Here is a 127069-nt window from a genome sequence, read left to right as displayed (position 1 = left end):
TTTCTTTCGGACCGATGGTGAGTGTGTATGTGTTCTGAAACCGCAGACATATATTTTGACCGAATGCGTATGCTTTTTTAAGCTTTTCGGGGTTTCGGACGCGGTGTCATTTTTGACAGAATTTACTCGGACACCACATTGATGCTACTTCCGGTATCTACCAGTACATTTGTTTTAACACCTTGTATTTAAGTTTAAGAGTGGTACCTTTTTATTGCCGATAGCGTTTACAGATAATCCGTATAGGTACTCCTCTTCCGCGTTCGAGTCTCGGCCCAGGGACTCGGAATCCAGCTCTGCATAAATCTCACGCACTTGTCGTTGGCCTGATTGTAACCTTTTTCTGCACACTGTAATGAAGTGGTTATCCTTGTGACAGTAGTTACACTTAGATCCGATTGCCGGGCAGCGACCGTTCTGGTGTGGATACGGTCCACCACAATTTCTGCAAGACGATGCCCTACGTATCTGACTTGAGTTTTCTTGGCGATGTGTGGTTGTATGTGTATTTCGCTCAGACGGATTCGGCTTTGATGTCGTCGTTGGTCGCCTGTGAATTTTATCTACATGCTCATGTGATCCATGATGTGATCTATGCTGGTCGCGAGACATACTTTCTGCTTCGGCTTTGGCTAAATCCATCGTTCTTGCAATTTTCAACAGATCGGACAGAGGCTTGTGGGAAGACTCGAGACATTTGATTCTCAGTTTCTGTGACAATACACCTTGGATAAATTGGCTTTTATTTCATCATTGTTGTTAGCGAAGCCCCAATTCGTTGCTTTTTGACGGAGACGTGTCGTGAATTGATCTAACGATTCACCTTGCTGCTGCATCAGTTTCGAAATTCGAATTTCTCGAATTCCGTGTGTGTATTTGACGAAAAATGTTCGTTTTAGTGGCCGCTTTCGTCTCATCGTAATTTGAATCGTTGCCTTCTAAATCCAAAGTCTCGTAAATGTCATACACCTCGTCACCTGCATAATGTAGTGACACAGCTTTCCTTCGCTTTTTTGACTCGATGCTCAAGTTTTCTAATTTGTTAACATATTTGTCCCATCGTATTCCAACGGAATGGCTGTCACTAGACACTGAAAAATCTATCAAAACTCGGAAGAGCCATGTTAACACATTAATCCGTCGTCGCCAATGTAATGTTTCAGACCCGTATAGGGATGGATAATATAACGACGGAGTTTGTATATATATTTATTAGCACACACAACACACACACACACACACCACACACACACACACACACACCACACCACACACACACACACAACACACACACACACCACACACACACCACAACACACACACAACACACAACACACACACACACACACACACACACACCACCACACACACACAACACCACACACACACACACACACACACACCCCACACACACCACACACCACACACAACACACACACACACACACACACACACACACACACACACACACACACACAACACACACACACACACACACACACACACAACACACACACACACACACACAACACCAACACACACACCACACACACAACACACCACACACACACACACACACACACACACACACCACACACACACACACACCCATATAAATACATGTTACATACAGTCCAGCGTTACATTGAGAATCCTTACGAACGAACCCCGGCCCACGCGCCACACACGCTGCGTCTGCAACGCTGGATGCTGATTGGTGTAGGGCGGGGTTAAACCGAAGGTTAGCATAATTATGACTGACGGCTGGACATTACATAACTTACAAAATATTATGCTTTTAATGAACATTTTTTTTACTTAATTTTGTGTTTTATATGCTTTAAATATGTCCTTGTACTATAATGCTTATATAATATGCTTAATCTTGCTTTCTTTTTCAGCTCACTATACTATGTTATATATATATACAATTTTTTTTTGTCGGGAAATATCTCATGATCTAATGTTTATTGTTATTCACATCCGACTTAATAAAGATTACTTGTATCTTGTGTCTTAAAGAAACATTGTTAGGCAGTTCAGTCACGTGACGTCGCTGTTGTGAAAGCGATCATGCGTAATAGTGTACTTCCACGCGGTGCGCTATTTTAGGCACACGCCTTGGAGGTCATGTAACCCCAAACCGGAGCTCCTGTTTTCAGGGTTACATGCAGTCAATTTGAAACTAAGCACACATTGTTCAGTGCATGCTGCCTAGGATTTGTCAAATACATTGCAAATGGTTGATGTTGGTATCAACCTTGAAGGTATATTTGTAAGCAATAAGAAAAAAAGCCATTTTTGTGCTCTACTTTTTGTGTTGAATGGTTCCCGGCTTTGAAAGTAGGTCATACTATTTGAGCCCAAAACGGTTGTCTGCACAGCTGTCAAAATCGGTGTGCCTATTCTAAAGGTAAATATTTTGAGTTAGCACACATAGAATTTAATGACATGCATTTTTTTAATAAAGATTATGCATCTATCTGTCCAATGGTGTATGATGATATAGTGGGTATGCGCTTGATCATGGTAAAGATTGATATCGAACTTCAACTTTTTATACGCAATATAGATGGAAATTAATTGCGCAAGCGTAACCTGGACACCCATGCTATTTAAAAAGCTCTCCGCATATTAGACATAAATAAATCTGATTATTGACCAATGAGAACGATAGAGGATATTCGGTATAATACCAGAAAAGCCGTTTACCAAAAAGGCCTTCCCAAAAAGGCCGCATAAGTGAACAAAAAGGCCTCATGGTATACCAGAAAGGCCATACAATATCTTGTATTATCATTGAATAGTAATGCTGAATATAATCATCATATCTATTGAATAGTCATAACTTGTTCATTAGTCAACTTAAAAGCCGTTAATTTTATAATCAATGTCGGAAAAAAATATCGCGAATTTTCGCATACAGTATGAAGTGTTCGTTAGTCACAATATTTGTCGTTGAGTAATAGATGTTTCAGTTTTTAATTAAGAGCCGTTAATTTTGTAATCAAAGTCGGCATACTTATCGCCAATAAGCACGAAGGAATAATCCGTTTAAGAAACTTTTATTTTTCTCTGAACTCTCTGTTTGCAGCTAAAAGTGTAACCAATTAGTAATGAAGGTGTTGTAAACTTAGGTGGCGGCCAAATATATATGGTCCAGAATTATTGAGAAATATATAACCCGTTCATGTGTCAAAGTTGTCTATAGTAGTTGCTTTGTTTTATTCATTATATTGGTAAGCATACCGGACTTTATTTGGCGTTTGAAATAGTGTTTTTAAATCGCGTAAATTATACGAATTTCTTCCCGAGTGTTAATTTGTTGTGTGTTGAAATATAAGAAGTTCAAAGAATTTGCATGTACAAAAAAAACCTCGCTAATCAGACCGGGTATCCAAGTGTCAAGGGTCATTCACAGTTTGCGGCATCTGTTTTGATAACAGATTAGTAGAACGCCAACATATGGTGTAAAATGACACTTATTGGCACCTATTGAAAATAACTTGCGCATTTTAAAATAGTTTCTTAACTTTTAACGATATAAAACTAGCTTCATTTAATTTGGAAGGCTTTAAACCGAAATAAATAAAAATGCTTTATTCTATGTGATATTATTAAAAATTATAACAGATATATTATTACGCATTTCATTAGCATTAAAAATATAATAAGCAAAGTTTATAATGTCTTTTGTATTAGCCGACTTCATTAGAATGTCAAATTTATTTAACGTTGGCCACCTTTGAAAATATAGTTTTAAATATTCCTTTCTAATTTCTCTATATAGAGGACAAACAAGTACAAAGTGACACTCGTTTTTAGATGGTCGCTTTAGCGACCGTCTAAAGTGCTTAATGTGAAATTCAGGTCGATACGGCCTAGGTATGATTAACCCAATACCCGCTTGCGTATCCGTGCAAGAAAGAGTTGTATAATTTATGCAAGAGGTTTGAGTTCTCAAATTATGTGTATTCACAAATGGAAACATTATATTAATAGCGTGTTACATTCAATATTTTCGAACGGTGTTTTATAGAAAAGAATCAATAAACAATGATCGTATTGTACGTGTCGCGGAGGAGATTGTTTATGAATGATTAAAATAGTCCACTTTCTGCTGCGTGTGCGTGACGTAGTATTTTCGCTCAGCTCATTCATAAATCTGAGGCTGGCGATAAACAAACGGGAGTCCGTGTGAGAATAACGCAATAGTATAAGGTTACGCTTGTTTATATTCACAGGTCTCAATTAATAATACGTTGACAACGAGTTCAACAATTATTACAGAGATACGATAGACAACATAAAAAAATGTTTCATTATCGCTGAAACTGTTAAAATCATTTAAATATAACAATAATATTCTCTAAAAAATGTAGTCTTGCTGTTTGAAATAAGGTTTGGAATTTTGTTTTCTAAATAACTTAATTCAAACAAAAGGTTAATTATAGTGTTTTTTACTTGTTAGTCGCATACTTACCGCATTATAATGTGTGTTATAATAGGCAAACCATACATTAGTAAAATTCAATCTGCCTTCGCACATAGAAGGAATGGGTCAATTAGGTGCTGCGTTTCCTTTGCTTACTTCAGTTAGAGGTCAATTATTTACGTAATAGTAATCACAAGGCTCCGGCGTCAAAGGAATTGCGGAGCGTTCTTACATAATAAAAGTCGTAGTCGCATGGTATTTGCGTTTTGCGTCCTATTTGGTCACGTGGTTCTTTTTCGCGGGTGTTTTGGCATTCATGATATGAGGCTATTAATAGATGCGCCTGTCGATAAACAAAGGAAAGTTTACGGGTTATAACAACGCAATAGGTTACGCTCTCGCATACAACTCAATGACGTAGTACAGGTCGTTAATTGAGAGATTCGGGAAAAAGTTTACGCTTATTTATATTCTCAATTTATAAAACGTTGAACATAAGTTCAACAATAACTTCAGCGATACGATAGACAAAAAACGTTTCATAATTGCTTTACCCGAATATAACAAAAAATTTATAATAATAATACGAATGCAATAGTAGAAGGTTAATAGACGGTTAAGCTTGTTTATATTCACAGTTCTCAATACATAGACAGTTGGATATGAGTTCATCAATTACTACAGGCATACTCGAGGCAACCTCGAAAATGCTTTTTAATCGCTTAAACTGAAAACAACTTAATATATTATATTAAATATATTTATAACAATAAATGTCTTTTAAAAATGCAGTCGGCGTATACGCTGACTTTGAAATAAAGTTAGCAATTTACTTTTCTATATAATTAAATACAATTAAACAAAAGTTAAACTATTGTGTTGTGTTTTTCACTTGTAAGCTGCATATTCACCGCATGAAATATGTGTTAGCATTGTCAAACCACACATTAGTGTGAGTAAATAAAAAATATACTACGGGAGAGCACTTCATATGTGTCCTCATATGCCTTGTTATGAGTATCTTTCTTCTCTATCGAAATATATCGTATGTTTATATTTGATTTAAACGCAGTTTTCTTTCGACACATTTAAATCACTCGTCAATAGCGCCGTCATGCGAAAATGGGTCTTATGCGTTTCGGCAAGCGTTTGTTAAACCCAACATGTGCTTTTGCGCAGTGAGGCCATAGGCGATGCTGTTCGCTTTAAAATCACTCAATATGTTATGTTTCTCCTTACCAGAAGGAGGGATAGCTGATTGGGCTATTTATATGATGGGCGCATATGGAATAAGACCCATTTTCGCATGACGAGGGTCATTACAAATCTCATTGCGAATTGAAAATGCCACATTTAAGAACAATGCTTTTTGATACAAAATTGAATTGAAAATAGCAAACTTGTTAATAATGGCAGCCTATCCAAACATTAAGGAATGATTTTCAGACGTGCTGACCAAGTACGGCAAACATTGTGGTATGATAATTAAACGATTTTCTCTTATCGTGACACTATACTATTTCGCTAATGATTGTTTTCTCATCTTCAGGCGAAAGTGAAATTCTGCGAGATGGATTGTAACGCGTAATTGTAACAGGGCCACAATTTGTGTCGTTTGAGCATACAGAGAGTAGTCCGGAATTCCTTACACTGAACAGTGCTACATCCTTTGAATTGAGCACATACGCAGTGATGTAGCAAAAATTCAGAGGTTGTATCTCGAATCAGCTTATTAAATATTCGAAAATGTTGAAGCGTGTCTGTTGGCGTTATGTAAAAGTCACTAAGATGAAAACTGAAACAGCTACGCCTAAAAGCGCATTAGTGCTCTATACCTATGTTTATGTTAGCGTTGTTGACACCGTGTGAACTGCTCGGGTAACAAGTAAAGCATAAACAGCAATGTTTTATACTTTTATTCCTCCATATACAAGATACGAAGATTATTGTATATTTTGAATTGGTATATGGTGTCAAAAATCAAAAGTTTTGTACACGGAACTTTCATTATGAATTTATATTCTTGGTGAGATAGTCATTTGATATTAGAAAAAAATATTCCTTAAATATGATGGTGACTGCAAATTTTCTTTATATTAAGTTATCATTACCATTTTCATCATACTTTCTATGCTTTCAGAACTTCCAAAAAGCATGTTGTTTTTATTTTGTCTTAGTTATTTCTATGAAATAATAAGGATGATAAAAAGTGCACACAAAACTCGACCCGTGCGCTATGACACACACTTAATAAAGTTGAATGGCGTGTGTTCATTTCAAACTTGCGATTGATTTTAAAAAATGAATTGCATGTTAAATTATGCAATTTAGTGCCTTCAGTGCTTTGATTTATAGCGTGTCCGTTGCAAAAACTTACATTTTCTATGTTTGCGTAGTATCTTATTATAACGACCGCGTTCGATCTCTTATTGATGTGACAAGTATAAGGCGAAACAATGCACCACCTCCGAGTTCCCGGCCAAGGTCGGTCAAGTGCACGGTGTTGTGCATTCGGTACCCCTCGCAGATTACCATAATAGTACTTATCCGATGTTTGACGGAAAGGGCCGAGAATGTGCGATTGGGTGTTGTGCTGGAGTAATGCACATGTATATTGTTTAAATCAGGGACCTATACAAACAAAGGGATGAGACACTCACTGAACCGAAGAACAAGCTATCGCGTTGTTACGCAAAAGGGAACGAGACTTGCGACCCAACGAGACTTCGCGCTTCGAGGCAAATTTTAACAGCCGCCATTTTGACAAAGCGAGACCGTGACAAAGCAATCGAGAAATAATAAGAGTACAAATTAACCAAGTGTTGCCAACACAGAAGTATTCATTGCAAAGGTTTGTTGAGTTTGATACATCTTATTGTTTCATTTGTTTTCGACTATGCTTTGTATTTACTTATAAAACAACGGTGGGTATTTTCACCAAATCATGCGTATCATTGTTTACACTTCCATAATCCGAGAAACGTGTGTCGTGGCTTTTTTCAAAAGGCTTGGTCAAATAAAGCTCTATACTATTGATTTTGGTATTCTTACAAACGTTACATTTCAACGCATTGTGTGATGCTAATTTTATTTGTATTGTTAGCAAATTCATGATTTTAAATGAGCACAAAGGCAATACAATTTAAGTCATTTTTTAATTTTTACCACTATCAGTTTCATCAACATATGTCGTGGCTCTTTTCGAAAGGCTCAGTCAATACTAGCCCTATATTAATCTTATGGGTATCTTTACAAACATAACATTTCAACGCATTGAGTGATGCTAATTTTATTTGTATTATTTGCAAATTCATGATTTTGAATGTGCACAAAGGCAATACAATTTTAGTCATTTTTTTATATTTTACCACTTTTAGTTTCATCAACATATGCCGTGGCTATTTTTGAAAGGCTCAGTCAATACTAGCCCTATATTAATCTTATGGGTATCTTTACAAACATTACATTTCAACGCATTGAGTGATGCTAATTTTATTTGTATTATTTGCAGAGGCATAATTTTGTATTAGCTCAAAGATTATACAACTTTAGTCATTTTTTATTTTGTAATCACTATCAGTTTGATCAACATATGTCGTGGCTCTTTTCAAAAGGCTCAGTCAATACTAGTCCTATATTAATCTTATTGGTATCTTTACACACATTACATTTCAACGCATTGAGTGATGCTAATTTTATTTGTATTATTGGCAAATTCATGATTTTGAATGAGCACAAAAGCAATACAATTTTAGTCATTTTTTTATGTTTTTACCACTATCAGTTTCATCAACATATGTCGTGGCTCTTTTTTGAAAGGCTCAGTCAATACTAGCCCTATATATATCATGTTGGTGTCTTTAGAAACGTTGCATTTCAATGCATTGTGTGGTGCAAATTTAATTTGCATTATTTGCAAAGGCATAATTTTGTGTTAGCTCAAAGATCATACCATTTTAGTCATTTTTTTTATTTTGTAATCACTATCAGTTTGATCAACATATGTCGTGGCTCTTTTCGAAAGGCTCAGTCAATACTAGCCCTATATTAATCTTATGGGTATCTTTACAAACATTACATTTCAACGCATTGTGTGATGCTAATTTTATTTGTTTCATTTGCAAAGGCATAATTTTTTATTAGCTCCAAGATGATACAATTTCAGTTATTTTTTAATTTTTTTAGTTAAACGTGTTATCAACATATGTTGAGGCTTTTTTCAATAGACTCCGTCAATAGTAGCACTATTTTGATCATGTTGGTATTTTTGCAAATGTTACACTTCAATAAATTGTGTGGTGCACATTTTATTTACATGAATTGCAAAGGCATAATTTTGTATTAGCTCAGAGATTATACAATTTTAGTCATTTTATTTTTTTAACCAGTCTCGGTTTTTAATGTGTATGTCAATGCTCTTTTCAAAAGGCTCGGTGAATAATTGACCTATGATAATCATGTTGGTATCTTTAGAAATGTGACACTTCAATGCATTGTGTGTTTCACATTTAATTTGCATTATTTACTAACTCATAACTTTGTATAAGCTCAAGGACAATACAACTTTAGTCATTTTTTAATTGTTAGACCGCTTTCAGTTTTGTATACATATGTCATTGCTTTTTGCGTAAGGGCCAAGGCTCTGTAAATACTAGCCCTATATTATTCATGTTGGTATCGTAACCCTTTCAGCGCTGGAATCGAATTTTAAAGGCCTTTGCAAACTGTTTGGATCCAGATGAGACGCCACAGAACGTGGCGTCTCATCAGGATTCAAACTGTTTGCTATTCTGAAAGTATTCTGTGAAAAAAATCTAAGAAAATGCTAATTTTAGAAATTCAGCAGACGACACTTCAGCAGACGACAAATTTCCCAGCATGCTAAGGGTTAACAAATTGTACACTTCAGTGCATTGTGTGGTGTACATTTAATTTGCATTATTTGCAAAGTTCTTGATTTGTTTAAGCTCAATGATGATACAATATTAGTCCTTAATCAATTATTTAAAAAAACAATTGAGATTAACATTTGTCTCCGCTTTTTCTTATGGATTGGTCAATACAAGCTATATTATTGTTTGTGTTTGTACCAATGTTACATTTCAATGAAATGTATGGTGCATATTTTAAATGCATTTTTTGAAAACACATAGCTTTGTAATAGCTCAAAGAAGATGAATGAAAGTTTACTTACCTATAGTTGTATTCAAACGATAAATTCTATTTTATGAATAGATATATCCGAAGCTGATTGAAATCCTAAAAAAGAGACATTTTGATTCTTAAGCACAACTTTTTTGTTAATTGGCAAATTCCAATTTCTGTAAACTGCTTCGTTATTTATGTTGCTAGAAACATGCAAATCCATCATCATAATGCCTTCAGTTTTCAAAATTCTCTCATTTTCATGAGCATGTATGCATGAATGCGTTGGAAACAGTTATTTGAAGCAATCGCTTATTATATAAGACTAATATTGAATTGGTAAAAGACATAAACAGGACAAGTGCAACCTACAGCATAAATATATCAAGTTATGAGTCGCTCACACAAAGTATGAACCACTATTCAGAATGTATGTTATAGTGAAAGAATCACAGTACAATATGCTAAGGGTTGCGCATAAATTGTATTTATTAGAAATTGGTATTCATTAAGTTAACAATAAACAGCTTTGACTCATTACTTAGTAAGGATAAAATCTGGAATCAATTAGTTAAGGGCCAAAAATAGAAGGATAATTGCTGTACTAATATCTTAAATATCCATAGCAACACACCAATCAAGGAAGGTCTCAAATTGACACCAGTTACTAGTGCTGTATATTATTCCATACATAAATGCCTTTTGTGTCATACAGTTTATGGCTATTAGTGTGTTGATATGCACCTTATCTGTTATCAAGGGATTATCTCAATTTGATTATGTCTGGCACAGTATGATATTAGATGAGAGATATCCCTTTCCCAATTAAGTCAACTTTGCATGATAAACCTTATCCCTATGCCTGACAAAGGGGTGCCCCTATGACAACATGGTCCCATTCCCCCTTGGACAAACACCATGTCCTTGTTTTAATGTCATCATCATGATTAATAAAGTTGTATTTGAAGCTTTAATAAGCTTAGCAACATTTTCACAACATGAAACTAGTTTTATTTATTAAATAACAGTGTTGTAGATGAAAATCAAAATCAGTTAATACTTTTGAATGTCAATTTAGAAATTCTTTCCATTCAGAACTGGTTTTAGTACCCATTCTGTGTTGCTTATTACGCGCTTGTACTGTAGTGTAGAATAACAATAAAGGACATTAAAATAGTGTTTTGTTAATATCAACATGTGCTTTAAACATAGTAAGACAATTATATGTTCACAAATCTGTATTTTCAAAGAGCTTGTAATCCTGAGAATATGCAAAAGACTTGATGTCCTAATCATATTCAGAAATATCTTACTGACAGTACAGTAACTAAATACTGGCGCATACATCCACGATTCGATAGAAAAATCTTCATATTCACTATCATCTTCCATCTACATCCATTTTCTGAATAAAGTTGTTAGCAATATCACATCCAAAGTGTTATAATGCCGGTTTGATATAAAGTGTGAACAAACATGTGACATTCCTATGCAACTCAATTTAAATGAAAATGGCGATTATATCAAAATAAAACTATTTTAAGCATTATTTTATTTGTATAGAACATAATATGTTATAAGGATAAAGATGTAATAAAGAGTAACATTTCCAGATATAAAATTCACATATCATTGGTATAAAATTAGAAACATATGTATCAACATTTAGGGGAAAAAAAACATTGAAGGAAACACAACTTTGAATTGTTACTTTCAAGCAAATACAAGAAACATTAAATGTTCTTGCCCTTCAGTTTCACTCAAATACATGTAATAGTTCTACAAAGCCATCAAATCCTGGTGACATTTTGTACAGGAGTTCATATTCTTTATTGACCTACCAATTGTATTTAGTTACGGCTTAGTTGATCGCCTGATATGCTTTTCAAACTTCCTCTGAGACTTTTTGATGGAGCTGACTTGTCAAAAATCTTTCCTCTACTTATTGTGCGTTGAATGGCCCTAGCCATAGCAAAACCTCTTATTGTTAAAAAAATCTCAAGGCAGTCTTCAAGAAAGCACATGTCACTGACATCCTCTTCAGAGGACAACTCAGAGTAAAATAATTTGTCGGCATAGTGCTTAATCATGAAAGCTTCAAGGACCTTTTCCTTAATTTCCTCTTTTGAGGCAATGTTGTGTTCAGTGTATTGGTTTTCCCTGACAACACGCTCAAATTCACGAATCATGCAAAAGAAGTCTTCACATGGCTTCTTGAGTCCACCTCGATTCTTTTTATCATACCACACTGAAAATTTGTCAGTAAAGGATACTGCACCAGAAGAATTTGTTAATGCTGACACTGTTTTAAGACTTCTGTCCCTTAGTTGTTTATTTTTCTGTTTTGAGTGTTTTTTTTTCCAAATATTTGATAATGTACCCAGATATGTAGTATAGGACTTTGTTGTCTGAGTCACTTATTTCAGATACTTTTGCTGCAGATGTTTTTTCTTCAAGTTGCCTTCTTGCTTTAATAACTTCAGCAATTAATTCTAAAATGATAATTTGGAGGAAGTTGTTTATGTCTTTTGCACTTTGTGCTTTTACACTTGATTGTATCAAAATCACTCCTTTACTAACAATTTCCTTGTCAGTCCTTATACGGTGAACTGTTTTGAAGAGAAGTTCCCTTTCTTCTGTAGAAGATAGGTTGTTGTTTTTGTGACAGATTGTAATTATCTCTTCAAAATATTTCTCAACCTCCTTGTTCATCTCTAATTGTTCGGCGATTTCAGCCTCAATCGACTTTCCAAAAATATTGTATAGCTCATTTGTTTGGATGTTTTTTAAGCTGTTTGAGAAGGCTTGAGGGAAGATTGTCTGTAACTTAGTAAATTCTTCTTTGGGCCAATTACTGTCTTGTCCCTTCTGGTTGTCGTTTTTCTTGTGATCTGATGCTGAAAAATGTTAGGTTGATACTTGTTTAATCCTTTTTTACATCACTGAACAAACTATAGTATGTGACTGCAAATAATATGTGTTCATTATTATATGAGTCGTGTTCTGGGAAAACTGGGCATAATGCAAGTGCGTAACTGCACAGGCTAATCGGGGACGACACCTTCCGCCTTAATCGGATATTTGCTAAGAAGAGATTTCATTTCAACGAAAAATGTCATAAAAGTGGAAAGTGTCGTTCCTTATTAGCCCGTGCGGACTGCACAGGCTAATCTGGGACGACACTTTCGCACATGCATTATGCCAAGTTTTCTCAAAACAAGAGACATAATTTATAATCGTTCTCATTCACAGAATGTTTGGCCAATGTTTTTTAAAATATAAATTTTATAACTATTATCCTAGAAAAAAAATTGAAAAATTGCAAAGGTCATATTTCTTTATCATTGGAGAAAACATTTATTCTGAGATATTTTCAAGAGTTTGTTTCGACATTGTTAATGCTTCAATTAAGAATTTCTGAAATGTGTAGATAATTGTTATTCAATTACAGCAAAAAATCGGAATTCTTACATAAATATTTCAATTAATTGTATTAATATGTTGATACAACTAAGTACATTTTTATGTCCATCTGTCTGGTCGTCTGAAATTCCGTCACACTTTGCATTAAGGTTTTGCGTTAAGGTTGCGAAAAATGTGGAAAAAGTTGGCATAGTCTATTAGTCTTCCTATGGTGGCAAGCCATGTTTTCAATAAATAATGGTGACTGTGTAAACATTTTATTAACTGATTTTTAGAATATGTTTTGTTTTATGCTTTTAGAATGCCTAGAAAACGCAAAAGAGGATCCCTTACGGTGAAACGCAAGTACCACTACATAACATCTGAACAGCCAAAGGAAGAAAACCATGTTGCCAGTGAACCCCTGGTGAAAATTAAAGCTACAACAGATACTTCTACCCAGTCAGAAAGTGAAAATGTGCAGGTCACAAGTGATCATAGTTATGCTATTGATGAAGACTCCACATATGAGCTTGACTCCTTCCAGGAGACAAACATTGATAAGCCTGAAGCTGATGTGATGGAATGTAGTTCAGGGCTTCTAGAAATGGAGGTGGAGACGACAACCTTCTCAGACTTTGCTGTGGAACTTAAACTGCAAAGTATTTCATCTCAGTTCGTTGTAAAGGAATCAGAGCAATCAATTCAAATGTTACAGTTGTACGCAAATGACAGTCTGACAGCAATCAAGCTATCTGTTGAAATTAAGAGTGATTTTACATGCTCTGTCTATGTGCATCGGAAATGCATTCCGAGATCTCACCAAATATGGACTGGACTGCCACAACATATCAATCGCGTTGCTTATGTTCTGGTGTTATTGGAAAGACTGTTAAAATTTGATGTCTGCATAGGAAATCCTGAGGTGGAATTTTCAAATTTAGTTCCCATTGGATCAGGGTTGTCCAGCAACAACTCCCCAGAAATTGTGGCGTACAGGGAAGGGGACTTCAACGCAACACATGCCAGTGGAGAGAGATATAATTCCACTATTAGATCTGTGAAATGTGACATGTTGTCCACATCAAAAAAGTGTACAGCCTGCAAAAAGTACTTTTACTTATTACAAAGCAGGAAAAATAGGGTTGAAAGCAGACTAAATTCGTGCCGAAAATACAGCCACACAAACTTTAAACATAGAGACATGACTAAACAGGAACTTAATATGAAATTAAACGAGCAGAAACATGAAATAAAAAATTTACAAACAGAGTTGTGGAAACAAAGGAGGGAATTTGATAAGATCATCACAGCAAATAGGATCAGTGTTGAAGGCAGTGAAAATCATGAACTGAAAGACCTGATGGCAAGTTGTGAGACAGAATTTGAAAAATCGTTCCCGATTTCTACCAGCCGACAGCGTCTGTTTTGGGAACAGCAGATGTCTTTTGCCAAAAAGAAAGACAGTCGAGGGATGCGCTGGCACCCCATGATCATTCGTTGGTGTCTCTACCTTCGACAAAAGTCAGAAACAGCGTATGATGTTCTTCGCGAAACTGGATTTGTAAATTTGCCATCAACAAGGACATTATTTGACTATTCGCACTTCCTTAAGAGTGAAATGGGTCACCAGGCAGATGTTCTAGGTTTGTTGAAGGAGGAAGCTGTGAAGAGACACCTGTATGACACAGAGTGGAGGAATTATGTCGGTCTTCTCTTTGATGAGATAAAAATTAAAGAAGATTTAGTGTACGACAAACACACTGGACAGCTCATCGGATACTGCAATCTAGGCGATGTTGCCAATGAAATGATGCAATTCAGCGAAACAAGGAATGAAACTAAAAAAGAACTAGCAAAATACATGTTGGTTGTGATGCTGCGAAGTTTGTCTTGCAACTGGTGTTTTCCGTTGTTTGGTTTTGCAACGACAGGCATAACAGCCGATTTTTTGTACCCCATTCTGTGGAAGACAGTAGCGTTACTACAATTATCCCAAATTAATTTACATGTCTTGTTCTTCACTTGTGACGGTGCATCACCAAATAGACGGTTTTTCAACATGCATCGAGTGGGTATTGAATCTGTGGTATACAAGACCGAAAATCCACACAACAGTGACCAGAACATTTACTTTATATCAGATGTTCCACATCTTCTGAAGACTGTGAGGAACAATTTTAGTAACTCACATGCCCACAAAAAATCAAGAATGCTGTGGAGGAATGATAAAGACATTTCATGGATGCACCTAGTTCGTTTATTTGAGGAACATTGCGAGATGAACTTGTACTCTCCCTGCCCAAAGTTGTCGCGAAAACACATTGATCTGCTTTCCTTCAACTACATGAAGGTCAGTTTAGCTGCACAGGTTCTGAGCGACTCTGTAGCTCTTGCCCTTGAGGAGTTGTACGGTCCAGAGGTCTCAGAAACTGTGCAGTTCATGAAACTATTCAACAAATTTTTTGACTGTCTAAATGTTAGGAGTTTGTTTGAAGGGAGAAATAAACGCAATGACAATTTACTGCCTTACACTAGTGTGGATGATGAACGCTTGAACTTCCTGACTAAAGATTTTCTTGGTTACATCAATAAGTGGGAGGAGAGCATTCAAAGTAGACCAGGAATTTTCAATGATTCCCAGCGGGCCAAGATGATTTTAAGCCACCAGACTCTCGATGGACTTAAAATATCTGTAAATTCCATCACCGAGTGTGTGAAGTTTATGTTAAGCAAGGGTGCTAATTTTGTATTGACCCATAATTTCAATCAGGATCCTCTTGAGCAACATTTCGGTCACTATAGACATAAAGCGGGATCAAATAATAACCCAACTGTCTATGAGGTCAGAAATGTGATGACAACAATGAGAACTGTCGACTCTTTGGCTGTACCAGTAAAGCAGGGAAACATTAAAAGGGGTGCGGTCGACAAAGAAAACATAGACCATTCCAAGTTAAAAAGACGAAAGTTAACAGAAAAGGTTGACTTTAACCCATTTATGCCTAGCGTCCTGAGAAAAAGAACATTGATTGATTGATTGATTGATTTTATTTGGTAAACATATGAACATTACATAGTTACTACATAATGCAGACAATATAAAATATATTATCACAGCAATATACATAGCAAACCATGGAATGCACACACAATACCAAGGATAACACAAAAAAGAGAAAAATGATTTTCACTTATTTCCATTGTGGTCCTTGTTATTGGTGGCAGTAACCATGAAACAGTCATGTATTAGATTTTAATAATGTATATGTATCAAATATGTACTGTTTAATAAAGTATATTACTGATTAAGAATGAATAAATATAATCACATGTTCATTATTATCACAGAAGTTGCATAAGAAAGTTACACACTGCATAGGTAGTTAATAAACACACTTTGTAGCATACTATAAGTTAAAGAATAATTATGAGATCCTTGCATCTTATTGATCATAAGACTTAAAAATGTATCACAGTATTTTAACAGAACATAAAATTCATAATAAAAATTATACTATAAAAAGCTATAAAGACTCTAAAAACATTGCAAACAGGGTAGACCCAGATGAGACGCCGCATAATGTGGCGTCTCATCTGGGTCTGCGCTGTTTGCTTAAATGAATTTCTTTATGAAATATTCTAAATATAGATATAAATATACTGACACCCCTAATTTTGGAAATAAATTGATCCAATTTAGAAAGATGAGAGAGTCCACTGGGCATAAATGGGTTAATTATGTCAGGGACCTATACAAATATGTTTGTATAGGTCCCTGATTATGTTTGCATAAAAATAAATCTTTTTTTATGGAAATGTATGTTTACAGATTATTAACATAAGTTTCCATAAACCAATCATACAGATTTATTTGTATGCATAGATAATTCATGTAAACCTTTTCTGTAAATTTAACTTTTGTCAGTGCTGGGATGGTATGCACAATACATGAACCTCATACACTCGATGATGTAATTTTTTTTATTTCTGTACATTATAAAATATCTGCCATAAGTCCTAGAACAAACCTGGTATCTTTAAAAAGTAACTTGTATCCTATAAATATTTTTTAGCTAATGCAGTGAACTTTACTTATTGATCAATTTAAATGACAAGGATAAATCATTAAATAAATTTCGGTGTTATATGTTATGAATTTTTATGCCCCCAAATGGTGGTGTATAGTTTTTTAACTGTCCGCCAGTCAGTCCGTCCGTCTGAAAACTTTATTATTGGTCATTACTTTTGCAACATTGAAGATAGCAATTTGATATTTGGCATGCATGTGTTTCTCATGGAGCTGCACATTTTACTTTTATATTGTCATGTTATTATAAACTGAGTTCCTAAAACCATGCAAATACTGCTTAATCACTGGTTCTGTATGTAGCATCAATGTTACTTGAATATTAACATTTTCTTTAAGAAATTTGTTCTCACTGCAGACTCAAAAGAACTTTGAATAATTTAGTTTGCAAAAGGTATTGATCGCATTGAATGAATAACTAGTATTGGATTTTTTGGGTATAACAAGTATTGGATTTGTTTATATGTTGTACATAATATGAATCTTTTATTTGATTTTATTCAGTTTGTTCAAGTGCGATTACTGAATGTAGACTACGTGCCTATTTATGTAAAAGTAATGTGCGGTATAGTTAAAGCATATGTCTTATCTTATGGATCCATGTTTTTACATGTTGTACACTTGTACTATATTTAACGAAAGTGATTAGTTACTGAAACATTACATCCAACTAGTATAACATGTGTATTGTTGAATGTTCATGTAACATGTGTATGTTTTTTATGTATAGTTATTTTGTTGTTGTTTTTTTAATTTGAAGGTATTGTACATTAAATAATATTGTATGTATGAAACGAAAAAATAGTGTACTATTTGAAAAAAAAAATGCGAAAAAATAACTTACCATATAATTTGTATAATATTTACTACATGTTATTTTGTCGTATTTGTTTTTTAAAGCTAACAATATTATTTAATTTCCTACGTACAATATTATTTAATTTCCTACGAGCAAATATATCCCTCTAGCTCATCTATATATTTTTTTCGCATAGATAGTCGATGTTGGGATATAGATAAATGAAATTAACTAGTTTGTATAGATGGAGTTATTAATTTTACTTATCGATTGCTCTCTAAATAAAATGATTGTACTTTATATACTCTAAGGAACCATATCGCTATACATAAACTATAGTTTTGCTTTAGTATAGGTTGTCAACACAAGGATATTACTTATACTTAACTACAATTAAGTGAAGCATAGGTAGAGGTATCATTTATATCATACAGCTTTTACATTGTCAGTATTACTCAATTCTATATTTCTAAAATTTTGTAATTACGAATGAAAAACAATGCAAGTATATACTTTATGCAATTATATATGTCCTAACTTTATATTAATGTATGTAATTCTTGTTTTAAAAAAATCATTTAATAATTATATTTTTCACTTATGAACTTTGGTACAGACAGGGACCTATACAAGTATAAGTGTTGTTATTATTAAACTACATTTGACATTATGTGGTCACTATGTATTAACAATATTAACATTCTCACGAAAACATGTTTATTCCTTATATTGTAAATTGAACTTTTTTCGAAGTGATGCATGATTTGTATTTACTTCAAAAGCATGCTGTTATTGTAAATGTAATGTAAATGACGATTAGCTTAATATGCTTAAGTCAGAATAAACATTTATGTTCTATTAACTGCATTTAAATCTTTGTCCATAATTTTGTCAAAACCATTCTACAACACGTTTTATATTCATTTCTTTGAAAATAATTAAAGGAATAAAACACTAAACTCCTTTGTACACACTATTTAGTAGTAACTGTAAATGCCAGATTCAATTGTCTCATCATTATTACACCGTATCATGTGTCCACTGTTTTGGATATCTTACTTGCATGTGCGAGGATTTGATTTATTAATGTTGTTTTATTTATTGATTGTTCGAGATATATATGATAATAAAACGAATAAAACATGAGTATATATATATATATATATATATATATATATATATATATATATATATATATATATATATATATATATATATATATATATATATATATATATATATATATATATATATATATATATATATATATAGAACTACTAAAACACGAAAACCTTAAATTCTGTTGATGTTTTTTCATGACATGACCTCGAAATCCTGATACACTTTTATACTCCGCGCCACAAACAGGACAAATATAGCACAGCTCTTTCGTGCTTGCTTGCGATTTATTGTTTGCCTCATCATCAGTATAATCACCTAATACCAAATCTAAATCTATGTCGTCATCCCATGAAAGGAAATCTTTATGTTTAGAAGACATTTTCAGTAAATTCCATGAATCCGACGTTCACTATGACTTAAGGGAGTCCAAATGAATATTAAAATGACATTCGAAAATTTGCTGCGTCGGAGGTTAAAAGAACAATTATACATTTTGAGTTGTTTGCACTTAACATGTCTTGATAATGTTGCTATTTTAAACAAAACATGGTAACATTTTAATTCTATTAAAAGACCGGTCTTTTGTACATGCATGTACGTGCGATAAACAACGGCAATTTAACCCTGGCGAAACAACCGGCAATTAATATTCATCAAAGAGTCCGATAATTGGGTGCCCGTTCGACATACTGCGTAATAATAAGACTAATTAATGATTGATTTTGAGATCAACAACACAACAATTAAACGAATACGTACTTGTTTATTTAACATAATATAATTTGAATCCGAAAAAACGTAACGCGTTTAATAAGCGAAATCCCTCGCAATCGATATCGTGTAGCCGCATTATCGCTACACAGGACCAATCGATCGAGATTATCAAATCTCGCGAACCGGTTTATTATCGCTGCACCGGGACCAATCGATCGAGATTAAAGTATAGGTCCCTGATCTCGCGCACCGGTTTATTTTGCGTGCTGTAACGGGATATCGCGAGGTTGCTAATCCCTTTGTTTGTATAGGTCCCTGTTTAAATTCTGTTGTATTTTGTCACCTTCACTGTATGCTCTATGTATTTTTTTTGTAAATGTATTTTTTTTTTAGAAAGAAAATAAAAAAAGTTCGAAAGTTCGTATCCCATTTTGATAATAGAATTGAAATAGAATTCACATATTTAACAATATTATTATGTATTTGAAATTTATTGAAATTTTGTATATTTTGTAATAAAGAAAATAAAAAACTTCATACATGTTTTATGTCGTACGCCATTTGATTAAATAAAAAATAGAATTCACGTGTTTAACACTATCATTATGTAATTATGTTGTATTATTTCAGTGTGACTATATAACGTCTGTAAATGTTTGCTTGTAACTGTATATTTTGTTCTATAAATTGTGTGATTGTGCTTGTACATTGACTGTATATATCGTAAATGTATATTTAAACATACTGTAAACAACAGATAAAGAAAATAATTAACTTCATACCTGTTTTATGACTTATTCCATTTTGATTTATGTGTATTTGTTTTTAAACAAAATTTGAAACCTATAATTACAATAGTTGCTTTAAGGCCTTTTTGGTTCATTTTTTGGCCTTTTTGGTACGCTTTGGGGCCTTTTTTGGCAAGGCCTTTTTGGTATTCGGCCTTTATAGTATGCGGCCTTTCTGGTTTTCGGCCTTTCTGGACCTAAACCGGATATTCACCGCTTCAAGACGATTGTTTGGCTGACCTTGTCGGATTAAAAATAGAAAAGTTATAATGTAAACAAAAATAAACTGCTAGCAAACATCCCGACGTTGTAAGTTTTATTGAGTGGCCATGGTCTAGATCGCTAGAGGCACCATTGTCATATTTGTTTTCACGCTTAGATTATTCATTTTCATTGAAATATGCCCAGGAGCGAGATTTAACTTTACCCTGTAATCTGACAAAAAAATCAAAATGGCGTCATCTGCCGACTCGCAAAATATTTTGGTAAATTATTGCCGATATGAAGCTGAAAGATATTGCTTCGACAACAATGCTCTGTTCTATCATTAAAAAAAGGAAATATACTAGTTTTACAAACATATTTTTTTAGCAGCATTCATGTTTTTATCCCAGATTGGCCGATTACAGTTTTGTCAGCATATAAAAACGATGGGTGGGGTGATTTTTAATCATGCAGGGTTTTCCCCAGGCCATTTAAACGCCCCTTGCCGGGGCGCTTGAATTTCGAAATCAGAGTCCCCGGGGCGCTTGAAATTTTCCGACATGTGTGTTTTTCAGTGAAAGAAAGTGGAGATTGTAAAAAAACCCAAAGGTTTCTTATCAGTGTATCAATATTCCCTGTTTTAAAAGAGCACACGGTACGTTCTTTCACAAGTAATCGCCATAAACACCACATGGGGTAATGAATAATCCACTGATAAGAGAATATATAGATTATTCTAGCCACATTACACAGTCATTTAAATGCTGACAAGGATGTATCAGATAACTTTCCAGTCGTCAAACTGTCATGTTCATCGTCCAATCGGTTACGCGAATGCTTATGAGGGCGGGGTTATCTATTGACCGTTAATTTTGATTGAGGTTGGGCACGATGTGCAAGTTTATCGCAGCTTGATTAGCAAGAATTTGTACCATTTACGTAATAAAAATGTACATTAAAGACGGTTTCGGGCATTGTCATCACACCTTTATACTGTAAACAAGTGTTACCTATGACTCTTGTTATTAATACAGGAAATTAACTGAAAGAGGTAAAGAAATAATTACTTATAGCGAGTAAGTTGTGCAAATAACTCCGGGTTACAATTATGCGATAACAATTTAATTGCAGTATATGTATATTTCATCATGTCCATTTATAACGTTTTGCTGGCATTTATTCGACAAGTAATGCGTTAACAAATTTTCGTTGAATTAATTTCGCACACTAGTAAATTTTTTGTCCGATAATCGATACTTAGAAGACTGATGGTGGCAACCGGTCGTAATCCTCGTGAATTTCATGCATAATTCCGTCAAAACATTTATTCGACTTAAGTGTTTAAACAAATTATCGTTAAATTCATAATGCAACTATTAATATTTATTGAAATCTCAAATGGGAATAATTAAATTTGTCATCCGAAACCCTTTCACGTATGTCGACGTTAACGCGTTTTTAATCCAAAACACACTTTCGAATGTAAATGTTACCGCACCGTTAAAATATTCTTGCTCCAAATTAGTAGTGCAAATTTATTTTGTGTCGAATCTTTTTCTCAATTAAAAAGAGCGCGAAAAATTATGCAGCATGTACAGCGTCGCGTGTATTGTTTTAACAAGCACACAACACGTCAGAGCATTGACGCATGTTCAGAGGCAATATTTCATCAAATCTATAAATAGTCACTTAAAATTTATTTGATACTATAGAAAAATGGCAAGGTTTGTTCAAAAGAAATAATTGAGAGCTTTTATCTTAATTATTTACCAGAAAGTGATTTATAAAAACGGAATAAACGGGATTATCGGATAATAAATGGAAACTTGAATAGTAGTAAGTATGCAGTAATAGAGTCAGGTTGAAACGGATGTATTGGAGAATCGTTCGAGTCAGGATTTTACTGTCAGTACGGGAAAGTTTTAAAACAATTAAACAATATAAAAAGGTATATATATTTTTAAATGACAGGGGGATTTTTTAAAGAGTCATGGCGCGTCAAATGACGTCTTTCGACGCTGTTTTTCTTTGAGTTAAAACGCACCACAGAGCGTTAATTGACACGTTAAATTTTTAAAAAAATCAACGTCGGGAGGGGACACCCCTCCCGAACTACCCCTATCAGCCCCGGGGCGCCTGACAAAAATCCTGTGGAAAGCACTGTCATGACAGCGCATTCAACTTGTCACAATGAGCCATACCACGCCAGTTTGTTAAGATTAATATTCTGTTTCCACAAAATACATACTATTATGCAATATAGAGGTTCAAGACAGGGACTACCCTACGGGTGACTAGAGCAATAATTTCGCTCTAAAGCCCGTGATGTCGCCCTACGAGCCCAGAAAAGCGAAGAGCAAGTCGCCCGATTTTTTTAAAAGTAAACAAGACCAGAAAAGCAAAAATTAAGTCGCCCGATTATTTTTACTAAAGCGTGCTACCTCCTGCAGGCGATTAGCAAGTTCATTGTTTTTTGTTTATTTAACGGTTACACAATTTACCACCCGCACGGATCGTTTATTGACCGTGACAAAGCAGTCCCTTAATATTGGTTGCTATAACAACACACTTGTGCTTCTTCGTGCGTGCCGTAAGTTGTATAATAAGGTTATAATTGATTGACCATCTGATAATCGCAAGTTTTTTAGCAGACGGCACGGTTAAAGAAAGTCCAGCGAGTTTTGTCAGTTTGTTAATCCGTTGATAATTACGAGTATTAAAAACCGATCTTTATAAACCGGAATCACATTTTATTCTAACAAGTCATAATACTACTTATAAACATTGAGAAAACACATTTCCTCGATTAGATATAATTATCCGAGTATAATTAAATTGCTACGTCATTACCTTCGACATTGCAAATGGCGGACGTATTGTAACATTCAACCCGCGTTCAATTCAAAGCTGGCGATTCAAATTACAAGTAATGGTGATTCAATAATCGAGATAGCATTAATTGGATTTTACAAACATTTGATAATGTTTGTTAAACCAGATAACAACAAGGAAAAATTGGATTATTAAAGTTAAACAGGTAAGGCATTCTCAAGTGTACATATTTCGGACATGTATAGTATTCGGATAAACAGTAATAGATATACTAGATGTTCTATGCATTAAGAAATGAAAAGGCGCTACCGGTACATATCTTAAATTACTTAAATGTGTTAAATGACTTAAATGTGTTATGATGAAAAAGATTTTAATGAGAATTTATTGTTTTTACAAATAAACATAGTATAATGATAGAAATAATAATAGTTGTGAAATGAACATGTTGTGTTTTTTATATTGTTCGCACAAACGTCTCCCTGATTTTCCAAACTTCTCCCTGTTAAAGAAAAAGGGAGAAGTCACTTCTCCCTATTTTTAAGGCCTAGGGTAGTCCCTGTCAAGACTTGTGATGTTTTTATTTTAAGGTGAATAAGAGTTGTCCTAAGTCAACATGTAGTTGTCAGGTATAACAAATCACAAGAAGTTAATATCCTAACATCAAGTTTATTTTGGGGAATTTAGTTTTTGCATGCGGCTACATATTTGCCGAGTTCAGATAATAAAGTTTGTGCCAGTTTGTGAGAGTGTTAATCACAGTTATGTAAGAAAGCAGTCACAGCGTTTTTTTTTTTTAATTTTCTGGATAGGTTTAATACCATTCAATTCATCTTGTTGTTTAGAAAGATGTCATTCAATTTATAACGAAAAATAAAATTATAACAACATTTAGCAGCAAAACTTGCAATTTAATGACAAAATCCAAATGTCCTGAAAAACAATGTCGGGGTAAAATAATCATGCGTAAATCGTATTTCAAATTTCGGAAACTTCTCTCGAAAAATTTAATGACACGCTCCAACAACAAAAAGAAACCCTGATCTGTTTCAGAATTATTTAGAGTTGTGTTCGTTGTTTTCGTGTTTTTTTATTATCAGCCATTTTACTTGTTACTGATGGGTAAACGATTCTGGATAAGGTTACTGTTAAAAATTCACAAGATAATCTTTCAAAATTTCTGAAGGAGCCAGATATGCTGGTAGGAAAGTCAGTAAGACACAAACTGAAAGTAAAATCGGGAACTGAACGGTTAGATGGTGTAGTGGTTTCAGTATGGGAGAGGACAGAAGAGGTTATGAAAACTGAGTACAACATTAGATACTTAGAGTCAGATGAGGATGTGTGTTTTTTTTCTCTTGTTGGTAGATTTAAAAAATGGAGACCTCATATTGCAGTAGTACTAGTAGTTGTATAAAAATGCTACATGAACACAGTAAAATGTTGCTACTAAGACAATTTATAAGATATTTCATAAGTAAGTGAACTTTTTTTTAGAATTTGGAAGTCTTGGTTTATTAATTAAAAAATGACTGATATTAAGACTACTTCGCCATTAACTTCATGATTAAGACCTGGCAAAATTATGGTGTTACTAGCAACATTTTACTGTACAGCACAAGTATGATGATGCATGTAATAGGATATATTTGTAAAAAATACTGAATTTATGAGAGAAAAAAAATAAATATATATATACATATATACAGGGATCATATTTTCCCGCAACATCAATCGCTCAGTATATAAATGGGGAAAAGTATCCGAAAATGTTTATCCGAAATCATGACAAATTACGTTAAAATATATACCATTGATTTTGCCATTCATGAAGGTGGTATAATACATGTACAAGTAAAATTCCCTCAAGCATATTTTTATAAACGGAACGAGTTTTCTCAGCTGGTTTTATCATTTGGTATTTCATTGTTGTTTCGTGTGCTGTTTTATCAGACTATTTTCATCGTTGTCAATATTATTAATCTGTGTAAGTCTATACCAATGTTTTAAATTGTTGTCGACTCGATAATAGCTTACAAACATGCACTGAACCAAACAAAATGTCTGTGCGTAGGTTGGCTACTGACAACAACAAACCAAATAATTAAGAAATAATTTGTTGTCAAATAACCCACGTCCGATAGTTTAGATGCGTGATTTTGGTATTCTTACAAACGTTACATTTCAACGCATTGTGTGATGCTAATTTTATTTGTATTGTTAGCAAATTCATGATTTTAAATGAGCACAAAGGCAATACAATTTAAGTCATTTTTTAATTTTTACCACTATCAGTTTCATCAACATATGTCGTGGCTCTTTTTGAAAGGCTCAGTCAATACTAGCCCTATATTAATCTTATGGGTATCTTTACAAACATTACATTTCAACGCATTGAGTGATGCTAATTTTATTTGTATTATTTGCAAATTCATGATTTTGAATGTGCACAAAGGCAATACAATTTTAGTCATTTTTTTTATATTTTACCACTTTTAGTTTCATCAACATATGCCGTGGCTATTTTTGAAAGGCTCAGTCAATACTAGCCCTATATTAATCTTATGGGTATCTTTACAAACATTACATTTCAACGCATTGAGTGATGCTAATTTTATTTGTATTATTTGCAGAGGCATAATTTTGTATTAGCTCAAAGATTATACAACTTTAGTCATTTTTTATTTTGTAATCACTATCAGTTTGATCAACATATGTCGTGGCTCTTTTCGAAAGGCTCAGTCAATACTAGTCCTATATTAATCTTATTGGTATCTTTACAAACATTACATTTCAACGCATTGAGTGATGCTAATTTTATTTGTATTATTTGCAAATTCATGATTTTGAATGAGCACAAAAGCAATACAATTTTAGTCATTTTTTTATGTTTTTACCACTATCAGTTTCATCAACATATGTCGTGGCTCTTTTTTGAAAGGCTCAGTCAATACTAGCCCTATATATATCATGTTGGTGTCTTTACAAACGTTGCATTTCAATACATTGTGTGGTGCAAATTTAATTTGCATTATTTGCAAAGGCATAATTTTGTGTTAGCTCAAAGATAATACCATTTTAGTCATTTTTTTTATTTTGTAATCACTATCAGTTTGATCAACATATGTCGTGGCTCTTTTCGAAAGGCTCAGTCAATACTAGCCCTATATTAATCTTATGGGTATCTTTACAAACATTACATTTCAACGCATTGTGTGATGCTAATTTTATTTGTATTATTTGCAAAGGCATAATTTTTTATTAGCTCCAAGATGATACAATTTCAGTTATTTTTTAATTTTTTTAGTTAAACGTGTTATCAACATATGTTGAGGCTTTTTTCAATAGACTCCGTCAATAGTAGCACTATTTTGATCATGTTGGTATTTTTGCAAATGTTACACTTCAATAAATTGTGTGGTGCACATTTTATTTACATGAATTGCAAAGGCATAATTTTGTATTAGCTCAGAGATTATACAATTTTAGTCATTTTATTTTTTAACCAGTCTCGGTTTTTAATGTGTATGTCAATGCTCTTTTCAAAAGGCTCGGTGAATAATTGACCTATGATAATCATGTTGGTATCTTTAGAAATGTGACACTTCAATGCATTGTGTGTTTCACATTTAATTTGCATTATTTACTAACTCATAACTTTGTATAAGCTCAAGGACAATACAACTTTAGTCATTTTTTAATTGTTAGACCGCTTTCAGTTTTGTATACATATGTCATTGCTTTTTGCGTAAGGGCCAAGGCTCTGTAAATACTAGCCCTATATTATTCATGTTGGTATCGTAACCCTTTCAGCGCTGGAATCGAATTTTAAAGGCCTTTGCAAACTGTTTGAATCCAGATGAGACGCCACAGAACGTGGCGTCTCATCAGGATTCAAACTGTTTGCTATTCTGAAAGTATTCTGTGAAAAAAATCTAAGAAAATGCTAATTTTAGAAATTCAGCAGACGACACTTCAGCAGACGACAAATTTCCCAGCATGCTAAGGGTTAACAAATTGTACACTTCAGTGCATTGTGTGGTGTACATTTAATTTGCATTATTTGCAAAGTTCTTGATTTGTTTAAGCTCAATGATGATACAATATTAGTCCTTAATCAATTATTTAAAAAAACAATTGAGATTAACATTTGTCTCCGCTTTTTCTTATGGATTGGTCAATACAAGCTATATTATTGTTTGTGTTTGTACCAATGTTACATTTCAATGAAATGTATGGTGCATATTTTAAATGCATTTTTTGAAAACACATAGCTTTGTAATAGCTCAAAGAAGATGAATGAAAGTTTACTTACCTATAGTTGTATTCAAACGATAAATTCTATTTTATGAATAGATATATCCGAAGCTGATTGAAATCCTAAAAAAGAGACATTTTGATTCTTAAGCACAACTTTTTTGTTAATTGGCAAATTCCAATTTCTGTAAACTGCTTCGTTATTTATGTTGCTAGAAACATGCAAATCCATCATCATAATGCCTTCAGTTTTCAAAATTCTCTCATTTTCATGAGCATGTATGCATGAATGCGTTGGAAACAGTTATTTGAAGCAATCGCTTATTATTTAAGACTAATATTGAATTGGTAAAAGACATAAACAGGACAAGTGCAACCTACAGCATAAATATATCAAGTGCTAAGGGTTGCGCATAAATTGTATTTATTAGAAATTGGTATTCATTAAGTTAACAATAAACAGCTTTGACTCATTACTTAGTAAGGATAAAATCTGGAATCAATTAGTTAAGGGCCAAAAATAGAAGGATAATTGCTGTACTAATATCTTAAATATCCATAGGAACACACCAATCAAGGAAGGTCTCAAATTGACACCAGTTACTAGTGCTGTATATTATTCCATACATAAATGCCTTTTGTGTCATACAGTTTATGGCTATTAGTGTGTTGATATGCACCTTATCTGTTATCAAGGGATTATCTCAATTTGATTATGTCTGGCACAGTATGATATTAGATGAGAGATATCCCTTTCCCAATTAAGTCAACTTTGCATGATAAACCTTATCCCTATGCCTGACAAAGGGGTGCCCCTATGACAACATGGTCCCATTCCCCCTTGGACAAACACCATGTCCTTGTTTTAATGTCATCATCATGATTAATAAAGTTGTATTTGAAGCTTTAATAAGCTTAGCAACATTTTCACAACATGAAACTAGTTTTATTTATTAAATAACAGTGTTGTAGATGAAAATCAAAATCAGTTAATACTTTTGAATGTCAATTTAGAAATTCTTTCCATTCAGAACTGGTTTTAGTACCCATTCTGTGTTGCTTATTACGCGCTTGTACTGTAGTGTAGAATAACAATAAAGGACATTAAAATAGTGTTTTGTGCTTTAAACATAGTAAGACAATTATATGTTCACAAATCTGTATTTTCAAAGAGCTTGTAATCCTGAGAATATGCAAAAGACTTGATGTCCTAATCATATTCAGAAATATCTTACTGACAGTACAGTAACTAAATACTGGCGCATACATCCACGATTCGATAGAAAAATCTTCATATTCACTATCATCTTCCATCTACATCCATTTTCTGAATAAAGTTGTTAGCAATATCACATCCAAAGTGTTATAATGCCGGTTTGATATAAAGTGTGAACAAACATGTGACATTCCTATGCAACTCAATTTAAATGAAAATGGCGATTATATCAAAATAAAACTATTTTAAGCATTATTTTATTTGTATAGAACATAATATGTTATAAGGATAAAGATGTAATAAAGAGTAACATTTCCAGATATAAAATTCACATATCATTGGTATAAAATTAGAAACATATGTATCAACATTTAGGGGAAAAAAAACATTGAAGGAAACACAACTTTGAATTGTTACTTTCAAGCAAATACAAGAAACATTAAATGTTCTTGCCCTTCAGTTTCACTCAAATACATGTTATAGTTCTACAAAGCCATCAAATCCTGGTGACATTTTGTACAGGAGTTCATATTCTTTATTGACCTACCAATTGTATTTAGTTACGGCTTAGTTGATCGCCTGATATGCTTTTCAAACTTCCTCTGAGACTTTTTGATGGAGCTGACTTGTCAAAAATCTTTCCTCTACTTATTGTGCGTTGAATGGCCCTAGCCATAGCAAAACCTCTTATTGTTAAAAAATCTCAAGGCAGTCTTCAAGAAAGCACATGTCACTGACATCCTCTTCAGAGGAAAACTCAGAGTAAAATAATTTGTCGGCATAGTGCTGAATCATGAAAGCTTCAAGGACCTTTTCCTTAATTTCCTTTTTTGAGGCAATGTTGTGTTCAGTGTATTGGTTTTCCCTGACAACACGCTCAAATTCACGAATCATGCAAAAGAAGTCTTCACATGGCTTCTTGAGTCCACCTCGATTCTTTTTATCATACCACACTGAAAATTTGTCAGTAAAGGATACTGCACCAGAAGAATTTGTTAATGCTGACACTGTTTTAAGACTTCTGTCCCTTAGTTGTTTATTTTTCTGTTTTGAGTGTTTTTTTTCCAAATATTTGATAATGTACCCAGATATGTAGTATAGGACTTTGTTGTCTGAGTCACTTATTTCAGATACTTTTGCTGCAGATGTTTTTTCTTCAAGTTGCCTTCTTGCTTTAATAACTTCAGCAATTAATTCTAAAATGATAATTTGGAGGAAGTTGTTTATGTCTTTTGCACTTTGTGCTTTTACACTTGATTGTATCAAAATCACTCCTTTACTAACAATTTCCTTGTCAGTCCTTTTACGGTGAACTGTTTTGAAGAGAAGTTCCCTTTCTTCTGTAGAAGATAGGTTGTTGTTTTTGTGACAGATTGTAATTATCTCTTCAAAATATTTCTCAACCTCCTTGTTCATCTCTAATTGTTCGGCGATTTCAGCCTCAATCGACTTTCCAAAAATATTGTATAGCTCATTTGTTTGGATGTTTTTTAAGCTGTTTGAGAAGGCTTGAGGGAAGATTGTCTGTAACTTAGTAAATTCTTCTTTGGGCCAATTACTGTCTTGTCCCTTCTGGTTGTCGTTTTTCTTGTGATCTGATGCTGAAAAATGTTAGGTTGATACTTGTTTAATCCTTTTTTACATCACTGAACAAACTATAGTATGTGACTGCAAATAATATGTGTTCATTATTATATGAGTCGTGTTCTGGGAAAACTGGGCATAATGCAAGTGCGTAACTGCACAGGCTAATCGGGGACGACACCTTCCGCCTTAATCGGATATTTGCTAAGAAGAGATTTCATTTCAACGAAAAATGTCATAAAAGTGGAAAGTGTCGTTCCTTATTAGCCCGTGCGGACTGCACAGGCTAATCTGGGACGACACTTTCGCACATGCATTATGCCAAGTTTTCTCAAAACAAGAGACATAATTTATAATCGTTCTCATTCACAGAATGTTTGGCCAATGTTTTTTAAAATATAAATTTTATAACTTATATCCTAGAAAAAAAATTGAAAAATTGCAAAGGTCATATTTCTTTATCATTGGAGAAAACATTTATTCTGAGATATTTTCAAGAGTTTGTTTCGACATTGTTAATGCTTCAATTAAGAATTTCTGAAATGTGTAGATAATTGTTATTCAATTACAGCAAAAAATCGGAATTCTTACATAAATATTTCAATTAATTTTATTAATATGTTGATACAACTAAGTACATTTTTATGTCCATCTGTCTGGTCGTCTGAAATTCCGTCACACTTTGCATTAAGGTTTTGCGTTAAGGTTGCGAAAAATGTGGAAAAAGTTGGCATAGTCTATTAGTCTTCCTATGGTGGCAAGCCATGTTTTCAATAAATAATGGTGACTGTGTAAACATTTTATTAACTGATTTTTAGAATATGTTTTGTTTTATGCTTTTAGAATGCCTAGAAAACGCAAAAGAGGATCCCTTACGGTGAAACGCAAGTACCACTACATAACATCTGAACAGCCAAAGGAAGAAAACCATGTTGCCAGTGAACCCCTGGTGAAAATTAAAGCTACAACAGATACTTCTACCCAGTCAGAAAGTGAAAATGTGCAGGTCACAAGTGATCATAGTTATGCTATTGATGAAGACTCCACATATGAGCTTGACTCCTTCCAGGAGACAAACATTGATAAGCCTGAAGCTGATGTGATGGAATGTAGTTCAGGGCTTCTAGAAATGGAGGTGGAGACGACAACCTTCTCAGACTTTGCTGTGGAACTTAAACTGCAAAGTATTTCATCTCAGTTCGTTGTAAAGGAATCAGAGCAATCAATTCAAATGTTACAGTTGTACGCAAATGACAGTCTGACAGCAATCAAGCTATCTGTTGAAATTAAGAGTGATTTTACATGCTCTGTCTATGTGCATCGGAAATGCATTCCGAGATCTCACCAAATATGGACTGGACTGCCACAACATATCAATCGCGTTGCTTATGTTCTGGTGTTATTGGAAAGACTGTTAAAATTTGATGTCTGCATAGGAAATCCTGAGGTGGAATTTTCAAATTTAGTTCCCATTGGATCAGGGTTGTCCAGCAACAACTCCCCAGAAATTGTGGCGTACAGGGAAGGGGACTTCAATGCAACACATGCCAGTGGAGAGAGATATAATTCCACTATTAGATCTGTGAAATGTGACATGCTGTCCACATCAAAAAAGTGTACAGCCTGCAAAAAGTACTTTTACTTATTACAAAGCAGGAAAAATAGGGTTGAAAGCAGACTAAATTCGTGCCGAAAATACAGCCACACAAACTTTAAACATAGAGACATGACTAAACAGGAACTTTATATGAAATTAAACGAGCAGAAACATGAAATAAAAAATTTACAAACAGAGTTGTGGAAACAAAGGAGGGAATTTGATAAGATCATCACAGCAAATGGGATCAGTGTTGAAGGCAGTGAACATCATGAACTGAAAGACCTGATGGCAAGTTGTGAGACAGAATTTGAAAAATCGTTCCCGATTTCTACCAGCCGACAGCGTCTGTTTTGGGAACAGCAGATGTCTTTTGCCAAAAAGAAAGACAGTCGAGGGATGCGCTGGCACCCCATGATCATTCGTTGGTGTCTCTACCTTCGACAAAAGTCAGAAACAGCGTATGATGTTCTTCGCGAAACTGGATTTGTAAATTTGCCATCAACAAGGACATTATTTGACTATTCGCACTTCCTTAAGAGTGAAATGGGTCACCAGGCAGATGTTCTAGGTTTGTTGAAGGAGGAAGCTGTGAAGAGACACCTGTATGACACAGAGTGGAGGAATTATGTCGGTCTTCTCTTTGATGAGATAAAAATTAAAGAAGATTTAGTGTACGACAAACACACTGGACAGCTCATCGGATACTGCAATCTAGGCGATGTTGCCAATGAAATGATGCAATTCAGCGAAACAAAGAATGAAACTAAAAAAGAACTAGCAAAATACATGTTGGTTGTGATGCTGCGAAGTTTGTCTTGCAACTGGTGTTTTCCGTTGTTTGGTTTTGCAACGACAGGCATAACAGCCGATTTTTGTACCCCATTCTGTGGAAGACAGTAGCGTTACTACAATTATCCCAAATTAATTTACATGTCTTGTTCTTCACTTGTGACGGTGCATCACCAAATAGACGGTTTTTCAACATGCATCGAGTGGGTATTGAATCTGTGGTATACAAGACCGAAAATCCACACAACAGTGACCAGAACATTTACTTTATATCAGATGTTCCACATCTTCTGAAGACTGTGAGGAACAATTTTAGTAACTCACATGCCCACAAAAAATCAAGAATGCTGTGGAGGAATGATAAAGACATTTCATGGATGCACCTAGTTCGTTTATTTGAGGAACATTGCGAGATGAACTTGTACTCTCCCTGCCCAAAGTTGTCGCGAAAACACATTGATCTGCTTTCCTTCAACTACATGAAGGTCAGTTTAGCTGCACAGGTTCTGAGCGACTCTGTAGCTCTTGCCCTTGAGGAGTTGTACGGTCCAGAGGTCTCAGAAACTGTGCAGTTCATGAAACTATTCAACAAATTTTTTGACTGTCTAAATGTTAGGAGTTTGTTTGAAGGGAGAAATAAACGCAATGACAATTTACTGCCTTACACTAGTGTGGATGATGAACGCTTGAACTTCCTGACTAAAGATTTTCTTGGTTACATCAATAAGTGGGAGGAGAGCATTCAAAGTAGACCAGGAATTTTCAATGATTCCCAGCGGGCCAAGATGATTTTAAGCCACCAGACTCTCGATGGACTTAAAATATCTGTAAATTCCATCACCGAGTGTGTGAAGTTTATGTTAAGCAAGGGTGCTAATTTTGTATTGACCCATAATTTCAATCAGGATCCTCTTGAGCAACATTTCGGTCACTATAGACATAAAGCGGGATCAAATAATAACCCAACTGTCTATGAGGTCAGAAATGTGATGACAACAATGAGAACTGTCGACTCTTTGGCTGTACCAGTAAAGCAGGGAAACATTAAAAGGGGTGCGGTCGACAAAGAAAACATAGACCATTCCAAGTTAAAAAGACGAAAGTAAACAGAAAAGGTTGACTTTAACCCATTTATGCCTAGCGTACTGAGAAAAAGAACATTGATTGATTGATTGATTGATTTTATTTGGTAAACATATGAACATTACATAGTTACTACATAATGCAGACAATATAAAATATATTATCACAGCAATATACATAGCAAACCATGGAATGCACACACAATACCAAGGATAACACAAAAAAGAGAAAAATGATTTTCACTTATTTCCATTGTGGTCCTTGTTATTGGTGGCAGTAACCATGAAACAGTCATGTATTAGATTTTAATAATGTATATGTATCAAATATGTACTGTTTAATAAAGTATATTACTGATTAAGAATGAATAAATATAATCACATGTTCATTATTATCACAGAAGTTGCATAAGAAAGTTACACACTGCATAGGTAGTTAATAAACACACTTTGTAGCATACTATAAGTTAAAGAATAATTATGAGATCCTTGCATCTTATTGATCATAAGACTTAAAAATGTATCACAGTATTTTAACAGAACATAAAATTCATAATAAAAATTATACTATGAAAAGCTATAAAGACTCTAAAAACATTGCAAACAGGGTAGACCCAGATGAGACGCCGCATAATGTGGCGTCTCATCTGGGTCTGCGCTGTTTGCTTAAATGAATTTCTTTATGAAATATTCTAAATATAGATATAAATATACTGACACCCCTAATTTTGGAAATAAATTGATCCAATTTAGAAAGATGAGAGAGTCCACTGGGCATAAATGGGTTAATTATGTCAGGGACCTATACAAATATGTTTGTATAGGTCCCTGATTATGTTTGCATAAAAATAAATCTTTTTTTATGGAAATGTATGTTTACAGATTATTAACATAAGTTTCCATAAACCAATCATACAGATTTATTTGTATGCATAGATAATTCATGTAAACCTTTTCTGTAAATTTAACTTTTGTCAGTGCTGGGATGGTATGCACAATACATGAACCTCATACACTCGATGATGTAATTTTTTTTATTTCTGTACATTATAAAATATCTGCCATAAGTCCTAGAACAAAACTGGTATCTTTAAAAAGTAACTTGTATCCTATAAATATTTTTTAGCTAATGCAGTGAACTTTACTTATTGATCAATTTAAATGACAAGGATAAATCATTAAATAAATTTCGGTGTTATATGTTATGAATTTTTATGCCCCCAAATGGTGGTGTATAGTTTTTTAACTGTCCGCCAGTTAGTCCGTCCGTCTGAAAACTTTAATATTGGTCATTACTTTTGCAACATTGAAGATAGCAATTTGATATTTGGCATGCATGTGTTTCTCATGGAGCTGCACATTTTACTTTTATATTGTCATGTTATTATAAACTGAGTTCCTAAAACCATGCAAATACTGCTTAATCACTGGTTCTGTATGTAGCATCAATGTTACTTGAATATTAACATTTTCTTTAAGAAATTTGTTCTCACTGCAGACTCAAAAGAACTTTGAATAATTTAGTTTGCAAAAGGTATTGATCGCATTGAATGAATAACTAGTATTGGATTTTTTGGGTATAACAAGTATTGGATTTGTTTATATGTTGTACATAATATGAATCTTTTATTTGATTTTATTCAGTTTGTTCAAGTGCGATTACTGAATGTAGACTACGTGCCTATTTATGTAAAAGTAATGTGCGGTATAGTTAAAGCATATGTCTTATCTTATGGATCCATGTTTTTACATGTTGTACACTTGTACTATATTTAACGAAAGTGATTAGTTACTGAAACATTACATCCAACTAGTATAACATGTGTATTGTTGAATGTTCATGTAACATGTGTATGTTTTTTATGTATAGTTATTTTGTTGTTGTTTTTTTAATTTGAAGGTATTGTACATTAAATAATATTGTATGTATGAAACGAAAAAATAGTGTACTATTTGAAAAAAAAAATGCGAAAAAATAACTTACCATAAAATTTGTATAATATTTACTACATGTTATTTTGTCGTATTTGTTTTTTAAAGCTAACAATATTATTTAATTTCCTACGTACAATATTATTTAATTTCCTACGAGCAAATATATCCCTCTAGCTCATCTATATATTTTTTTCGCATAGATAGTCGATGTTGGGATATAGATAAATGAAATTAACTAGTTTGTATTGATGGAGTTATTAATTTTACTTATCGATTGCTCTCTAAATAAAATGATTGTACTTTATATACTCTAAGGAACCATATCGCTATACATAAACTATAGTTTTGCTTTAGTATAGGTTGTCAACACAAGGATATTACTTATACTTAACTACAATTAAGTGAAGCATAGGTAGAGGTATCATTTATATCATACAGCTTTTACATTGTCAGTATTACTCAATTCTATATTTCTAAAATTTTGTAATTACGAATGAAAAACAATGCAAGTATATACTTTATGCAATTATATATGTCCTAACTTTATATTAATGTATGTAATTCTTGTTTTAAAAAAATCATTTAATAATTATATTTTTCACTTATGAACTTTGGTACAGACAGGGACCTATACAAGTATAAGTGTTGTTATTATTAAACTACATTTGACATTATGTGGTCACTATGTATTAACAATATTAACATTCTCACGAAAACATGTTTATTCCTTATATTGTAAATTGAACTTTTTTCGAAGTGATGCATGATTTGTATTTACTTCAAAAGCATGCTGTTATTGTAAATGTAATGTAAATGACGATTAGCTTAATATGCTTAAGTCAGAATAAACATTTATGTTCTATTAACTGCATTTAAATCTTTGTCCATAATTTTGTCAAAACCATTCTACAACACGTTTTATATTCATTTCTTTGAAAATAATTAAAGGAATAAAACACTAAACTCCTTTGTACACACTATTTAGTAGTAACTGTAAATGCCAGATTCAATTGTCTCATCATTATTACACCGTATCATGTGTCCACTGTTTTGGATATCTTACTTGCATGTGCGAGGATTTGATTTATTAATGTTGTTTTATTTATTGATTGTTCGAGATATATATGATAATAAAACGAATAAAACATGAGTATATATATATATATATATATATATATATATATATATATATATATATATATATATATATATATATATATATATATATATATATATATACTCATACTGGGTTAACTATAGGGTCTGTGATATATTTCCGGAGTGTTGGGTACTTCCCTTTCCCATGCTAGTATCCAACTGAAAAATAGCGTGTTTTATGCGAATTACCTTCAACAACCTATATATAACTCGAAACTTAATATATCTAGTTATTTCTGCAGACAAATAACATATACATTTTTTTACTTTAAACCTCGTATCTGGGTCCCCATGACCCAATTATTTTTTTATATATGTATACTCTGTGATACTTGATACCGACATACCGGGTCCCTGAGATAGTGTCACTTGAAATACGAAACATTGTTTGCTAAAAAATGAGTTGGCCTTGAGCATAGTTATATCTTGCGACACTCGCATTAGAATTGTGGTTAAGATCTTCTCGACCTCAAACTTTATATATTAAATCCTCACGATCAGATGTGTTTGTATTTGTGTGGCCTATGCATGAATCGCTCTGCATGGTTTCCTTGCATTATACATTTAATAACATTTTGAGTCGAATTCATTTTACAGAGGGAATGACACAATGGTGAACTAAATATGTGTTTAATGTTATTTTAATATTTTTTTGAATTTTTGCATTATTTGACTACGTATCGTGTTATTTTCTCCTGTTGCGTGATTTTGTAGTCGCCGGAACTTTTAAAAGCACAATGTCCTTGGTTAAACAATTGAGATAATGTAGGATAGAATCATCCTTGTAGAAATCATTGAATTATATAACAGTGGTGTCCGTGTGATGCAAGCAGCTATAATGAAACAGTTGTCGCTATAACAGTTTCATTGCAAAGATACGTAAAGGTAAAACAGTTGCGGATCGTTAATGGTAAATAGATATGACAACCAAAAACAAAACATTTATAGGATTATTAAATTGAAATGAAAAATAGAAGTCAAACGAATATTTAAACGTTATAACAATATGTATTTACTTATTGTGTTTAAACCTGACGTGATGTCACCCTGGCGTGACACGAGTATAAATGTTTTTTATGATAGCTTCGAAAAGGATTTCAAAGATAATGACTAAAACACGCAGCGATTCCTAGTACAAGAAGAGTACCGCTATTAAGACCACATTGAACACTGTAAATTGCAATTTTTCAAGATTGCATGGTCCCAAAGTATTGAATAAAGAACAAAATACCCTGTTAATTATGAAGTCCGACATGCTATTAAGACCAAGCTGAAAGTAGCGGAACTTTACTGTAGTTTTATGTGCCTTCGTGGAAAATGATCCAGTCATCGATATTCGGTCCACTTCCTCATGTCCAACAGAAAGATATTCATTTCGTGCTTTGAACTATTCTGAAGATTTTAGTCATAGTTATGTCATAAATATCGAATAGGGACTTGTAAAACCAGTTCTTTAACTTGCATTATTGCTTCGCAAGAATGGACCTGTAAAAATGCTTTCAAATTAGTTAAAAGGAAGGTATTTTGAAAAAAAATCTGATTTTGTCTTATAAACAAAAAAAAACAACATTGAATGTGATACATAACCCATCACAGTATCCAATAACAGACGGACGAAAAGATTTGAGTATAGCCTATACCACTTGCGACTGGGTATAATACATAAGAACCTCCAATAACTAAAGGCAGTGGCTAGTCGTACAGTCCCGTACGGCTAGACAAGAGGCTAACCGTACGGCCCCGTACGGCTAGACAATAGGCTAGCCTTACGGCGCTGTACGTATTATAGCCTTTCCTATTGAGATTGTCTAGCCGTACGGCTTATAAAGTATAGAATTGTCATTTAGTGCTGTTAATCAGTAATATGCAGCAAAGACAAATAAGCGCCCGAGCCGATTGTGACGAAGATATTTCGTACATATTTTCCTAAAATAAGGCTAGTATTCCACCAATCCGCATCCGCATCCGTATCCGCGTCAGTATCCGCAAAATCGTTATACGGACGCTATATTCCATTTATCCGCAAACGGATGCGGACGAGATACGGACGGCATTTAGCACGATGAGAGTAGCTGTCATCTAAAAAATAAACTGAAAATCTATCGAATTCGTGAAAAAATACCCGGAATTATACAACCAACGCAGTTCTGCATATCGTGACTCTGATTATACTTTAAAGTTTAAATGTATGGAAAATCATAGCCAAGGCACTAAAAGAAGATGTTTCAGGTATTTACCATTTGTATCCTTTTACGGACAGAACGATGATTTGTACCTTATATCTACTTAAATTCACGCTTAGCAGCTTGTCCTTCATTATAATTATCTCAATAATTATAATTTTTAGTTTTATCCATATACAAAAATAAAGATACGTTCGACGTATGCGGATAAATGGAATATAGCGTCCGTATATTTTGCGGATACGGATACATTTACAGATAGATGGAATAGTAGCCCAAGAATGCTCACTTGAGCGTTCTATTGCGGACGCCTATTCGCGTGCGGATACGGATGAATGGAATAAGTGCAGTGCATTTCTACTTGTTTTATTTTTTTGCGGATGCGGATATGCGGTTGCGGACAGATGGAATAGTAGCCTATAACTGAAGCATTCGTATTTTTAGTTAGTGTTCGTGTGGCGAATAAATGGTTGCAGGAATTTATCAAAGCGCTGACGTCACTGTAGGTGTTCGTTGTTGTATAAGTTTAGACGCAACTCAGTTTAAAAAATTATGTTATAGCTTTTTATATTGCAAGTTTTGAATGGACACAATCCATTCAAAATTATAAAGAGTGTGTCTTAAAGCACAGGTTCAGATGTTTTTTTTTTAAATCATTAATAAAAAATAAATTTTTAGCTTCGTTTTGGGAAAACAGGGCTAAATGCTTATGCATAAATTGTCATCCCAGTACAAGAGACCCTTTAAACATTATAAAATAAGACATGTCGTCCTTGTTTAGCGTGTTTGCATTGCACAAGCTTATCAGTATGCACAGGCTTATCTTATTTGACATGCATTAAGCCCTGTTTTCTCTGAAAGCAGCCAGTATGTGCAGATTTTCAATGATAAACACTAGACTGGCCAATATCGTCTTACAAGCTGTTAAACTCTATTACTCATATACACCAACTGCAGTGCACCAGTGAGTTGTGGACTATAAACAGGCAAATGTGGTGGTTATCTTTCCTAGCAGACGCTAGTAGAATGTGTAGTCTGCTGCAACGGACAGTGGTTGTCTTTCCATGTCATAGTTAAAGGGATCTTTTCACGGTTTGGTAAATTGACAAAATTGAAAATAGTTGTTTCAGATTCGCAAATTTTCGTTTTAGTTATGATATTTGTGAGGAATCAGTATTACTGAACATTAACCATGGTCTAATATAGCCATTATATGCATCTTTTCACGATTTAAAAACCTAAAAATTATAGAGCGTTGCAACGCGAAACGATTGAATAATTTGGAGAGTTCTGTTGTTATCGTTTAAATTTGTGAAACTACGAAGATTGCTTATATCAGGTATAGAATACACCTCTCATGTATGCTTGGCAGGATAGCTCATTAGGCTAAAGCGTTTTTTACTCCAGGATTCCGGGGGTCACTGTTTACATTCATCAATATAAAGCATCTAATGACAAACTTCAAAACATGTCAAATCTGTGGAAAGGCCCCTTTAAGGCTTCTACGCACATACCGATTTGCAAAAACATTAGCGTTAGCTGACGCTCACACTAAAAATGAACCGTTAAACTAAATTTAGATTCACATCGTACATGCACGATTTACATGCTGGCGAATTCGACTGTACATACATTTTCGATTTCAGAATTTAATATCTGGCTTATTTTGCATATATCGACACATGTTCTTCTTAACTTTTATTTAAGTTTATGTTCAAATATATGTTTAATAAGTTGTTTTTTTTTATACACATTTTATGTAAATTAATAAATATTTGAAAAAATCGTATAATCTCGCTTTAAAAATTCGTCATCTTTCACGGCTTCCTTTCATGTCATACGGTTGCTTATTTGATTCATTAATTAGTCGACGTTCCTAAGGCGTGAAAAACCTGTATTAAAGAGTTGCGGCATCGATATTTTGAAATTTAATGACGACAGCCGTCAAAGTTACGTTCTAGAAATTGACTTACACACACATAATTTAAATCGGTTTCTAATTTGATTCTTTAATAAGACGACTTTCCTATGTAAGGAGTGAAAACTGTTTTAATTAGTTGCGGCATCGATATTATGAAATTCAATGACGGCCAAGGTACTTCTCAGAAATGGAGTCACACAAATAATTTAATTGTCGTTCAGACAATGGATAAATATATGGTTTCATACAGGCAATTTATCAGTTCACTGAAAATGGTTGTCTTTAACTTAGACAATATCCATAGGAAAGGCTATACGTACAGAGCCGTACGGCAAACCTATTGTCTACCCGTACGGGGCCGTGCGGCTAGCCTCTTGTCTAGCCGTACGACTAGCCACTGTAAAATGTATAGTTATTTCATTTTCATTTTACAAATGTCTTTAAAAATATATTTAAATTTTCTCTATCATGGAAGTGTCATTTATTCATACAACACATGACAAATTATAACAACAATATATGTTAAAATTATCTGACCCTTGTCAGACGTTTTATTATGAAACTAATAAATGATATGCATGATTGTCAGATTGTGAAATGCTCAATTCAAGTATTATATAAGAGATAAATGGTGACGGACCCATGACAAACAAATAATTGGAGATAGTAGTAACAATCCATCATAAGTTGCAGTACGAACTAAATGATTATCATGAAAATAAAAACTGATTTAACAAGCAAATTCGTTGAATTGATATCCCCCGCCATTATACTTCTGGATACAAGTTATGGCTCTGGACACACAAAAAAAGCATTTTTTTCAAATACAAAGGGTCATAACTCCGCTATTAATCAAGGATGTACAATGCCATTTGGCGTGCATCATCCTCTTATCCATATATATATACTCGTACCAAGTTTCAATGAAATCTGCTAAAGCACTTCCAAGATATGGTTCCGGACACAAAAGTGCCGGACGGACAGACGGAAAGACGGACAATGCCAAATTAATATCCCTCCGCTGTTGGCGGGGGATCACAAAAATTAAGCAAAATTAATTACATACACAACAAGATGCGTTTGTGAAACCCAATGCCCCGTATATAACGTTTGACCTTGAAGGATGACCTTGACCCTTCACCACTCAAAATGTGCAGCTCCATGAGATACACATGCATGTCAAATATAAAATTGCTAGCTTCAATATTGCAGAAGTAACATAACATGAGCAATTTTGACCCATATATTTGACCTTGAAGGATGACCTTGACCTTTCACCACTCAAAATGTGCAGCTCTATGAGATACATATGCATGCCAAATATCAAGTTGCTATCTTCAATAGTGCAAACGTATTCATAAAATAAGCGATTTGGGCCACATATATTTAACCTCTGACCTTGAAGGATGACTTTGACCTTTCAACACTCAAAATTTGCAGCTCCATGAGATACACATGCATGCCAAATTTCAAGTTGCTATCTTCAATATTGCAAAAGTATTAATAAAATAAGCGATTTGGGCCACATATATTTGACCTCTGACCTTGAAGGATGACCTTGACCTTTCACCACTAAAAATGTGCAGCTCAATGAGATACACATGCTTGGCAAATATCAAGTTGCTATCTTCAATATTGCAAAAGAATTCATAAAATGAGCGATTTTGGCCACATATATTTGACCTCTGACCTTGAAGGATGACCTTGACCTTTCACCAATGATAATGTGCAGCTTCAGGAGATGCATTTGCATGCCAAATATCAAGTTGCTACTTTCAATATTGCAAAATGTTAAAGTTGGCATAAACAGACCAACCAACCAATCAACAGACCGACAGAGCAAAAACAACATGTCCCCCACTACTATAGTGGGGGACATAAAAATAGACTGATCCTACAAGCAAACCCCATATTTACACAGAACAATGTCTGAATTGACATAAATTTGGACAAAAAACATGCATTTTCCTGGATTTGAAGCACAGACCTTTTGATTGCAAACAACAGTCTTACTTACTAAGACATTTCTGAAAATTACACGTTGCCAGCAAAGTACATTTTTAAATCAGATATGCAATGTCATGTCCTTACCAAATTGTACTAGAGCTGTTTTCACTTCGAGTTTGCAAACAGCCTTAAAATATAAACTAAACACTAGAAAAGAATCTTTAACAAGGGCTGTTTGTAAAACAAGCATGCCCCCCATATGGGCTGTCCGTTGTAGTGGCAGCCATTGTGTGAATACGTTTTTTGTCACTGTGACCTTGACCTTTGACCTAGTGACCTGAAAATCAATAGGGGTCATCTGTGAGTCACGATCAATGTACCTATGAAGCGTCATGATCCTAGGCAAAAGCGTTCTTGAGTTATCATCCGAAAATCATTTTACTATTTCGGGTCACCGTGACCTTGACCTTGTGACCTCAAAATCAATAAGGGTCATCTGTGAGTCATGATCAATCTACCTGTGAAGTTTCATGATCCTAGGCATATGCGTTCTTGAGTTATCATCTGAAAACCATTTTACTATTTCGGGTCACCGTGACCTTGACCTTTGACCTAGTGACCTCAAAATCAATAGGGGTCATCTGCAAGTCATGATCAATCTAGCCATGAAGTTTCATGATCCTAGGCGTATGAATTTTTGAGTTATCATCCGGAAACCATTTTACTATTTTGGGTCACCGTGACCTTGACCTTTGACCTCAAAATCAATAGGGGTCATCTGCGAGTCATGATCAATGTACCTATGGAGTTTCATGATCCTAGGCCCAAGCGTTCTTGAGTTATCGTCTGACAACCACCTGGTGGACGGACCGACAAACTGACATACCGACAGACCGACCGACATGAGCAAAGCAATATACCCCCTCTTCTTCGAAGGGGGGCATAATGAGATAAAAGTGCACTTACAAAATCAAAGTCTTTCATTTTGAAAACCAATAGACAGAATTATAACATATAAAAAGTATACAATCTTCAGTACACTGATCAACAAATTAAAACATTTTAAATCATACAATTTGCATAAAATTCAAAGCTTGATATCTCAAAAACTTATCCACAATATTGAAAGATATTAAGAATCTTACAATCTGCATCATAACTAAAGCTCAATATCTTATAAAACTGATTGACTAAACTGCAACATTTTACAAATTATTTAATCTACAAAAAATGAAAAACTTCATATTTCAAAATTCAACCGACAGCATTGACACATATTTAGAATCATACAAAGTTAAAGCTTCAAATGTCAACTTGAAATGAGTCCAAAGTACACGGACTTTAGTGAAACACTGGTAAGGGACTAAAAAGGCAGTTAACAACAAGAGCTGTGTTCGTAAAACACAATCCCCCTTACTGCGCCGCTTTGAAGCCATATATTCGACCTATGACATTGAATTATGACCTTGACCTTTCACCACTCAAAATGTGCAGCTCCATGAGATACACATGCTTGCCAAATATGAAGTTGCTATCTTCAATATTGCAAAAGTATTCATAAAATGAGCGATTTTGGCCACATATATTTGACCTCTGACCTTGACCTTTCAGAAAATTAAAATGTGCAGCTCTATGAGATACATATGCATGCCAAATATCAAGTTGCTATCTTCAATATTGCAAAAGTTATTGCAAATGTTAAAGTTGGCGTAAACAGATAAACCAACCAACCAACAGACAGGACAAAAACAATATGTCCCCCACTACTATAGTGAGGGACATAAAAATAGACTGAACCTTCAAGCAAACCCCAAATTTACATAGAACAATGTCTGAATCGCCATAAATTTGGACAAAAAACATGCATTACCCTGTATTTGAAGCACAGACCTTTTGATTGCAAACAACAGTCTTACTAAGACATTTCAGAAAATTACACGTTGCCAGCAAAGTACATTTTAAAATCAGATATGCAATGTCATGTCCTTACCAAATTGTAATAGAACTGTTTTCACTTCGAGTTTGCAAACAGCCTTAAAATATAAACTAAACACTAGAAAAGAATCTTTCAGGAGATAAAAGTGCACTTACAAAATCAAAGTCTTTCATTTTGAAAACCAATAGACAGAATTAAAACATAAAAATTATGCAATCTTCATTACACTGATCAACACCATTAAAACATTTTAAAATCATACAATTTGCATAAAACTCAAAGCTTGATATCTCAAAAACTTATCCACAATATTGAAAGATATTAAGAATCTTACAATCTGCATCATAACTAAAGCTCAATATCTTATAAAACTGATTGACGAAACTGCAACATTTTACAAATTATTTAATCTACAAAAAATGTAAAACTTCATATTTCAAAATTCAACTGACAGCATTGACACATATTTAGAATCATACAAAGTTAAAGCTTCAAATGTCAACGTGAAAAACACATCCAAGATATCATTTAAACTAATATACTGACAAAGTTTCAAGAAGATTCATAAGTCCATATAAGGAAAAATGCCCCGCCCACTGGTGGCCATGTTTTTCTTAGCAACTGGAACCAATTTCAAACTTGTCCAAATATCATTGGGACAAATCTTCTGACAAAGTGTCATGATGATCGTACAATAAATATGGCTTCTAGAGTTTTAACAGGGTTTTACTTTAGCCATATAAGGAAAAATACCACGCCCCCTTAGTGGCCATGTTTTTCCACCAACTAGAACCATTTTTGAACTCATCCAAGATATCATTAGGACAAATCATCTGACCAAGTTTCATAATAATCGGAAAATAAATGTGGCCTACAGAGTGTTTACAATGTTTTAGTAAAGCATGATACATAACCATATTAGGAAAAATGCCCCGCCCCCTGGTGGCCATGTTTTTTAAGCAAACGAAACTATTTTTGAACTAATCCAAGATATCATTAGGACAAATCTTCTGACCAAGTTTCATGAAGATAAGAAAATAAATGTGGCCTATAGAGTGTTAACAAAGTTTTACTATAGCCATATAAGGTAAAATGCCCCACCCCCTGGCGGACATGTTTTTCAACCAACCAGCATCATTTTTTAACTTGTCTACGATATTTTTTGGGATGAATATTCTGACCAAGTTTCATGAAGATCGGAAAATAAATGTGGCCTCAAGAGTGTTAACAAGATTTTACTATAGCCATATATAGCCATATAAGGAAAAATGCCCCGCCCTTTGGCAGCCATGTTTTTCAAGCAAACGTAAGCATTTTCAGCTCGTCTAAGATATCATTGAGACCAAACTTCTGACCAAATTTCATGAAGAATGGACAATAAATGTGGCCTCTAGAGTGTTAGCAATGTTTAACTAAAGACATAAGGAAAACTCCCCCGCCCCTTGGCGGCCATGTTTTTTCACTGATCTGGACCATTTTCAAACTCGTCCAAAATATAAATAAAACCAATGTTTTGACCAAGTTTCATGATGATTAGGCAAACATTTTGACTTCTAAAGTGTTCACAAGGTTTCTCTATAGCCATATAAGGAAAACTGCCCCGCCCCTGGCGGCCATGTTTTTCAACGGACCGGAACCAATTTTTAACTAAACCAAAATATCATTTAGACAAACATTTTGACAAAGTTACATGAAGATTGGACTTCTACAGTGTTCACAAGTTTTTTTGTTGTTTTTTTGACCTAGTGACCTAATTTTTGACCCAGCATGACCCAGTTTCGAACTCAGTCGAGGTATCAATGTGACAAATGTTCTGCAAAATTTCATGAAGATCAGACAATAAATGTGGCATCTAGAGTGTTCACAAGGCAAAATGTTGACGACATACAACGCACAACGGACAAAAGGCAATCACAAAAGCTCACCATGAGCATGTTGCACTCAGGTGAGCTCAAAAGTTATGGCCAATTTTAAAGTTTTCAGACGGACGGACAGAAGCAATATATTTAACATTTAACCTTGAAGGATTACCTTGACCTTCACTTTTCACCACTCAATATGTGCAGCTTCACAAGATGCACATGCATGCCAACTGGAGCTTTGTCACAGACGTGACATATACCCCCACATAACGCATTGACACAGACTATTTTGTATGCTGTCTTCACAAAACAAGATAATACAATTTATGGCGATTTTTTAAGAATCATTATGCCATTATCATTTATAGCCATTTTTACCTTTGAACTCTTGAATTGTTTCACATGACAAGCCTTCCAATGACTTTGAACAAAATTGATGTACAGAGTCATTTTAAAATCTTACAATGAATGACATATTTATGGCCCAGACAAGATAATTTATTGCCATTTTTGACCTTTGAACTAAAACTACAACTTTGAGTTTGAAGATATCGACGTAATTCTTTCGCGCGACACACTGTCAAATGATGGTGAACAAAAGAGCCAACGATTTTAAAATCGCACAATAAACAACATAGTTATTGCCCAGACAAGCTCAATTATGGCCATTTTTTACCTTTAAACTCAAATTGTGCCCTTGTTCTTGGAAATATCGACGTAATTCTTTCGCCCGACACACTGTTCAATGATGGTGAACAAATGTGCCAAATGATTTTAAAATCTCACAATAAAAAACAAAGCTATGGCCCGGACAAGCATTTGACCTTTGAACTCCCAAGTGTGACCTTGACCTTTGAGATATTGACGTAATTTCTTTTAACGCGACACACCGTTCCATGATGGTGAACAAATGTACCGAGTCATTTAAAAATGTAACGATAAATAACATAGCTATGGTCCGTACAAACTTACAGTTTAAAACATACTAAGTGACCCCATGACCTAGTTTTTGACCTGGCATGACCCATATTCAAACTTGATCTAGACATTATCTACATACAACTACTGACCAAGTTTGGTGAAGATCGGATGAAATATCGGGACAGACCGACAAACGTGACTCCTATATAGCCCCCATTACCAATTGTAATAGGGGTATAAATATCAAGTTGCTATGTTCAATATTGAAAAAGTTATGGCCATATAAGTTTTCGGCCAGATGGACAGACTGACTGACTGACGGACAGTTCAACTGCTATATGCCACCCTACCAGGGGCATAAACATATTCCACAGTTCAACAATTCTTTTTCCATTTTTGTTTTTCCATAATAATGTTATGGACCCTTGCCCTTATCTGGGCCACTGTTCTTCCGGTAAGTATTTTTAGGGACCCCATTATTTTTGAGCCAGATGGCATTTTTTTTTCTCTTAATTCATCTCTAAAAAAGTTCATGAAACATATGTTCTCTTCGCTGGCCCACTTTCGTTTCATTCCTTTTCTTGTCCCTGTCCCTAAAACAAGAATAGATATAAAAAATAAAATAGCAATGAGTATCATGTCAGTGTTTTTTTCAGTTTTGGGGAAAAGGGGTCGGGTCCCCTGAGAGGGGGATAATTCACGTGTAAAAGGGGAAATTTCAATGCTAAGCAAGTAACATACAAAATCAAGTTGTAACACCATAATTCACCATACACAGAGAGAAAAACATTATTCCAACTTTTTTTGTCATCAACATGTTATGTTTATGTTCAAAGATCAACATTTTTTGGCTTTTCTGTGAATTATTTAAACGAGGTATTGATTAAAATTGAACTACACTTCCAAGAGGGGAAATTTTCAAATATTTTTGGGAAAAATATACACTCTAAGCAGCAAACTCATTTGTTCAGTGACTGTAAGCCCTTTATTTTGTTGACTTTTCTACTGAATTGATCCTTGCACACAAAGTATCAACATAAGTCAGTGTTCTGCCGTGGATGCGCCCTTGTGTTATTGTCGCAAAAAACAAATATTTGTCCCCACCCGTTTTCTGTATATGGGTCCGCGGGCGCACATGAATTAGAAATAAAAACTAATCGATTCAATTTGTAAGTCGGTAAAGTAATCGAGTGAATGTGTAACCAGAACAAACTATTTCATTGGACATGACGTCATTTCGCAGCCAATGGTTAATTTATTTAATATTAACACTCTATTTCATTGGTAAGTTGAGATTATAACAACCAATCAGATATCAAGGAAATTTCCGAACCTATCAAAATGGCTTAAAGTGACAGGCCAAAGAAAACAAAATCCATTTTTTTTTTTTTCCTCCGGCAAGTAAAATTAGAAAATATGACAATAATATTAACAACCCAACAGAGTCTTCCCAAGTCCCAACATCGTTTAGCAATTACGAAAAAAGTCTGCCCCTAAACGTACATTCCAAGAAAATTGGCTTCAAAAATGTCCTTGGTCACTGTTTGACAACAACAAAATGACATGCAGATTGTGCATAAAGTAAAAAAGAAAACGCCTTTACTATCGGTATTTCTAATTATCGAACAAGTACTTTGACATGCGGAGTCCAATGACCATAAATTTTTTCAAAGTTTTGTAAATATGTTGACAACTGTTTGACAGTGTTAAAAAGTTTTTTGAATGTTCCAGTTTTAATAACAATGTTACAACCTGACTGTAAGAAGTTTAAGCACGTTTAAAAGTTCAAGTTAAAGGTTATTAGTTTCCACACATTTAATTCTGCTACAAAAATATTTCTGTGTCCCCATATTTTTTCTTTTTGTCCCCACTTTTGTAATCCTAAAGGGTCCCCAACAGTAAAATTTCACAGCAGAACACTGCAAGTGATACAATGATTGAATATTGTAGAGCAAGGTTTTCCTGATAAAAATGCACAAAACCTGAACATGTTAGGAGGTAAAATGAACTAACTGAAACTGTTTTAACACCAGTTTAAACCAATTTTTCACACATATAAGAACTGACAGTTCGCAGAACTATCATTTCTTGGAAGAACAAGTACTAAACATTAACTTTCATAGCAAACTGCCTACTTTGTACTTTACAAGGACTTTTACAAGCACATTGTTGTAACCCTGTAGATCACAGAGGAGGTCGTCTAGAGCATCACACTTGACTTGGACTACTCATTTACTTTAATACAGTCATGACATAAGACTCTGTCACATAATGATAGAAAATGCAGAGAAACCCGTCTTCAAATTTAGTTCATACCTTGAGGATTTGGCTGCCTCATTTCATCATGGGTCAGACTGGCTGGCCCTTCACTGGCAGCAGTTGACATGGACTCTGAAAGAACCAAAGTGAAACCTGTAGATTGCATATGATCAGCACAGTCAACACTGGCATGTTGTATCATGAGAGGCTCTGACTCCTGTACAGATTCTAGACTGTGGGTGTCTTCAACAGTTGCCTCAATGACTGTAAACATATAATGTCAACAGTGGGGTCTTGTATGTCTATTATCCATTGGTGGATCTTGCTGAAATCTATAGAAAACATGCATGCCCCCCATATGGGCTGTCCGTTGTAGTGGCAGCCATTGTGTGAATACGTTTTTTGTCACTGTGACCTTGACCTTTGACCTAGTGACCTGATAATCAATAGGGGTCATCTGCAAGTCACGATCAATGTACCTATGAAGTGTCATGATCCTAGGCAAAAGCGTTCTTGAGTTATCATCGGAAAATCATTTTACTATTTCGGGTCACCGTGACCTTGACCTTTTGACCTCAAAATCAATAGGGGTCATCTGCAAGTCATGATCAATGTACCTATGATGTTTCATGATCCTAGGCCCAAGCGTTCTTGAGTAATCGTATGACAACCACCTGGTGGACAGACGGACCGATCGACATGAGCAAAGCAATATACCCCCTCTTCTTCGAAGGGTGGCATAAATATATATTGGCTTGGACAACAGAAAATTGTACTAGAATATATAGTCTACAGTTGGGTCATGTCTTTATCATCAATAGATGGGCCTTTATTATATGACAACAGAAATACCATGGGTCAGACTGGCTGGCTCTTCACTTGGCTCCCTCCTATCATGGGTCAGACTGGCTGGCTCTTCACTTGGCTCCCTCCTATCATGGGTCAGACTGCCTGGCTCTTCACTGTCAGCAGTTGACATGGACTCTGAAAGAACCAAAGTGAAACCTGTAGATTGCATATGATCAGCACAGTCAACACTGGCATGTTGTATCATGAGAGGCTCCGACTCCTGTATAGATTCTAGACTGTGGGTGTCTTCAACAGTTGCCTCAATGCCTGTAAACATATAATGTCAACAGTGGGGTCTTGTATGTCTATTATCCATTGGTGGGTCTTGCTGAAATCTATAGAAAACATGCATGCCCCCCATATGGGCTGTCCGTTGTAGTGGCAGCCGTTGTGTGAATACGTTTTTTGTCACTGTGACCTTGACCTTTGACCTAGTGACCTGAAAATCAATAGGGGTCATCTGCGAGTTACGATCGATGTACTTATGAAGTGTCATGATCCTAGGCAAAAGCGTTCTTGAGTTATCATCCGAAAATCATTTTACTATTTCGGGTCACCGTGACCTTGACCTTTGACCTTGTGACCTCAAAATCAATAGGGGTCATCTGCGAGTCATGATCAATCTACCTATGAAGTTTCATGATCCTAGGCATATGCTTTCTTGAGTTATCATCCGAAAACCATTTTACTATTTCGGGTCACCGTGACCTTGACCTTTGACCTAGTGACATCAAAATCAATAGGGGTCATCTGCGAGTAATGATCAATCTACCCATGAAGTTTATGATCCTAGCCGTATGCGTTCTTGAGTTATCATCCGGAAACCATTTTACTATTTCGGGTCACCGTGACCTTGACCTTTGACCTCAAAATCAATAGGGGTCATCTGCAAGTCATGATCAATGTACCTATGATGTTTCATGATCCTAGGCCCAAGCGTTCTTGAGTAATCGTATGACAACCACCTGGTGGACAGACGGACCGATCGACATGAGCAAAGCAATATACCCCCTCTTCTTCGAAGGGTGGCATAAATATATATTGGCTTGGACAACAGAAAATTGTACTAGAATATATAGTCTACAGTTGGGTCATGTCTTTATCATCAATAGATGGGCCTTTATTATATGACAACAGAAATACCATGGGTCAGACTGGCTGGCTCTTCACTTGGCTCCCTCCTATCATGGGTCAGACTGGCTGGCTCTTCACTTGGCTCCCTCCTATCATGGGTCAGACTGCCTGGCTCTTCACTGTCAGCAGTTGACATGGACTCTGAAAGAACCAAAGTGAAACCTGTAGATTGCATATGATCAGCACAGTCAACACTGGCATGTTGTATCATGAGAGGCTCCGACTCCTGTATAGATTCTAGACTGTGGGTGTCTTCAACAGTTGCCTCAATGCCTGTAAACATATAATGTCAACAGTGGGGTCTTGTATGTCTATTATCCATTGGTGGGTCTTGCTGAAATCTATAGAAAACATGCATGCCCCCCATATGGGCTGTCCGTTGTAGTGGCAGCCGTTGTGTGAATACGTTTTTTGTCACTGTGACCTTGACCTTTGACCTAGTGACCTGAAAATCAATAGGGGTCATCTGCGAGTTACGATCGATGTACTTATGAAGTGTCATGATCCTAGGCAAAAGCGTTCTTGAGTTATCATCCGAAAATCATTTTACTATTCGGGTCACCGTGACCTTGACCTTTGACCTTGTGACCTCAAAATCAATAGGGGTCATCTGCGAGTCATGATCAATCTACCTATGAAGTTTCATGATCCTAGGCATATGCTTTCTTGAGTTATCATCCGAAAACCATTTTACTATTTCGGGTCACCGTGACCTTGACCTTTGACCTAGTGACATCAAAATCAATAGGGGTCATCTGCGAGTAATGATCAATCTACCCATGAAGTTTATGATCCTAGCCGTATGCGTTCTTGAGTTATCATCCGGAAACCATTTTACTATTTCGGGTCACCGTGACCTTGACCTTTGACCTCAAAATCTATAGGGGTCATCTGCGAGTAATGATCAATCTACCCATGAAGTTTCATGATCCTAGGCGTATGCGTTCTTGAGTTATCATCCAGAAACCATTTTACTATTTCGGGTCACTGTGACCTTGACCTTTGACCTAGTGACCTCAAAATCAATAGGGGTCATCTGCGAGTCATGATCAATCTACTGACAAATTGTACTAGAATATATAGTCTACAGTTGGGTCATGTCTTTATCATCAATAGGTGGGCCTTTATTCTATGATAACAGAAATACCATGGGTCAGACTGGCTGGCTCTTCACTTGGCTTCCTCCTATCATGGCTCAGACTGGCTGGCTCTTCACTTGGCTCCCTCCTATCATGGGTCAGACTGCCTGGCTCTTCACTGTCAGCAGTTGACATGGACTCTGAAAGAACCAAAGTGAAACCTGTAGATTGCATTCGATCAGCACAGTTAACACTGGCCTGTTGTATCATGAGAGGCTCTGACTCCTGTATAGTTGCCTCAATGCCTGTAAGCATATAATGTCAACAGTGGGGTCTTGTATGTCTATTATCCATTGGTGGGTCTTGCTGAAATCTATAGAAACAAGGGCTGTTTGTAAAACATGCATGCCCCACATATGGGCTGTCCGTTGTACTGGCAGCCATTGTGTGAATACGACTTTTGTCACTGTGACCTTGACCTTTGACCTAGTGACCTGAAAATCAATAGGGGTCATCTGCAAGTCACGATCAATGTACCTATGAAGTGTCATGATCCTAGGCAAAAGCGTTCTTGAGTTATCATTCGAAAATCATTTGACTATTTCGGGTCACTGTGACCTTGACCTTTGACCATGTGACCTCAAAATCTATAGGGTTCATCTACGAGTCATGATCAATCTACCCATGAAGTTTCATGATCCTAGGCGTATGCGTTCTTGAGTTATAATCCGGAAACCATTTTACAATATCGATCACCGTGACCTTGACCTAGTGACCTCAAAATCAATAGGGGTCATCTGCAAGTCATGATCAATGTACCTATGATGTTTCATGATCCTAGGCCCAAGCGTTCTTGAGTTATCGTATGACAACCACCTGGTGGACGGACGGACCGATCGACATGAGCAAGCAATATACCCCCCTCTTCTTCGAAGGGTGGCATAAATATATATTGGCTTGGACAACAGAAAAATTGTACTAGAATATATAGTCTACAGTTGGGTCATGTCTTTATCATCAATAGGTGGGCCTTTATTATGAACGTCTCGATGAGGTACTGATGTAGAAGAAAATCAATACATACATTAGAGACCCGAACAAATTCATGAGCCACATTCTGGGTCGTAACGTAACAAGGGCCGTAACGGTAAAGATTTTAATTACATTTGTACTTAGCAGAGTTCCGAAGTACAGTCTATTACAAGATAAATCTGAGCCGATTTTAAAAAACGTATAGCAAATTTTGTAATTTAATGACGACCTGCTCCATGAAGTTTACTTTCAGTTTAGAGCCGCCGTGATCAGTAACATTTTTGTGTTTGCATCCGATTTGAATGTTCTCCAAAAAATATAATAATAAATTCACATGTCTACTCAATAGCTATGTATTTTAAGAACACATTTCGCGAGAATTTCTCACGAAAAATGACATGTACAATGTTTAAATCAAAGTTTTAAGCTGTGATTAAAAGTTTCAAAAACACCCAATGCGCCCTTTTCAAGAGAATCTCCGTGCAAAATGCCCTTTTTTCAAGTCATGCGCCATGCCCCTCTGCCTTTCTAGATGAAACACTACAAGCTAACTCCAATATAACCCCCTAAACTTCGTTTGTGGGGGTATAATAAAATCATTCTCAAAAGTTAAATAATATCTTTTGTAGTTGTAGATTATTCGGGTATTAATCCTCTCATTTCACAAATAAACTGTTCATAACAGATGAGATGGCAAGCATAAATGCCTTAATGAACACAAAATATTTTGCATGTTGTCTTCACAAAAAACAGCCCAAACCATGCTCAATGTTAAAAACGCACTAAGTGACCCCGTGACCTAGTTTTTGATCCGGCATGACCCATATTCACACTTCACCTAGGTATCCTCTAGATACAACATCTGACCGAAGATCGGATGAATACAACTTGAATTAGAGAGCGGACACTTAATACAGACGGACCGACCGACAGACCAACAGACAAGTTTGGCGAAGATTAGATGAAAACAACTTGAATTAGAGGGTGGACACTTAATACGAACCGACCGACAAGTTCACTCCTATATACATCCCTAAACTTTGTTTGTGGGGGTATAATTGCATTTATACCTTGAGGATTTGGCTCCCTTCTATCATGGCTCAGACTGGCTGGCTCTTCACTTGGCTCCCTCCTATCATGGGTCACACTGCCTGGCTCTTCACTGTCAGCAGTTGACATGGACTCTGAAAGAACCAAAGTGAAACCTGTAGATTGCATTTGATCAGCACAGTTAACACTGGCCTGTTGTATCATAAGAGGCTCTGACTCCTGTATAGTTGCCTCAATGCCTGTAAGCATATAATGTCAACAGTGGGGTCTTGTATGTCTATTATCCATTGGTGGGTCTTGCTGAAATCTATAGAAACAAGGGCTGTTTGTAAAACATGCATGCCCCACATATGGGCTGTCCGTTGTACTGGCAGCCATTGTGTGAATACGACTTTTGTCACTGTGACCTTGACCTTTGACCTAGTGACCTGAAAATCAATAGGGGTCATCTGCAAGTCACGATCAATGTACCTATGAAGTGTCATGATCCTAGGCAAAAGCGTTCTTGAGTTATCATTCGAAAATCATTTGACTATTTCGGGTCACTGTGACCTTGACCTTTGACAATGTGACCTCAAAATCTATAGGGTTCATCTGCGAGTCATGATCAATCTACCCGTGAAGTTTCATGATCCTAGGCGTATGCGTTCTTGAGTTATAATCCGGAAACCATTTTACAATTTTGATCACCGTGACCTTGACCTAGTGACCTCAAAATCAATAGGGGTCATCTGCAAGTCATGATCAATGTACCTATGATGTTTCATGATCCTAGGCCCAAGCGTTCTTGAGTTATCGTATGACAACCACCTGGTGGACGGACGGACCGATCGACATGAGCAAAGCAATATACCCCCTCTTCTTCGAAGGGTGGCATAAATATATATTGGCTTGGACAACAGAAAATTGTACTAGAATATATAGTCTACAGTTGGGTCATGTCTTTATCATCAATAGGTGGGCCTTTATTATATGATAATAGAAATACCATGGGTCAGACTGGCTGGCTCTTCACTTGGCTCCCTCCTATCATGGGTCAGACTGGCTGGCTCTTCACTTGGCTCCCTCCTATCATGGGTCAGACTGCCTGGCTCTTCACTGTCAGCAGTTGACATGGACTCTGAAAGAACCAAAGTGAAACCTGTAGATTGCATTTGATCAGCACAGTTAACACTGGCCTGTTGTATCATGAGAGGCTCTGACTCCTGTATAGTTGCCTCAATGCCTGTAAGCATATAATGTCAACAGTGGGGTCTTGTATGTCTATTATCCATTGGTGGGTCTTGCTGAAATCTATAGAAACAAGGGCTGTTTGTAAAACATGCATGCCCCACATATGGGCTGTCCGTTGTACTGGCAGCCATTGTGTGAATACGACTTTTGTCACTGTGACCTTGACCTTTGACCTAGTGACCTGAAAATCAATAGGGGTCATCTGCAAGTCACGATCAATGTACCTATGAAGTGTCATGATCCTAGGCAAAAGCGTTCTTGAGTTATCATTCGAAAATCATTTGACTATTTCGGGTCACTGTGACCTTGACCTTTTCTTGAGTTATAATCCGGAAACCATTTTACAATTTCGATCACCGTGACCTTGACCTAGTGACCTCAAAATCAATAGGGGTCATCTGCAAGTCATGATCAATGTACCTATGATGTTTCATGATCCTAGGCCCAAGCGTTCTTGAGTTATCGTATGACAACCACCTGGTGGACGGACGGACCGATCGACATGAGCAAAGCAATATACCCCCTCTTCTTCGAAGGGTGGCATAAATATATATTGGCTTGGACAACAGAAAATTGTACTAGAATATATAGTCTACAGTTGGGTCATGTCTTTATCATCAATAGGTGGGCCTTTATTATATGATAATAGAAATACCATGGGTCAGACTGGCTGGCTCTTCACTTGGCTCCCTTCTATCATGGGTCAGACTGGCTGGCTCTTCACTTGGCTCCCTCCTATCATGGGTCAGACTGCCTGGCTCTTCACTGTCAGCAGTGGACATGGACTCTGAAAGAACCAAAGTGAAACCTGTAGATTGCATTTGATCAGCACAGTTAACACTGGCCTGTTGTATCATGAGAGGCTCTGACTCCTGTATAGTTGCCTCAATGCCTGTAAGCATATAATGTCAACAGTGGGGTCTTGTATGTCTATTATCCATTGGTGGGTCTTGCTGAAATCTATAGAAAATATATATTGGCTTGGACAACAGAAAATTGTACTAGAATATATAGTCTACAGTTGGGTCATGTCTTTATCATCAATAGGTGGGCCTTTATTCTATGATAACAGAAATACCATGGGTCAGACTGGCTGGCTCTTCACTTGGCTTCCTCCTATCATGGCTCAGACTGGCTGGCTCTTCACTTGGCTCCCTCCTATCATGGGTCAGACTGCCTGGCTCTTCACTGTCAGCAGTTGACATGGACTCTGAAAGAACCAAAGTGAAACCTGTAGATTGCATTTGATCAGCACAGTTAACACTGGCCTGTTGTATCATGAGAGGCTCTGACTCCTGTATAGTTGCCTCAATGCCTGTAAGCACATAATGTCAACAGTGGGGTCTTGTATGTCTATTATCCATTGGTGGGTCTTGCTGAAATCTATAGAAACAAGGGCTGTTTGTAAAACATGCATGCCCCACATATGGGCTGTCCGTTGTACTGGCAGCCATTGTGTGAATACGACTTTTGTCACTGTGACCTTGACCTTTGTACTAGTGACCTGAAAATCAATAGGGGTCATCTGCAAGTCACGATCAATGTACCTATGAAGTGTCATGATCCTAGGCAAAAGCGTTCTTGAGTTATCATTCGAAAATCATTTGACTATTTCGGGTCACTGTGACCTTGACCTTTGACCATGTGACCTCAAAATCTATAGGGTTCATCTGCGAGTCATGATCAATCTACCCATGAAGTTTCATGATCCTAGGCGTATGCGTTCTTGAGTTATAATCCGGAAACCATTTTACAATTTCGATCACCGTGACCTTGACCTAGTGACCTCAAAATCAATAGGGGTCATCTGCAAGTCATGATCAATGTACCTATGATGTTTCATGATCCTAGGCCCAAGCGTTCTTGAGTTATCGTATGACAACCACCTGGTGGACGGACGGACCGATCGACATGAGCAAAGCAATATACCCCCTCTTCTTCGAAGGGTGGCATAAATATATATTGGCTTGGACAACAGAAAATTGTACTAGAATATATAGTCTTCAGTTGGGTCATGTCTTTATCATCAATAGGTGGGCCTTTATTATATGATAATAGAAATACCATGGGTCAGACTGGCTGGCTCTTCACTTGGCTCCCTCCTATCATGGGTCAGACTGGCTGGCTCTTCACTTGGCTCCCTCCTATCATGGGTCAGACTGCCTGGCTCTTCACTGTCAGCAGTTGACATGGACTCTGAAAGAACCAAAGTGAAACCTGTAGATTGCATTTGATCAGCACAGTTAACACTGGCCTGTTGTATCATGAGAGGCTCTGACTCCTGTATAGTTGCCTCAATGCCTGTAAGCATATAATGTCAACAGTGGGGTCTTGTATGTCTATTATCCATTGGTGGGTCTTGCTGAAATCTATAGAAACAAGGGCTGTTTGTAAAACATGCATGCCCCACATATGGGCTGTCCGTTGTACTGGCAGCCATTGTGTGAATACGACTTTTGTCACTGTGACCTTGACCTTTGACCTAGTGACCTGAAAATCAGTAGGGGTCATCTGCAAGTCACGATCAATGTACCTATGAAGTGTCATGATCCTAGGCAAAAGCGTTCTTGAGTTATCATTCGAAAATCATTTGACTATTTCGGGTCACTGTGACCTTGACCTTTTCTTGAGTTATAATCCGGAAACCATTTTACAATTTCGATCACCGTGACCTTGACCTAGTGACCTCAAAATCAATAGGGGTCATCTGCAAGTCATGATCAATGTACCTATGATGTTTCATGATCCTAGGCCCAAGCGTTCTTGAGTTATCGTATGACAACCACCTGGTGGACGGACGGACCGATCGACATGAGCAAAGCAATATACCCCCTCTTCTTCGAAGGGTGGCATAAATATATATTGGCTTGGACAACAGAAAATTGTACTAGAATATATAGTCTACAGTTGGGTCATGTCTTTATCATCAATAGGTGGGCCTTTATTATATGATAATAGAAATACCATGGGTCAGACTGGCTGGCTCTTCACTTGGCTCCCTTCTATCATGGGTCAGACTGGCTGGCTCTTCACTTGGCTCCCTCCTATCATGGGTCAGACTGCCTGGCTCTTCACTGTCAGCAGTTGACATGGACTCTGAAAGAACCAAAGTGAAACCTGTAGATTGCATTTGATCAGCACAGTTAACACTGGCCTGTTGTATCATGAGAGGCTCTGACTCCTGTATAGTTGCCTCAATGCCTGTAAGCATATAATGTCAACAGTGGGGTCTTGTATGTCTATTATCCATTGGTGGGTCTTGCTGAAATCTATAGAAAATATATATTGGCTTGGACAACAGAAAATTGTACTAGAATATATAGTCTACAGTTGGGTCATGTCTTTATCATCAATAGGTGGGCCTTTATTCTATGATAACAGAAATACCATGGGTCAGACTGGCTGGCTCTTCACTTGGCTTCCTCCTATCATGGCTCAGACTGGCTGGCTCTTCACTTGGCTCCCTCCTATCATGGGTCAGACTGCCTGGCTCTTCACTGTCAGCAGTTGACATGGACTCTGAAAGAACCAAAGTGAAACCTGTAGATTGCATTTGATCAGCACAGTTAACACTGGCCTGTTGTATCATGAGAGGCTCTGACTCCTGTATAGTTGCCTCAATGCCTGTAAGCACATAATGTCAACAGTGGGGTCTTGTATGTCTATTATCCATTGGTGGGTCTTGCTGAAATCTATAGAAACAAGGGCTGTTTGTAAAACATGCATGCCCCACATATGGGCTGTCCGTTGTACTGGCAGCCATTGTGTGAATACGACTTTTGTCACTGTGACCTTGACCTTTGTACTAGTGACCTGAAAATCAATAGGGGTCATCTGCAAGTCACGATCAATGTACCTATGAAGTGTCATGATCCTAGGCAAAAGCGTTCTTGAGTTATCATTCGAAAATCATTTGACTATTTCGGGTCACTGTGACCTTGACCTTTGACCATGTGACCTCAAAATCTATAGGGTTCATCTGCGAGTCATGATCAATCTACCCATGAAGTTTCATGATCCTAGGCGTATGCGTTCTTGAGTTATAATCCGGAAACCATTTTACAATTTCGATCACCGTGACCTTGACCTAGTGACCTCAAAATCAATAGGGGTCATCTGCAAGTCATGATCAATGTACCTATGATGTTTCATGATCCTAGGCCCAAGCGTTCTTGAGTTATCGTATGACAACCACCTGGTGGACGGACGGACCGATCGACATGAGCAAAGCAATATACCCCCTCTTCTTCGAAGGGTGGCATAAATATATATTGGCTTGGACAACAGAAAATTGTACTAGAATATATAGTCTTCAGTTGGGTCATGTCTTTATCATCAATAGGTGGGCCTTTATTATATGATAATAGAAATACCATGGGTCAGACTGGCTGGCTCTTCACTTGGCTCCCTCCTATCATGGGTCAGACTGGCTGGCTCTTCACTTGGCTCCCTCCTATCATGGGTCAGACTGCCTGGCTCTTCACTGTCAGCAGTTGACATGGACTCTGAAAGAACCAAAGTGAAACCTGTAGATTGCATTTGATCAGCACAGTTAACACTGGCCTGTTGTATCATGAGAGGCTCTGACTCCTGTATAGTTGCCTCAATGCCTGTAAGCATATAATGTCAACAGTGGGGTCTTGTATGTCTATTATCCATTGGTGGGTCTTGCTGAAATCTATAGAAACAAGGGCTGTTTGTAAAACATGCATGCCCCACATATGGGCTGTCCGTTGTACTGGCAGCCATTGTGTGAATACGACTTTTGTCACTGTGACCTTGACCTTTGACCTAGTGACCTGAAAATCAATAGGGGTCATCTGCAAGTCACGATCAATGTACCTATGAAGTGTCATGATCCTAGGCAAAAGCGTTCTTGAGTTATCATTCGAAAATCATTTGACTATTTCGGGTCACTGTGACCTTGACCTTTTCTTGAGTTATAATCCGGAAACCATTTTACAATTTCGATCACCGTGACCTTGACCTAGTGACCTCAAAATCAATAGGGGTCATCTGCAAGTCATGATCAATGTACCTATGATGTTTCATGATCCTAGGCCCAAGCGTTCTTGAGTTATCGTATGACAACCACCTGGTGGACGGACGGACCGATCGACATGAGCAAAGCAATATACCCCCTCTTCTTCGAAGGGTGGCATAAATATATATTGGCTTGGACAACAGAAAATTGTACTAGAATATATAGTCTACAGTTGGGTCATGTCTTTATCATCAATAGGTGGGCCTTTATTATATGATAATAGAAATACCATGGGTCAGACTGGCTGGCTCTTCACTTGGCTCCCTTCTATCATGGGTCAGACTGGCTGGCTCTTCACTTGGCTCCCTCCTATCATGGGTCAGACTGCCTGGCTCTTCACTGTCAGCAGTTGACATGGACTCTGAAAGAACCAAAGTGAAACCTGTAGATTGCATTTGATCAGCACAGTTAACACTGGCCTGTTGTATCATGAGAGGCTCTGACTCCTGTATAGTTGCCTCAATGCCTGTAAGCATATAATGTCAACAGTGGGGTCTTGTATGTCTATTATCCATTGGTGGGTCTTGCTGAAATCTATAGAAAATATATATTGGCTTGGACAACAGAAAATTGTACTAGAATATATAGTCTACAGTTGGGTCATGTCTTTATCATCAATAGGTGGGCCTTTATTCTATGATAACAGAAATACCATGGGTCAGACTGGCTGGCTCTTCACTTGGCTTCCTCCTATCATGGCTCAGACTGGCTGGCTCTTCACTTGGCTCCCTCCTATCATGGGTCAGACTGCCTGGCTCTTCACTGTCAGCAGTTGACATGGACTCTGAAAGAACCAAAGTGAAACCTGTAGATTGCATTTGATCAGCACAGTTAACACTGGCCTGTTGTATCATGAGAGGCTCTGACTCCTGTATAGTTGCCTCAATGCCTGTAAGCATATAATGTCAACAGTGGGGTCTTGTATGTCTATTATCCATTGGTGGGTCTTGCTGAAATCTATAGAAACAAGGGCTGTTTGTAAAACATGCATGCCCCACATATGGGCTGTCCGTTGTACTGGCAGCCATTGTGTGAATACGACTTTTGTCACTGTGACCTTGACCTTTGACCTAGTGACCTGAAAATCAATAGGGGTCATCTGCAAGTCACGATCAATGTACCTATGAAGTGTCATGATCCTAGGCAAAAGCGTTCTTGAGTTATCATTCGAAAATCATTTGACTATTTCGGGTCACTGTGACCTTGACCTTTGACCATGTGACCTCAAAATCTATAGGGTTCATCTGCGAGTCATGATCAATCTACCCATGAAGTTTTATGATCCTAGGCGTATGCGTTCTTGAGTTATAATCCGGAAACCATTTTACAATTTCGATCACCGTGACCTTGACCTAGTGACCTAAAAATCAATAGGGGTCATCTGCAAGTCATGATCAATGTACCTATGATGTTTCATGATCCTAGGCCCAAGCGTTCTTGAGTTATCGTATGACAACCACCTGGTGGACGGACGGACCGATCGACATGAGCAAAGCAATATACCCCCTCTTCTTCGAAGGGTGGCATAAATATATATTGGCTTGGACAACAGAAAATTGTACTAGAATATATAGTCTTCAGTTGGGTCATGTCTTTATCATCAATAGGTGGGCCTTTATTATATGATAATAGAAATACCATGGGTCAGACTGGCTGGCTCTTCACTTGGCTCCCTCCTATCATGGGTCAGACTGGCTGGCTCTTCACTTGGCTCCCTCCTATCATGGGTCAGACTGCCTGGCTCTTCACTGTCAGCAGTTGACATGGACTCTGAAAGAACCAAAGTGAAACCTGTAGATTGCATTTGATCAGCACAGTTAACACTGGCCTGTTGTATCATGAGAGGCTCTGACTCCTGTATAGTTGCCTCAATGCCTGTAAGCATATAATGTCAACAGTGGGGTCTTGTATGTCTATTATCCATTGGTGGGTCTTGCTGAAATCTATAGAAACAAGGGCTGTTTGTAAAACATGCATGCCCCACATATGGGCTGTCCGTTGTACTGGCAGCCATTGTGTGAATACGACTTTTGTCACTGTGACCTTGACCTTTGACCTAGTGACCTGAAAATCAATAGGGGTCATCTGCAAGTCACGATCAATGTACCTATGAAGTGTCATGATCCTAGGCAAAAGCGTTCTTGAGTTATCATTCGAAAATCATTTGACTATTTCGGGTCACTGTGACCTTGACCTTGTGACCTCAAAATCAATAGGGGTCATCTGCGAGTCATGATCAATCTACCTATGAAGTTTCATGATCCTAGGCATATGGGTTCTTGAGTAATCATCCGAAAATCATTTTACTATTTACTATTTACATAAAAATCAATATGGTACATGCCATATAAGGAAGTCATAGTATTTCCAACCAATCAGCCTCAACCCTGCTCAGGTAGTATATGACATATTTTGCAGGGCTACCTGAGGGGAGACGATGTATGAGGGATATACGAATCTGTATATCCACCTCATTAACTAATCAAATAGCATCAAATTTATTCAAAGTATTTTAAATATAAATACATGTATATAGTCAACAGTTGTGTCTAATTATCCATTGAAATCTACATAAAAAGTATATTGGATAGGACAACAGCAGTTTTGCTGTTATGTATATACATATATAGTCAACAGTTGGGTCTCGTCATTATTATCCATTGATGGGTCTTTCTGATATCTACAGAAAAAGTATATTGGGTAGGAAAACAGCAGTTTTGCTGTTAAGTATATATATATATATATATATACATTTTGTTTAATGTTGGGTCTCCACATTTTTATCCTTAAGTGTATCATTTTTGAAATATATATAGTTATAAGTAGGGTCTTGTCTTATTTTCGGGTAGATGATCAGAGTTAGAACCACACCTATTTAGGGCATTCTGTCAAAAATGACTAAGTTATTGAATGTTTTTATAATACACCTCCATAATGCATGTGTATACTCTACGCGACCCGTGATTTTTGCATACATCTCTCTTCACTGCGATCTATGCAGCGTGACAAATCGAGCTGATTCCGAGCAAATTTGACCCCAGGGGCATAATTTGAACAAATTTGAAAGAGGTTCACCACATGAACATTCCTGAGAAATTTCATCAGAAATGGACCAGTAGTTTAGGAGAAGATGTTTAAAGAAAAAATTAAGGCAAGCACGCACGGACGCACACACGACGGACCATGACATAAGACCCGCTGGCCTTTGACCCGGGGAAGGGTCAAATTTGACCCCAGTAGCATAATTTGAACAAAGTAAGTAGAGAACTATTACATGTCACTACATACCAAATTTGGTAGACCAAGGCCCTATGGTTATGGACAAGAAGATTTGTAAAATTTGCACAAAATAGACTTTAAATAAGCATTTGTTCAATTTTGTGACCCCCGGCGCAGGGTCAAATTTGACCCTTGGGGCATAATTTGAAGAAATTTGGTAGAGGACTATGAGATGTCTCTACATACCCAATTTGATAACCCTAGGCCCAATGGTTATGGACAACAAAATAGGGGTTATATAAGCAAATTTTCAATTTTGTGATCCCGGGGGCGGGTCAAATTTGACCCCAGGGGAATAATTTGAACAAATTTGAAAGAGGTTCACCCAAGGAACATTCCTGAGAAATTTCATCAGAATTGGACCAATACTTTAGAAGAAGATGTTTAAAGAAAAAGTTAACGCACACACGGACGCACGACGGACACAGGACCATGACATAAGCCCCGCTGGCCAGATGGAGCTAAAAATAAATATATATTTATTTTTTTAGGTGGATTTTTTTTTACCAGAAAGGGGAAACAAACAGCCTAGTTCGGCGTCTGTCATAGAAGGTAAAAAACCCGTTTCTAAAATGGGACCCAGCAATACTTCTTATAGGACCCAACAATATTTCTTATATGGTACCTGACAATATTTCTTACAATGCTTATTATACATGGGACCCAACAATGTTTCGTATATGGGACCCAACAATACTTCTAATACAGGACCAAACAATATTTCTTATATGGTACCTGACAATATTTCTTACAATACTTCTTATATGGGACTTATATGGGACCCAACAATATTACTTATACGAGACCCGAAAATTAGTGTAAACATGTTTATTTCTTATATGGGACCCTACAATGTTTATTACTTGTAAGAGGCCCAACAATTCTTATTACATGTATTTAGGCAGAAATATTGCAATAATAAAGCTTCAAACAAGGATACATTGTAAACAACCTAATAAATAAATATTCTGCCCATTGGGAATTGGCAAAAATGACTTCGCAAACTGGAAATCTGAAATTGGAAATTCTGCAATCTGGTACAAGATGGCGAAGATCACAGCTTAATTGCTTTATTCGTCCATATAACAGATTTTAATGGCATAGAGGTTAAACGACTTTCGACAGCTCATTGGTGCTAATCTGTTGTGTAATGTCAATAAAGGTGTGAAAAACTCGCAAGTCATGTTTATAACTATCAGAGCAGTATGTGTAAGAAAAATAAATGAATTAATCCAGGCAATTTATTTCGTGCTTATGCAGTGCAACTGTTAACAGATATTCACTTTCATTTTAACCCATTATCAGAAAGTACCACTCAAAATGTGCAGCTCCATGAAAAACACATACATGCCAAATATGAAGTAGCTATCTTCAATATAGCAAAAGTGATTGCAAAATGTTAAAGTTGGCACAAACAGACCAACAGGGGAAAATCCATATGTCCCCCACTATAGTGAATGGGAACATAACAAATAAAATGGGCTGGGTGGTGGTGGGGGGGGAGGGGGGTATAGTGTAAGGGTGTGGTGGTCATTTATAAGGTGGGGGGGGGGAGTCTATTGTGGTATGTCAGTTAAGAGTTGTTTTGTCAAATTATCAGTCAAATCTAATCATAAATAAAGAAGTTATGGCAATTTTAGCAAAATTAAATAATTTGACCTTGAGAGTCAAGGTCATTCAAAGGTCAAGGTAAAATTCAACTTGCCAGGTACAGTACCCTCATGATAGCATGAAAGTATTTGAAGTTTAGAATCAATAACCTTGATACTTTAGAAGTAAAATGGATCTAAACACAAAATTCACATAACTTAACCAAATCTTCAATTTTCTAAGCATAAAGGGCCCATAATTCCGTCAGAATGCCAGTCAGAGTTGCATGACTTTGCCTGCACAGTCCCCTTATGATAGTTAATAAGTGTTGCAAGTATGAAAGCAATAGCTTTGATACTTACGGAATAACGTGGACAAAACACAAAACTTAACCAAATTTTCAATTTTCTAAGTATAAAAAGGGCACATAATTCTGTCAAAATGCACGCCAGAGTTATCTAACTTTGCCTGCCCAGTCCCCTCATGATAGTGAGTAAGTGTACCAAGTTTGAATGCAAAAGCATTGATACTTAATGAGAAAAGTGGACCTAAATCAGTGGGTTTTCAGCACTGTCTGCGCCTCCGGAAAACGGAGGCACTCCCAAAGCAAACGGACCCGATCCCAAACCAAAATATAAAAAAAAAATCCCAACTTCCAAATAAAAATTTATTTTTTTTCTTTAAAGAATGAAGTGTCTTATAACTTGTGTGACTAACCAGTGTTTGTTTTGGTAAAAAATATCTGCTATAAGGTTTTGACTGTTCAGTTCTTATCTCAGAGTGTAACTGTAACTAATAAACAAAATGCAGTACTTGAATAAACGTTGAACATGCCCAATATTGCATCTGTTTATATAAAGAAGACAAAATAACAAATAAAAACAAATTTATTTGTTAAACTTCTGAATTATTTAAGCATGATATATTGATATTATTCACTATTTTTTCCCAAATGAGCTGTTTCATCAAAGCAAAATTTCACAAAATGGCCAATTGTGTCGATAAAAAATTCCCAATTTGGTCAGACTCCTTTTCCCAAAATAGGCAGAAAAACCCCTGTAAATGCAAAACTTAATCGGACGCCTACGCCAAGGTGATGACAATAGCTCATAATTTTTTTTCAAAAAATAGATGAGCTAAAAATGAAAAGATGCAAACTAACATGAAAATTAAATCTTAACAAGCAGGCTGTAATGATACCTTTGAATTTGATTTTGCCATTCACTGGATAATTCAAGTATCATATACATGTTCGCCCTAGGTGGCAGACCATTTAAAGCGGGTATATACGATCTTGTCAAATATTTATTAATTAATATAAAATGTGCAAAAAACTTATTATACATATATTTCAATATAAACTAAAATACAAGTAAAGAAGAACATTTGTCGGAAAATGCGAAATAAGCAGAATATTTAAAACTGAAATCGAAAAAGCCTGTACAGCCGAATTCGCCAGCATGTATATCATGCATGTATGATGTGACGATGTGAATCTAAATTTAGTTTAACGGTTCATTTTAAATTCCTGCAGCGATATTGATTCATACCACACACAAACACTTACTTAAAAGACGAATGCATCGGTTATTGTAGGAAAATATGTACGAATTATCTTCGTCACAATCAGCTTGGTGCGCAAGTTTGCATTTGCTGCATTTTATGAAATTCGTCTTAAATGTATCATATTTGTTTCAATATATTACAATTAAACGCATTTAAAAATCGAATATACCCGCTTTAAGTTATGTTGTTTTTTTTTTATAAGAGATGTACATGAATATGTGTGCCAACTATCATTTGCATACTTTTGACAGTATTGAAATTATCATAACTATTTATCAGCCTTGAAAAAAACTGACAACCATGATGCAAAGTTGGCCATAAAAACTAATTTTCTTTGAACGTTCTGCTAAATTGTATTTCACAAGATTGGCTTACTCAATAATTAGACAATCTAAACAAGAATATTTACCTACTTACTTCCCAATATTACCATTCAAAGTATCATTACATCCATTCAAAACTGTAAACTAAACATACCATTGGCTTTCTTTTCCTACAAATTATTGCAAAAGTAACTTAATATTGATTTTATAAAAGGTACCAGATAACACAAGACTAAACAAAAGGTCCAACAAGATGTGTTTGTGAAACACAATGTCCCCCTATATGACGTTTGACCTTAAAGGATGACCTTGACCCTTCACCACTCAAAATGTGCAGCTCCTTGAGATACACACACATTTCAAATATAAAATTTCTAGCTTCAATATTGCAGAAGTGACATTACATGAGCAATTTTGACCCATATATTTGCCCTTGAAGGATTACCGTGACCTTCCACCACTCAAAATGTGCAGCTCCATGAGATACACATGCATGCCAAATATCAAGTTGCTATCTTCAATATTGCAAAAGTATTCATAAAATGAGTGATTTTGGCCACATATATTTGACCTCTGACCTTGACCTTTCACCACTCAAAATGTGCAGCTTCATGAGATACACATGCATGCCAAATATGAAGTTGCTATCTTCAATATAGCAAAAGTTATTGCAAAATGTTCAAGTTGGCGCAAACCAACCAACCAACCAACAGACCAAAAGACAGGGCAAAAACATGTCCCCCACTACTATAGTGGGGGACATAAAAAAGCCGCCCAATATTGCTCACTTGATGTCAACAGCTATGATAAAGATTGCTGAACTCTTATTGATTTGTGGGGTTGATTAACTTGGAACATAAGATGAATCTGATAGCTCATAAATTTTTGTAATAGATGTGATCTCCAAGGAAGGAGCAAATTTCAACCAAAGGGGCATTATTTAAACAATCCTGATAGTGGACCAGTTAGAGACGCTACATGTAGATACCAAATACAAATGTATAAATGCTCTTTCCTTTTTGTTACAGGGAAAAAATAAGAATGTGGCGTCTCATCAGGATCCAAACTGTTTGCTATTCTAATAATATTCTATGAAAAAAACTCTAAGAAAATGCTAGTTTTTGAAATTCAGCAGATGAATTAAGGCAGGAGACACATTTCCCAGCATGCAAAGGGTTAACAGCTGTTTTTGAGGATACAATTATGTTAGCGAAAAGCCATAAGCTGTTTAATGACAAAAGTTATGTTAGTAGTTTGACATCCATTCATGTGTGCTTCTTCATGATAATGGCATCATCTATTTATTAAATATGATGTATATGATATAACTAACCTTCCATGGTAGATCAGACACACCATAGTCATAAAGAAGCTCCTCTCCTGTCTGAATGTCTCTTTGAGCAAATAAGCATAGGTATGGTTTTTTATTGACCTCTATGCATTTCATTTTGCAGTTTTGTTCTTTGCCTTTGCCATGATTAACAAGTCGACCCAAGAACTGACCACTTTTGACTTCCAGGGTAGAATCGATGCTGAAAACATACATTTGTAAGTTAGTTAATCAGTCTTGACCTTATCTGTGATTTTTTTTGCTTTAATTTGTTACAGCCTGTGCCTTTTGAATTGGGAAAATTAGCGCGATAAACCGTGAAATTGGGGAAAATAGCGCGATAAACCATAAAATTGGGAAAAATGAAAAGCATTATAAATAGGATTATAAGTAACAGAAGTGATATTGTTTTTAAGTGCATGTTCAGGGAGTTTTCTAGAAAAGGAGTCTGGTCAAATTGTTTTTTTTTAATCAATAAAAGTGGCAAGTTTGGGAATGATTTATGGACAAAAATGACTAAATTCAAGTTATATATTTTGTAAGATGTTTAAAAAATAAAGTTGAGAACTAGATTTAAGAAATCATAATTAAGTTATATGAGACTTCATTCTAAAAAAAAATAAAAAAATAAAAATAATTTTTTTTTTTTTTTTTGGAAGTTGGGCTTTTTTTGGGAAATTTTGGTCAGAATTTTGGGAAAAAAACATGTATTTTTGCGATTGGGAAGCAGCCGAAATTCGGCTGTAAATTTGAGCAAAAAAATCACTGCGTATTAAAAGAGGCCTCACATTTAGGTTAACTTTACTTTCTATGTAGACCTAATCCTACATTAACAGCATTCATATATTATGTTGGTGCATTTGTTTGCTTGCACACATATCCCCACCAGTTTGTTCATATATACACATATAGGCATGAAATATTACCTCTGATACTAAGTTGCATCAAAATGTTTCCCAGCAAAGTGTCACATTCCTCACATTATGATCATGTAAATCATACAATGAGTATTGGAAAACTTACTGCAAATGTGCTGCTTATATTTTCTTTTTCAGTAACTTCCATTTAACCGTATAGGCCTTACAAGAGCTGTCAGAGGACAGCGCGCTCAACTATTCTAGTGCTTGACAGTATAACGTAAGCCATCATGGGGTAATTGTTCATATTCAATAAGTTCAAGGTAATATGGTCATATTATAAGTAGAAGAGGGCAATAATTGAAACATATTGATCACTTATGTATTAAACAAGTTGTACTTTATAGACAATTCTGAGTTCAGGTATATTTTCCACAATCTATTGAGCATTTGTGAAGACATAAAACAAACCAATAAGATTGTATTTCAAGTTTGATAGCAATAGCTTGGGTGGGATGGTTGGACAGTCCTTCAAAAATAAAATAAAAAAATATTTGTTGATTTTTTAAAATGTTTTAAAGAAAAAAACCTTTTTGGTGGGGGCTTGGGTCTGAGAGAAGGGTATAATGTGCGGTAGTGGTCATCTATTAGATGATCCAGAGCTCCAGATAAGGTTATGTGAAATTCTTAAGTTACTACCAGATTTTAAACAAGAGCACCGCCTTGCGGGTGCAGACCGCTCATCTATTTTCTTTTCAAAGGTGAAGGGACTCTCATTTTCAATCACAAAGAAGGGAGGGGTGGAGTGATGAGGGGTTTATAGTGTGGGGTTGTGGACATTTATTACATTATCTTCCCAAAAAGCGAAAAAAAAAAAAAAAAAAAAAAAAATAGGGGGCGGGGGGAGGGGGGGGGGGTGGCGGTGGCGATGGGGGGGGGAGTATTTTTTGGGTGCGATGGTTGGACGGTATTTCAAACATAACCATTTTTAAAAAAAAATGGGTGGGGGGGGGGTTATTTTGTGATGGGGGTGGTGATATTTGTAAGATGAGATTAAAAAAAAAAAATAAAAAAAAAAAATTGGGGGGGGGGGGGTGGGGTGGGGGGATAGTGTGAGGGTGTGGTGGTCATTTGTGAGATGATCTTGAAAAAAAAAAAAATTAGGGGGGGGGGAGGGCGGAGGAGGGGAGGGCACGGGGGATGTTTTGGGTGGAGTCTTTTGTGGTATGTCAGGCAAGAGTAGTTTCGTCAAAGTATCAATCAAATCTAATCATAAATAAAGAAGTTATGGCAATTTTAGCAAAATTTAATAATTTGACCTTGAATCAAGGTCAATCAAAGAACAAGGTCAATTCAACTTGCCTGGTACAGTACCCTCATGATAGTAAGAAAAATTTTGAAGTTTGAAAGCAATAGCCTTGATACTTCTGAAGTAAAGTGGATCTAAACATAAAATTTTACAAAATATTCAAAGATACTAAGACAGAAAAGGGCCATAATTCTGTTAAAATGGCAACCAGAGTTATGCAACTTTGCCTGTACAGTCCCATTACAATAGTTAGCGAGTTTTCCAAGTCTGAAAGCAATAGCTATGATACTTTAGAGAAGTAAACTGGACCAAAATACAAATCTTAACCAAATGTTAAGATTCTTGTACGATGATCATAAACCAACCGACCAACCAACAGACAGGGCAAAAACAATATGTCCCCCACTACTATAGTGGGGGACATAAAAACCGTATGATTATCGCAAGATCTCGCCAAAATTCAACAATTGACAGACCCAGCCGTACCTCATTTAAAACAACAACAATATTTCTTATATAGGACCCAACAATATTTCTTATAAAGTACCTGACAATATACCTTATACGGGACCCCACAATATTACTTTTATGGGACCCAACAGTATTTCTTATATGAGACCCAACAATATTACTTATATGAGACCCGAAAATTAGTGTAAACATGTTTATTTCTTATATGGGACCCTACAATGTTTATTACTTGTAAGAGGCCCAACAATGTTTATTACATGTATTTAGGCAGAGGAAGAAATATTGCAATAATAAAGCTTCAAACTAGGATACATTGTAAACAACCTAATTAATAAATATTAGGCCCATTGGGAATTGGCAAAAAATGACTTCGCAAACTGGAAATCTGAAATTGGAAATTCGGCAATTTTGTACAAAGATGGCAAAGATCACAGCTTAATTGCTTTATTTGTCCGTCAGACCTTATGTATCTGCTTTACTTGAAAACATTTTTTAGAATAAATTTTCACAATTTCAACCAAAATGTTGCTAAAACTTTCAGCATGCCCTTATTTTTGCATATTGAGTTTATAGCAGCGCCCATGCCAAAGTTTAACATGGAATAATCGAAGAAAAAATATTTTATTGTAACAGAACAGTTTATTTCATTGCCAGTATGTGTACATTTTTAATTCTGCAAAGTAAAATTGGAGTCTGATGCGAAAAAGATGAAGACATGGAATTATAATAAGTGAGACCAATTTCGGACAAATGTGTGTTTTCGGATTAACTGAAGGTCGGTGTGTTCAAAATTATTGACATGTGGATTCGTAATTCTATTTTTGGAGGACAAGCGTATCTTTATAGTAGTATTCGGGTAATTTGGCGTCAGTTTTGTTTTGATTTAAACGCCCTTTGTTGCACGAAAAACTTACAAAGATTCTGCTTATAATCAAATTTTTGAATCACTCAAAATAAAATTTGCTAAAATTACTTGGAATAAACAAGGTACTCTTGTCAGGGGTGTGATTATCAAAAAAAACATTAAAAAGCCTTCAGGAAATAGCCCCTACCCCTGCCAGGGTTTAAAAATGTATTGCATTTCCAAACAGATCCAGCAGAATCCGTCACATTTTGTTTATGAAATTTTGTCATAAAAGATGAAATCAGCTGAAAAGAGGAACAATCACACCCCAGGGTTCGACATTAACTTTTTTTACAGCAAGACCGTCGGACCAACTCCTCTTAAAATGTACTAGCCCGAACCTGATGTCTACTAGACCACAAATGACATAGCAAATGAACACAATTGTGTCATGTAACTGTTTAATCAGGATTTATCAGTAAATAATCAGTGAACACCAGATCGTCTTTGATGCATAAAGTAAAACAATAAAATAAAACTTTTTTTGCTTTTCTCCGTCAAATTCAATCCATGCGAACTGGCTCGATTTTCCATTTAGGATAAAATTGACGTTTTCGTGTTTCTTCATATTTACGTTTCGTGTCAGTTTAAGCGTCGGATTCTTTTTTATTAACTGATTTGTCGGACGAAAATCCGAACTTGAACAAAGCCATTCTTTAAATTACATTCTCTTGTCTGCTACGAAAAAATGTTTACATTGACAATACCGATTTTCGATAGAAGTCGTAAAATCATGCTCTACAATTTTACGACACTTCAGAAAATCATTAATATTCATGACAACTTGACCAATTGAAACAAGCAATTTCTGCAGGAAGCTCTCCTTTGCGTCTAAAAATAGCGATGAATCATGTGGATGTTCCGCGTTTATTTAAATACACTAGTTGTAATGTAAATAACGGATACGAGAGCAATTTTACACATTAAAAATAAAGGTTTGCACAGCAGTTAGTTATAGTTATATGAATCAGTATAGATTTTTTTTATGTACGACCAGTCGGACAAGCTAGCCCGCAGTTTTACTAGCCCGACCACCGATCTTACTAGACAATGTCTGTCGGACGTGCCTTAGTGTCGAACCCTGCACCCCTGGATGTGCGAGCGAGGTAAGTATTTTTATTTAATGTTCTTTTTTAGCATGTTCTATGTTTTAAAGCTTATATCTAAATGTACGATGGTAAACAATTGTTGCGACTATGATGTCAATGTACGATGGGTCTGATAGAACAGTTGTACGAAGAAGCGTACGATGATCTTACGCTTAAAACGTATGACGATCTTAAGATAAACATACGATGTTTGATAAAATGAGCCCCTGGACTATATGCAATGATCATTGAAATTACCCAAATAAAAACGTATCTCTTTAAATTAAAATACAAGGCTTCAGAAAAAGGAATTAATAGCTTTCATACATCCTTATCTTCTAAAGATGTTTTATCATTACACTGTAACTCCAATATAGTGCGGTCCGTTATAACGCTGTGTCCAATATAACGCGGGGGGTCCTTGGATCCCTTTTTTTCTCCAACCTTCCATTTCTGATTCAAATCCATGTTATGCAACTTCATGTATTTTCATAAATTCAAAGAAGCCAGCGATCACAGCTTGATTGCTTTTTCCATCCGTTTAATTGATTTTAATCGATTAGAGGTTAAACGACACTCGACAGCTAATTGGTGTTAATCTGTTGTGTAATGCCAATAAAGGTGTGAAAACTCGCGAGTCGGTGTTTGTTACATGTATTCCCTATCAGAGCGGTTCGGTGCGCTAATTTCAATAAGGCAAGTGCAAGCGGAATAATTATCAAATTAAAGTTATTTAAAACGATTACCTGTTTATGTTTTGTATTTTTCGTGTATTTTATTTCATTGTATAAACTATGGCTGTGTAAGTGTGTTATCGTTTATTATATGCTACACATGCTTGATAAATAAAAATATCTTTGTGTGTGTTTAATGTTTCAGTACGTATACGAAAAATAAATTGTAAAATCCTGACGATTTATTTACATGCTAAAGCAGTGTAATAGTTAACAGAGATGCACTTAAATTTTTGCCCGTTATCAGAAAGTCCACGGAAAGCACGTTTTTTACATGCTGCGTATGATGCAATAAAACATTTCTTTGTACATGCATCGTATTGCATTCAATCTAAATTTAAATTCGCTCGTCCAATGAAAGTTGTGTCCCATAATGCACTGTACTAATTTTTCTGAAAAATGGCGTAGGCATATGAATTTGTTTACGAAGTTCGTAAACATATTTCGTGTCATAAATGTTAAACATTATTTTTTCGTAAGTGATGTAATTATATTGGATTATCGGATAAATGTGCTCATTAGAAAAGCGGTATGTATACTGTTATCGTTCGATTCAGTTTATATATGCATGTATTTGCGGATGACAACACAGCATGACAATACACAGGACCTATATTATAGGCTATACTATACCTGTTTTTATAGCCCCTTAAATAAATAAGCTCAAAACTTATAACGCTGTCCGTTTATAACGCTGTTGCGTGGCTTGGACCCCGTCATCCGCGTTATATTGGAGTTACAGTGTATTAATGTAAATCATCAGACCAAAAGCTGCTGTTTTTAAAAATGGAAGAACATAAAAGTCATCTGCTTACCACCACTGCTTCCCTTTGAAAGAAAAGAAGAATCTGAAGACAGAGACAGACATTAGTTCTCTTTTATTGCCTTCTTCTCCTGTGATTAATTCTCCATGATAGGTAAGGAGAAAGTCGCCCTTGTTTCTATGAACTTCTGTTCTAACTCCTCTACCTGGTAAAAGTTGTATAAAACATTATGCTAACAACCTATATGCCATATGGAACAAGAGCACAGCAGAGGGAGCATTTTACACTCAAGGAAAATTACATAATTTAAGTATGACAATCATTTATCATCTGACCTTGAAACTGCTATATATATAATGACATTTAAGTGAAGTACATATAAACATCGGTCAGGTTAATGTATGGTAAAAGACAATTGACTTTGTCTCAAGTGTGAACAAGAGCACCACATAAGGGGTGCCACGCTCAGCTGCGAAAGCTTGTCATAATTTTTTTAAGGTCACAGTGACCTTGACCTTTGACCTAGTGACCCACAAATGGGTGTGGAGTGTAGAACCAGGGCTCCACACTAACGGTGGTCCATTGACCCGGGGTCAGTAAAAAAAAGGGAGGAAATATATTCAGCTAAACTAGAATTTGGTTGATCCGTAGGACCAGTTAAAAATCCCGACCAACTTATCGTAAATACTGGTGGAAAGCCGTTTTTATCAATAAAACAACTTCATATGTTCATAATAAACCGATAATTTCATCATTACTTTGTGGGCAATCTCGAGACCAGGATAAACAAGGGCTGTTTGTAAAACATGCATACCCCCCATATGGGCTCTCCATAGTGACAGCCATTGTCTACGTTAGCGTTACCGATTGCCAAAATCACCATTGGCGCAGGCTTTTTCCGCTCCATTTTGGGAATACGCCACACTGGAATTTTGGGAATTTCGAGTCGTGAAAACCCCCATTGTGGGGAAAAAATTATTCGCAAAATTGGCTCAATTGGGAAAAATTATCACATGTAAATAGTGTTTCTTATATTTCAAAGAAGCCGCTAACTGGTAAATAACTAACTATTTTGATAAATTATTATTAAAATTTTACAAAGTATTATGCACATGTGAGATCAAGGCAGGTTTTTTAATCTGAATTTGGGGAAAAGGCCTGGCCTTTTATGAGGTGAAAAAAATCGTGAGGAAAATAAGGAAAGTCTTAAATAATCATTAATATATTTTACAGTTTTTAAAACAAATTCAAGGCAACAGATAATTTAATTATGCAACACTTTCTAATTTCTACACCGGATCAGGTTAACTTATATATTTTAAGTTAAAAAAAAAAAAAAAATATTTTTTTTTTTTTGTTGGGGGAATTGGGAATTTTTTTTTTCAATTGGGAAAAAGCAAACAGATTTGCATTGGGAATGGGGCCGAATTTCGGACCCGTGGCATTGGGCGGAAAAAGCCTGTGGCGTTTACAATTCCTGGCTGGCGATTAAAAATAAGATTTTCATGAAATTGGCGATTGAAAAAAAGACCCTATGCTTTACAAATGCACACTCTAAATGCCTGTTTTCAGACCGTATAAAACGCCAAAAACATCGCTAAGATTACACAATCATTACCCTTACCGGAAAGGCCCCAGGGGATAATGACGACGGCCTAGGTCAATAATCCACATGGCTAATGTCTTAAGTGGTCATGCTTTACACTGCGACCAGACTTTTCGAGTATTTGGGTTACTTGGAGATTTACATGATAATCACTGAAGCGTGCCGTGTAATGGCCTATGCTCTAGATGTTACGATTCAACGTCATCGAATCGACCAGTACGGAATTGTCATTTAATCAGATGGGCAGAGTTATGGCATTGACATAGCCACTTAAAACTAATTTCAAAAGAAACAACGATTTTGATTGGCTAAAAAAGTAGATATGAGTAACTTCCCTTTACGGTAGCTATGCGACATGAAAGACCGATTTCGAAAGCGAGTTGCAGATTCTGGGAAAAATGGATGCTGTGAACGAAAATGGAAAGTCAAAGCAACATAAATTAACACAATTCTTTAGAAAAGAAAGCGGACAGAATAAGCTAAGGAAATTACCAAATGTTAGGTTCGCAATCCGAAGACGTCTAAAATAGCGCAGACCTGAATGCAGAATCGGAAACATCTACCTGTCAAGTCTCACGGTTTCGCCGTGAGTCTCACGGTTTTTGACATGGAATGACGGTCTCATGCTGACTAAGTAATTTCTCACGCATTTCTTCAAAAACAAAAAAAAAAATGAAAAAAGTAGTGTTTGGATTACATTAAATGTTGTATAATTACTACCGAGACGGGAGGGCTGTGGTTTCTAACCTAAATACCACATGTACCGAAAACTGTTTTACGGTGGTAACAGGGATCATATTTTCCCGCAACATCAATCGGTCCGGATATAAAAGTATCCGAAAATGTGTCCGAAATCATGACAAATTACGTTAAAATATATTAAATAAGGTGGTAAAATACATGTACAAGTACAATTCCCATAGGCATTTTTTGAAACGGAACGAGTTTTCTAAAATGGTTTTATCATTTGGTATTTCATTGTTGTTTCGTGTGCTGTTTTATCAGACTTTTTTCATCGTTGTCAATATTATTAATCTGTGAAAGTCTATACCCATGTTTTAAATTGTTGTCGACACAATAATATCTTACAAACATGCACTGAACCAAACAAATGTATGTGCGTAGGTTGGCTACTGACAACAACAAACCAAATAATTAAGAAATAATTTGTTGTCAAATAACCCACGTCCGATAGTTTAGATGCGCAGGGATTTAATCACCAGAGCAAAGCATTTGAAACCACGAATCTAATTTTCCGGCCGTGAGTTATTCAACAACGAAGTACAAGAATAATTTCGATTCTAACACGGTTTTACTAAAGATTTATTCAATGTATTTTATTTTTCTTGTGCACTATTTTATGTGAAGTTCCGCCCATAAAAATAACTTTCGGCTGTTCTGTCGATCAGATCCGCGACTTTCATTCATAATTTTATTACCGGATTATTACGCTGGTGGAAAATGTATCGGCATGTTTGGTTTAGTTACAGCGCGTGCATTCAGACGCGTCTTTTCGGGTGCGTCTTTAATCCGCTGTTCACAAGTTTTTGATTCTTGGTCTAACGTGCAATAAACCGGTCCTGACCGGTTTAGAGACTGCAGTGAATGGTTTATCACACATAATCGAGATAAGAATGTCATTAGGGTGTGTTAGCATGTCCACTGTGTAATCGATTTCATGACATGGGAATTTTAATAGCAAACAGAATCGGACCGACGTTTTCAATCAGTCTTTCATGACCCCAATCGGTCTAGGACCGACACAACCGAAAAAAATATGATCCCTGGGTGGTAATGTATCATTATCACTACGCCACCGGTGTCTGTGTAAACAAAAAAATCTCCTGCAAAATGTCAGCAAGTGGCTCACCAGCGAAGAAAATTTTTCAAGCAAAAAAAGGGCTAATTTCAGACAAAAATAGTCTTAATTTTGCTCAGGACATTTTCAGGTGGGGCATGCCCCCGGACCCCCCTAGGTTTGGCGACTAAGTTTTTTTTCCTTAGCGCCAACCTAGCATTGTGTGAATATGTTTTTGACACTGTGACCTTGGCCTTTGACCTAGTGACCTGAATATCAATAGGGGTCATCTGCCAGTCATGATCAATGTACCTATGAAGTTTCATGATTCTAGCCATAAGCGTTCTTGAGTTATCATCCGGAAACCATTTTACTATTTAGGGTCACCCCGACCTTGACCTTTGACCTAGTGACCTGCAAATCAATAGGGGTCATCTGCGAGTCATGAGCAATCTACCTATCAAGTTTCATGATCCTAGGCCTGCGCGTTCTCGAGTTATCATCCGGAAACCATTTTACTATTTTGGGTCACCGTGACCTTGACCTACTGACCTGAAAATCATTAGGGGTCATCTGCAAGTCATGATCAATCTACCTATAAAGTTTCATGATCCTAGGCCTAAGCGTTCTTGAGTGATCATCCGGAAACCATTTTACTATTTCAGGTCACCATGACCTTGACCTTTGACCTAAAAATCAATAGGGGTCATCTGCGAGTCATGATCAATGTACCTATGAAGTTTCATGATCCTAGGCCCAAGCGTTGAGTTATCATCCGGAAACCACCTGGTGTACGGACCGACAGACTGACCGACATGTGCAAAGCAATATACCCCCTCTTCTTCGAAGGGGGGGCATAAAAATAGCAATATATTGGAAATTCAATTTTGTCTAGAAGCCCGGATGACAAAACCCTGTTGTCGGATCAAAAAATTGATTTGCGTTTCGCAATTGTCTCCCGCAAATGTCTCCAGACTTCGCAATGATCAATACACAAATTAACATAAAATTCGAAGCGTTTGGATTGAGAAATGAACAAAATGGTGTTTTATTATTTTGAAAAAGCAGCAATAATTAGCATTGTATCGATCTTAGTACCATCAGAATTTACTTTGTTTACCGACCGTGCAAATTTACAATGGAGTGCGCCGAATAATGTTTTGATATCGCAGGAGAGTAAGCGTATGTATTTTCAAGATTTTCAAGTTTTCGCAATGTGGAATTTCATTCCAAGGGTGGTTGAACCTCTGCCTAAAAACCTTAAACTAATGAAGAGAAGCTTGAAGTACAGAGAAAATATGAAAAGGATAAGAGATAGTTTAGAAGATAGTAGTTTTCTTTTTATAAATGCACAATACATTGTGAATAGTCCGGAAAGTAAGCTGAACTTTATGTCAAATAACATTGTCGGACCACTTGAATCTTGGAGGACCAGTAAATTCTGAAAGCTGGTGGTCCTTTGGGTCAGTACGTAAAAAAGTTAGTGTCAAGCCCTGGTAGAACTCATCAAGGTGCATCTACATATGAAGTTTCAAAGTTGTAGGTGGAAGCACTTTCATTGTAGAGTAAAATGTCAAGGTTTTAGCATGTCACAACACGACGAGCTGGCTATGACAAAACCTCGGGGGTTTTCTCCGAAAACATCGAACTAATAAAAAACTACCACCGAGTAAAAATCTTACAACCTTAAGCTTGGATCAATTGGGTTATATTATAGAATTTACAAACAGGCCTTTTTCTGTCTATTCTGGGAAAAAGTACCTGGAAAAATTGGGATTTTACCAGTCCCGGTTTCTTCCGAATTGGGAAGAATTTTCATGGACAAAAGCATTGTTTGGGAAATTATTTTTCTTTTTTTTTCTTATTTTATGAAATGTTTTCATACATAGGTATTGCCTAAAAATGCTATTTAAGTATTAAACTCTTTTTTTACCATGCAACAAGCAGCTGCAGCAACAGTCATTGTCCACTGCTAACGTAAGTATGAGTATGATAATAAAACACAGTCTTTGTTACGTTTGAAGTTCAAATGATATACATAGCTTGATATGTCATTAAGTATTTTTTATGAACATTCAGTCGAACGACCTGCATCCAACATATTGTTATTCAAAATTCAAGTTGCCAAATGTCTGAAGGCAACCATTATTTGAAACACAAAAGTATAGCTAAACATCATAAATGTATAGTATTGAAATGTTAAGAAGCTGCAAAGGGTAGTGACTCTGAATCTGGCAGTGGAAAATGAGTCATATTCTTGGTTAACCGTTGAGTAGACTGATTGGCGGTAGTATTTCCCCACAAAACATTCAGTTTTTGTGTGTCTTTCAGGTCATTTTTTTGTATTTTACTTCAATAATACTTAGAATTATGCGACATTTTTTTAAACTGCGTCAGATTTCTGTATTTTTTTACCTTAACTTACTCTTCCGAACCACAGTAACGTTGCAAGTTAAACTAGTCCACATTTATTTACCTCAGGCCATTGATAACGATTCTCAAACAATTTACAGTAATTAATGCGTACACATTGTTATCAATTGTTGTATACATACCTGATAATTCTGAATAATCCAGCACTTCAATATTTAAAAGCTAATTCTGACCGAAAATGACCGTAAATGTGTCTTAAGAAATGCATAGACACAAGCGTCCGTCATTGTTTGTCTGAAGTCTCAAGATCCCAAAATTGCATTATGGAACGCTCGATACTATGACATTTTACGCATTGGCATGTTAAAACACAGTGCCCAAATTATTTAAAACACAGTATCTACTGAGAAACGCATTTTTCGGCTCCATTATTTCGGTTGGAAATTGGGAATTTTTGTTTAGATAATTGCGAAAAAAACATCCATATTTGGCATTGGGAATGGGTCCGACTATCGTACCTGTGAGATAGGCAGAAAAAGGCCTGACAAATGTCCAAGCTACAGTGCTTAAGTTCATTTTGAAATATTTCAAATTAATTTAGCTTTTTTCCAATAGCTTTCTCTGGATTAAACTATTTAAGATTTTAAACAAGTTTTAGTGTTGGAAGGGGAAGCTTGGTATTAGTTTATAGCCGTATGGATACATATGGCTGAATGTTACTGCTTCAATATGATTATCATAAAGTCTTTAAAGAAAGCTACAACAATCCATATTCCATTAAAATTTTCCTGTACATTTTTGCAAAGAAATATTCAACTTAGTCCTTTATAAAGGACACAGAGGGAAAGTTGAGAAAAAAATCGGTTTAAAAATAATACAAGGCATTTTTCATGAACAATTCTAGGGAACAGTTAAGCATTTGAAATGTTTGATTCCATTCATAAACCCATGTGGGACAGACAGACACAGTGATTCCAGTATACATTTAGCCCCAATCACTTGTGGTAAGGGAAAGCCATATAAAAAGATTCAGCTTTTAAATGGAGCAAATAATGGTTATAACATGTAATTAACCTTTAGTTTATGACGATTTATTGCAATTTCTCCCCAAAAGTGCTGGTCACATGGTATTTTTCCCCTTTTGAGAGGCTAAGGCTGTATCCCAGGTTTAATTGTTTGTTTGCCCTTTTTATTTCTTTAAACATATACAGGCAAATACATATAGTGCCAGCTGAAATTGAAATTAATAAACTTCTTTAAATGACTTAAGGTCAAGGCTATCTGTCAACAAGAAATACCTTTAGGTGGAATTGTATCCACACAAAATCCACCAAGATCTGCATTCTTTTTTATACTTTCCTCTGCCACCAAGTCTGGATTGGTTCTTTCGTCTTTTCTTCTTTTTGACCGCATCTGTTTATACATACAAGGAAAACCTTCACATTCCTTGGTAGATTTTGATACAAAGAGGAATCTTAAATAATGCATGAGCCACAGTGCAATCTCCAGGGATTTTCTTAAGAACTTTTCTTCCACTTGCACTGGGGGCAAGTCACTATGAACATCTACTTGCCCACAGCGAAAACAGGTTGTCCACTTTCACAATTATGCTTATTAAAATATACTTTAAAAGATAAACATAAGAATGCAATCTGTTTATTTTATATCATGTAATCAAGGACAGGTTTTATCTCCTTTGTGACCCGTCGAAAAATGGTCTTTTCCACTGGAATTTTTTTCCCCTCAGCCGGTAAATTTTTGCCTCAATTTTTGTTTAACCTTCAAATATATAAGTAAACCAGATCCAGTGTAGAAAATAATAAAAATATTGCATAGAACATTAACCAGCTTTCATACAACTTGTTAACAGTACCGGCCAACTTCAAGTGACCCACTTCATTCAGAGGTTGGGGAAGAATGACCCACAAATACAATGTCCCTGAACCAATCTCTCAGTTTAAATTCAGTAATTTGCAGAATAATTTTAAACTAAACATATAAATAAACTTAAACTAAAGATTATCACCACCAATATCAATGGGTAAACAGCAATAAATACGGCCTGGGGGCAAATACAATGCAATACAGTATATTACCTCGTGCACAAAAGAATCTGCTAGGCCCGTATTCACCAAACAATTCTTAGACTTAAGTCTAAGAATAAAGAAAATTGATTAGGTCGAGTCCGTCAAGTCGAGTCCGTTAGGTCGGTCATGTCGGGTCCACTGTCCGCGTCGAAAAAGAGCATGGCGATCCCAGCAGGCATAGCATCCATCCGATTGGTCGCGAGCCCCATTGGCGGGTTTTCTTACAAAGTTGTCGTTCGTTTCTTTCAAAGTCCATTCGGAATGGGAATCAGACAACTCGCCCCAAAGAAATCTCACCCCAAGACAATTCGCCCCTGAAATCTGAACAAGCGTGAAATGTTAAACGACGTTTAATTTGACGGCATGCTTTCATTTTCTGTTCAAAGATTTTTTAATCAGACATATTGTATGATAGTTTGGTTTAAATATAGAAGAATAATTGAATGCTTTTGTGTTAGTTATGTTTTGTAAAAGTGTGAGTTGATGAAAATTAATTATGCCGACATGCTTTGATTGTCTGGACACAAATTTATGAGTAAGACATATGGTATCACAGTTTGGCGTGATAAAAGACTACATAAGGTTATTAACAAGCTTAACCAGACAACAATGCTCTTTTTAAAGTAATTGACCACTCGCCAGCTGTCAATCAAACTCACGTAATAATCAATCGATTTCGTTTATTGCGGCCACATGGTCCGACAAACAAAGACTTACGGAGTAATGGAATAAGCGTTTTATGAAAACACAACTTAGTGGGCGGAGCGATTGCGTATTTGGCGACTGATCATTTAAGAGGGCTGTCTGTATATAAAGCGGGCAGTTTTCAGTGAATCATATGCCCCAGACCAGACCACGATACTAACCTGGCATATTACAAAAACACATAGGAATGCTGTCTTTGCTTTTATAACCAGAAACACTAACGTGTGCGCTCTCCCTAATACCAAATTTACTATCATCTCAAACTCAGCCCTCTCTTCTTTCATCAAATAAATGACCTATCAAAACTAGTCTGGCCCTTACAACACCACAGTCTCACAAGACACTTAACACAGCAATAAGAAAGAATTTACAAAGAAATTTTCTACCCCCAACGAACTAGTCATCGGCCCAATCAAACAAACATAGTCCCTTTCTTCTATCATCAAATACATGATCTTTCAAAAACTAGCCTGCCCTTCGCAATAACATTCAAACTATATACCAAATAGCAACAGAGAGAGCCCACGTTACCGTAAGATATGACACAAGACAGCAGAACTACACATGTATATAAGTACCGATACTAACACTATGTACTAATATGTCCTCCGCGAGAGACGTTAAACGGGGGTGCAGTGTATCGGTGCTATACACCGGGCACTTAAAAGAACCAGGGGCGCCTCTGGAATCGGGGCGTTTCCTGTATCCTGCTCGAACCCCCACTAACACCTCTCATGGGGCGGAGAGCACAATAACCACACTTGGGTAAATGAAAGCTAGAATACAGGACATAAACTATAATACTATGAGTTTTACAAATTAATATAAAACATAAATAAATCATATGATATAACAACGGCATTTTGAGATCATTTATTTACTTTACCTATCCAATTATAATAGCAAATATAACATAACTACAAAATAAATACATCCCAGCTTGATACATGGTCTGGATGTTTGGCAGGTGGGTGGGAAAGAACGATGGTGACTCCGGGTGGGGCTTTGGGGGGCTCCATGGTTGGTTCTTGACTGATCTGTTGTCGCGCGCAGCGAGAGGGTGGATGAGGGTGCTTGTCTCGAGGGTCTTCAGCGGTTGGGTGCTAGGGCCGGGGCCGTATGCGGGCGCGGGGGGGGGGGGCTCGGGCTCGCTCGGCGTGGGTGCGCTTGTGCGGGGGCGGCGTGTTCTGCGATCTGGGAACTGCAACGATATACAGCCCTTCACGACTGACCGACGACCGTAAATAACCGACAGACATCTCCTCTTCCGCTCCAGACAAATGCACAACAATCACATACCACATACTATACACAACCATACACAGATCAACATCAAGGGACCCGGAACACATGGGCGTGGCACTCTCATACACATCACCCGTTATGAGTGGGGGGTTGTGAGAGCGTTATGTGTGTGTATTCCGGGTCTTACTTACCGAGTGGTGTTGGTATGTGGGTCGCGTTGAGTGTCTTGTACATAAGTAGTGTGCGGGACACTCGGCGGGATCCGCACCTCATCACCACCTTACGGTAAATAACACATTAAGGTCTCATTGGCCAACGTGCACGAAACTCTCTTTAAAATTAAATTATTTGGCGAATACCCGGGAAGCCGGGGTAAATTTGACCTACTTTGGCTCTAAATTAATCTTTTTCCCCTGAGAGGTCACAGGGGCAGGTCGGGCTACCATAACCTCGTGAAGAGGCCAGTAGGACCTGTAAATAAACTCTGAAACACACACAGTGAATCATAAATTGAACTAATTTATATAAATATTTCAAACATTTGTGCTTCTTTAATGTAGGATACAATAATTTTACTGTGAGAGTAAGTGAGTTTTGTGTTTCTGCAATGGCAGAAGTGGTAAAGTGCATACATTGTGGAAAGACAGTTGGGCAGAGGCAACGTGCTGTTTCTTGCGATGCCTGCGAGCGATGGCAACACTTAGGTTGTGATTCTGGTAAGTGAACTTATAATATAATTATTTGTTATGACTTACATTTTTCAGGTCAGGCATATAATGTTTTCCCATAACTAATGAATCTAAATCATTTGATACTTGCATATTATCGGGTAATCAACCAATGTCCGTTAATCCGTTGACACATAACAGATACCTGATAACGATAATAAAACATGTCATATAAATGTGGGAAGTCGCTTGACCGTTACCTTTGCGTTATATCATATGGGTAATGTACACCGCTGCTACACCCGATAATTAATTAAGCATTGTTGAAATCCAACATAAAGTGCTGATTACATAGGATTTAAAACAATATGTTTGTACTTTTACCTGAAATAATGAAATATGAATGAATATTATAATATTATGTGCATTTTATATTTATGATAAGAATTTACATCTTAACGTTTTATCTAATTTATACATAGTAAATAATCGTGATTATTTTTAACTAGCTTAACGCCCTTAACAATATTATTTCAGATATAAATTTTTACGTTTCGCACGTCGATTTTGGTATTTTCTTTACGAGTGAAACAATATAGCCAATACAAAATATCCTATTGATTACTCAAACACACTCTTTTACTATATAACATCGTGCATTTTTAACCATGGAATATTTTTAATATGTTATATAAGACTACTTGCTATACTGTCAGTGTCATGCGGAAATTGACCTTATTTCTTTATATCCACCTTCACATTTTATTAGCGCCGTCTTTAATTAGGCTATCTCTAATAAAGAACAGATAACTGTGAAATTAATAACAATGTGCAACGGTGATGTGGATACATCCTCGTTTTTAATTTTACATGTACACAACAATTTAGCCATAAATGAAATCAATTATTTTGGCAGTAAATCCAATTTTTCCAGTACAGTAGCCAGGTGCCTGTGTATTTAGCTGATAAGATATATTCACCACAGCAGGTTGCTAATACACAGTGTAGACTTCCCCTGTTTTATTATTGTATTTGTTATTTACCTGATTGGATTAAATGAGTCGCGTTCTGGGAATAATGGGCATAATGCATGTGCGTAAAGTGTCGACCCTAAATTGGATTTTTGCTAAAAAGACACTTCATTTAAACGAAAAATGTCATAAAAGCGGAAAGTGCCGTCCCTGATAATTCGTGCGGATTGTACAGGCTAATCTGGGACGACACTTTAAGCACATGCATTATGCACAGTTTTCTCAGAACACGACTCAAATAAAGTATATTCATTCGGGTCTGCTAGCGTTATGTTAAGGGTCATTTTATTTGAAAAGCTGGGTTTCTGTCATAATTTCCATCGTTTTGCTTGTATACACAATTTGATGAATTTATTGGCGCGATGGAGTATAAATCATGCTGACAGAATAGTATCAGTTTTTAATTATGTGTAATTTAATTCGCATCTTTCGCTTAACTCGAAGTTCAATGTCACGCGCACTTCACAAACATCACGTTTCATTGTATTTATTTTTATAAATTATGTACAAATATTAAATGTTATATACATAATTATGTTTTGTTTATTTACGTAACTAGAAAGAAATAATAAAACATTGCTATATATAAAGCGCTTTACTTTTGCAAAATTCTACAATAAATAAAGAAATATCGTATTTTATTAAGTGCACGTGCTTGACATTATAAAATATTAGTATTTTATTGTAAAACAATCGAAATTTGACCTGAGATTTGATGCAAGTCACAATTTATTTAGCGGCCGGTATTCTGCTCTCGGCCGCTGATGGTGTATTGTAGTTTATACAATTATGATAAGAAACTGTAGCAGGCAACAGGCATCAGGTTGATAAGAAGAACTGATGTATTTATTGAACGCGAATAACATCAACAACTAATAATGTTTTGAAATTATAAATTTGCCCATAATAATTGTATAACATTATTCATCAAGCGCAAAGTGCATTAAACGCTCGCCCGCTGTTGGGTATTTTATATTTAGTAACACCTTAATACCATCATTTTTAAACGGAGAACTCTTTTTGTTAAGTGTACGTGCTTGAAGTAATGTTGCTCTTATTTATATAAGACTACTTGCTATACAGCCAGTGTCATGCGAAAATAGATCTTATTTCAGTAAATAACATTACTTCGGCATTGTAAAATTGCGTATTGTATGATTATAATATATAGACATTTATTTAATGTACTGATATCTAAATCAACTTATGATTTTACCGGTATTATGGCATTGAACGCGTATATAAAAGGCACATATACTATTCTTATTAAATCATATTAATACTTATACTAATTTAAGTCATCACATAATCAGATTGCGCACTGCGTGTAATCAGATTATCACCTTAAAACGATTCCGATGGATTATTAAATCGAGCTTACTATTCAAATCAGTGATTCCTTGTGGTACAATCAAGCATGGGATAATGGCAGACATACCCATGGCACAGTTCATGATTTATTTTATGTAGCTCACAGCCGAGGATCGAACCAATGGTATCTGATATTTTGAAGCGGATATGTTGCCACTAGGCTATACGAGGTTTCAAGAATGAACATGGGTCAGTTACTCTATCGGTATAGAATCTGACGGTGTTTACAACATGATACAGAAGCATAAATATTACGTATCTGAACATCATTCTTTCATGTTAGTTTGAAAAAGTATGTGTATTTCTAGGTCTTTGATGTGCTGATTTAATTTTATTTGTTTACCTTACAGACCCTGGAAAATGGCCCTGAAGCAGATGAGACGAATTCCACACCAGAAACTGAGGAAATGTCAGATAACCGTTCACCAGACTTGAGTTTCGAGAACGAGGCAGATGGTTTGTTGGTTGAAAGCAGTGCATCACTACTAGACGTATCTCTAAGAGTGAGTTGTTTTATCGTTATACAAAATGTTGTTGAATAAAGATAATTTGAAACAAGATGCGTTTGTGAAACACAATGTCCCCCTAAATAATGTTTGACCTTGAAGGATGACCTTGACCCTTCACCACTCAAAATGTGCAGCTCCATGAGATACACATGCATTTCAAATATAAAATTGCTAGCTTCAATATTGCAGAAGTGACATTACATGAGCAATTTTGACCCATATATTTGACCTTTAAGGATGACCTTGACCTTTCACCACTCAAAATGTGCAGCTCCATGAGATACACGTGCATGCCAAATATCAAGTTGCTATCTTTAATATTGCAAGTGTATTCATAAAATAAGCGATTTGGGCCACATATATTTGACCTCTGACCTTGAAGGATGACCTTGACCTTTCACCACTCAAATTGTGCAGCTCCATGAGATACACATGCATGCCAAATATCAAGTTACTATCTTCAATATTTCAAAAGTATTAATAAAATAAGCGATTTGGGACAAATATGTTTTACCTCTGACCTTGAAGGATGACCTTGACTTTGACCTTTCACCACTCAAAATGTGCAGCTCCATGAGATACACATGCATGCCAAATATCGAGTTGCTATCTTCAATATTGCAAAAGTATTCATAAAATGAGCAATTTAGGCCACATATATTTGACCTCTGACCTTTCACCACTCAAAATGTGCAGCTCCATGAGATACTCATGCATGCCAAATATCAAGTTGCTATATTCAATATAGCAAAAGTTATTGCAAAATGTTTAAGTTGGCGCAAACCAACCAACCAACAGACCAACCAACAGACAGGGCAAAAACAATATGTCCCCCACTTCTATAGTGGGGGACATAAAAAAATATTTGTAGTTCAAGGTCGCGGTGTTGTAGTGGATGAGATATCCGCCTAGCGATCGGGTGTTAGTGGGTTCACTCCTTACTTGGGAAGCATTCTAATTATCTCCTCCATGGACACCAAGTACTGGTTCTTCCCAGGAAACCGACTCGATAATGTCCATGTCTGCCTACCATGCTCGAAAGGGCACTTGGCAGTATAAATAGATAGTTGTTTTTCATGCTCTTCCCATTTTTAAAGAAAAAAACTGAAGAAGTTATCAGTTTGGTGATGCCTTAGTAAAATACAGAAAGACCTATAATCTTTACTTCAAACTGCATTTACTTTGCTTGTAAAAATGTATTTATTTATTTCAGCTCCATGACTATGGAAGGTTTACACCAGTACCCGCCATAATCCGTCATCAGTGTGAACAAGTGCAACCGGAGCTGATTTCTGTGGTTACTCAAACCGACGATACGAGAGTTCCCAGAAGTATATCAACCCAGACTTCTACTGAAACGTCGACAGTTGGGATACAAGTGGATCGGCCTAGCTTCACCTTTGAGGATATAAGGGATGATGACGATAAGGTGTTGTTCTACACTGGTATCCCAACTGCTGGAACTTTTGAGTGTTTATTTGATGAGGTCAGTGTTGGAATGAAAGCAGGGTTAGCACGAAAAACCTGTCCCCGGAAAATAAAGTGTGTTTATAAACTGAAAATAGTCATGCTAATATAAACTGGAAAAGTGGCTCCTTAAAACTAGTACAAATTAAGTTTGATAAGAAGCTGAACAAGTGAACTTTGTGAGAAATTCAGTATACAATTTAACTAGAAGTGTTTGACCATTGCATGTATGTATAAGTAATATACTATGTAATTATGTGAATAATACTTAATTTCACATTTTACAGTCAGCTTTCATTTGTGAAAATAAAATTGTTACTGATTATTATTTTCTTGTCTCATATTCCATACAAACATTTTCAGGCAAAAAAAGAAAATTGTGTTTCTGCGTTTGTGTGTTTGTGCCAATATATTTATACATGTTTTCTTGCTTGAAAGCAGTTTTGTAAGACCAAACAAATTATAAGACTGAAATTCTGATAAATATTGTACTGGATTCAAGTTTACATACATTAATTGACACAGAGCGTTGAAAACACAGATTTCTTTTGTATACCTAAGTAAATGTTTGTCTTTAAGGTTTAGTACTGCTACTGAAGACTTAATCAACAGTTAATTTATAATTGGGAGCAATAAACCCGTCAAGAATTTTTATGCCCCCGAAGGAGGGCATATAGTGATCAGACTGTCTGTCGGTCTGTCCGTCCGTCACACTTTGCGTTTAGGTTTCGAAAAATCCTCATAACTGCTATGTCGCTTTGGATAGCAATTTCATATTTGGCATGCATGTGTATATGGACAAAGCTTTTCCATACGCACACAAATTTTGACCCCTGTGACCTTGACCTTAAACTAAGGGTCCGCGTTTAGGTTTCGAATATGCATTTAGGTTTCGAAAAATGCTCATAACTTCTATGTCGCTATAGTGATCGGACTGTCTGTCGGTCTGTCCGTCACACTTTGCGTTTAGGTTTCGAAAAATGCTCATAACTTCTATGTCGCTTCAGATAGCATTTTCATATTTGGCATGCATGTGTATATGGTCAAGGCCTTTCCATATGCACACAAACTTTGACCCCTGTGACCTTGACCTTAAACTTAGGGTCCGTGTTTAGGTTTCGAAATATGCATTTAGGTTTGGGAAAATGCTCATAACTTCTATCAAGCGTATATAGGGGGCATAAGTCATCCTATGGTGACAGCTCTTGTTTAAAACCAAGATTTCTGATACAAGTAGCAACACCTGCAGAGTACTTGTCAGATGTAAAGCAGAAGTCATACCAGCAAAGCTTCCAAGGTGTCTATTAACTCAATGGGGTTCTGAAATGATCTATACTTGGACAAAAAGCATTGTGCACAGATTTTTAATAAGATGCAGCTGTTGATACCTCTGTGTTGATTTTCTTAATTTGGTTCATGCTTGCCACTCATTAATTTCATATCATTTTAACATTTTGAAACAGATTATTATCGTAAACCCTTCGGTTTTTCTCCAAACACAGGTAAGGTAATAAGTGATGGATAATAACATAGCAAAAGTTCTTTTTATGATTTATCATTTTAAGAGCAAATCAATTTAGCGGAATAACAATTGACAATCACGTTGTGATGGTATTAATGAACCGTACACAAATCGTTGAAAAGCATTCTACATGTACTACTGTAAAATTCATAATATGAACAGTTGATAAATATTTATACATTCATACACTTTTATGTACAATATTTATATGCTTTGTATAGCTAAATGACTATTGAAACATAAAAAAGGAGGGACCTCAATGATGTCCTGTACTGTTGTTACTTAAATTATTTTCTGATCTGGCGTTAACTTTTGTTATTTAACCCTATTCCACTTGGAAGCACAGTGAAAACAGCATAAAACCAGAACAGCATGCTAGTAACTCGCAGTCTGTTCAGGTTTTATACTGTTTGCTGCTCATCAGTATTTAAGGGTTGGAAATGAAGCCTTTAAAACTTAAATTTAGTAATAAAGGTACTTTATTACATTTAACTTTTTAAGGAACTACAAAAGCTTGAAAATACATATCTAAGTGGTAAAGGGTTAATCTCTAGAGAAAAGTGAGACATCAAAATTATAAAAACATATTCTAGGAGCAAGGGTAAGCTTGCGAGAAATTCACAATTGTGATCTTAAATTCATATTTGTTACTATTCTTTAAAGATTGCAATCAATTTCTTTTAAATCTTTCAGTCTCTTGTTTCAGTAAAATTACTTCACCAAAATTGGATGCAGTTACACGTAATTTTCTTTCATCTTCCCAAAGTACGTTCTTTCCCTGACCTCTGGTTAATTTTTCAATACTTTGGCATTCAAGTTCATCCATTTGTAGCATATCCATCATTTTCGACATTTTATCCTTCACAGTTTCACTATTCAGATCTACGCTATCACTAAAGTTATATCCAATTTCTATAAACTTTGGTAATTTCACCTCTTCCTTCTCTTCTACAAAGTTCAAAAGCCATCCAGCTGTTGGGTTGCATATTTTCGAGTTTTGAACGGAAACTGTTCTCATTTACAGAAATCGCAAGAAGTTCTTTTCTGGTGTTATTTTCGACTGGCTCTAATTTTGACTCAAAGGTATGTTTCCGAAATGTAAATTCGCTAGACTTTTTAGGCGTTCGCTTTCTTTTCCGGGGATTATTAAATCTGTCCCACACGCATTTTTTTGAGGTTGATCTTAGAGTGCCGTCCTTCTTTTTAGCAGTGAGATCAGAAAGGGCATACATAAATGCACCAATATGGATACATGCTTCTCCGCTCCTGAAAATATATAAACATAATAATTAGACATACTTTCAAACTGCACTTTTTTTTTTGCTCGAGCATCTAAATTTTGATGAAAATTTCCCAGAAACTGGTCCATCCCGAGAATAGCTTGTGACCAGTATATAGATCTATGAAAATGATTGGTATAATGCCGATTCGGGGATCGTAACTACTAGTTCTTCTTGAATGCTCTGAGGGTTTATGAGTACATTCGTACACCTCACAACCCAGAGGGTAAATATAGCTGGGAGTTGGATTATTGCAACTAGGATTGTAACAGAGGCATGTCTCTTGATAAATTATTTATAACCTCGTTTCAATATTGCAAGAACTTATATGAAAAACTGTGTACACTCACCCGGCTGTGCAATTACATTCCGCTGAATGAACCTGTCCAGTGACCTTTGACAGACAGAGCCACACACTGTGATCTGGGTTTTCTTTCACATTTGCACTCGGTAGAGATGGTAATACTTTGCATTTAACAAAACAATGTTCCCATTTGTCACTTATGTCATGGTACAAAATACTGTGTTTATGTCTGTAAACATAATACAATTTTTTGATCTCAATTGTTTTTGTGTGTTCATTTTCAGCACAAAATAATTGTAGATGTCACTATCTATTAATGTAGGAAAGTCCATTAAGTCACTACTCAACGTTTTTAATACATCTGGATGTGGCAGCTTTTCACCGAGTGGCGTAAAAAGTTTTTCTGTTTTCCTTTTTTCATAATTTACTTCCGCATTCCTGTGCAGCTGTCGATCATTTAATCCTAGCTTTTGTACGCCTTTTGTCCTCAAGACAAGTTCATTCTTATTCCCTGACACATAATGATTATGAAATCGTAAATAATCCTTCAATTGTGCAACACTTAATTTGTCAATTTCGATGTCAGACAGATAACGATCGTTTTCTTTCTCATTCGACGCCATTGTTACTGGAAATCAATACTACCCAGCGATTCAATCGCACATTCTCGGCCCTTTCCGTCAAACATCGGATAAGTATTATGATAATCTGCGAGGGGTACCGAATGCCAGCGATTGAGAACCTCCAATTCCGGAGAATACTCAGGGGAGATATGCGACTTTCCGAAAAGGGCTCAGTGGCCTCCCTTATTCTAGAAGATGCCCAAGGGAAGTAACTGCCGTGAGGAGTTTGATCTAATGTTTGCGAATGGGAGATATAGGCCCGACAATTCGAGTAAAATTACATATGCAAATTTGAATTAAAAAATAGTCATGAGGATGTTAAGCAGCCTTTTATTAAGTGGGTCTTCAACTGTCGGGTCCAAGTGCCCGATAATCGACTTTGGGACCCGACAATCGACTAAAGACCCAACAATACGGCGGTAAAATGGACGTTTGACCCACCATTTTACCCAATCTGAAACTATATATATATATATATATATATATATATAAATATATATATATATATATATATATATATATATATATATATATATATATATATATATATATATATATATATATATATATATACATATATACATATATACATATATATACATACATATTAAAATTGTATATCCATAGCATCGTCGTCTCTAAGAATTACTTTAGAGTTAACTTGAGTGACTAGAAAGCGACATCAGTGCGTGTGAGACAGAGTCTATTTAAATGTAAATATCAATGAGAAGAGAATTTAATTGAATTAAAGGACGAATTAGACATGGATTGTTTAGAATCCACAATTAATTTAATTCAACATATGTAATGCACTCTATGGGTTTAAAACAAAATATTTATACTGAGTATCGAAATGATATTAGTACAAAAAAACTTTACATTCATTTCGAAGTTGACGTTGCATTAACACTGCCTTGTTTATTAAGACCAACTGATTTAGTCGCCTGCTTCACTAAGGTTCCTGTGCTCATCAACTGATTTAGCCGCCTGCTTCACTAAGGTTCCTGTGCTCCTGATTTAGCCGCCTGCTTGACTAAGGTTCCTGTGCTCCTGATTTAGCCGCCTGCTTCACTAAGGTTCCTGTGCTCATCAACTGATTAAGCCGCCTGCTTCACTAAGGTTCCTGTGCTCTTGCTTTAGCCGCCTGCTTCACTAAGGTGCCTGTGCTCCTGATTTAGCCGCCTGCTTCACTAAGGTTCCTGTGCTCCTGATTTAGCCGCCTGCTTCACTAAGGTTCCTGTGCTCCTGATTTAGCCGCCTGCTTCACTAAGGTGCCTGTGCTCCTGATTTAGCCGCCTGCTTCACTAAGGTTCCTGTGCTCCTGATTAAGCCGCCTGCTTCACTAAGGTTCCTGTGCTCCTGATTTAGCCGCCTGCTTCACTAAGGTGCCTGTGCTCCTGATTTAGCCGCCTGCTTCACTAAGGTTCCTGTGCTCCTGATTTAGCCGCCTGCTTCACTAAGGTTCCTGTGCTCATCAACAATGATAACTTAGGTGAAAAGTAGACTAGCGGTTATTTGTAAAAAGCATGAAACCTCGTATATGACGTTCTAATACTTACAGTATTAAGTATGCAGAAAAGGTTTCACATAGTTGAACTGCTCCAACAATGCTAGGACGCTCTCGGGGTTAGTACGTACATGTTGCTAATTGAGCTCTTTACGACAAAACTTCATGCCGATGTAAACAATGTCTGATTATGCACTCTACCGTTATTTCGATATATTTTCCCTTGCAAAAGTACGCCACGTGAGTGTGTATATAGTAAAATACCATGAGAATAAAACAACTTGCTGTTAAATGAATCAGAAATAAATTACTAAAATGATGATGAAATTAACTTGGCATGACTGTTTCTATAACTTATCAAAGTGGTTGTTGGCTTGTCAGCAAATAACCAAAACTATTTTGAATTTATTGAAATCTACAATACGATAAACCAAATGGTATTACCTTATTAAACCGGCCTAATAATACAGCCTAAGTGAATTTTATTTGCCAGCACTAACGTTTTAGAGAAATGGAAGTTCTTAAACAAACAATTCACAGCCTAATAGAACAGTTGTAACACAAAAACACCGTTCGTAATCACATATACAAAGACTAATAAACACATTTGTTATAATTAATGCTACAAAAACTTTAAATGGCAATGTGAAACATTAACATTTTTTCAAAGGCAAATCAAACAATAGCAAATGGTATGGTTGTTTACAGGTTATAAGAAGTTAACTCACACAAGTTCATTTAATAATACAACCAAAATACGGTAAAATCAGATATGCTAATAATTGTCAGTTTAAATGAAATTTAAGACCGAAACATTTTATATTAGCATACCTTATTGATAATCAATATATTAAGATTGTCTATGATGGCAATGTCTTTTTAGTGTCAAATAAATCTCATACGACTAAGTCCCTCATCGAGATTGCACAAGATAATGATCATACAAATTGCTTAGAAAAAGAATAGTTTAAAGGGAGTGTTTTTTTTTTCGCGCATTATTGTATGGGGATGAATTCAACGTTTACCACATGGTAAGGTATGGAAAAACTCGGAAATTAATAGAAATTTATAATTATTATCATCGTTTCAATTTTTAACAATAAATGAAAGCGTACAAGCATTACACACTCCATTGTAATACACAAAACTAGTGTATATACTATTTTGAAATTGTTTGTATATGTCGTGAATTAAAGGAGGTGGATTACTATAATGTGGACATTAAACAAACATTTACAAAATTAGCATGCTACATGTAATTGTCAATATTGTGATACAATATTAAATATGTTAACGTATACTTCAACGTCAAATAAGCGAGTCGGCATTTAATCGTCCAACTATCAACTGTGGAAAAAGTTAACACAGCAAAATTTACATCCGTAAGATTCAAATCCAACGATCTATCCAATGGCATTTAAATGACTGGGTATTGTTCCCTCATGTAAGGGACCCAAATATTGTTATAAAACTTAAACTCGAATCTCATTCACATGTCAGTAGTTGTTCTCGCTACTCGTCCCTACAATTATTTAATCGTCTGATTACTTAACAAAAACCTGAACAAATGTATGTCGTTCTTCTATTTGATTGACAGTATATTCGTTCTGGTTAGTACAACTTATATTTTACTTTGTTTTTACATCGATTGTTTATTGCTTACATGTAAACAATTATAAATGTGTATGTCCAATCATTCAAACGGACAATATCTTTGGTAAACGTAGCCTGCAATGCAAACATCAAGTCCTATAAAGAATAACATGGTTTTATGCTAAATACCACATGTTTATTTAATTTTTATGTCTCCAGTCTATTGTTATTGCCCTGTCTGGTGGTTTGTTGTTTTGTTTGCGTGAAACTTAAACATTTGCCATAACATTTTCAATATTAAAGATAGCAACTTCATACTTGGCATGCATGTGTATCTCATGGAGCTGCACATTTTAATTGGTGACAGCTTAAGGTCAAGGTCATCCTTTAAGGTCAAAGGTCAAATATATGGCGGGACATAGTGTTTCACAAGCACATCTTGATTTTTGACTTTTAAATGTCAATTTTTCATGGAGTTTTTTGCAATCATTAGGCAATCGGTGCTGTATTTCGCTCACGACATACTCAAATACCCTTACAATAGTGCAAAAAAAATACTTTTTGTATTAATAAGCAAATATAAGCTATATGTAAACAAATAATAAGGTGTGTATTAACTCGGCAAACACGCTGGAAATTGTAATGTTTTTAAAGCGTTGCTAACACGTTTTAAACGTTAAATGGTACGATTTGAAATTTTTCTTTTGTTCCTTTCTCTGTATCTGTAATTCTTAATATCGTTATAAAAAAATAGTAATACGGCCATATGTTAGCAGTATTTGTTTTATGTTTTAGATACAACCGCACCTACACCTTCAGGCGCCGTATATAGTTCCGAGTCGTTTTGTATCCTGGGCTGGTATTCATAAAGCTCCTAAGGCAAATCTTTTCATAAGCTGGATTTTCTATTGAAATTCTAATGATTTCAGTTTTGTAATGCCTTAATACTGTTTTTCTATGCAAATTTTACTGAAGTAAATCAATTAAATAAAAAAGACACCACAATGAAAGAGCAAAAGACTTATGGAATTTTCAATTATTTAAGGAATTTTCGTAAGTTTACCCTAAAGAACTTTACGAATACCAGCCCTGATGTTGTGTCCTATTTACTAACTCCTTAACATTGATGCTCTGTATTTTATATTGAGTTGCATTACATATTAAAGCTATACTGACGCTTTACAATATCCCATTAATACTACGTTTAACTGATATCATAACAGCACTCGCATGTATCTATTACTAAACAAATTACCATTTCCACACACAATATCGTGCTGTTTATAATTAAGTGTTTGCTTAAAATAAATGGACTCTAATTCGTGAGCTGCATTGATTATTCTCAAACAGTGTGTACCTTACTTTGATTATTCCGTATCCTGGCCGTTTTTCATACTGGATTAAAATTAACACTACCAAAACTGAACCTTTAGGGATAGATATGCATGTTTTTTATGATTTTGCACCAGTTTTAACATTTGTTTTTTATTATATAAAGGCATTGTAAAGTGGAATGCCTTAATAAATTAAATAGAAACATTATTGTTCTAATGGAAACTTTATTCATATCAAAATTGATAGATGTCTTTTGGGGGAAAATGAAGCTAAAGCGTGCCAAATTTTGAAATTGTGTTACACACTAACTTTTAGATGTGCATTTATTCATTTAAGAATATATAACTATACGATATACATTTTTGAATGCGACATCCTCCCGGTGTCTTCCGATGAGAAAATACATTTGAGTCGTGCTCTTTGAAAAGAGAGCTAAATTCATCTGCGTAAAGGGTCGTCTCTGATTACCTGTGCAGTCCGCACAGGTTAACTAACAAGGGACGACACTTTCGATCTAAACTAGACGTTTGCTAAGAAGAAGAGTTTTGTTTAAACGAAATTTATCATTACAGCGGAAAGTGTCGTGCCGTAATAGCAAGTGCGGGTTGCACATGCTAATCTTGGACGACACTTTATGCACATGCATTAGACCCCCTTTTCACAGAGCGCAGCTCATTTGAAGTCAATATTACACAAATCATTTATAAATGGCTAACCTTTTTCATGTATATGCAAATGAATGCTTTAGAAAAATTATTTAATTACAATTTGATCAATCACAGAGCTTCATTCCGTGTTAAGGTAATTAAACCATGAAAAAGCACCATAGAAACGTGTTCAATTCTGAACAAGCCTGGCAAGAAGGATCGAAAATTATGTTAAAACGATATGCAAATACAGTGTTAAAAAATTAGCGTTTAAACTTTTCGCCGCTAATGTCTTTTCAGCAATATCATAAGTATAATTTAACACGGACAACGTGAACAACACATAAATCATGTTATCTGAAATAACAAAAGCTTCAAGTTATATTCAGTTGCACTTTGAAGAATCGTCATGTAGAGGTGTCCTTTTCAACAAATATTAAAGAACACCCACATGTGACTGTATGCATGTATGCTCCATACTTGATATACTAATAATATTGAATGTGTATTAATTTATTACTTGTTTTAATGTTATGAAAATTTCCTAATTTTGATGCTGAAGAACAGCTGTTTGTATTTTACTTTTAAATAGACGTATAATCCATGTGTGTGTTGGCGGCAGACTTATATCGTTTCGAATTACGTCATTTCCAATTTCATATCATGGGTTAATCTCTATAGGCTTCTTAGGCTTGCTCGTAGTTTCATTTCGTCGTTCCTCAAAAAGTTGTAACTCTCTTGCTCTGGTATCTTTTCTACCATTGACTAATTAAATGGTAATTAAATTGAATACGTTTAAATTCCCTTTTATTATGTTTGAGTTACAATGCAATGAGGTTAAATTTTATTAACACTTAAATGTATCATGAATATTGCTGGGCCAAGTGTGAGGTTGAGCGTTATAAAACCGGTTTGAACCCCCAATGCTTTGCATTTACCGTTCCAAGGCGGTGACCCCAGCTTTATGCTTATATGTGGTTATGTCGTTTTGTATTGTGCTGTTTTGTATTGTTTCGGCAATCGGTCACTTGCCTTAAATAACGGACCAACCAATTGTATATAATAAAAATTCAATACTGCTCCAGCAGTTGGAGTTTCACTTCTTTATATTCTGCACAGATCAATTAATTGATCGTCTTCTTTATAGTCTGAAACGGTAGATTATCAAAAGGAAAGCCAATAAGTGAATTGCGTATGTATTTTTGGTCGTTTTCACCAAGAATAAGAAATCGGTAAGCAAAATTACTATTAATAGAAAACAAGTTCTATATGACAAAATGTAATGTTAACAAATGTGTCAATTAAAAATGAGTAATCTAGTAAATTGACAATTTCAAAGTGCTTTTCTTAGTTGTAAAGCACGGTCACTTTAGATATAGTTAAAGGTAGGTAGGATGGTAATCTCACATGAAGAAAATTTTGAAAGAAACTCACGTTATAAAGTTGTTATTTAAACACAAAAATAATACTTAATCTATTAGATCTTATATACTGTTAGAATTAATAAAATAATGTTGACTTCTTATGTCGGAAAAAGTTTTTAAATGAAAATGTTTCTCTGAATGATGATTTATTTAAAAGCAAATATTATCTCTTAAGTGTTATACCAATGGGAAATGGAAAAGTGAAATTTTTATCTAGATACCCTTTTGCGCAGCGTCCTAGAAGCAAACCAACTCTAGATAAGTATACAATCCGAAACATGTATGTAATTGAATGTTTACACCTTTATTCAGGTCAGCTCAGACAGCTGGTACCATATGAATACAGTTATTTTAGACCACACATATCATGAATAAATAAGCGCATTTCCCACGGCACATTCTCATTTTTATTATTGATATTTAAGTCCATAGTACATATACGTCTTGAAAGTACGTCACCGTTTGATCCAACCGGTTATGACTGCGGCAGTAAAATCAATAATACTATGTTAAGTCCATCTAGCGATCAACAATTATTAATTATTATCTCTGACGGTAGTAATCTTGCTGACGGACAACTTAAAATAGCATCAATTTACACGTATCAATTTTTATAATGATATTTATCCCCATTTGATAGTCAATGTAATTATACGTAGCCTGCATATACATAAGTTCTCTGTATTATTATTGTTTCGTTTTTATTAAATTCGCTAAATATTTTAGTTGGTACAGTTTTTCCTATCACAATTTTTAAGATATGCGATTGCATGCCAAGGCCAAATAACTTTTATGTATGTAAAAAGCGTTCGTATTAAATGAATCATTTTTATGTGAAGTAACTGATAAAAAAATATTTAATTGTACATAGCAGTAAACGTTCAGATAAACCGACGACTTTTTAGTCGCGAAAAAGCGGTCAAAAGTGTTTTGGGGCAAATGAAACCCCTTCTAGCTTCTAACATATATTTACATTATCGTTTATAATAAAGATATGTCTCAGAGCGTGAGACATTATTAGGTCCCAAAAACAAATTAACATAAGTATTCTCATTAAATATCAGCTTAATTTTTCTTTTCGATATAAGATTTATTTCCGCATACTGCAAGCTATTGCTTTTAAGCACATACTCGAAATGTATTTGGCATCCGTTTATTCGAATAGGAAAAAGTTGACATTTAAAAACATTTCATTGTACAAGACATATACAATTCCGTATAAGATGTAAATTCACTTTAAACGTGATAAAACTACTTTGTCTTAGACAATTTACTTTCTCACAATGAACGTGTAACTGGGTCATGTCTGCACGTCCAATAATATAATTGCTCCGCGCTCTTGGAAAACGGGGATGAATGCATGTGTAATAAGTTTGGTCTCTCAAATTAACTGTTCAGTCCGCCTTGACTAGAGTTTTGTTTGGAAGAGAATTAGATCAAACGAATCATTCCATATGTCACATAATCGCTTATTGTTCGTACCGAACACACAGTAACAAACAAAGTTCATTTTTCTTCATATTATAGTGTGTAACCTATCGTTCAATTTCACGTCATGCGCGTATTGCCATAATGACGTGACTCGCATTAACTACATGTTGCTTCATATCGAATAGGGCAAGTCCGTCCCTTTCCATTAATTTCAATTGATCCATATATCAACGTGTAATGACATACTCAACAACAACGCCATATGTGAATTCCAGTCCAATTTAATATCTAATTTAATTCATATTTTCAAATATATAAGTACAGTCTGACAACTATATGATTGTATCTTTCTCGATGTGTTCACCTCAAAATCTAAGCAAAATGTGTCGTTTTCTCCCCACAAAACATCTCGACATAAACCTAAAATAATATAATTTCCTATAACATATTTGATTGGTCAAAGCGTTTAAATAAATACTTATTAATATCTGATTGGCTTGGTCAAAGAGTTTCCTTACTACTTGCTGCTTGCTGATTGACTGACCGCTAAATTACTGTTCCAATATGACACCCCCGGGAACGGAGTAACCAAATTATTCATGTGTTTACCCATTTATCGAATAATCGTTTCATACATCTGATTTGACTACAAATTGCAATGGATGTAAAGGATAATTTACTTAAACTAGGATTTCCCGCTGCAGTACTTTGTATGTCTGATGATAATAAGGTATTACTGTAATCGCGTTCATCGGTATAGTTCAATGGATGTACGAAATAATTTAATAAGATTAGTCTTCCTGTGTCAATATTTTTGACCATACTATCAACTGGGATACCTTGTTAAATACAAGTCGCTGAGTAACAGATTCATGCGTTTATAATATCTTATCTTTGACCTTTTAAATTATTGATTTAGCCTACTTTAACACTGAATGTAAAGGTATGATTCGTTTTTACTTGCAAGAGATCTTAAATATAATTTAACAAATAATAATAATTTTCCAATCCTATAATCATGGCCAATATATCATGCTATTATTGTTTCTAACATTCAAATATTTTATTTATAGAACTTTTAGTATTATGATATAAGATGTGTTATATTAATGTCAATCAATTTTTAACATTTTCTTACATTACTAAACATCTATTTAATTTCTGAAAATGCATAAACATGTCTTGATAATTTCTGAAATACAATTATGATAATTAAATTTACTTATAAATTCCTATCATATTATTAATATTATCTGTAATTAAATTTCTATCATATTGTTATATTATATAACATAATATTTATGTCATATGAATAAACAATACCGAGGCTGTTAAGATACACATAAAGGAGGGGAGTTTCGTCGTTGTTTAATATGTGCGGACTGTACGGGTTTATTAGGCATGGCACTTTATAGAGCCACGATTTCCCAGAGCAAGGTTCATACTATATATGTGTATAGTACATGTCTTGAAAAATGTACATCAACTGACGTAAATACATCATTCACAGAACGTTCCCTATTATGTTACTAGTCAAGATTTGTATTATATAATGTAAAAGCCAAACGTCAGTACTTTGGATATGATACATATCAAATTGAACGAATTGGGAATTTAATCAAACTTTATAGTTGTGTTTACTCTTAATAGAAATGAGTTTCCCAGGCCTTTTAAATGTTTAAAGCATATACAAGGATATTTTATCAAAGATTAATGTTAATAAGTGTGGGAAGTTGGCAAACTTAATCCCTTCAAGATGGCATACAAACAAAGTTGTTGTTTAAAATATTAAAGTGTTGTAGTAACTGAACTTCATTTAAATGCGATATTTGAATTTTAACTTGAAACTTGAAACTTGCTTATTTGATGAAACGCCTATTTATAATATTATATTTAATGGCGTTGTACAAAACAAATAAACATAAAATTGATAAAAAATAAGAGTGATTGATACTATTATAAAGAATTAATTAAAGGTTTAATAATTTAAAATTGTGTGATATAAATAAAAATGCTGTAAGAAACTTAAGAAATACCACAATGCTAAACTATTTAAACACATCAAAAGTAAAATATTATGTAATCAATTGATATAACTAGGGTTAAGAAATAAATCAAATGATATTTAAGAACCGTGCACTGATTTTCACCAAAATGATTGTGTATTGCAAATTGCAGGGGCATGTTACCATTGCGAGAATCTTGATACCTTATAATTTCTTCTAGACTTTGTTTTATAGTCTTCATTGCCTGTTGTCTGTGAAGCCTTCTGCTACAACCATGATTATGGGACTATCCACATGTAGATTGCAATTGATTTTTTTCTAAACCAACTGCAGGGTCGATTTAATTTATCCGATGTGCGTTTATCGAAAAGACACAGCTTAATGCATTTCAGTTTATAAGCACTGATACATTGGTCATCTCACAGGTTAATAATATATTTGTTTATTATCGTGACAATCTTGTTCATCTTTGCACAATAAATAAATAAACTGTGAAGTCTCTTTAAACATCTTGGATTTATTAATTTTAACCTTTGGGATTACACGACATTATTAAAGGTCTCCCAAGGAAAAACAAGCCGTAATATATTAGCTATTAAATCAGCTACATGATGGTACTTTCAGAAATCAAACCGACTTTGACACATATTGCTGCATAACAAGCCTGTTCAGTTTACCGTTCATACAATTATGGATAATTTCCGTAATAATGCATAAACTAATTTGATCTCTAAAGAGATTTTTACACATACACTTGTATACCTTTTGACGGACTGAGTAGTGTCTTTCTACAGTTTTCCTGCATGTACTTAACAAATGTTTTCTATTTCTTGTCATATGCATTTGCCTGATATATCCATATTGGTTGTATTATTACAATAACTCTTTTATAAATAAAACATGTTTAGTATTACGATCACACGTGTTTCAACCACCAAAAACGTATGAATAATGCATCCAAAGATAGGCTAAACCTAGTCATGAGGTTATACTAAGTTAGATTAATGATAATTTAATCCCATGGTCACGTTAGAATCGACATTTTGACACAATGTTGCGTCGACTAATCTGCGTGTTTATAACTTTCTGCAGTAGAGCAGGCAAATACGTCATCTTGTGTTTTTAATTAAAAACGAATCTGCTTAAATGTAGTTTATTTGTAGTATAAGGATAATTAAGTATAAATACATATCTTTATGTGCAGTGAGGTAGGATAGGTAAAACAGGACGTATGGACGTATGGGTGATTTGATATATCGCTAATGAGATTAAATGTCACCCCATGATGTAATATCTAAGTGCTTGACACGTCATTAATCACGCAAACTTTTTTTCACGTTCCCTATGGGATATAATAGTATTGTTCATTGTTAGGCAACGGCCTATTGCTTAAAAGTTAAAAGACCCACACTCCATACCTTAATGTGCATATGTTTTCTGAATGAAAAGATGCCGGAACGCAAGCTCAATTTTAGTGTGCATGTTCTGTTCTACAATGGTCATACACAACTGAGCTCAGCAATTGCTATTAATGTAGAGCTTATACAGGCTAAATACAATAGCAATTTCACACATTGTGTTTGCAGTTTACTATCCTGACATGAAATTAAAAACACAGTTTTCATTATGATCTTCCGTTCAGCAATTTCGTCATGCATGTATACATATTATGTTAATAAAATGGTTATGTTAAGTCCCAAATGTATGCATGAGTTATTTGCGAATATTGCAAAATTGTTGTAAGTTTGCTTTCCGTAAAATTAGAAAGTGTGCTTGTATTTAGCATTAAGTTCTCCTGATGCACATTTACATGATAAACATTTATTTAATTGTAGAAGACTCAATAACATGTAACACAGTACTTGACGATTTTACACGGCCGTTAATCACGAGCGCCATCTCTTTTTTGCGATGCATTGATAAATGAGCCAATGCTACTCCCGAGAAGGCGCTAAGGACCGGATGTATTGAAACTTCAATGATAATTATGCAGGGTGCATAGATTTTATATGTATTTGTTAACATATTACGCATTATTTTAAAACTGCACAATGTGGTAAATGAAAATTAGCGTCTGAATGTTGTTTACGTTGATATGCTTAAAGCCAAACAACTTATTTGTCATAGTAAATTTAAGTATAAATAACAAACATATTTTATATATCCCAATTAGAATATATCTGATGGTTACAAGGTAGATTTCCGACTTTTTTGCGCTTAAAAACTTAAAAAATAATCGCTTTTGTCGAAATGGACGTATACGTTTAGAAATCCTACTTTCGGTTTTAAAAGCGGTACCGTTTGAAAAATAATAAATTACTTGGCTACTAGGCTATAGATTAAATTTCATCTACGTCAATTATAATATATCTGGTGGTTACAAGATATAAATCTGGCTTTTGTTGCGTTCAAAACTTTAAAATAATCGCCTTTGTCGAAATGGACGAATAATAATTGAAATCCTACTTTCGGCTTTAAAAGCGGTACGGTTCGAAAAATAATAAATTACTTACTAACTAGGCTATAGATTTGATTACAATTTTGCACACTTTCAAATTGCATCTTTATGTATTGATTAACATGTATTTCATTTCAAGGTCAGAGGCAAAGTGTGTGGCTTTAAATGTTTTGATATTATATATCGCAATGTATTGTTGCTAAACATGTATACATCCGGTATACAAGGAAAAGTATTTTGGATAAGTACTATGTATGAAAATTTCAAATAAAAGCATGCACAAAATACTCTGAATACATTAGCTACGCCGTTGGTTAACGACAAGAGGAGGTAATGTCTCCTATTCGTTGTTTATTATGTGTTGAGGATTCTGAACTTGTTCAACAAACCAACGTTTATTCTTGCATAAATGTAAAATACATCATTTTAATTTTACTATTATTTGCAGACGATATGATCAATTTTACCCTTTATTCTAACTAATGGAAACTTTTCCAAAAAGGGGTAGAATTCGTCAAGATGAGATATGGACATATAATTGAACATTTACAGAATTCAACGATGCTTTTATCTATATGGACTGTCTTTATTTATACTTGTCGCTTCATATTAAACCAGGGGCAGTAAGTAGGAAAAACCCTTAAGGCTATTAATACGTTGCTTTATGAATGAACACACTATGATCTTAAACCTACAATATTTTGTCAATTCTGTGATGCATTTGTTGGCTCGTTTTTTTATTCATGCATCAGAGATGTGGATGATGACATATAGGTTACGCGTTAAAGTATTTTATATCTTCCATGTGTCGTAAAATATTTAATTTGATTTGTATCCGGTGTCCTTTCTCGTATTAAAACGCCGCTATATCGATTTATTTAAGAAATTATATATACTTTTAGTTGATGGCATTAACAGATTATTTCGAAAACCCAATTTCAATAAATTCAGATATTAAACGAATTCGATTAATATTTTGCAAACGTTTGTTAAATGTTAAAAGCAACACATGTAATGCAACAGTATATGGTGGTGAAATAGGTAGACGACTACTGTATGTAAATATATATGTTCGTATTGTTAAATATTAGATTGAAGCTGTTAAAAGTGAAAATATAATAATAAAACTGTGTATACGAATGCGATAAGTGATTATTCATGGTATTAAACTTGGGTATCCAATGTAAGAAGGTGTTAAATGAATATGGGTGATCATATATATTCGCAAATGCAAATGTGACTAAAAATAAGTCGTACGTGTGTGAATCAAAGTGTAGAATTAGAGAAATATCTATACAAAAATGGCTTTGCAATATGAATAATTGTTTTGTTTTAGATATGATAGGACATTCATACCAACTCCAGTATACGAAACGTACTTAGATTTAATGCAAAATATTTTGTGTACAATTCTTATAAGGGCTTCTTAGGGTTTAAGAATTCAAACTGGAAGATACACACGCTGTCATATTCCTTGCTCTATTAACGATACCGTCAAGGGTGTGATTAAATGAACATAGAAGACAAATTGAACGTTTTATGTTAGTGTCCATGTTTCCGTCAAATAAGGCAAATAAATTTCAAATGTCTCAAATGCGAATCCACCAGTTTTTAGGTTCCATACTCTATTGGACTCAACTTGTAAAATTGAAATAAATATGTGTGTCAATAAATGAAAGAAGCTCTAGCCGTAAGATATGCTATTACACATAATATTGTTAACACATATTTAAGTAGTACATTATTGCTTGTGCAGTGATATTTTACTACGGTAATATAAAGCCGTACTCCTCTTTAAAATACACTTTGTCTCAAATTGTTTGAATACAGTTTGTGATAAGACATACGTTGTTATATATAGACACATTACACTATTTGTATAATATATAGTAAATTAACACGATGTAAATTTGCATAAATTTTAATAAAATTTTATATTCTGTTTTGTTCGCTTAAATCAATTTTTAGTTAAGGCAGTACTGTTTTGTCGTTGAGTTTAAAAGAAGGTTGTTAAAGTCTTAACAACCAGGAGCAGACGTGGCTTCGGACGTTCACCGCCCGATTGAAACTAAAGCTGAAGAGGAGTTGGACAGGGGGTCCCAGGCAATGCCAACGTTACAACACTGTCATACTGTAAGACACTTCGAAGCAAAAAGAATTGAAGGTTACTCTCTTCAACAAGTTCCAGGTCCTAGACAAACAGCTTGAAGAAGACACGATAGAGCAGAAGTAGCAGAACGTAAAAGAAGCAGTAAGTTCATCATACCAAGAAGTACTGGGCTCCAAGTCTTACACAAACAGGGAGTCGATAGCAGAAGAGACGCTTCAAAAAATGCGAAAAATGCTAGAAAACAAGGCAAGTGTCAAAAACAGCAGAACGCGAGACGCAATAATAAAAGCACACGAAGAGTACACGGTAGCAAATAGAAGCGTAAAGCGAAGTATTAGAGCAGACAAGCGGAATAATCTAGAGACGCTTGCAACAAAGGCGGAAGAGGCAGAATATAAATTAGGATCTGTACTCCATCACCAACAGATTAGCAGAAAGGTTTCCCAAGCCAAAGAGGCAAATAAGGGACAACAAAGGAGGAGTAATAGCAGATAACAAAGGGCAGAAGAGGAGATGGATTGAGCACTTCCAGGAGCTACTAAACAAGCTAGCACCTGCTTATCCACAGGTGATTCCAACAGCTCCACGGGATCTGCCAATCAAGTGTTGCTCCCCACAAAGGAAGAGATCAGCAGTGCCATCAAGCAATTGAAGAGCGGAAAATCTGCAGGACCGGACAGCATACCCGCAGGATCGCTTAATTATGACGCGGAGACCAGTATGGAGCTATTACACCCGCTTTTTAGCAAGATATGGAAAGAAGAAATTCCAACAGAGTTGAAAGAGGGTTACCACATCAAGCTTCCAAAGAAAGTCGACCTCATTTCCTGCTCTTACTACCGAGGAATCACATTGTTGTCCACCCCAAAAAAGGTGCTTAATTACACTTGCTGAACCGAATGCAATAAACAGTAGACCCGCATTTTCTTTACAAACAAAAAAGCTTTCGAAATTCGAGATTGTGCACGGATCAGATCGCAACCCTGCGCATCATTCTGGAACAATCCTTGGAGTGGAATTCGCCTTTGTATGTCAACTTTATACAGCGTTGACCGGGATACATATTCCTGAGAAATTAAGGATGGCCAGAAAAGATCACCAACATCATCAAGAAGTCGTATAAAGGAATGACCTGCAGAATCGTTCATGGCAGACAGCTTAAGGACGCCTTTGAAGAGAGAACCGGTGTGAGGCAAGGCTGCTTACTCTCACTTTTCATGTTACTGCTGACCATAGACTGGGTAATGGAGACATCGACGGAGCAGAAGCAGAATGGAATTCAGTGGGCACTCTGGAAATTGTTGAAAGACCTCGACTTTGCCGATGATCTGGCTCTTCTCTCCACCACCCAACAACAGATGCAGGACAGGGCAAACATAGTGGCGAAAAACTCAGCTAGACTGTGCCTTGTCATTCACAAAGAGAAGATCAAGGTGTTCAGGACCAACATATCCAACCACACACCCATCACAATCCAAGGCGATGCGAACCATTGTCACCACCATAAAGAAAATATAGCTCTGCATCAAAAACCTGCCTCAGGACGATCCTCACGATCCGCTGGCAAGACAAGATCGCCAATGAACAATTATGGAATAGAACAAAACAGCAGCCAGTTGAAGAAGACATCTTTCAGAGACGTTTGCGGTGGATAGGCCGTACCCTTCGCAAGCCTACATCCAATACGACAAGGCAATCTCTCACATTAAACCAAAAAGGGAAAAGGAAGAGAGGAATGCCAAGAAACACCTGTTGCTGTGATATGGATGTAGATGCTAAGCATATTGGCCAAACATGGAGGCAGCTGGAGAGACTCGCTCAGAACCGAGGCGCCTGGAGGAGGCTGGTTGGCGGCCGGATGGGACCACAGGCAAAGATGAGATGATGAGTTAAAGTCTTTCTTAAATGAAAATGAAACCCTTTATCTGCATTTCAATAAAATAGTGTATAATATTAAATACACCCTCGGGTTTCATAAATAAGTGATAGTTCAATCCATAGCGCTAATGATAAAATATGTCCCTGCTTTGAGACATGTGCTTTGTGGCCGGTGTGAATTTATATCTTTTATGATTTGATTATAATAGCTTATACCGGACTGCATTATAACAAAGTGACAGAACATATAAGTTACGCGTTAAAAGTATTTTATATTTGCATTGTTACGTAAAATATTTAATTTGATTGATATCCGGTGGCCGTTCTCGTATAAAAACGCCAAAATTTCGATTGATTAAAGAAAAATATATAATTTCATTTGATGTCATTGACAGATTATTTCGAAAACCAAGTTTCTCAGTCCTATTCTCGTGTATTGAAGCTCTGTTACACGGTGCCTAACCAATACGGATAATACTGGAAACATTTGTACTTTTCCGAATAATACGCGAAACAGCAACAGATCACATCGGAAAATAAACAAGGTAAAATTCAGGATGCGCCTAGTATTGGAAGTAAAAATGGCCACAAAACCGCGTTAAAATATGCCAAATACTATTGCTCACGGAACATTATGTTTTTTTAGCTAATGGTTTCCTTAAAAATTTCGTTATGAAAATATAAAAAAATTATCAAAACGCACGAAAACAAATGAATCGTACCTACCTCCTAGTCATGAACGAATTTTAAATACTTGCTTTTTTGTAACTGGAGAAAAAAAATCATTCTACTACTTAACATTGTTGTTATAGTCATTCAGAATTATAATGAAATTGTAGGAAATTACTGACAACTTCAAAACGTGGGTATTTGCGTTTTAAAAGGGTCGCATATTTATTTCACGGGCATCGGATAACACACGAAACCACAATATACTAGCACCTGATAAATTCCAGAAACACCACAATGGATAATACACGAAATCGACTGATACAAATACAGATTGTTACGTGCTTTTCAGCATGTTTATAAACAACATGTTCACATCGTATGTTAAACGTTTAATATAGTACTTGAAGTTGGTGACGAATTTTGAACTACCGGTATGGCTGCAATTTTCAGTCATGTGCCTGTAACTGAAAGATATTCATAACGTCATGCGTATATAGGTTTCTAGATTGTGGGAGACAAAAAACGTACCGGAATCATTCAACGCAGATATTTGTTACGCGTATTATTTCTGGTAAGAAAAGATTATGATCTTAACTTCCAGGTATTGCGCAATAGACATGACAGCATCCACGAAATGTCATTTCACTAGTACCACCTGACGTATATTTAAATTCCAATTAACCGCTAGATGTATTAACATTTTACTTTGATTTTTTGGAGATGGCTGTATTAAAGTGATATTATGGGTATTTTTCATTGTTGACTTGAGCTGAGAAGAAGTAACAGGTCAAAAGAATTAGTTAAAATGTGGTGACTGACCAATTATCTACAACTCATCTTGCTATCAGTTGTTTATAAAAAAATACATATTATTTTCGATATTTTACATGAGTCACCCAGTCCTCAAAGCCGAAATGATCCGTAAAACAAAATTGTGTCTTTGTGTCGTATGAACGCATATGCATGAACACTACATTTAGACTCACATCGTACATCGAATCATTTATGTCGTCAGTTGTCAAAACGAAAGTACGGTTGATATTCAAATGGATTATTTTTCTCTTTCCGGGATATAGTTTAAGTATGTTGATGCTGCATTAACAAATATAAGTGTATATGAAGTGAAAACACCAAACATAAACAACGGTTGCGATAAACACCTATATACTGTTAGATGCCCATACCATCACTTTAATGTATGTTTGGGTATAAATGTCTTTGTTTACAGAAATCATGTATTCACCATCGAAGCACGGAAAGCGGCAACGAAAATCAAACGGTCCGATATATGTAAACTGCATGAAGTCGCAAGGGGCTGTTTGCCTATACGCTGCCACCACAAAAGTGATAAATCGAAGATTCTGTCGCCAACCACTCGTATTGGCATAACATTGCAAGACAATAGGATAGTGTAGATTTTATTATGTCAACCTAAAAAGAGACATTGAAGCTAACTTAATTTGGTTGAGTCAGTGTTCGAACCTGCACCTACCACATTAGGAGACGAAACTGTTCAACACGAAATAGAACGAACTATGTTTGACACTGTAATAAACAATTTTATTCAGTACAATGTTATAGTTCGTTCATGCTTGAATGGTTTATACACAAAGTTCATTACTTTACAAACACTTCAAGAATGTGTCTTTTAAAGTAATAGACATACACGTTTTAAACGTATAACTTTCACAATTTCAACGTGTTTTGTACAAATCAAATTTAATAATGTTAAACTTCAAATTATATATTTTAACCACGAAGTGAAACTCTTTGTTAATAAAATCAAATTTGTGTTGTCCCCTACCGGTTTCACCGGAGGGGACTTATGGTTTGCGCTCTGTCAGTCCGTCAGTCAGTCAGTCCGTCAGTCCGTGAGTCTGTGAGTCTGTCACACCTTCATGGATTCTGCGATAACTTTACAAGTTCTTAATATTTGTTAATGAAACTTGAAACATGGATATATGGTATATGGACATTATGCACGTCATTTCATTTGTTCCTACGTCAATAACTCTGGTTGCTATGGCAACAAATATAAAAAATAAAAAATTCTGACAACTGTTGAGCCGGTAGGAGACAGATATTGCTTGGCGATAATCTTGTTTCAAATATTTTCTAAAATTAATTTAATATATAGAGAAATGAAAATGCTTTTATTAAAAAAGTTCAGAGTTCATAACATTAATTTTTGAATTATGTCATTTGACATTAAAAGATGTATGACATGGTAACAATTATGTACATTGTTAACATGACAAGATAAGATAATATATAATATATTTATGTTGATTTATTTTTAATTAATGAACACTGTCACAGCATTAAGAAAATAATTATGGAACTCATCAAATACAGGATTCCAATAAGTAGTACACTGTATACCACTGTCGGCACAGCTTCACTATTTTCATAAGAGTGATAAATGATGCGGTCTACCAACATGCATATAATCAATTACATATTTCCATACATTATTAAACCGGTAAATCTCTATAATTTCAGTAACATTGGTCGTGACAGACTTCAACAAAAGCTATAGGCAATAACAATACACAACAGAAAATATAAATATGTTTTTGGTATCTACAACAAACGTTGAATTCGTGATGTTCATGTTCCATTCAAACCGATGTTTATCGATCGCGTTTATAACAATTAAGTTCATGTATCCAATATATTTCCTGTTTGAAGACCAATTGGCAAAATATGTTATAATTATTGATTATGCAGAATATGTTTCATGTTGACATCTTACCAAGCAATGCGATGGCTGGAGATGCGTTTGAATTTAAACGATGTGTGACGTATTTTAAGGTTAACGATTTGTGAGACGTATGTGAAGTTTAACGCTGTTTGACGTGTTGTCTTTATTACAAATACATATGATACGCCTTTACAATATGTGCAGATTACAGTGTCTGGAAGATTTCTTATTTTTCAGGTAGCCCACAAGGCTACCAGTAAAAATATTTGGAAGCCCATAAAAATGAGGCAAGTTTTCAGTAGAACGATGAAAAAAAATCGGTAGCCCCCGGGCTCCGGGCAATGGATTTGTCGGACACTGAGATGATATAATATATGAAAAAAGTTGAACTTATAGTTTAAGTTTCGGCTTATAAAACACAATGGCTCGCATGATAAATTTGATCTTTGTACAGTATATATAACTTTCTATATATGGTAAAGTTCATGGTTTAACAACTCGTGTAGTAAAAACTGATACAAATTCCGTGATCAATTCGTATAATCCGATAAAATGCATCAGAACACATCACATTTACGGTAGATCAAATTGTTCAATCAAATTGTCGAAACTATGCTGTGTTATTAATTCCAGAATTATCAATTTACTTTCTCGTTAGCGTTGATTGTTTTATGAATTGATTTCTGTGATAGAGACCACATATTTGATCCACAGTATGTACATTCCGAGAATTATTCGATTGTTATGTTTTTGTAATTTGTCCCCGGATTTTGTCGAAATATTATTCATGAACTATGCTTTTATTAAAACCAACTATATAGAATCTTTAAATGGATATACTAGTTGCATTGGTCCATATTAAATTTTCACAAACATTTTAAAGTAACAGCCTGAATAAAAAAGAATGTATGCATTCTAAAAATAGGAACACAACTAATCTAAGATATTTGTTTAGCCAAATATTGTTTGACCCATTTTAGTATTCCGGGCTTCTCTGTCATTCACTTTGAACGTCGCGATATGAATGCTGTTTTTAGCGCTCAGCATTACCTTTGTGTTACTTCGGAAGCTAGATCGATATATTCAGGCTTGTATCGTAAAGGTAAATGTAGAACCTAAGGCAATCACGATTTGATAGCAATGAGTGTTTCGTCAATCAAAACAACGCTTCATAAATTGTGTAATCTTATATTTTTTAAGCATGGACACACGTGCATTTGAAATATAGATATGGTACTTAATAATTATGCGTTTAAAAACTAGTAGATACATATTTCTGCCCACTCATTTAAACTCATTGTGTTTATTCTAATTTCTGATTGTATTTAATTTTGAGTTATGTATATCAATCAAATACATTTATACAAAACTACAAATTCACCAAAATACTTTCATGTTTTCTTTCGTCTTAATTGTTCATGCCAATTCATGAAGCTAATTCCTAAATCACAGTCCTTCCTACAATAAATTAATCAAATGCACAATAATATATGTTCTTTGTGAAACCTATAAATGTAATTATCACATACAATAATTTGTCAAACTAAAAGATTGAGCAATACAACGAACTATTAAGGTGAACAATAGTATGACAGATAATGCCACTTCAATCCTTATTTAGATGGAAATTTTTCTACAACACAATCCTATTCAATTACGGATGAGACGCTAACGTTAAAGATTCTTATCATACAAATATTACATGAATACATAACTAGATTGTTTTCGAAACTAGCTTGTACAAGATATGCTCAGAAAAGCTGACACATCTCAGTCCTTTCAGAATCATCAATCATTTTTGTTTAATGCAACTATAATTGATTGAGTTCTGTTTGCATCGTAAGATTAGCTTTGGGGATTTTCTACGCTGTTGAGATCCTGATTACAACCATTGATTTTCGAGTGTCTACCGTTTACTTATATGTAGTTTAATCTGATGTCCGTTCGATATCTTTTATCAGTTGTTTTTAACTTGTTCTATAGACAGCAAAACAATAACACCGCGCCAGAAGCTTATTGGTTACGTAGCAACAAACGTTTACGTAACATTCATTTTACAGGTATAGTAAATATAGGAAATACCGTATTGTTATTGCGGTCTGTTTCTTGTAATGAATAGTCAAATGCCTCACCAAATACAATTATCTATGGAAAGGTTCGAATATGTCTGACTATGCTATTTGTCGTAAAAGAAATATTATCAGAGCCTTGTACTAATGCAGCTTCCTCATGTCATAGGGTAACTTCATTTATTAAATTGTGAATAGATTGTTTAGCAGTATAGTGTATGTTAGTAAGTTTTAAAACGACTTCCGCCAAAACATAAACAATAGAAAAGCCGCCGTTCAAATATTGCTTATTAAAAATCCAGTGTTTAATGCGTTTATATTTATATTCGCGCAGGTAATGATGTCCAAGAGTAACATTTATAAATATTGATTGTATTTTGCAATTAATCCATTATAATGCAATACAGTATTTGTTTATTATATTGTTTATCACTCAACTTATTATTCAATTGTGTCTATTTATAGAACTCGATACTTGATGTTTGAAGAATAATATGATGAAATTCGAACCCAATTGTTGCGTTATTTATCCGCACCCCAGAACCCCATATGCTAGCCAGCTCGATCACAGTGGCGCCTTAACTTGGATTCATCAATTTGGATTTATCAACTATTATTGCAATGTGTATTTTCAGATTGTATTTTGAATCTGTGAAATTGACTTTTCCCACAGAGGTTCGATACTTCACTAGATGTGTGAAGATTGTGTTTCAATAAAAAAAATTAGAAACATTTATATATTTTTTTCTTCTTCAGGAGTGTACTAAGCATTGTTATTTTACATTTTTTTTTCTATGGAAAAGGGTCATAATGTACTAATTTGACTATAGTTATAACTTATAAGATGAGTGCATTTAATTGTGTTTTGAGTTGTGTTGTCATATGTGATTTGAAATAGAGGAATTGTTTATATCATATGTATGTTTTAAACGTGATTGTATGTATGTGAAATGTTGTACTGTGTGTGTTTTTTATATATATTTATAATGAGTATGTAAATGTTGTTGTCTGAATATGTTGTTTGCAATTTTTGAAAGATCATTTTGTGAACTTTTGTGAAAGTTGAGCAGAAAAAGCACAGTGAAGTGTTCAGAATAGGCAGTGACACATTGAAGATTGTGTTGTGAGTAGTGTCAAACTACTCAATATAACTTTGAAAGTTGAAAATTTGAAATAGAAGGAGTGAGTTTGATAGTAGACAGAGACAAGTAAGGGATAAAGAAAGAGATATTGTTGTGTACGAACAGTTATTTTGACGAAAATTCACTCAAAGCTGAAATAGAAAAAGAAGAGGAAATATATAGAAAGCTGGAAGAGATAAACAGAAAGTTGAGTTATGAAAGACAGTTGGATGAAGAAAGAGAACGAGAGGTGATGAGAAAGATAGAAAATATGAAACTCTACGAAATAGAACTACATGCCCGAAGAATGAAAAGAAAATAATTACAGTCAGAGATTGAAAAACAAATTCAATTTGAAAGAGAAAGGAATCAGAGATTGTCAATGTTGGAACAGAAAGTGATAAGTTATATGCAAAATATGGAGGAAGGGGAGAAAATGTAAAAGCAGTAAGCGGAACAATATTTCATACAGATTGAGAAATGAGAGACGATGATGTGAATTGGAATGATCTTGATTCTAGTATTACAAGGAGACAAACATATAGAAAACCAAAACTTCCATCATTTGAAGGCACGGATTTCAAGCTATGGAGAATTGAAGTAGAAGCGATTTTGAAAAGTGGTTTATATCATGAGACAATCATAGCTCAGACAATAAGAAATTGTTCAAAAGATAGTGCAAGGAATATTCTTTTGACTATTGACCCGAGCGCAACATCAAAAGAAATACAATCAAAATTAGCAGATATGTTCGAAAGGTTACCACAAACGATCACACTAAAACCAATGGAAACTAAAACTGCTAGGGGTTTCATTCGAAAGATAAGAACCGTCGATGCCGCCGTTACTGAACCAGTAGAGGATACATATATACAGAAAGCACTAGTATGTGCAAGAGCAGTTGAACTTGGGAAATTCGCTCGTGTTCCCGTTAGAATATGCAACATGTCGGCGAAGATCATGGAGATACCTGTGAAGTCAGAGTTATGTCAGCTCAGTGAAGTGAACGTTCTTCGTAATGCAGACCTTTGTACACCACACACCGAATACAATCACGACGAAACTCTAGTTTCAAATCAGCAAATACTTACATGTACAAACGAAGACACACCTGTCGATAACTTACCTTGTACATCGGGAATACCTACCAGTCCACCACACATTCCACCATACTTACCTGAATCCGCTAAGAATCCAACTGCTCTTACAGAATCTGAAATAGAAAACAAATATGAAGATGAAAGTTACAACTTGAAGAAAGATTTTGGCGTTGCTTTAGACGAAGTTACACTTTCTGGATGACGCTTTTTCTCGAAATTAGATCTGAAGTCTGGTTACTGGCAGGTGGAAATGGAGGACACCGATAAAGAGAAGACCGCATTTCAAGTTTGGGGTCTCGGTTTTTACCAATGTCGCCGTATGCCCTTTGGCATAGCCAACGCCCCCGCAACATTCCAACGCCTCATGGTGAGAAGCATGGGTGACCTAAACGTACGAGAGTGCTTGATTTATTTGGACGACATCATCATATTCTTCAAGGACAAAGATCTCACATAGATCGTTTGGACTCCGTATTTCAACGACTTGCAGATAATAATTTGAAAATCAGTCCAAAGAAGTGCGATTTCATTCAAGGAAAGCGTTACTTACCTCGGACACGTTGTTTCGAAGGACGGCATCAGAGCTGACAGAGAGAAAACCAAGGTTCTGGATGATTGGCCTGCACCAAAGAACGTCAAACAGGTCAGGAAATTCCTTTGATTTGCTGGGTAGTTTCGTCGTTTCATTAAAGACTTCTCCGCAATAGCACGACCTATGAACAACCTCCTAATAGGACATCCGATGAAAACTTACACAACCTTCAAAAAAGAAGTCGAAGAAAGCTTTTTTCGTTTGGACCAGCATTTAAGATGCATTTGACCAACTGAAAAAGAATCTTGTTAATCCTCCGCTTTTTGCTTATGCGGACTATACACAACTCTTTGAAGTAGAAACCGACGCTTCAACAATTGGTCTTGGTGCAGTGTTACGTCAGAAACAAGACGGAGTAAAGAAAGTAATTGCGTACGCAAGCAGATAAGCAAGCTAAAACCTTCAAAAGCAAACTACCCAGCACACAAACTAGAATATTTGGCATAAAATTGGGCACTATCTGAAAAATTTCATGACTATCTCTACGGTTCTAAATTCGAAGTTATCACAGACAACAACCCACTCACCTTGGTAAACACCACCGCAAAACTCGACGCCACTGCACAACGTTGGAATGCTGCCCTCTCAGATTATGACTTCAAGATAACATACAGAAGTGGAAAGAACAATGCTGCTGCCGACGGGTTATCTCGCATCAAAACTGACACTATTACTGTACCAGCTACCATTTATGAGACTATTATTTCTGCAATTTCATCTGCAGTATACATCGATTCATCGGCAGGTGCTTTGGCAACAACACTGTTAAATCCAGATTCTCTTGACCAACTTGATCCAGTACGGCAAGCAGATTTTCCTGACAACATACAGTCACAGTCGCTAAGCTCGAAGGACTGGCGAATGCTTCACACACAAGATCCCGTCATATCGAAGGTGAAGAACCATATGGAACAATGTACTCGACCGTCAGCTATGCGAGTTGATGCTTCACCTACACCAGAGGTCAAATACCTTCGTGACTGGGATTCATTTGTAGTTTCCGATGGGGTTTTGTATCGCTCTGCTACATACAAGGACTACAAATACAGACAACTTCTGTTACCAGATTCAGTTCGCCGTAAGGTCTTGAAGGCACTACACGACGCTCTTGGACATAGGGACGAAACCGGACCACTTCCTTATTCAAACAAAGATTTTATTGGCCCCGAATGGATGCCTATATCAAGGATATGGTCGATAACTGCCCGAGATGTAAACTTATGAAAGGTCGTGGTGACACTGAGCCGCTTGTGCCAATATCCTAATCAGAGCCCATGGAGATCGTCTGCATCGATTACTTAGGCCTTGAACGTTCGAAAGGGGGTTATGAACATAAATTGGTGGTAACAGATCATTTTACCTATATATATATATATATATATATATATATATTAGAAAACTGTATAACGTAATATTATAACTTGAGAATTCAATTATGCAGTTGGCATTTATATTTTAAATTTTAAACTATATTATAAAGTTACTCGTGTTAAATGTCAAAGGCGTAAGTTTGATTGCATTGCTAATAATGTGTGATCACTACGATTTATGCTAAAACAATTCTCACAACACGTGAATTTATATTTTACAAATTATTATTGTATATAAGTTGAGGTCTTAGAAAACTGGGCGTAATACATGTGCGTTAAGTGTGGTCCCAAGTCCGCACAGCCTAATCAGCGACGACACTTTCCGCCTAAACTTGATTTTCGGTAACTTAAAGGAGGAACTTCCTTGAAACTACAAATACCATATAAGTGGAAAGTTTCGTCCCTGATTAGCCTGTTTCATGTTTTAGGACTTGATAATCCACGGAACAGCCGAATGGTTATTCGTTTGTGTACTGAATGAACTTACCGTATTTAAGAACCCTTACCCTGAGGTCATCCTGTCCAATGTGGAAGTTTTTAAATAATATTGACTCATACATTTTAGATCCTGTCAAATGATCCAAGTTGTTTTCAAATATTAGTTAAAGAATTGATAAAACATTTTGAACAAAGGTGGTATGTGATCATCAGAGTCATTGACAATATTTAAGGAATTGAGTTGATACTTGAGTTTTTTTAATAACCTTATTTATATTTGATGAACGGCTTTATAAATAAAATGTCATACGTACATGCATTTCAAAAACAAATGTTTTGCTAATGTGCTTTATTTTGTGATTGTTTTAAATATTTTTAACAGATATTTGCGAAGTAAAAATCAAATATGACAATGTAAAATCACTTGGTATTGTTTTGAGAAGCGGCATGAGCACGTGTTTGAATATTGCATTAAAGGGGCCTTTTCACAGATTTTGGCATTTTTTAACTTATTCATTAAATGCTTTATATTGATAAATGTAAACATTGGATCGTAAAAGCTCCGGTAAAAAATCAAGAATAAAATTTAAAAAAGGAAAAGAACATTGCCCGGAGCAGGTTTCGAACCAGTAACCCCTGGAGTCCTGCCAGAGTCCTGAAGTAAAAACGCTTTAGCCTACTGAGCTATTCCGCCGAGTACACATACTTCACGTATTTTATACCTTATATAAGCAATCTTCGTAGTTATACAAAATTTAACGACAAAAACAGAACTCTCCAAATTATTCAATCGTTTCGCGTTGCAACGCTTTATAATTTTTAGGTTTTATAATCGTCAAAAGATGCATATAATGGCTATATTAAAGCATGGTAAATGTTCAGTATTACTGTTTCCTCACAAATATCATAACTAACACGAAAATTTGCGAATCTGAAACAACTTTTTTCAATTTTGTCAATTTACCAAAGCGTGAAAAGATCCCTTTAAAGCACGTTTTTAACTCACTCCTATGCTTGAACTAGCCTTGAACTAGCTTCATATACAGACGTTAACCCTTTCGTTATGCTAGGTTTACATCTGGCCACGATTACCACGATGTCCCCGATTCCAGAGCATCGTGGCGAACGTAACAGAGCGTGGAGTCGAATCGGGGTGATCGTGGGGGAGCGTAACGGAACGTGGTTGAATCGGGGACATCGTGGGCATCGGGACAGATTTAAAATCAAACTTAAATTTCACCACGATTGCCCCGATTCATTTTATAATCGTGACAGAGCGTGGCCTTCGTAACAAAACGTAACGGAACGTACCGCTGCGTAACAAAACGTGGAGTACAATCGCAACAGATTTGGACCAGCGTGGACACATTTTTTCATCCCGCTTCGCTGCGACGTCTCACGATAGCTCCACGCTTTGCTACGATCTACCACGATCTGTTACGATATACACTTTTCTATCATTTATTGCTCCACGTTGCGTCACGCTCTCCTACGGTATCCCCGATTGTCGTTCACGTTCTGATACGCTCTGACACGCTCCAACACGTTTCTTCACGATAGCAACGATTTCCACGCAAGCTGCATATACGTAACAGCTTTATCTACTGGTACTCTATCAGTTTAATCATGCAAGCGAAACGAAAACGTTCCAAAACTTCAAGAACTGCTGTGGTTGATGGTCATCCGCCACCACCCCCTCCCCCACCTCCACAACCGGAAGAAATTGAAGATGCTCCGGTGGAAACCCCATCGCCCCAGGATGATGCTCCAAAGAAGACGAAATTTCTCAGAACAACTACAACATAAACTGACCAGCAAAAAGAGGAAATTTTAGATTTTCTCAAAGCTAACCCTTCCATATATGAAAAAAGAAGGGCTGACTATAAAAACATGCAGCTCTAGGAAAGCTTGTGGCAGCAACAGGCTGATAAAATGGGGACAAGTGTGCTTGAACTGAAAACTTGGTATAATAGCCAGAGGACAAAAATGGGAAGGTTTTACAGTAGTTAAATGCACATGTTAAAAATGCTTATGTATATGATACGTTTTATGATTTAAATGTTTTTGGCTAATGTTTATTTTCAGTAAACCTAATTGTGTTTTATTTTTGCTATAGGCTGAAACAGGCATCAAAGAAGTCTGGCCTGAGCGACGAGGTGTTTAGTGCGACGGACCAGCGGGTGTGGGATAATTTCCAGTCTTTGGTTCCACATATTGTTGACGTTCAACGCAGAAATGTCGTCAGTTACAAGTCAAAAATTCCCACATCAAACGCCTCCTTGACGTCTCAGCAATCCACTGACGCAGAGGGCGATTCTCCGACCCCCAGTATAACAAGCCCATCGTCTCCTAAAAGGTCGTTATCTCCTTCACGTGACAATACTGTAACACTAGGTATGTGTCTTAATGAATCATTTTTGGTATCTATCAAAACTTGATCCGTTACAAATAATCCTTTAGATACTATTTTGCCCTTGTAATTTATAATGTTGTCCTGTACGTCCTGGCAGTTTACCACATTTCGCCAGGTACCACGTTCGATATTATGGTCATCATCCTCATTGTCTACTTCATTGGTCATCATTGTATATCTACAAACATAAACAAAAATATACGCTAATTAGTATCTAGCGGCTGTAAGCGACACATTAAATACGTATGTGCCAGATATGTAAAGTTAACCAAATATATATGTACCATTTTTCCTAAATAACACTTAAGATAACACCTATGCTTTAAACAACACAGCATGTGTATTAAATTAACTGTTAATTTAACATTCTATGACATTTATTAGCATCTGAATATAGCATTTGTCTACTGGGTTGCAAAATATCTACCTACGGCGTCATTGTAAACGATAATATAAAACAAAAATTAGTGTTTTCCGTGTAAAATTTCGTCATGTAACTTAAATGTGCCATTGTTGTTAAACATGGTTAATTCAATTCGCAAACGAATTTAAATATCCACCAACCTCGTCCTTAGCAAGTTGTGTAGTACTACAACTGCTTCAATGATATCTCTCACTACTTCAGGTTTCTGTTCCAAAGACCCATGAAGACATCGGAATCTCTTTGCCAGAATGCCAAATGCATTTTCGATAACACTCGGCCTCTTGATATTCTGTAGTTATAAATAAGATCCTCTTTTAACATTGATCGCCGTCCATATGGTTTCATTAGATACGATCTCAGTACAAAAGCATCGTCACCAATAATGAAATAAGGCATATGTATGCCAGGGTCACCATTGTTTAAAGGGCACGGTGGCTGTATTCCAAGTGTACCATCCTCCAGACAATCAAACAGTTCCGTGTCCTTAAAGATCTGTGCATCTGACATATGTCCCATACCACTTATTTCAATCCAAATAAATGTGTACTCCGCATCCACTAACGCAAGAAGTGGAATGGAAAAGAAGCCTTTATAATTATGATAAAGACTACCCGACTTCGCAGGCATCTTGATAGATACATGCTTGCCATCCAATGCCCCTAATGCATGGGGGACATTCCATTGCTTCTCAAATAGGTCCGATATAGTTTTCCATTCTTCACTTGAAACTGGGCATGCCATTACTTCGTCTTCATACGCAGCTACAATGGCCTTGCACACTGTTGGAACAATCCTGCAAATAGACGAAAGGCTACAACGAAATGCATATGACAGTGATGGATACTTATCCCCAGTTGCCAGGTGTCTGAGGACAAGCGCCAACTGCAATCCAGGACAAATTGGTTCACGAAATCTGGTCCTTTGCTTTTCAATAATTGGCAATATTCTTTGCAGAATCTCGTCAAACAAGGCTGCACCAATTCTTAGATAGTTTATGTATGCACCGACATCCCGACACCGGAGTTCGGCATTTAATAGTTGTGTGTAATGTCCATATTGAAGTCTACTTTCAACACTCAACCATGGCTTAACCCAGCATGACCTAGGCTTTCTATTTCTTCTTATGACTTCAAATCCGATATTTATATCACGTGTATGCTGTGACCTTTTCTTTCGTTCAACAATATATGCGTAAATTAAAACAGCCAATTCAGGATCGTCTATATCAAGCTGGTTTATTGTTGCGAATAATAAGCCGAATAATAAGCCTAAAGTGAATTATTTCTTGTTTAAATATCAAATCGTGACGTAAAACGTGGTCATTTGTCTCAAATCGTAGGTCAAATCGCAGGAGATCGCAACAAAGCGGCTTTGTCGTGGGAGATCTTAACAGGACGTAACGGAACGTGGTGGGGCGTGGAAGCCAATCGTGTTGATCGCAACAAAGCGTAACAGAACGTGATGCAAATCGTGGGCTTGATCGTAGCGAAGCGCAATAGAGCGCAACAAAACGTGCTGATTTCGTAAGGAAGCGTAACAGAACGTGGAGTATACCATTTAATCGTAGAGCTCCCCGATTTTTTAGCCTCTGGCTAATCTGGGAGATCGTGGCCAGATGTAAACTTAGCATTAGTTGGAGATAAAATTTTGGTATTTAACATGTAATTCAGACTACCTGGGTTAAATACAACTTTATAAAACATCATTTGGCTTTAACTAATGAAACTTAAGCTGTGACTATAACACAATATTCACGTTTACCAGTAAATAGATACTTCCCACTAAGCGTCGTGGAGTAGTTACATCTTTAATATTACTTTTTTTTCTAATTCCAGTACTTGCATAATTACGAATGAATTGTGATAACAACTTATTCGACTATTTGCATGATGATTTGCATGATGACAATTTATAAAAGTGCGTAATATAACGAAATTAAACAAAAAAAGGTTTTTAATGCGAAAAAAACCCTGATATTTTGTTCTTAAAAATGTCCGTAATATTACGAACAATATTTTAGGATATTAAATGTGACTTTTTGGCATTTAAATTGTTAGTAAATACACCCACTTTTTTAGGAAGCTGACAATTTTATGTTTGTGTTCATGTATTTTTGTACAAGGTTATTTTTGTGTGCAAAAAAGTGAAAAGAAAAACACCTGTTTTTCTGCATTTTGCAAGGAAAAAAGGGGATATCGAAAGATATTTTCTTATAGAATTCCGATAAGTGTGTAGCGTTTTTATATTTCAAGGTTATACTGGTTGTTATTGTTTAAACCAACGTCTAGTTGATGTCCACGATTATCAAAACGTGTACATTTATGTTAAAGTTGTGATCGATCTTCAGAATAACTAATTTTTTATTCTTGTTTCATACAGACAAAGGTTTGGTTCTGCTGTAAATTCAACACATAGTTGTTGTATTTTGTGTACGCCAATATAAGAGTCCGCTGAAAACAGGGTCACGTTTCCATTAAAAGATAGTGTTTACTGATCACAGTGGAATGTTTCCATTCAAAGCTAGTTCTTCCGAAATCCAGCATGACATTGAGGAAATTGGTAGATTTTTTAATTCCTAGAATACATGTATGAATATTCCATGAGAAAGAATATCCTATATTAGTAAAATTGCGTGCTTGAAGCAGCACGCGAGAAATTGTGCGAACGTTATATGAATACTAACTGTCTAAATCACCCTAAACACCGATGCTAACCTCATCTTGTTAGTAAATTTATATGTAGGTGATTTTTTTACAATTTTACAATTTTATGTTGTATATATATTCTACGTCATAAGAATATCGTCACCAACAAACGCGAGGAACATCAAGTAAACAAAGGCAAGTAAACAGTAACCGGTCGATGAAAACACAGGAAATGTATAAATACATGAACATATAAATTTGCACCGACGGTGTGCAATATTTATTGGGCATTTGTTATAAATCAATATTCACCCATATTGATTATAAGATATATTAATGGAATCATGAATTGTCAAAGCTAATTCGAGTTTTTCGGGACAATCACGATTTAAAGTTTCACGCAAAGGTACTATTCTGAGACTTTTACGACTACTAACGACTAATTAGTGGTTCATGATCGCTTCTTTTATAACTGAAACATACAAAGTGTTCTTGCGCGTCCTTTAAATGCACCAAACGCAAATTATCGTTGCAGAACAAAATATTATTGAAAGTTACTGCATACGTAGAATCTATAGTAGAAATAATCGCCTCCTGTAAAGATCAAGTGTTAGCTTCCATACAAAATGTTTAAATGTAAATACACGCAATCCTGAGTCATATAACACATTTTTATTTGTATTGATTTTAATAAGTATACGTAGTAGAATGTTTAAGTGTTCTTTT

The 127069-nt window shown here is 35.6% G+C and overlaps 2 protein-coding genes and 1 long non-coding RNA gene across 45 annotated transcripts; 1 reads left to right on the top strand and 2 right to left on the bottom strand.

The window, feature by feature from the left end:
- Positions 1 to 41778: 41778 nt before the first annotated feature.
- LOC127837051 (cell surface glycoprotein 1-like) lies at positions 41779 to 84252 on the bottom strand. 43 transcript variants are annotated; one of them, XM_052363816.1, is made up of 20 exons: positions 83691 to 84252; positions 82893 to 83007; positions 75869 to 76022; positions 69694 to 69892; positions 63241 to 63372; positions 62255 to 62386; positions 61832 to 61963; positions 60932 to 61063; positions 59946 to 60077; positions 59523 to 59654; positions 58623 to 58754; positions 57637 to 57768; positions 57214 to 57345; positions 56314 to 56445; positions 55346 to 55459; positions 53312 to 53443; positions 52174 to 52305; positions 51034 to 51165; positions 50239 to 50313; positions 41779 to 48515 (listed from the first exon to the last, which is right to left on the bottom strand). In XM_052363816.1, the coding sequence occupies exons 4-20, from the start codon at positions 69698 to 69700 to the stop codon at positions 48298 to 48300; spliced, it is 2130 nt and encodes a 709-aa protein (XP_052219776.1). In that variant the 5' UTR covers positions 69701 to 69892; positions 75869 to 76022; positions 82893 to 83007; positions 83691 to 84252; the 3' UTR covers positions 41779 to 48297. The 43 variants fall into 43 exon arrangements, with proteins under 43 accessions (XP_052219776.1, XP_052219791.1, XP_052219789.1 ...); XM_052363831.1 differs by lacking the exon at positions 57214 to 57345 and having other exon boundaries at positions 83691 to 83989; XM_052363829.1 differs by lacking the exon at positions 53312 to 53443 and having other exon boundaries at positions 83691 to 83988.
- Positions 84253 to 84365: 113 nt separating this feature from the next.
- Positions 84366 to 94861, bottom strand: LOC127837055 (uncharacterized). Its single transcript, XR_008029071.1, has 4 exons — positions 93830 to 94861; positions 89586 to 93465; positions 86019 to 89458; positions 84366 to 85587 (listed from the first exon to the last, which is right to left on the bottom strand). It is a non-coding gene; the product is annotated as an uncharacterized LOC127837055 (long non-coding RNA).
- Positions 94862 to 107965: 13104 nt separating this feature from the next.
- On the top strand, positions 107966 to 109811 carry LOC127839562 (uncharacterized). The gene is made up of 2 exons (XM_052367951.1): positions 107966 to 107990; positions 109486 to 109811. The coding sequence occupies exons 1-2, from the start codon at positions 107966 to 107968 to the stop codon at positions 109809 to 109811; spliced, it is 351 nt and encodes a 116-aa protein (XP_052223911.1).
- The last annotated feature ends 17258 nt before the right edge of the window (positions 109812 to 127069 follow it).

This window comes from Dreissena polymorpha, chromosome 7 (genome assembly GCF_020536995.1).
Source record: "Dreissena polymorpha isolate Duluth1 chromosome 7, UMN_Dpol_1.0, whole genome shotgun sequence".
NCBI classification, from domain to species: Eukaryota; Metazoa; Mollusca; class Bivalvia; order Myida; family Dreissenidae; genus Dreissena; species Dreissena polymorpha.
This window is presented reverse-complemented; position numbering and strand designations above follow the sequence as displayed.

What these genes read in the sequence shown, in the direction of transcription:
- LOC127837051 (XM_052363816.1), bottom strand. An exon ending in GCCAGCCAGTCTGACCCATG is followed by an intron (nt 62,387 to 63,240) that starts GTATTTCTATTA and finishes TGGTTCTTTCAG; the next exon opens with AGTCCATGTCAACTGCTGAC. An exon ending in AAGGGAGCCAAATCCTCAAG is followed by an intron (nt 53,444 to 55,345) that starts GTATAAATGCAA and finishes TGGTTCTTTCAG; the next exon opens with AGTCCATGTCAACTGCTGAC.
- LOC127839562 (XM_052367951.1), top strand. Translation starts at nt 107,966, where the DNA reads ATGGTATTAAACTTGGGTATCCAAT. An exon ending in ATTAAACTTGGGTATCCAAT is followed by an intron (nt 107,991 to 109,485) that starts GTAAGAAGGTGT and finishes GCTTATCCACAG; the next exon opens with GTGATTCCAACAGCTCCACG.